Source organism: Eurosta solidaginis, chromosome 5 (genome assembly GCF_040869045.1).
Source record: "Eurosta solidaginis isolate ZX-2024a chromosome 5, ASM4086904v1, whole genome shotgun sequence".
Taxonomy (NCBI): Eukaryota; Metazoa; Arthropoda; class Insecta; order Diptera; family Tephritidae; genus Eurosta; species Eurosta solidaginis.
In genome coordinates, this window is record NC_090323.1 from 31,610,351 (window position 1) to 31,734,353 (window position 124,003).

The window sequence follows — 124,003 nt, forward strand, 5'->3', positions numbered from 1 at the left end:
AACATTTCAAATTATTTTATTGCAAATTTTTTTATTTGTTTATACGTAATAATAAAATGTTACGTATACGCAGTGGTGCACCTCTTTTCAGTTGGTATGGATATGTTTGTGCTGATTTTTTCATGTAAAGTGCAAAACCGGCGATTTTTTGAAATGTTTGTATGGTGAACCCCCAGGGGGTTCCAGGGGATGTGCCACTGGCATCGGTGGTTCGGGTCTCCAAAGTTAGTGGAGGTCGGTCATACATTTGGACTCGATTGGAGCACTCTAAATGGGTCAAAGTGGGATTTTTCAAAATTTGCCCCTACCCAAAAGTTCGACCCAAATTGGGGGGCACCAGAATTCGTTTTAGAGGTATGGTTCCTTCGGCAAAGTTTCTTATTTTGATCCCTAGAATATGATTTTCACAGAGCAATGGACGATTTTTTTGCCTCCCCACAAATCGACCCGGCCTAATATACATACATATGAATATAGAAATGAAAATAGTAGTCACAAAACTGATTCTCAATTCTTTCAGTTGCAGCTCAGCTCATTCTCAAATTCTTCGCTCGCATGTAGTTGCCACACTTGATTGTTTCGAACAAAACTTGTAGTACAAATGTTTGACCTAACATTTTAAAAAGAGAACTTGTGAGTTATAGAAAAGTAAAGAATCAAATGGCAGGAAGGTAATTCACCACTGGAGTAACTTTACGTGTAAGTCGGCAAGTTTAATTTTCGTAACACTTTAAGTTGAAACGATTCCAAAATAACGCAAACTGTTATGCTGTCGGAAAAATCAACACTAAAAAGGGATATTTTTTTATTATCTTATATATTCGTTCGCGTGAGTGAAAATTCATAAAAACTTGAACAAAATATTACTAACCTTGGAAAAATCCTGTTCGTTCAAGCAAAACTTTTGCAACAAGAGGGCGCAATTGTGCATTTCGCTTGGACGAGAAGTTGCAAAATTTTACCCGATAAATAGGTGTCCCGGTATCTCATAATTTTTTGCACAGTAAATTCAAAAAAGTTTTTATCGTTTTGTATTGATAACTGAAAAACTAGTTTTTTATTATTTTCCCATTTTGTGTGTTTTTTCGATTTGATGGTTTTCATATTTTGGTGCTTTTTTACAAGTGGCACCATCGTCCTAAGTACAAAGTAGAGAGCGTAGTGAGCGTAAAATTCTCTTTGAAATTTGCTCATGTATTGACAGTTGATCGCCGTTGTAATGACCTGTAAAATCAGTTGTGTTAACAGAAAAATCAGTTAGATTGATTAGGAATCTGTCAATTTTACAAAATTTTGTTAGCTTAGGAGCGAAAATTTCTCTTCTGTTGAAATGACTAAACTAATTTGTTCGCTTAACAAAGAACTCGGTGGAATTAACCATAATTCGATCAATTTCACCAATCTCCGTTAAGTCAAGAACAACAGAACCGATTTGTTGATTTTACTAACACCATTTCTTTCAGTGATTTTACTAGCACCATTTCTTTCAGTGTAGCGTAAGGAAAACCCTTTATCCTACGATTAGAATTTACTAAACATAAAACGCGTTGAAAATAATTTTCTTTTATACTGAGGCCAAGTTATTTTAGAAGCTATCGCGCATTAAGAACTTCAATTTCGAGAAAAACGTGACTTTTTCGGTTATGCCGAGAAGCCAGATATACATATGTGCAAGAGTGCCGTGATGACTCAACCCTGTCAGATTAATTATTTTTTATAATTTATACTTATAATTAATAATTTTGAGGTCAATATTTTTTAGAAACACAAACACTTTTTTTTATTGGGCCTAGGCACCGTTGTTTAAGTTTTCAATATGTGCATACCTTAATTACCACGGCTGGCCTTGTTGTTGTTTCACCGATTGTTCACCAGACCCTTTCTATTAACACCTTTTAGCTCCAACATGAGTTATAACAAAAGTAATAAAAACATCAAACACTTGACCGATTTAATTTTATATTCTTTAATTGGTCGATATTTATTTACTCAACTTTTTGGGTTTTCAAAATTAGAATTCAATGAAGATCGAAAGTGAATACAATTCTTTGCGCGCGCTCAACGATAACATGACTACCATCAGTTTTTTGGTCGTCCGCTAAACCGCTTGCTAAGTAGGTAAATAAGTATGTATATATGTAAGTAAAAACAAAGGAAGCAGTATTTGTTCACCGTACTTTAGTTCATGACATTAAGGGGGTTCCAAAATTATAGCAAGCGGTTTATCCATTTTTATAGGAAATTTAATGTAAGTTGAGTATGAATATGAAAGGTATATAATTCAAAAGGTTTACAGGTAAGGATAAATTTGAATGTAAGTATGAACGTAAAATGTATATCATTCAAAAGGTTTACAGGTAAGTATAAATTTAAATGTAAGTATGAACGTATGATGTATTAAAATTCAACTAGGTTCCGTCCCATGTCTTCAACGTGGTGCCCCGCCTGCGGAGTTGTGAGATGGAGGAGTTCTTGGAGCTATTCGAGCGTGGTCACCGCCGTGCTGAAGAGCTTGCGTAGATTACGTGAGTCTATCCTATGGTTCTGTGAGCGCGCGGCTGGCCTGTCGATCGTACGGGGGGAAGTTCTGCGCCATTGTTCATAGCGCTGTTGCGTTCTGGTGGGGATGTAGCTGGACGTCTATTATGCGGCGTTGAGGCGGTCGGACAATGTAGTAGGGTATGATGGGCCCTGCAGCAGTGCTGGCAACTCCCGGACGACGTGCATTCCCCTGTCTTGTGTGACGTGGCCAGGCAATTGATACAATACTTATGGATGCAGGCGGACTCGTGTCGCTCCACTGGCGTCATCGCGAAGAAAGCGTGGCAATGCCGTATAGAGAGTTGGCGACAGCACAGCCTGCATTTTCCGCGCTCCATTATGGGATCTGTGGAGAAATTTGAGAGAAAAGAAAAAAAACAAAATGAAAACGAAAACAGAGGAATTAGCTGTCTGTTTAGGTGTGATGTTTCGCCAGATCTGAGAAAGTTTTGCTAATCATTCTGGTCCGTTTCACCAAAGTGCGCAGTCGACTAAGTCTTGGGGCTGACATCCTCGAGTTCCTAGATCAGCTGGGTTGTCGTTGCTGGCTACATGTTTCCACGTCGCGGTGTTTACATTTTTGATGATCTTAGAGGTGCGGTTTGCAACGTAGGTTTTCCACATATGGGGTGGCTTTTCCAACCATGCTAACACTATTGAGGAATCCGTCCATAGCGTTAGTTCGTGAGGTGGTAGTTTTAGCTGAAGTCGAATTTGTTTTATTAATTTTGGGAGACGAACTGCTCCGCAAAGTTCCAATCGAGGGAGACTGACGGTTTGTAAGGGAGCGACTTTACTTTTCGCCACAAGCAGGTGATAAGCGTACACGTTTGGAGATTGCTGTGTTCTTATGTATACACAGGCGCAGAAGGCTTTTTCAGAGGCGCCTGAGAAACCGTGTAATTGAGTGGGTATGTCGGGGGAGAGTTGAACACAACGGGGAAATTTTATGGTGCTTATTGCCGTGAGACTTTCGGGAAAGCCACCCATTTTTGAAGGGCGCTGGCTTTGACTTCTTCATCCCAGTCAGTTCCCTCCATCCATAATTGCTGCAGGATGATTTTTGCTGTGATCATAATTGGCGATATCCATCCTACCGGGTCGAAAAGTTTCGCTGCCGCCGACAGAATTTGCCATTTCGTCCGCGAATTATTCGACGGGCTGGGGTCGTAGAAGTACGTGAAGGAACCTGTAAAAGCATTCCATCTTATTCCAAGCGTTTTTGTGGAGCTGGAGCCCTGGAATTTGAGGAAATCTGTGTCTAAGAGATCTGAGTGGGATATGCCTTCGAGTAATTTTGGGTGGTTGGCCGTTATTTTTCTGAGAGGGAAACCTCCCGATTTGAGCGCTTCGATGGCTTGGGTCATGAAGTCGAGTGTGGACTGTATTTCATATCCGCAGGTGAGGATGTCATCTACATATGTTTCATGCAGAAGTACATTGTGCGAGCGGGTATTCTTCTTTGGTGTCTTCGGTTAACTGGCGGAGAGTTCTAATCGCGAGATAGGGTGAGCATTTGACACCAAAGGTGGCTGTTTTTAACTTTAAATCTTCATGCTTGGAGTTAGAAGAGCTACGAAAGAGGATTCGTTGATAATCTTGATTTTCTGGGTAGACGATAATTTGGCGGTACATTTTTTCTATGTCACCGCTGAAAACAAATTTATAGAGGCGCCACTCAAGAGTTTACGGAGTGAGTTGGTTTGGAGGCATTGAAGACTACTCGTACCTTTGTGGTTTTACTATCGGGTGTTATAACCGCATTGTGAAGCAAATAGAAGGAGAAGTATTTGCCTTTGTTAATAACTTCGCGAGGTGAAGGTGGCTCCATGTGGTCCAGAGTTAAGTATTCTTCTAATACTTTGGAGTACTTTTCTCTTAGCTCTGGTTTTTTCTCTAGGGTTCTTTCTACGCTGATATATTGCTGCTGGGCTCCGGGTCGAGAGTGGCCGAGAGCTACAGTTTCGGCAAAACCTTGCTTGAAGGGGAGTTTGACCATGTATCTACCGTCTCCTGTCCGAACGGTGGTTTTTTTGTACAGATCCTCGCAAAATATATCATCGTGTGTTATAGATGAGGAAGTTGGAACCTCGTCTCGTTCCCAGAATCTTTTGAGCAGTTCATTTAGAGAATTATCTGGATTATCAATTACGTGGGTGGAGAATGCCGAAATTTGTTCGTTAACCGACCACTTAGTATCCATCCAAATATTGTTTGTTGTGCGATAAGAGTTCCAGCCACGTTAGTTTCCAGGCCGTTTAGCAGAATTTGAGGGATTACATCACTACCAAGCACCATGTCAATTCTTGCTGGGGAGAAGCAATTGGGGTCTGCTAGAGACAGTGAAGAGAACTTCTGGAAGTCCACGTTTTTGGTTTTGAATGATGGCAAGAAGTGAGTTAATTGCTGCAGGATTATCGCATGAGTTGGGATTTGAGTTGCTAAGTCGTCTGAGCAAGTAGTCATCAGACAAGTCTTATTTGAATTCTGGACTACGCGTCCGCCCATCCCTGATATTTGGCAACTGCTTTTTTGTGTGGGTAGTCCAAGTAGCTTTTGTATACACGAGGACAACAAAGTTTTTTCGGAGCCTTGGTCTATTAGTGCGCGGAGTTTGAACATTTCTCCTCGGTGGAGAATGGGAACCATCGCGGTTGGCAGTAAGGTTTTTTCCTTGCTGCTAGAGAAGTGAGTGTGAATATTATTCTCATTTTGAGAGGTTGAGGAGGCTTCATTTTGTGCTGCCTTATTTTGGAGCTTCGCGGCTTGTGCAGAGGTAGAGGGGCTGGTTGATGTTTAATCTTGTTTGGTTATTACATGACGGGGGACGATGATTGTTGGAGTTGACCGATGGAGTGGTCTGATAGTGGAGGAGAGAGTGGTGTCTCTTTTGGCAATACACACATTTGAAGTTGTTTAACAAAATTGTTTCGCTCTGAGACGCTAAGTTGTTTGAATTTTATGGAATTCATCATAGAATGATTCGAATTGCACAATTTACAGGGTCCCTGTCGAATCGATTCGCTATGATATGAGTGAGACTTATTTTTGAAGTTACTCGACTGGTTTTGGGGTGTTGGAGCTCGGTTGGTGAAGTTTGCATTTGGGTGGCAAGATTTGCTTGACCGAAACGTACCGAGCCGTTCAACTACTTTATAGCGGGTCGTTAGGAGCTTGTCCATTTCAGAACAGAGTGCGAGTTCTTCCTGGACTCTAGCGATTGTTCCCATAGCGCCAGGGTTCCGTTGGGAAGCTTGGGCGAGCAGAGCTACACTAGAATGGGGTCCCAGGTATCGGCGGGCACTTTGTTCGAGTTTAGGGTCGAAATGCAGTTATTTATTGTTGTTTGGATTTCTTGGATCCTTTCACCATTTTCATAAAATACGGGTTGCATGTTAAATATAGTCTTCAGTTGGCTGTCCACGATTTTCGTATCTGGACTTGAGTGCCCCCCAAGCTAGCTCGAAATTTTGATCATGGAGGTTATATTTTTGGATTATTAGGGCAGCTTTACCACGGGTTTTTTGTCTCAACTGGTAAAGTTTTTGTGCAGGTGATAATTTGGGGTGGTTTACGTAAACCGCTGTAAACATGTCCCTAAATGACGGCCATGTTTCGTAGCCCCCGTGGAACACTTCAGTATCTCATGCAGGGACTTTGAGCTAAGGCTCTGACCTGGGCATTATCAGTGGCACCATGGGTTGTCCTTGGCTGATGGGGTTCGGCTCCACTTGCCCAAGCAGCTCGTTCATCCTGGTCCTTGTGTTCAGTGTGGTTTCCATCACCTTGTCATAATTTTCGTCCAGTGTTGACAGGGCGCTGGCATCTGTGACGTTCATATGTGTTGCTTCGTATGACCGTTCTACTGCGATTACGAGTCTTTTGAGTTCCTCCATATATGTCTGCAAACCGGGTTTGGTGTGATCTGTCTCACAGATATTCCACCATTTATCGCATATCTTTTCGAGCTTTCCTGTTTCGAACAGGGGCCTTTTCAAGAATTCTTCTTCTTCTGTCTGGGCCCTGCTCCTTTTTTTGGTCCCTTTGGGTAGAGACAGTTTCTCTGTTTTGTCGTCGGTCATTATGATGCTGGGGCTTTTTGCTTAAATTACAAAAATTCGTTGGAGACCCTTTGATTTGGGAGGTCAAAGCTAATGTTCGCGGGATAGGATTTATATCAGAGGTACACGAGAGGGTATTTTCGAGGTGTGTATTTGGAGTACATAAAAAGATTACTATGAGAAAGCTTGTGTATTATATAAAATATATTGAGGGATATATTTCTATAATTGTTTTAGGGTTTGGGGTTTATTTTGAAAAAATTAATAAAAAAATTTTCCTTCGCTTTTATGTGTTTTTCTCCCACTGTATTTTTGAAAAAAATTTTATTTGCTGTGGCCCACTGTACGAATTATGTTAGCGGCACTTATTTCAGTGACTATATATATGTATATTGTGCACTTGTCTCAGCGCTTCCGACTACAAGTGTATGTATATATATTTGTATGTTACAATTATGGAGTTGAGCGGAATTGCTATGCTAATGGTGGTGAGGTTATGCACTTGTCTCAGCGCTTCTGAGCACAAATGAATATATGTAATATATATGTATGTGTATACAAATTATGGAGTTTAACGGAGGTAAAATTATGCACTTGTCTCAGCGCTTCTGAGTACAAGTACAAATATGTAAGTAAATGGTTTTTTTTTTTTTTTTTGATTTTTTTTTAAGCTAAAGAGGCAAAGTGGCGTTAGGCGAATATTATCGGATCGAAAATCAGGTATTGGGTAAATGCCCGCATACATAATGCGGCAGTTACTCACGAACGTACCAAAAACGTGTCAGCTGACACTACCTATCTTATGAGTGTGCAATGTAAACGAAAACTCACATACGTGCAACGCCCGTACGTACGTAGCCCGGAACGTAGAAATCCAAAAATTTTTGATTTTTTCCGTAAGAACGTGTCAGCTGATCGCTCTCTCAATAGATAGAGCTGCCTAGTAAACTTTTGTGCGCTAATTTTTGACCGTTTGCAGTTTTATGCAAAAACACCTAATTAAAGTTTGAAAAATTGTGAAAATAATTCAAAATAATTATGTAAAACTGCAGATTATAAATATTTAATCTATTTATATTTATTTAATATTAATTCCAGTCTTTTACAACATTAACAAGTAAGGAAGGTTAAGTTCGGGTGTAACCGAACATTACATACTCAGTTGAGAGCTATGGTGCCAACATAAGGGAAAATAACCATGTAGGAAAATGAAACGAGAGAAACCCTGGAATGTGTATCAAATGAAAGGCATTAAAGAGTATTTTATGAGGGAGTGGGCCATAGTTCTATAGGTGGATGCCATTTAGGGATATAGCCATAAAGGTGGAGCAGGGGTGACCCTAGAATTTGTTTGTACAATATGGGTATCAAATGAAAGGTGTTAATGAGTATTCCTTAATCCTTAGTTCCATAGGTGGACGCCGTTTCGAGATATCGCCACAAAGGTGGACCAGGGATGACTCTAGAATTTGTTTGTACAATATGGGCATCACACGAATGGTGTTAATGAGTATTTTAAAAGGGAGTGGGCCTTAGTTCTATAGGTGGATGCCGTTTCGAAATATCGCCATAAAGGTGGACCAGGGGTGACTCTAGATTGTGTTTGTACGATATGGGTATCAAATTAAAGGTATTAATGAGGGTTTTAAAAGGGAGTGGTGGTTGTTGTATAGGTGGTCGCCTTTTCGAGATATCGCCATAAAGGTGGACCAGGGGTGACTCTAGAATGCGTTTGTACGATATGGGTATCAAATGAAAGGTGTTAATGAGTATTTAAAAGGGAGTAATTCTTAGTTCCATAGGTGGACGCCGTTTCGAGATATCGCCATAAAGGTGGACCAGGGGTGACCTTAGAATTTGTTTGTACAATATGGGTATCAAACGAAAGGTTTAATGAGTATTTTAAAAGCGAGTGGGCCTTAGTTCTATAGGTGGACGCCGTTTCGAGATATCGCCATAAAGGTGGGCCAGGGGTGACTCTAGAATTCGTTCGTGCAATATGGGTATCAAACGAATGGTGTTAATGAGTATTTAAAAGGGAGTAATTCTTAGTTCCATAGGTGGACGCCGTTTCGAGATATTGCCATAAAGGTGGACCAGGGGTGACCCTAGAATTTGTTTGTACAATATGGGCATCAAACGAATGGTGTTAATGAGTATTTTAAAAGGGAGTGGCCCTTAGTTCTATAGGTGGACACCTTTTCGAGGTATCGCAATAAATGTGGACCAGGGGTGACTCTAGACTTTGTTTGTACGATATGGGTATCAAATTAAAAGTATTAATGAGGGTTTTAAAAGGGAGTGGTGGTTGTTATATAGGTGGGTATGCAATATGGGTATCAAACAAAAGGAGTTAATGAGTATTTTAAAAGGGAGTGGACCTTAGTTCTATAGGTGGACGCCTTTTCGAGGTATCGCAATAAAGGTGGACCAGGGGTGACTCTAGACTTTGTTTGTAAGATATGGGTATCAAATGAAAGGTGTTAATGAGTATTTTTAAAAGGGAGTGGGCCTTCGTTCTATAGGTGTTCGCCTTTTCGAGATATCGCCATAAAGGTGGACCAGGGGTGACTCTAGAATGAGTTTGTACGATATGGGTATCAAATTAAAGGTATTAATGAGAGTTTTAAAAGGGAGTGGTGTGAAGGCGTTTTCCAGATATCGACCAAAGTGTGGGCCAGGGTGACCCAGAACATCATCTGTTGGATACCGCTAATTTATTTATATATGTAATACCTGCCAAGATTTTAAGGGTTTTTTATTTCGCCCTGCAGAACTTTTTCATTTTCTTCTACTTAATATGGTAGGTGTCCCAACCATTTTATAAAGTTTTTTCTAAAGTTATATTTCGCGTCAATAAAAGAATCCAATTACCTTACCATGTTTCATCCCTTTTTTCGTATTTGGTATAGAATTATCGCATTTTTTCATTTTTCGTAATTTTCGATATCGAAAAAGTGGGCGTGGTCATAGTCGGATTTCGTTCATTTTTCATACCAAGATAAAGTGAGTTCAAGTAAGCACGTGAACTAAGTTCAGTAAAAATATGTCGATTTTTGCTCAATATGATCATATGTATTTAATTAGCGAGCTTTGCTCATATTGCTTTATACAATGGTTTTTGTAATTGATATTAGAGAAAAATTGTAAGTTTACAAACGGCGATGGTTACTAGGACATGTTTCTGAATTTCACTTCTTCATCAGCTAGCTTTTCGGGAGCTGAGCGTTGAACTCGAGTCTCCAACATTCATATCAGTGCAAGCCTTTTTTAGCTGCTACGCCATATGAATGTTCCGTTGTTCGCTGTACAATTGGTCTCTAAGAGTTGCCTTTTTTGTTTATATTCCTTTTGATCACCATGTAGGCACATACACTCTGTATGTAGTTTATTCCTAATGGTGTGGATATGATTTTTAGGCATGCTTTTTGAAAGCTTAGTAACATTTGTTCGGATTTTTACAGTATTTGTTTTTAATACTTCCGCTGTTACTATTATATCAATATGATCATATGTATTTAATTAGCGAGCTTTGCTCATATTGCTTTATACAATGGTTTTTGTAATTGATATTAGAGAAAAATTGTAAGTTTACAAACGGCGATGGTTACTAGGACATGTTTCTGAATTTCACTTCTTCATCAGCTAGCTTTTCGGGAGCTGAGCGTTGAACTCGAGTCTCCAACATTCATATCAGTGCAAGCCTTTTTTAGCTGCTACGCCATATGAATGTTCCGTTGTTCGCTGTACAATTGGTCTCTAAGAGTTGCCTTTTTTGTTTATATTCCTTTTGATCACCATGTAGGCACATACACTCTGTATGTAGTTTATTCCTAATGGTGTGGATATGATTTTTAGGCATGCTTTTTGAAAGCTTAGTAACATTTGTTCGGATTTTTACAGTATTTGTTTTTAATACTTCCGCTGTTACTATTATATCAATATGATCATATGTATTTAATTAGCGAGCTTTGCTCATATTGCTTTATACAATGGTTTTTGTAATTGATATTAGAGAAAAATTGTAAGTTTACAAACGGCGATGGTTACTAGGACATGTTTCTGAATTTCACTTCTTCATCAGCTAGCTTTTCGGGAGCTGAGCGTTGAACTCGAGTCTCCAACATTCATATCAGTGCAAGCCTTTTTTAGCTGCTACGCCATATGAATGTTCCGTTGTTCGCTGTACAATTGGTCTCTAAGAGTTGCCTTTTTTGTTTATATTCCTTTTGATCACCATGTAGGCACATACACTCTGTATGTAGTTTATTCCTAATGGTGTGGATATGATTTTTAGGCATGCTTTTTGAAAGCTTAGTAACATTTGTTCGGATTTTTACAGTATTTGTTTTTAATACTTCCGCTGTTACTATTATATCAATATGATCATATGTATTTAATTAGCGAGCTTTGCTCATATTGCTTTATACAATGGTTTTTGTAATTGATATTAGAGAAAAATTGTAAGTTTACAAACGGCGATGGTTACTAGGACATGTTTCTGAATTTCACTTCTTCATCAGCTAGCTTTTCGGGAGCTGAGCGTTGAACTCGAGTCTCCAACATTCATATCAGTGCAAGCCTTTTTTAGCTGCTACGCCATATGAATGTTCCGTTGTTCGCTGTACAATTGGTCTCTAAGAGTTGCCTTTTTTGTTTATATTCCTTTTGATCACCATGTAGGCACATACACTCTGTATGTAGTTTATTCCTAATGGTGTGGATATGATTTTTAGGCATGCTTTTTGAAAGCTTAGTAACATTTGTTCGGATTTTTACAGTATTTGTTTTTAATACTTCCGCTGTTACTATTATATCAATATGATCATATGTATTTAATTAGCGAGCTTTGCTCATATTGCTTTATACAATGGTTTTTGTAATTGATATTAGAGAAAAATTGTAAGTTTACAAACGGCGATGGTTACTAGGACATGTTTCTGAATTTCACTTCTTCATCAGCTAGCTTTTCGGGAGCTGAGCGTTGAACTCGAGTCTCCAACATTCATATCAGTGCAAGCCTTTTTTAGCTGCTACGCCATATGAATGTTCCGTTGTTCGCTGTACAATTGGTCTCTAAGAGTTGCCTTTTTTGTTTATATTCCTTTTGATCACCATGTAGGCACATACACTCTGTATGTAGTTTATTCCTAATGGTGTGGATATGATTTTTAGGCATGCTTTTTGAAAGCTTTCAAAAAGCATGCCTAAAAATCATATCCACACCATTAGGAATAAACTACATACAGAGTGTATGTGCCTACATGGTGATCAAAAAGGAATATAAACAAAAAAGGCAACTCTGAGAGACCAATTGTACAGCGAACAACGGAACATTCATATGGCGTAGCAGCTAAAAAAGGCTTGCACTGATATGAATGTTGGAGACTCGAGTTCAACGCTCAGCTCCCGAAAAGCTAGCTGATGAAGAAGTGAAATTCAGAAACATGTCCTAGTAACCATCGCCGTTTGTAAACTTACAATTTTTCTCTAATATCAATTACAAAAACCATTGTATAAAGCAATATGAGCAAAGCTCGCTAATTAAATACATATGATCATATTGATATAATAGTAACAGCGGAAGTATTAAAAACAAATACTGTAAAAATCCGAACAAATGTTACTAAGCTTTCAAAAAGCATGCCTAAAAATCATATCCACACCATTAGGAATAAACTACATACAGAGTGTATGTGCCTACATGGTGATCAAAAGGAATATAAACAAAAAAGGCAACTCTTAGAGACCAATTGTACAGCGAACAACGGAACATTCATATGGCGTAGCAGCTAAAAAAGGCTTGCACTGATATGAATGTTGGAGACTCGAGTTCAACGCTCAGCTCCCGAAAAGCTAGCTGATGAAGAAGTGAAATTCAGAAACATGTCCTAGTAACCATCGCCGTTTGTAAACTTACAATTCTTCTCTAATATCAATTACAAAAACCATTGTATAAAGCAATATGAGCAAAGCTCGCTAATTAAATACATATGATCATATTGATATAATAGTAACAGCGGAAGTATTAAAAACAAATACTGTAAAAATCCGAACAAATGTTACTAAGCTTTCAAAAAGCATGCCTAAAAATCATATCCACACCATTAGGAATAAACTACATACAGAGTGTATGTGCCTACATGGTGATCAAAAGGAATATAAACAAAAAAGGCAACTCTTAGAGACCAATTGTACAGCGAACAACGGAACATTCATATGGCGTAGCAGCTAAAAAAGGCTTGCACTGATATGAATGTTGGAGACTCGAGTTCAACGCTCAGCTCCCGAAAAGCTAGCTGATGAAGAAGTGAAATTCAGAAACATGTCCTAGTAACCATCGCCGTTTGTAAACTTACAATTTTTCTCTAATATCAATTACAAAAACCATTGTATAAAGCAATATGAGCAAAGCTCGCTAATTAAATACATATGATCATATTGATATAATAGTAACAGCGGAAGTATTAAAAACAAATACTGTAAAAATCCGAACAAATGTTACTAAGCTTTCAAAAAGCATGCCTAAAAATCATATCCACACCATTAGGAATAAACTACATACAGAGTGTATGTGCCTACATGGTGATCAAAAGGAATATAAACAAAAAAGGCAACTCTTAGAGACCAATTGTACAGCGAACAACGGAACATTCATATGGCGTAGCAGCTAAAAAAGGCTTGCACTGATATGAATGTTGGAGACTCGAGTTCAACGCTCAGCTCCCGAAAAGCTAGCTGATGAAGAAGTGAAATTCAGAAACATGTCCTAGTAACCATCGCCGTTTGTAAACTTACAATTTTTCTCTAATATCAATTACAAAAACCATTGTATAAAGCAATATGAGCAAAGCTCGCTAATTAAATACATATGATCATATTGATATAATAGTAACAGCGGAAGTATTAAAAACAAATACTGTAAAAATCCGAACAAATGTTACTAAGCTTTCAAAAAGCATGCCTAAAAATCATATCCACACCATTAGGAATAAACTACATACAGAGTGTATGTGCCTACATGGTGATCAAAAGGAATATAAACAAAAAAGGCAACTCTTAGAGACCAATTGTACAGCGAACAACGGAACATTCATATGGCGTAGCAGCTAAAAAAGGCTTGCACTGATATGAATGTTGGAGACTCGAGTTCAACGCTCAGCTCCCGAAAAGCTAGCTGATGAAGAAGTGAAATTCAGAAACATGTCCTAGTAACCATCGCCGTTTGTAAACTTACAATTTTTCTCTAATATCAATTACAAAAACCATTGTATAAAGCAATATGAGCAAAGCTCGCTAATTAAATACATATGATCATATTGATATAATAGTAACAGCGGAAGTATTAAAAACAAATACTGTAAAAATCCGAACAAATGTTACTAAGCTTTCAAAAAGCATGCCTAAAAATCATATCCACACCATTAGGAATAAACTACATACAGAGTGTATGTGCCTACATGGTGATCAAAAGGAATATAAACAAAAAAGGCAACTCTTAGAGACCAATTGTACAGCGAACAACGGAACATTCATATGGCGTAGCAGCTAAAAAAGGCTTGCACTGATATGAATGTTGGAGACTCGAGTTCAACGCTCAGCTCCCGAAAAGCTAGCTGATGAAGAAGTGAAATTCAGAAACATGTCCTAGTAACCATCGCCGTTTGTAAACTTACAATTTTTCTCTAATATCAATTACAAAAACCATTGTATAAAGCAATATGAGCAAAGCTCGCTAATTAAATACATATGATCATATTGATATAATAGTAACAGCGGAAGTATTAAAAACAAATACTGTAAAAATCCGAACAAATGTTACTAAGCTTTCAAAAAGCATGCCTAAAAATCATATCCACACCATTAGGAATAAACTACATACAGAGTGTATGTGCCTACATGGTGATCAAAAGGAATATAAACAAAAAAGGCAACTCTTAGAGACCAATTGTACAGCGAACAACGGAACATTCATATGGCGTAGCAGCTAAAAAAGGCTTGCACTGATATGAATGTTGGAGACTCGAGTTCAACGCTCAGCTCCCGAAAAGCTAGCTGATGAAGAAGTGAAATTCAGAAACATGTCCTAGTAACCATCGCCGTTTGTAAACTTACAATTTTTCTCTAATATCAATTACAAAAACCATTGTATAAAGCAATATGAGCAAAGCTCGCTAATTAAATACATATGATCATATTGATATAATAGTAACAGCGGAAGTATTAAAAACATATTCTGTAAAAATCCGAACAAATGTTACTAAGCTTTCAAAAAGCATGCCTAAAAATCATATCCACACCATTAGGAATAAACTACATACAGAGTGTATGTGCCTACATGGTGATCAAAAGGAATATAAACAAAAAAGGCAACTCTTAGAGACCAATTGTACAGCGAACAACGGAACATTCATATGGCGTAGCAGCTAAAAAAGGCTTGCACTGATATGAATGTTGGAGACTCGAGTTCAACGCTCAGCTCCCGAAAAGCTAGCTGATGAAGAAGTGAAATTCAGAAACATGTCCTAGTAACCATCGCCGTTTGTAAACTTACAATTTTTCTCTAATATCAATTACAAAAACCATTGTATAAAGCAATATGAGCAAAGCTCGCTAATTAAATACATATGATCATATTGATATAATAGTAACAGCGGAAGTATTAAAAACAAATACTGTAAAAATCCGAACAAATGTTACTAAGCTTTCAAAAAGCATGCCTAAAAATCATATCCACACCATTAGGAATAAACTACATACAGAGTGTATGTGCCTACATGGTGATCAAAAGGAATATAAACAAAAAAGGCAACTCTTAGAGACCAATTGTACAGCGAACAACGGAACATTCATATGGCGTAGCAGCTAAAAAAGGCTTGCACTGATATGAATGTTGGAGACTCGAGTTCAACGCTCAGCTCCCGAAAAGCTAGCTGATGAAGAAGTGAAATTCAGAAACATGTCCTAGTAACCATCGCCGTTTGTAAACTTACAATTTTTCTCTAATATCAATTACAAAAACCATTGTATAAAGCAATATGAGCAAAGCTCGCTAATTAAATACATATGATCATATTGATATAATAGTAACAGCGGAAGTATTAAAAACAAATACTGTAAAAATCCGAACAAATGTTACTAAGCTTTCAAAAAGCATGCCTAAAAATCATATCCACACCATTAGGAATAAACTACATACAGAGTGTATGTGCCTACATGGTGATCAAAAGGAATATAAACAAAAAAGGCAACTCTTAGAGACCAATTGTACAGCGAACAACGGAACATTCATATGGCGTAGCAGCTAAAAAAGGCTTGCACTGATATGAATGTTGGAGACTCGAGTTCAACGCTCAGCTCCCGAAAAGCTAGCTGATGAAGAAGTGAAATTCAGAAACATGTCCTAGTAACCATCGCCGTTTGTAAACTTACAATTTTTCTCTAATATCAATTACAAAAACCATTGTATAAAGCAATATGAGCAAAGCTCGCTAATTAAATACATATGATCATATTGATATAATAGTAACAGCGGAAGTATTAAAAACAAATACTGTAAAAATCCGAACAAATGTTACTAAGCTTTCAAAAAGCATGCCTAAAAATCATATCCACACCATTAGGAATAAACTACATACAGAGTGTATGTGCCTACATGGTGATCAAAAGGAATATAAACAAAAAAGGCAACTCTTAGAGACCAATTGTACAGCGAACAACGGAACATTCATATGGCGTAGCAGCTAAAAAAGGCTTGCACTGATATGAATTTTGGAGACTCGAGTTCAACGCTCAGCTCCCGAAAAGCTAGCTGATGAAGAAGTGAAATTCAGAAACATGTCCTAGTAACCATCGCCGTTTGTAAACTTACAATTTTTCTCTAATATCGATTTTTGCTCAAGTTATCGTGTTAAAGGCCATGCGGAAGGTCAGACGGACGACTGTGTATAAAAACTGGGCGTGGAATCAACCGATTTCGCCCATTTTCACAGAAAACAGTTAACATCATAAAATCTATGCCCCTACCAAATTTCAAAAGGATTGCTATATTTTTGTTCGACTTATGGCGTTAAAAGTATCCTAGACAAATTAAATGAAAAAGGGCGGAGCCACGCCCATTTTGAAATTTTCTGTTATTTTTGTATTTTGTTGCACCATATCATTATTGGAGTTGAATGTTGACATAATTTACTTGTATACTGTAAAGATATAAAATTTTTTGTTAAAATTTTACTTAAAAAAAATTTTTTTTTAAAGTGGGCGTATTAAGCGTACATATAGTAATAGGAGTAACGTTTCTGCCAAATTTCATCATGATATCTTCAACGATTGCCAAGTTACAGCTTGGAAAAATTTTAAATTACCTTCTTTTAAAAGTGGGCGGTACCACGCCCATTGTCCAAAATTTTACTAATTTTCTATTCTGCGTCATAAGTTCAACTCACCTACCAAATTTCGTCGCTTTAGCTGTCTTTTGTAATGAATTATCGCACTTTTTCGGTTTTTCGAAATTTTCGATATCAAAAAAGTGGGCGTGGTTATAGTCCGATATCGTTCATTTTAAATGGCGATCTGAGATGAGTGCTCAGGAATCTACATACCAAATTTCATCAAGATACCTCAAAATTTACTCAAGTTATCGTGTTAACGGACGGACGGACGGACGGACATGGCTCAATCAAATTTTTTTTCGATCCTGATTATTTTGATATATGGAAGTCTATATCTATCTCGATTCCTTTATATATGTACAACCAACCCTTATCCAATCAAACTTAATATACTCTGTGAGCTCTGCTCAACTGAGTATAAAAATTAAATTGGAAAAAGTTGATGTTTCCATAAGCATGCATGCAAAATAGTCAATGGCAACAGTGCTTATCTGTAAACAAAACACACACAAATATGTTATGTACATGTACGCAGCCGCACACATTGATTCCTACGACTTTTAGAAAAATTAATATTTCTTTTTTTTCTTGATTTTTAATAAATGCCAAAATCTACGTTTAGGGTTAGGTTTAGCTGTATGACCTTACGCTTTTATTCTTCGCTTCAAACTGAGGGACGGGTTTCTCCCGCTCTTACATACTAGGTAGACAAAAATTAGTACATGAATATATAACTTATTTACTAAGCTCAGTTATATGACGTTTACATATGTATGATGTGTACATATGAAAGTACATAACTTGCCGGGACTTGTAAAATTCGAGTCCCATCGAATTATAAATTTTAATAATGCGACATAAGTATGTATCTTATATTACGTAAGTAATAATGTGCTAAAGGTGATAATCATTAACGCTATTGCATTTGAACATATTTTTTTTTTTTTTTTTACATGTATTTACCAAGTGAATATTTTCAGTGGTCGTTTCATTTGTTCTATATCAATTTTGTTAGGATAACTTATTGGTAACTTCACGAATCGTTTCGCAACTTTATTTCTTTCTGCATATATATTCTTTCTGTACATATTTTTATAATCAAAATTGGGTATGATTTCCCTTTTCAAGTTATAATTGTAAATAGCATTAAATTTATGTTTGCGCATGGTTTGTCGTATTTTTTCAAAGTTTAAATTATCGTTGTTGATAAAGTCCATTGGCTTTAAATTTGTCGTGCTATGGATCGTGTTGTTGTAAAACCCAACTGCTTTTATGACAACTTCGTCAATAGGTAAATTTGCGTTTTCCGATCTAATAATTCGAAAGTGCTCCAGAGGTGTGGAGTGCAAGCGTTCAACGTCGGCATTTCCCGTGTGACTATGCGGTGTGGTGAAATGTGGGCATATATTATTTTCTCTGCAAAACAATCTTACTAATGAATTATTGAATTCATTATCAAAAATAAGTACTTCAGGAGTCCCTAACCAAGATAACCGTTCTTGAAGCTTTACCTTGACCGTACACATATTTCTGTCGGCTCAGATGTGCGCCGATGCCATTTTCGTGAACCTATCAATAGTTGTTAAAAAGAATGTTCTTCGAACGCAGAAGATATCAACGTGAACGATTTGGTTAGGCTTAGATGGAGTCTCTGTGTGATTAAGCAACTTTTTTATTGGTTTTCTTCCGTACTTGTTTTCGGTACATATCTTACAAATGTTTATGTATTTATTTATAAATTTTCTCAAATTAGGATAAAAATAGCACTGTTACATTTCTTCAAAATTTTCCCTGACACCTCTATGGTTGCCTTTTTTGTGAATTTGTTCGATGAGATCGAAAAGTTCTTCCTCTGTCACTATGTCTTGAGCAATTTTCGAACATTTCGTAAATTTCACGTTATTGTCGTTACTAAATAAGCTTATCAATTTCTGTTGGATAATATTATACTGAGTGTCGTTTAGTTCGAAATATATACCAACAGTACCCTTTTTAATATACTTTCGTAAAATATCTGTTAAATAAGAACTACTTGCTAAGTCATTTTCCGCGATATAGACAATCTTGTATTTTCCGTATAAATTTTGGAATTCGTCAGGTTTTCTCCTCAAAATTCGAATTTGTGTTAAATATTTGTAAACTATTCCATCAGATATTAGAAAGTGATCATTTTGATCTTCAGTGGCGGATTGCATTGTTTCTACGCTATTTTCGAACAAGGACTTAATGTCTATGTCAGCTTTCATGTCACTATCGTTATTTTTAATACGACTTAAAAAATCAGAGACGTTGTTCTCCTTCCCCTTTATATATTCGATTTCAAAATCGAATTCACCTAGTAACGATTTCCATCTAAAAATTCTAGCATTAGGCTCCTTCATCGAGGCCAACCATTTTAGTGGCTGATGGTCTGTCTGAACCACAAAGCGTCTACCGAAAAGATAGGGTCGAAAAGTCTTCAACGCCCAAATTATGGCCAGAAGCTCCGTTTCTAAAGTGTGATAGCGTTTTTCATAGCCATTGAGTGATCTACTTGCAAAGTATATTGGTTTACAATTTTGACTCAACACCACCCCAATTGCGAGATCGCTAGCATCAGTCGTAACGGTAAATGTTTTTGTAAATCAGGAAATGAAAGCAGTGGGGGTGAGGTTACGACCATTTTTAATTTATTAAATGCCCGAATATATTCTGCATCATTTACGTCGACTCTAGAATTTTTTTTCAAATACTTAATGAGGGGTGCCGCAATCATTGCGTAATTGCGAATAAATTTCCTATAAAACCCGGTAAAACCCAGAAACAATCTAATTTCCTTAGTGGTCCTGGGTAGCTCTAGATTAAGTATTGCATTAATTTTACTATTACAGGGTTTTATTCTTTTTTCGGTTATCAAGTGCCCTAGGAAATTTGTTTCTTTGCATAAGAATTTGCATTTCTCAGATTGTACTTTCAAATTATTTTCTAATAGGCACTTAAAAATGTTGGCTAAGCTTTCTATATGTTCGCCTAGGGACGTTGAGAACACAAGTATATCGTCCATATAGATAACGCAGATTTTATTTATAAATTGGCTAAGAACAGTGTTCATTAAACGCTGAAAGGTGGAAGAGGCGTTTTTGAGGCCAAATGGCATTCTGGTGTACTAATAATCCCCACTTTGGCTTGAAAACGCCGTTTTTTCGATATCAGCATCATCCATTAAGATTTGGTGAAACCCCTTGGCGAGGTCTATTGTAGAAAAATAAATAGAACGTATAGCTTTTCGAACAATGACTGGATGTTTGGTAGCGGAAATTTGTCGTCAACTGTTATACTATTCAATCTGCGGTAATCTATGACGATTCGATATTTTTTTTGTTCGCTACCGTCACCCTTCTTTTCCACTATCCACAGTGTTGAATTATACGGCGAGTTGCTTTCGCGAATTATTCCGTCTTTTAACATTTCATTTAGTTGTTTATTTATTTCTCCTTCCAGCGCGTAAGGGTATCTATAATTTTTGCAATAGATGGTTGTATGAGGAGCCGTAATAATTTTATGTTTTACTTTATTTGAGGCAGATAAAATTTGGCCATCTTGGTAAAATATATTTTGAAATTTTTTCAGAGGTTTAGTTAATTTTTTTGTTTTCTTCGAGATTTAAATCTTTGGCGAACATTGAGGCAAAATTTAATTGGTGTTTACCAACTCGACTTAGCTCAATACTTTCAGAGCAATTATTTATGAAATTTTTAAATAGTAAGTCTGTGCTATCAGTATTAATAAACGGTAGAACTTTACCATTTACTATGACCCTGTTTTGAGCAAAATCAATTTTTGCACCTATGGGTTTTAAAAAGTTTATACCTAAAATACATTGAAAGGGTTTATTCTTAAGATCAATTAGTTTTAGAGACATTGTAGCGTTTTTTAACTGAAACTCTATTGGCACATCTACGATTACTTCCTCTGAAATAATCTGAGAACCAAATAAAGTTTTATCTCTACGGCTTTTTGCATTTGCCTACGATTGGTGCTACAACTAAATGTTTCATAGTCGCCCAATGTAGTGGCTGAGCCCGTGTCAATTAAGCATCGGGTTTGACGACCATCGACTGTAAGAATGACTAAGGGAACGTTGCTTGTATAGGAGAGAGCCGAAAATTTTCATATTTTTCAATTGAATCGACTTCCATTTGTTATCGGTGTATACTCTTTCGTGCGCGTCTTCGTTTGAAAACCTGTTCTGATAATAATTATTTCTGAAACTACCAGAGTTCCTCTGAAAATTCCCCCTTTGCCTAAGATAGCCCGAGTTTCTGTTACTGTCGAATCGCAAATTATTAGAACTATAGCCTGGCTGTGAGAAATATTGCTGATTTGGTGCAAAAAGTCGAGCGCCGTTTGTGGCATCAAACCTTTTATCAACTCTTTCTGGGCTGCCGTTTCTCCTATTTAGGTTTGAGTTAGACATCTTTATACCTGCGTTGGATTTTACAACAACATTATTCTTATTAAACTTCAAATCAAGATCACTTAACATGTTATTTTCTATATAGAATGAATTTGCTTTTTCTATCGTTGTAATTCCATTTTGAATTAATAAAGATTTTATGTGACATGGCAGAAAACTTACATACACTCCAAAAATAAGTTTTTCGTTGTTGGTAGGATTATACAGTAATTCGATGCCACCTTCTATATGATACTTAGTATTCATAGTGTGTAAAATTTTATTTTATTTATAATGGAGTTGCTCGATTGTATTGGCCTTGACATCCATCGCCTCGTTCCTAAGAGTTAAGTACGATGGTCTGATTCCGAACTGTTCCTTTAGTTTCGTCAAGATCTCTTGGAATGTCGGATTTATCAGCGTCTCAATGGATTGTAATGCTTTTCCTCGCAGTTTATTGCAAATAATTTTTTGTATTGTTAGAGTATCGTTCTCATGCGTTAGAGAGAGCACAGACTCCATGTCTCGGAAGAATGATGAGAGCGGGTATTCGTCGGTACCATTGTAGCAAGGGAGACTACGAGCTTCTCTTAGAGATTCTTTAAGAGGTAGAGCCATTGTTATTGAATAAATTTTTTTTTTTTTTTTTTTTTTTTTTTTTTTTATGTTTGAGATTACGGCTTTTTGTTGGGTTTGTTTTCGCAGTTATATGTATGTACGAAAAAATATGTTTATTTTATTTTTTTTTGTACAGTTGTGTTCAAAATTGATAGTTACATCAAAAACTAACTTGGATCACATTTATTTATGACGGCAAAAGTAACGAAGCTGAAATCACGCCCATATAGTATTATTAGTTAATTAGGGGCGAAAATAATGTTCTTGATTTTGTATTAACTAGTTTATTAATATATATATATATATTTTTTTTTTTTTTTGAGACATAAAATTGTTCCTTTTTCTTTGTGAAATAAATTAATTTTGTTTTTTGAGCAATTTGTACAAATTTGCTTCACATCATATTCTTTGAACTTTGGGTCTTAGTTATTTATTTATTTCTTCAAACTGCGCACAAACTTTTTTTGTTGTTTTCGTCGTTTTGTGTTACTTATATATATTATTATTTTTTTCTTTTAACAGGGAAAACCAACTACGTCGGTGGGTAATTGCCGCTTAAGTATGCAAAAAATTACATAGGCTGTTGCTGGGCTAGGATGATGTGAAAAACTAATGGAGAATATGTGCTATGTACGGGTAAGTTAATAACTTCGTTGAGGTAAATAAAGGGTTTTTTAATAATTACTTTTCAGGGGCATTCAAGGGAAGGCAAAGGGTTATATACGTCGTTTATATATGTAAGAATTTGAAACGGTGTGATTTATATATCTTAGCGGATTAGAGAGTCTTATGTTGTGGGATTAAGAGATTTTTTTGAGTTTGTATTTGATTGGCAAATATGAGAACATAAGAGGTTTCTCGAAAAATGCTTTAAAGGTCCGCCAAGTCATATAAATCTATGTATGTGTGGTAAGAAAAATTTTTTCTCTACTTTACTTTTTGCCTGGGATACCTTCTATTTGCCGTACTGCGCTGCTGTTTCGGGATTTTGCTGGTGTTAGTAACGGGGGTATGCTGCTGTTAACGGATCCGCTGCTTGTGTGGGTAGCGGTTTCTGCTGCCTGTGCTGGTAACTTTTCATGCTGCTTGTGGACTGTACCTTCTTGTCGAAGATTATTTTTTAATATCTATATTTTCATTTTTCAGCTTCGACACCCTACTTTTTGTTGTCACGGTCTAAATTAAAAATGTCTTATATTTTCACCTCTTTTCTGTTGTATTTATTCACTTTTTTCAGGTTTGAGGATCGCTTTTTGTACTAAATTTTGATTTATTTTTTTCATCAGGTTTTCGAGCACTTTTATTTAACAATTTCTTCGCTTTTTTCTTTTCAGTCTTTTGAGCACATTTATTTAACAATTTCTTCCTTTCTTTTCAGGATTTTTCAGAAAACCAACTTGTACTTATATTTTCTTTTCTTTTCAGGTTTTTGAGCACTGCACTGATTAAGGCAAATTTATTTTATTCTTCAGGTTTTTGCAGCACCCTACTTTTTCCTCTTTTCAGGTTTTTTTTCAAACTGCACTTATAATAAATTATGTATGAATACAAGTCGAGAGGAACGGACGTGTTTAAGATCGCTCGTTGAATTTTGTTTGCAAAAATGGTGAAACCCTTTGAATAATTATTAAAAGTGACAAATATGTAAGATAGAGACTCTGTAAGCAGATCAATTCACTTTTAATTTAACCAAATCAAATATCAATAACGATTCAAAACCTAGTGAAATACCATATAAATCTAATATATATTATAAATGGGAAAGTTTGGATGTGAAGATGTTTGGATGTTTGGATGTTTGGATGTTTGTCCAGACGTTTGTCTTTGTGACTCAATCACGCAAGAACGGCTGACCGATATGGATGAAATTTTGCACACATATAGCCAATAGTCTAGAAGGATCTACTAGCTATATATTTTTCAAAAAGGGCGTGGTCACCGCCCCCTAGGAACAGTTATAATTTAATTATTATATTTTTTCGTCTTTGCGACTGAATCACGCCAGAATGGCTACACGGATTTTGATGAAATTTGGGACACAGACAGTAGTCTACTAGCGAAATTTTTTTCGAACATGGAAAGAGGGGTGGGGGTCCCACGACCCCTTCGAGAAATTATTTTTCAATAATTTTTACACATTATAACTTTACGTATACTGGCCTTCACCAATATCACAGACTCAAGGGGTCAAATAAGTCGAAGGCTTACAAAGTAAGCAGTGACACCCTCCGCCCGCCCATCCCCCCTTTATCCCCCCTCTGGTGTAAAATCTATAAATTGTTATAACTCAATATAAATTTTCTCCTAAATCAATAGTTTTTGGTATCTGGTACATACAGAACGAGATCTAGACAATTTTGGAGGAACGATCAGTGTTCCTCTCCTCTACTCCCGCCATCCGCCATCCATCAATTGTTTTTATTAGCACGCTTTTATTAGCTTTACCTGTATGTTTCTATGTAACTTTTTATTCGCTCCAATGCGCTTGCTGCCTTATTAACATGGTTTTATAATTAGCTTCACCTTATTTGTAATCCCGTAAGGGTCATATCGAGACCCTCCGGGATCATTTCTGGATGGTTTTCGGGATCGGTCCAGGATTACGCCGGGGTAATTTCGGGACTTTTTCGGGACTATTTCGGGATGGTTTTGGGACCCTTCCGGGATCATTTCTGTATAGTTTTCGGAATCCGTCCGGGATCCCGTCGGGGTTATTTTGGGACATTTTCGGGACTATTCCGGAATCATTTCGGGACTATTTCGCGATCATTTGGGGACCCTTCCGGCATCATTTCTGGATGGTTTTCGGGATCCGTCCGGGATCCCGTCGCCGTCATTTTGGGACTTTTGCGGGATCATTTGGGGTCTCTTCCGGCATCATTTCTGGATGGTTTACGGGATCCGTCCGGGATCCCGTCGGCGTAATTTTGGGACTTTTGCGGGATCATTTGGGGTCTCTTCCGGCATCATTTCTGGATGGTTTACGGGATCCGTCCGGGATCCTGTCGGGGTCATTTTGGGACTTTTGCGGGATCATTTGGGGTCTCTTCCGGCATCATTTCTGGATGGTTTACGGGATCCGTCCGGGATCCTGTCGGGGTCATTTTGGGACTTTTGCGGGATCATTTGGGGTCTTTTCCGGCATCATTTCTGGATGGTTTACGGGCTCCGTCCGGGACCCTGTCGGGGTCATTTTGGGACTTTAGCGGGATCATTTGGGGTATCCTCCGGCATCATTTCTGGATGGTTTACGGGATCCGTCCGGGATCCTGTCGGGGTCATTTTGGGACTTTTGCAGGATCATTTGGGGTCTCTTCCAGTATCATTTCTGGATGCTTTTCGGGATCCGTCCGGGATCCTGTCGGGGTCATTTTGAGACTTTTGCGGGATCATTTGGGGTCTCCTCCGGCATCATTTCTGGATGGTTTACGGGATCCGTCCGGGATCCTGTCGGGGTCATTTTGGGACTTATGCGGGATCATTTGGGGTCTCTTCCGGCATCATTTCTGTATGGTTTACGGGATCCGTCCGGGATCCTGTCGGGGTCATTTTGGGACTTTTGCGGGATCATTTGGGGTCTCTTCCGGCATCATTTCTTGATGGCTTACGGGATCCGTCCGGATCCTGTCGCGGTCATTTTGGGACTTTTGCGGGATCATTTTGGGTCTCTTCCGGCATCATTTCTGGATGGTTTACGGGATCCGTCCGGGATCCTGTCGGGGTCATTTTGGGACTTTTGCGGGATCATTTGGGGTCTCTTCCAGCATCATTTCTGGATGGTTTTCGGGATCCGTCCGGGATCCTGTCGGGGCCATTTTGAGACTTTTGCGGGATCATTTGGGGTCTCCTCCGGCATCATTTCTGGATGGTTTCCGGGATCCGTCCGGGATCCCGTCGGCGTAATTTTGGGACTTTTGTGGGATCATTTGGGGTCTCTTCCGGCATCATTTCAGGATGGTTTACGGGATCCGTCCGGGATCCTGTCGGGGTCATTTTGGGACTTTTGCGGGATCATTTGGGGTCTCTTCCAGCATCATTTCTGGATGGTTTTCGGGATCCGTCCGGGATCCTGTCGGGGTCATTTTGAGACTTTTGCGGGATCATTTGGGGTCTCCTCCGGCATAATTTCTGGATGGTTTTTGGGATCCGTCCGGGATCCTGTCGGGGTCATTTTGGGACTTTTGCGGGATCATTTGGGGTCTCTTCCGGCATCATTTCTGGATGGTTTACGGGATCCGTCCGGGATGCTGTCGCGGTCATTTTGGGACTTTTGCGGGATCATTTGGGGTCTCCTCCGGCATCATTTCTGGATGGTTTACGGGATCCGTCCGGGATCCTGTCGGGGTCATTTTGGGACTTTTGCGGGATCATTTGGGGTCTCTTCCGGCATCATTTCTGGATGGTTTACGGGATCCGTCCGGGATCCTGTCGGGGTCATTTTGGGACTTTTGCGGGATCATTTGGGGTCTCTTCCGGCATCATTTCTGGATGGTTTACGGGATCCGTCCGGGACCCTGTCGGGGTCATTTTTGGACTATTTCGGCATCATTTGGGGTACCTTCCGGTATCAATTCTAGATGGTTTTCGGGATCCGTCCGGGATCCCGTCGGAGTCATTTCGGAATTTTCTCTCGACTAATACAGGATCATTTGGGGACCTTATCGGCATCATTTCTGGATGGTTTTAGGAATCCGTCCGCGATCCCGTCAGGGTCATTTCGGGACTATTTCGGGATAATTTGGGGTACCTGCCGGCATCATTTCTGGATGGTTTTCGGGATCCGTCCGGGATCCCGTCGATGACATTTCGGGACTATTTCGGCATCATTTGGGGTACCTTCCGGTATCAATTCAAGATGGTTTTCGGGATCCGTCCGGGATCCCGTCGGAGTCATTTCGGAATTTTTTCTCGACTAATACAGGATCATTTGGGGACCTTATCGGCATCATTTCTGGATGGTTTTCGGAATCCGTCCACGACCCTGACGGGATCATTTCGGGACTATTTCGGGATAATTTGAGGTACCTGCCGGCATCATTTCTGCATGGTTTTCGGTATCCGTCCGGGATCCCGTCGGTGTCATTTCGGGACCATTTGGGGTCCATTCCGGCATCATTTCTGGATGGTTTTCGGTATCCGTCCGGGATCCTGTCGGGGTCATTTTGGGACTTTTGCGGGATCATTTGGGGTCTCTTCCGGCATCATTTCTGGATGGTTTTCGGGATCCGTCCGGAATCCTGTCGGGGTCATTTAGGGACTTTTGCGAGATCATTTGGGGTCTCTTCCGGCATCATTTCTGGATGGTTTACAGGATCCGTCCGGGATCCTGTCGGGGCCATTTTGAGACTTTTGCGGGATCATTTGGGGTCTCTTCCAGCATCATTTCTGTATGGTTTTCGGGATCCATCCGGGATCCTGTCGGGGTCATTTTGGGACTTTTTCGGGATCATTTGGGGTCTCTTCCGGCATCATTTCTGGATGGTTTACGGGATCCGTCCGGGATCCTGTCGGGGTCATTTTGTGCCTTTTGCGGGATCATTTGGGTTCTCTTCCGGCATCATTTCTGGATGGTTTACGGGATCCGTCCGGGATCCTGTCGGGGTCATTTTGGGACTTTTGCGGGATCATTTGGGGTCTCTCCCGGCATCATTTCTGGATAAGTTTTTCGTTGTTGGTAGGATTATACAGTAATTCGATGCCACCTTCTATATGATACTTAGTATTCATAGTGTGTAAAATTTTATTTTATTTATAATGGAGTTGCTCGATTGTATTGGCCTTGACATCCATCGCCTCGTTCCTAAGAGTTAAGTACGATGGTCTGATTCCGAACTGTTCCTTTAGTTTCGTCAAGATCTCTTGGAATGTCGGATTTATCAGCGTCTCAATGGATTGTAATGCTTTTCCTCGCAGTTTATTGCAAATAATTTTTTGTATTGTTAGAGTATCGTTCTCATGCGTTAGAGAGAGCACAGACTCCATGTCTCGGAAGAATGATGAGAGCGGGTATTCGTCGGTACCATTGTAGCAAGGGAGACTACGAGCTTCTCTTAGAGATTCTTTAAGAGGTAGAACCATTGTTATTGAATAAATTTTTTTTTTTTTTTTTATGTTTGAGATTACGGCTTTTTGTTGGGTTTGTTTTCGCAGTTATATGTATGTACGAAAAAATATGTTTATTTTATTTTTTTTTTGTACAGTTGTGTTCAAAATTGATAGTTACATCAAAAACTAACTTGGATCACATTTATTTATGACGGCAAAAGTAACGAAGCTGAAATCACGCCCATATAGTATTATTAGTTAATTAGGGGCGAAAATAATGTTCTTGATTTTGTATTAACTAGTTTATTAATATATATATATATATTTTTTTTTTTTTTTGAGACATAAAATTGTTCCTTTTTCTTTGTGAAATAAATTAATTTTGTTTTTTGAGCAATTTGTACAAATTTGCTTCACATCATATTCTTTGAACTTTGGGTCTTAGTTATTTATTTATTTCTTCAAACTGCGCACAAACTTTTTTTGTTGTTTTCGTCGTTTTGTGTTACTTATATATATTATTATTTTTTTCTTTTAACAGGGAAAACCAACTACGTCGGTGGGTACTTGCCGCTTAAGTATGCAAAAAATTACATAGGCTGTTGCTGGGCTAGGATGATGTGAAAAACTAATGGAGAATATGTGCTATGTACGGGTAAGTTAATAACTTCGTTGAGGTAAATAAAGGGTTTTTTAATAATTACTTTTCAGGGGCATTCAAGGGAAGGCAAAGGGTTATATACGTCGTTTATATATGTAAGAATTTGAAACGGTGTGATTTATATATCTTAGCGGATTAGAGAGTCTTATGTTGTGGGATTAAGAGATTTTTTTGAGTTTGTATTTGATTGGCAAATATGAGAACATAAGAGGTTTCTCGAAAAATGCTTTAAAGGTCCGCCAAGTCATATAAATCTATGTATGTGTGGTAAGAAAAATTTTTTCTCTACTTTACTTTTTGCCTGGGATACCTTCTATTTGCCTTACTGCGCTGCTGTTTCGGGATTTTGCTGGTGTTAGTAACGGGGGTATGCTGCTGTTAACGGATCCGCTGCTTGTGTGGGTAGCGGTTTCTGCTGCCTGTGCTGGTAACTTTTCATGCTGCTTGTGGACTGTACCTTCTTGTCGAAGATTATTTTTTAATATCTATATTTTCATTTTTCAGCTTCGACACCCTACTTTTTGTTGTCACGGTCTAAATTAAAAATGTCTTATATTTTCACCTCTTTTCTGTTGTATTTATTCACTTTTTTCAGGTTTGAGGATCGCTTTTTGTACTAAATTTTGATTTATTTTTTTCATCAGGTTTTCGAGCACTTTTATTTAACAATTTCTTCGCTTTTTTCTTTTCAGTCTTTTGAGCACATTTATTTAACAATTTCTTCCTTTCTTTTCAGGATTTTTCAGAAAACCAACTTGTACTTATATTTTCTTTTCTTTTCAGGTTTTTGAGCACTGCACTGATTAAGGCAAATTTATTTTATTCTTCAGGTTTTTGCAGCACCCTACTTTTTCCTCTTTTCAGGTTTTTTTTCAAACTGCACTTATAATAAATTATGTATGAATACAAGTCGAGAGGAACGGACGTGTTTAAGATCGCTCGTTGAATTTTGTTTGCAAAAATGGTGAAACCCTTTGAATAATTATTAAAAGTGACAAATATGTAAGATAGAGACTCTGTAAGCAGATCAATTCACTTTTAATTTAACCAAATCAAATATCAATAACGATTCAAAACCTAGTGAAATACCATATAAATCTAATATATATTATAAATGGGAAAGTTTGGATGTGAAGATGTTTGGATGTTTGGATGTTTGGATGTTTGGATGTTTGTCCAGACGTTTGTCTTTGTGACTCAATCACGCAAGAACGGCTGACCGATTTGGATGAAATTTTGCACACATATAGCCAATAGTCTAGAAGGATCTACTAGCTATATATTTTTCAAAAGGGGCGTGGTCACCGCCCTCTAGGAACAGTTATAATTTAATTATTATATTTTTTCGTCTTTGCGACTGAATCACGCCAGAATGGCTACACGGATTTTGATGAAATTTGGGACACAGACAGTAGTCTACTAGCGAAATTTTTTTCGAACATGGAAAGAGGGGTGGGGGTCCCACGACCCCTTCGAGAAATTATTTTTCAATAATTTTTACACATTATAACTTTACGTATACTGGCCTTCACCAATATCACAGACTCAAGGGGTCAAATAAGTCGAAGGCTTACAAAGTAAGCAGTGACACCCTCCGCCCGCCCATCCCCCCTTTATCTCCCCCTCTGGTGTAAAATCTATAAATTGTTATAACTCAATATAAATTTTCTCATAAATCAATAGTTTTTGGTATCTGGTACATACAGAACGAGATCTAGATAATTTTGGAGGAACGATCAGTGTTCCTCTCCTCTACTCCCGCCATCCGCCATCCATCAATTGTTTTTATTAGCACGCTTTTATTAGCTTTACCTGTATGTTTCTATGTAACTTTTTATTCGCTCCAATGCGCTTGCTGCCTTATTAACATGGTTTTATAATTAGCTTCACCTTATTTGTAATCCCGTAAGGGTCATATCGAGACCCTCCGGGATCATTTCTGGATGGTTTTCGGGATCGGTCCGGGATTACGCCGGGGTAATTTCGGGACTTTTTCGGGACTATTTCGGGATCGTTTTGGGACCCTTCCGGGATCATTTCTGTATAGTTTTCGGAATCCGTCCGGGATCCCGTCGGGGTTATTTTGGGACATTTTCGGGACTATTCCGGAATCATTTCGGGACTATTTCGCGATCATTTGGGGACCCTTCCAGCATCATTTCTGGATGGTTTTCGGGATCCGTCCGGGATCCCGTCGCCGTCATTTTGGGACTTTTGCGGGATCATTTGGGGTCTCTTCCGGCATCATTTCTGGATGGTTTACGGGATCCGTCCGGGATCCCGTCGGCGTAATTTTGGGACTTTTGCGGGATCATTTGGGGTCTCTTCCGGCATCATTTCTGGATGGTTTACGGGATCCGTCTGGGATCCTGTCGGGGTCATTTTGGGACTTTTGCGGGATCATTTGGGGTCTCTTCCGGCATCATTTCTGGATGGTTTACGGGATCCGTCCGGGATCCTGTCGGGGTCATTTTGGGACTTTTGCGGGATCATTTGGGGTCTCTTCCGGCATCATTTCTGGATGGTTTACGGGATCCGTCCGGGATCCTGTCGGGGTCATTTTGGGACTTTTGCGGGATCATTTGGGGTCTCCTCCGGCATCATTTCTGGATGGTTTACGGGATCCGTCCGGGATCCTGTCGGGGTCATTTTGGGACTTTTGCGGGATCATTTGGGGTCTCTTCCGGCATCATTTCTGGATGGTTTACGGGATCCGTCCGGGATCCTGTCGGCGTCATTTTGGGACTTTTGCGGGATCATTTGGGGTCTCTTCCGGCATCATTTCTGGATGGTTTACGGGATCCGTCCGGGATCCTGTCGGGGTCATTTTGGGACTTTTGCGGGATCATTTGGGGTCTCTTCCGGCATCATTTCTGGATGGTTTACGGGCTCCGTCCGGGACCCTGTCGGGGTCATTTTGGGACTTTAGCGGGATCATTTGGGGTATCCTCCGGCATCATTTCTGGATGGTTTACGGGATCCGTCCGGGATCCTGTCGGGGTCATTTTGGGACTTTTGCAGGATCATTTGGGGTCTCTTCCAGCATCATTTCTGGATGCTTTTCGGGATCCGTCCGGGATCCTGTCGGGGTCATTTTGAGACTTTTGCGGGTTCATTTGGGGTCTCCTCCGGCATCATTTCTGGATGGTTTACGGGATCCGTCCGGGATCCTGTCGGGGTCATTTTGGGACTTATGCGGGATCATTTGGGGTCTCTTCCGGCATCATTTCTGTATGGTTTACGGGATCCGTCCGGGATCCTGTCGGGGTCATTTTGGGACTTTTGCGGGATCATTTGGGGTCTCTTCCGGCATCATTTCTGGTTGGTTTACGGGATCCGTCCGGATCCTGTCGCGGTCATTTTGGGACTTTTGCGGGATCATTTTGGGTCTCTTCCGGCATCATTTCTGGATGGTTTACGGGATCCGTCCGGGATCCTGTCGGGGTCATTTTGGGACTTTTGCGGGATCATTTGGGGTCTCTTCCAGCATCATTTCTGGATGGTTTTCGGGATCCGTCCGGGATCCTGTCGGGGCCATTTTGAGACTTTTGCGGGATCATTTGGGGTCTCCTCCGGCATCATTTCTGGATGGTTTCCGGGATCCGTCCGGGATCCCGTCGGCGTAATTTTGGGACTTTTGTGGGATCATTTGGGGTCTCTTCCGGCATCATTTCTGGATGGTTTACGGGATCAGTCCGGGATCCTGTCGGGGTCATTTTGGGACTTTTGCGGGATCATTTGGGGTCTCTTCCAGCATCATTTCTGGATGGTTTTCGGGATCCGTCCGGGGTCCTGTCGGGGTCATTTTGAGACTTTTGCGGGATCATTTGGGGTCTCCTCCGGCATAATTTCTGGATGGTTTTTGGGATCCGTCCGGGATCCTGTCGGGGTCATTTTGGGACATTTGCGGGATCATTTGGGGTCTCTTCCGGCATCATTTCTGGATGGTTTACGGGATCCGTCCGGGATGCTGTCGCGGTCATTTTGGGACTTTTGCGGGATCATTTGGGGTCTCCTCCGGCATCATTTCTGGATGGTTTACGGGATCCGTCCGGGATCCTGTCGGGGTCATTTTGGGACTTTTGCGGGATCATTTGGGGTCTCTTCCGGCATCATTTCTGGATGGTTTACGGGATCCGTCCGGGATCCTGTCGTGGTCATTTTGGGACTTTTGCGGGATCATTTGGGGTCTCTTCCGGCATCATTTCTGGATGGTTTACGGGATCCGTCCGGGACCCTGTCGGGGTCATTTTTGGACTATTTCGGCATCATTTGGGGTACCTTCCGGTATCAATTCTAGATGGTTTTCGGGATCCGTCCGGGATCCCGTCGGAGTCATTTCGGAATTTTTTCTCGACTAATACAGGATCATTTGGGGACCTTATCGGCATCATTTCTGGATGGTTTTAGGAATCCGTCCGCGATCCCGTCAGGGTCATTTCGGGACTATTTCGGGATAATTTGGGGTACCTGCCGGCATCATTTCTGGATGGTTTTCGGGATCCGTCCGGGATCCCGTCGATGACATTTCGGGACTATTTCGGCATCATTTGGGGTACCTTCCGGTATCAATTCAAGATGGTTTTCGGGATCCGTCCGGGATCCCGTCGGAGTCATTTCGGAATTTTTTCTCGACTAATACAGGATCATTTGGGGACCTTATCGGCATCATTTCTGGATGGTTTTCGGAATCCGTCCACGACCCTGACGGGATCATTTCGGGACTATTTCGGGATAATTTGAGGTACCTGCCGGCATCATTTCTGCATGGTTTTCGGTATCCGTCCGGGATCCCGTCGGTGTCATTTCGGGACCATTTGGGGTCCATTCCGGCATCATTTCTGGATGGTTTTCGGTATCCGTCCGGGATCCTGTCGGGGTCATTTTGGGACTTTTGCGGGATCATTTGGGGTCTCTTCCGGCATCATTTCTGTATGGTTTTCGGGATCCGTCCGGGATCCTGTCGGGGTCATTTTGGGACCTTTGCGGGATCATTTGGGGTCTCTTCCGGCATCATTTCTGGATGGTTTACAGGATCCGTCCGGGATCCTGTCGGGGCCATTTTGAGACTTTTGCGGGATCATTTGGGGTCTCTTCCAGCATCATTTCTGTATGGTTTTCGGGATCCGTCCGGGATCCTGTCGGGGTCATTTTGGGACTTTTTCGGGATCATTTGGGGTCTCTTCCGGCATCATTTCTGCATGGTTTCCGGATCTGTCCGGGATTCCGTCGGCGTAATTTCGGGACTATTAAATAACCATTTAGGGACCTTTCCGGCATCATTTCTGGATAGTTTCCGGGATCCGTCCGGGATCCTGTCGGGGTCATTTTGGGACCTTTGCGGGATCATTTGGGGTCTCCTCCGGCATCATTTCTGGATGGTTTTCGGGATCCGTCCGGGATCCTGTCGGGGTCATTTTGGGACCTTTGCGGGATCATTTGGGGTCTCTTCCGGCATCATTTCTAGATGGTTTTCGGGATCCATCCGGGATCCCGTCGGAGTCATTTCGGAACTTTTTCTCGACTAATACAGGATCATTTGGGGCCCTTTCGGCATCATTTCTGGATAGTTTTAGGGATCCGTTCGGGATCCCGACGGGGTCATATCGGGACCATTTGGGGTACCTACCGGCATCATTTCTGGTTGGTTTTCGGGATCCGTACGGGATCCCGTCGGGGTCATTTCAGGACTTTTTCGGGATCATTTGGGTACCTACCTTCATCATTTCTGGATGATCCCGGTATCTTCCGGCCACTTTTCTAGATGGTTTTCGTCCGTCCGGGATACCGTCAGGGTAATTTCGGGACTATTTGGGGATAACTTGGGAACCTTTCCGGCATCATTTCTGGATAGTTTCCGGGATCCTTCGGGGATCCCGTCAGGGTCATTTCGGAACCCGCGACTAATGCGGGATCATTTGGGGACCCTTTCGCTATCATTTCCGGATGGTTTTCGTGATCCGTCCGGGATACCGTCAGGGTAATTTCGGGACTATTTGGGGATAACTTGGGAACCTTTCCGGCATCATTTCTGGATAGTTTCCGGGATCCTTCGGGGATCCCGTCAGGGTCATTTCGGAACCCGCGACTAATGCGGGATCATTTGGGGACCCTTTCGCTATCATTTCCGGATGGTTTTCGTGATCCGTCCGGGATACCGTCAGGGTAATTTTGGGACTATTTGGGGATAACTTGGGAACCTTTCCGGCATCATTTCTGGATAGTTTCCGGGATCCGTCGGGAATCCCGTCAGGATCATTTCGGAACTATAAGGGGATCATTTAATTTTTCATCTTTCTTTAAGGGGATCATTTCACCTTCCAGCATCATTTCTGTATACTTTTGGGGATCCGTCCGGGATCCCGACGGGGTCATTTCTGGCCTATTTCGGGATCATTTTGGGGTACCAGCCGGCATCATTTCTGGATGGTCCGGGATCCGTCCGGGATCCCATCGGGGGAATTTCGGGAATTTTTCGGGATCATTTGGGGTCCCTTCCGGCATCATTTCTGGATCATTTTCGGGATCCGTCCGAGATCCCGTCGGGTTTATTTTTTTACTTTTTCGGGAAAATGTCAGGGAGTTTCGAGACTGTTATTGGATCATTTGGGGATCCTTCAGGGATAATTTCTGGATGGTTTTCGGGATCCCGTCGGGGTAATTTCGGGACTTTTTCACGACTATTTCGGGGTCAGTTGCCCTTAAAGATCATTTCTGGGTGGTTTTCGGGATCCGTCCGGGATCCCGTCAGGGTTATTTCGCGCATTTTCGGGACTATTTCGGGATCATTTTGGAACCCTTCCGGGATAATTTCTCTATGATTTTCGGGATCTGTTCGGGATCCCTTCGTAGTTTTTTCGCGACTTTATCTGCGATAAATTGCGGACCCTTTAGAGATCAATTCTGGATGGTTTTCGGTATCGGTCTGGGATCCCCTCAAGGTCATTTCGGGACTTTTTCGGGACTATTTCGGAATCATTTTGGGACCCCTCCGGCATAATTTCTGGGTGATTTTCGGGATCTGTCCGGGATCCCAACGGAGTTTTTTCGGGACTTTTTCCGGACTATTTCTGGATTATTTGGGGACGTTTCAGAGCTCAGTTCTGGATGATTTTCGGGATCTGTCCGGAATCCCGTCAGAGTTATTTCGGGGTAATTTTGGGACCCTTCCAGGATAATTTCTTCATGATTTTCGGGATGGGTCTGAGTTTTTCGTGACTTTCGGGACTATTTCGGGATCATTTGCGGAACCTTCAGAGATCAATTCTGGATGGTTTGTGGACTTTTCCGGGATCATATGGGGATCCCTCCAGAGTCATTTCTGGATGGTTTTCGGGATCCCGTCAGGGTCATTTCGGGCCTTTTTCGTGACTACTATTTCGGAATCATTTTGGGACTCCTCCGGGATAATTTCTGGGCGATTTTCGGGATTTGTCCGGGATCCCGTCAGATTTTTTTCGGGACTTTTTCGGACTATATCGGGACCGTTCAGGAATCAAATCTGGATGGTTTTCGGGATCCGTCCGGGATCCCGTCAGGGTCATTTCGGGACTATTCGTTACTACTTCGGGATTATTTTGGGACCCTTCCGGCATCATTTCTGGATAGTTTTCGAGATTTGTCCAGGATCCCGTCGGCATCATTTCGTTACTATTTGGTGTCATTTAGGGACACTTCCGGGATCATTTTAGGTCTCTTCGAAACCGGTAATTCAGCACACATGGCCGTGGATTTACGGCAAATTATTCGTAATTAAAATTCGGTATGTTTTATCTTTAATATATCACAGCTTTTTCGTTCTATTTTTAAATGAATCCTGTAACGAACTATTACAACTATAATTAAAATTTTTGTAATATTTTAACCAACTAAATACCCGAAAAAGCAACACTGCTTTCATTTAAAAACTTCTTTTTGGTTTTAGCTAATTGTAGTTTCACTCCTTTGTTCTATGAGTAGTAATTCTTTCACCCCTGTCATATCAATTAATTTAACTTAGAAACAAAATGTATTTTTTTTAATTCGAAAAAAGTGTATTGTACTATTCATGTAAGCGTGCCCATCAGCTCAGTTAGTTCTTTTTTTTTACTGTATTAAAAAATAAAATACATTGACAGAAAAAATTTTTAAACAGACAACTTGATAAGCAGGCTAACGTGAATAGCACATATATTTTATTTTCTCCTTGCGGACGGGGCCGCGGGTAAAGGCTAGTATTTAATAATTCTATACCGATGAGAAAGTGACTCAAGTCTAGCGAATAGAAACGCATACACATGCATATATAATTACAAATTAACACAAAACGAAAACGGCATAGTGAAAACGATAGCAAAGGCAATATGTCTGAAAGCGAAAATAAGTGTGACAAGTGCAAACTTGCAATTCGCGGGGAGACGGGAATTAGATGTGTGGGTGTGTGTGCGAAAGTATACCACTCGGCAGCAAAATGTTCCGGCTTGGATAGCTATAAAGCTACTGTAATAGGAACGCATCCAATGGTGAATTTTATTTGCTAAGAGTGTATTACATACATACATAATATTGACCTGGTATTGCGAGACATGCAAGAGAGTGTTAATAGAAACAGTGGTTATTTAAAAGAATACAAAAACGAATTTGAAGAAGCTTTAAAAACCAACCAAAAAGAGATGCGGGCGTTAATGAAAACAATGGAGGAAAAATACAATGAACGTTTGGCGACCTTAAAAATGCATCAAGAAATGTATATTAAAAATGCAGCTGAAATTAAGAAAGTGCGGGAGATAGCACAGAAAATAAAAAATCAAGCTGAAGTAGTGGGGAGGGAGAAGGAGATATTTTGTAGTGAAATAAAACCAATAATAAAGGAGAAAAACAATGGTATACCACAACAAACATATGCAAATATGCTAAGAACGGGTGAAAATAAAAACACAGCTAGGGCCGTTCCAGAGCTTAAGAAACGGGCTCCTATTATTGTTAAACCGAAGGCAAAACAAACTAGTGACAGAAGAAGGCAAGATCCAAACAATAAAATTAACCCTAACGAGCTAAAGATAACATATTGTAACGAATTTACTTGCAAATCCTCTTATTTGCAACCCTCTGCTAAGTTCGTATCGCTAAACTGTTGAATAAATAACTCCAATATGTAATAATGCAAAATGGCCTTTATTCAAGTACTTCACAATAACACTTATACTTTGCAACGAATATCTTGCTTATTAACCAAACTGATTTACAGCTCAAATGAAACTCTACTATTCAAAATAATACTGCTATAGCTCGCTAGATAGCGCTTAATCCAAATCTCAAATCAAACTGAATTATTTCTTACTCGCCTGCTCCGCTTTTATAGTTTACGCTGCATACTTCTAGGCTCTTCGATTTCCAGAAGTTACTAGTTAGTTCGGCTACAAAATCGCCAGCCACAACTACGTGCACAAATTATTGCTCTCTCTTGTGACAACTTAGATAAGATATATGCATGTGTTTGTGCATTGCCGCTACGCTGCTCGTATACGTACATATGTGTAGACGCAATTATTTATTCGTTTATGTAGATACATAATGATTGAATTATTTATGTGAATGGTTGTAGTTTACAGTCTCTCGCGCATACATAGTAAATGCATATGTGTGTGACATCTTTCGGCTGCCTTATATATGTATACACATGATTTGATTATTGACGTAAATACTGCTTATCGTGGCCTTGGCATCGCCTTAGTGATGGTATAACTTAGTGCTGTTAATATCCGTGACAATAGCCGTGTTTTTTAACACGCGCGTATACGTTTCGTTTGCGCGTGTTAAAAAACGCCTATCTTCGCTTAGATAATGCTTAGGAGACCCATCTAGCGGCTGTGGTAAAACAACTAGCTACAGCAACAGGGTGTAGCGAAAAGCGGAGACGCAACGCTCTGATGGCCATAGGGTATAACATATAGCTGAATCAGTTGCGATGAATTGTGGACACACATATAATACATAGAATTAGTGTACAGGGTGAAACAAAGACACATATTTCAGTTACATCTGAGTATAATGCGTATTGAAATTTAGTAGGACAAAATTTATGCGCAGCAATTTCAGAGGTGTATTTATAGTTTGTCTCTTAGCAGTCAATATAAAGTTTAAGCGTAAACGGATATACGCGTGTTAAAAAACACGGCTAATATATTAAAGCGGGCATTAATGGTATTATGGTTATCGATAGTATTAATAAAGATGAAAGAAATAAGATTAAACAAATTATGGACAAAAAAATAAGTGATGAATATGAAATAAATATACCACGTGACTATAAACCAAAATTATTTATAACAGGCATGCAGTTTGAAAATAATAGAGATGACCTGATCGAGTGTCTAAGAAAGCAAAACAAATGCCTAGAACAGGGTGAAATAAAAATTATTAAGCAATATAATGTTAAAACTAGCAACAAAAACTATTACAACGCAATATTGGAGGTGGACGAGGAAATGTTTACTAATTCTTTAAAATTGGATAAGCTCAACGTAGGATGGGAAAGATGCAAAGTTTACGATGGCGTTGATGTGTCAACGTGTTACAAATGCAGAGGATACAATCACAACGCGACTGAATGCAAAAACGAGGAAGTTTGTACCAAATGCTTGGGTAAGCATAAGACCATTGAGTGTAATGAACAACCAGCAAACAAGTGTATAAACTGCATAAAGGCAAATGAGAAATTAAATCTAGGACTAGATGTCAATCACTCGTGCAATAGCAGACAGTGCCCAGTCTACCTAAGCACTTGAATGCAAAAAAACAAAGGCTAGGATACTAGCAGCGAACACCCGACGCACTGATAAGCCCGCCACAATCCAATGAGATACCGCTGAAGAAAATTCGATACAAAGAAAGACTGCAGACTAGACACAATGAACTAAAGTGCATATACTTGAATATTAATAACATAGTATCAAACAAATGCGAACTGGAAGTGTTGGCTGAAGTACATACACCAAGTATCATATTATCTTCGGAAACGTGTACAACGAAAAATGTTGAAGACAGCGAATTAGAAATAGCATCGTATAATATGGTTAGATGCGACTCGCACAGCAGGCATACAGGAGGAGTACTAGTGTATGTTCATAGGACAGTGGAGATAAATGTAATTTATAATGCTAGTGTCAATATGAACTTATGGTGCATTATAATAAAATTGAAAAAGGTCGATAAAAAGTGACAAATAGGGGTTCTGTATCATTCGCCAAGCACACGTGATGCAGCGTTTATCGAGTACCTAAATGAAATATTAATCGATAAATTTGAAAGAAGTAAATGTAATATACTAATCGGGGATTTTAATATAAACATGAACTACATATCAACATATAGTACAAAATTGAATGAGATATTTTCTGTGATGGGTATGACCCAAAAAGTAGAATTTAATACTCGAATTAAAGATGCAAGTGCATCTAAAATTGATTTATTATATTCAAATTCAGATGAAATTCTGTGCAACAATTTGCATACAAAATTTCAGATCATGAAACAATAATGTTCAATATTAAAACGTCTAAATCATACCAGATTAGAATGACCAAGAAAATCACAGCTTGGGATAAATATAATAGTGAAATCTTAATAAGCATCCTGAGATCATGTAACTTCAACATAAATGAAAACCTACTAATTGATGAGAAAGTCGAATTAGTGAACAACATAATAATGCAAGCTATGGAGATTTAACGTATGAAAAAGAAGTTCATATCAAGCTAATGAATAAATGGTACGACAGAGAATTGGCGCAAATGAATAAATGCAAATATAATAATTATAAGTTTGAGATACAAACAGGTGAATATAAAAATATAAATCGTATCTACAAAAAGCTAGTAAAAATAAAGAAAGTTAAATATATGAAAATAAAGTCGAAATGAATGAAAATAATGCCAAAGAAATTTGGAAACATCTCAAAAAAGCGGTTTGCTTAACGAGAGATAACGAAGGGATTAAAAAGGCGATAATAGATGGTATGATGGTAGAAAATGAAACTGAGCTGGCAAATGGTCTAAATAGGTTCTTTATAAATAGCGTAATAGAAATTAATAACATCATAGAACCTTGCCGTGTAGCACTAAGTGATGTACAAGTCAATTCTAGATTAAAGTTTGCCAAAATAACAACAGATGGAGTTATTAATATTCTGAAAGAGTTCAAATATAAAATAGGCGGCAGAAAACTTTTATCTGATGGAGTTCTTTAAGGCTGTATATCGTATACACGCATAAATAATCAATAACAGCCTAGAGTACCAGAAAAGTGGAAAACGTCAACGGTGATACCAGTGGAAAAAGTTAAAAAGACAGTAAAACCTGAAGAACTTAGACCCATAAACACCCTGCCTAGTGATTGTAAAATACTTGAAGCTTATGTTAAGAACCAGTTACTGAAATACCTCGAACATAATAATATACTAGCCCACCAACAGTCAGGCTTTAGAAAGAAACATTCATGTGAGACAGCTCTTAATTTGGTGTTACATGACTGGAAAGAAGAGTTAAATAATAAACAAGTAAGAACGGGACTGTCTTCGGCTGTGCCGAAGACTTCATACCTTTCATGAATGGGGCTGAACAATAATCTTATCCCGTTCGTAATCTCCGAATAATCGGATGTATAAGATAAGAAATATATAGTGAACAGATCTACATACCTTAACGATTTTTAAGATAAATATAAAATAAAAAACGGGTAGGTACTTTGTGTGAGGATGCAAAGTTTCAGGTTTTTTGTGGTCTGCGTGTAAAAACTATGACTACGAATCACGTATTTCAAAAATATATGACGAAAACGTAACTATTTGATGAAATTTGATGAATTTTGAAGATTCTAGCCGTAAAAAAGGGGTCAAAATGACAGTTTATATGAAGTATATAATATATATACGACCGATCTCTATGATTTTTTCAGACAACAATATATGCTATATACGTAAGCATTTTGTGAAATTTGAAGCTTCTAACTGTTAAAACGGGGCAGAAATTGCGCAAAGTTTCTTATCTGAACAATCGGTTGTATGAGATATATACTATGTGTACCACCGATCTCAATGATTTTTTCAGACATCAATATATGCTATACACGTAAACAGTTGGTGAAATTTGAAGCTTCTAGCTGTTAAAATGGGGCCGAAATCGTAAAAAAAATATATATATACTATATATATATACTATATATACCATCATATATATATTATATATATCACCGATCTCTATGATTTTTTGACACAACAATACATACTATATACGTAAGCAATCGGTGAAATTTGAAGCTTATAACTGTTAAAATGGGGAAGAAATTGCGCAAAGTTTCTTATCTGAACAATCGGTTGTATGGGATATATACTATATATACCACCGGTATCTATGATTTTCTCAGACAACAATATATGCTATACACGTAAGCATTTGGTGAAATTTGAACATATCTAAACGATTTTTAAGATAAATATAAAATAAAAAATAGGTAGGTAATCTGTGTGAGGATGCAAAGCTTCACGTTTTTTGTGGTCTGCATGTAAAAACTATGGCTACGAATCACGTATTTCAAAAATATATGACGTAAACGTAACTATTTGATGAAATTTGATGAATCTTGAAGCTTCTAGCCGTAAAAAAGGGGTCAATATGACAGTTTATATGAAGTATATAATATATATACCACCGATCTCTATGATTTTTTCAGACAACAATATATGCTATATACGAAAGCATTTTGTGAAATTTGAAGCTTCTAACTGTTAAAACGGGGCAGAAATTGCGCAAAGTTTCTTATCTGAACAATCGGTTGTATGAGATATATACTATATATATCACCGATCTCAATGATTTTTTCAGACATCAATATATGCTATACACGTAAGCAGTTGGTGAAATTTGAAGCTTCTAGCTGTTAAAATGGGGTAGAAATTGCGAAAAGTTTCTTATCTGAACAATCGGTTGTATGAGATATATACTATATATACAACCGATCTCTATGATTTTTTCGGACAACAATATATGCTATATACGTAAGCAATCGGTGAAATTTGAAGCTTATAGCTGTTAAAATGGGGTAGAAATTGCGAAAAGTTTCTTATCTGAACAATCGGTTGTATGAGATATATACTATATATACAACCGATCTCTATGATTTTTTCAGACAACAATATATGCTATATAAGTAAATATTCGGTGAAATTTGAAGCTTCTATCTGTTAAAATGGGGCTAAAATTTGCGAAAATATATATACTATATATATATATACTATATATATATACTATATATACCACCATATATATACTATATATACCACCGATCTTTATGATTTTTTCAGACAACAATATATGCTATATACGTAAGCATTCGCTGAAATTTGAAGCCTCTAGCTCTTAAAATAGGGCAGTAATTACGAAAAGTTCCTTATCTGAACAATCGGTTGTGGGGGATATATACTATATATACGACCGATCTCATACATTTTTTCAGGCAACAATATGTTCAATATACGAAAGTATATGGTGAAGTTTGAAGCTTCAATCTGTTAAATTGGGTAAGATATTACAAAAATCCTCTTTTTCTGAAAAATCGGTTGTATGGGGGATATATGCTATAGTGGTCCGATCCGGTCGGTTCCGACAAATGTCTAATCGGACACCCAAATACACCTGCTCACCAACTTTTATCAAGATATCTCAAAAATTGAGGGACTAGTTTGCATACAAACAGACAGACGGACAGACGGACAGACGGACAGACGGACAGACGGACATGGCTAAAACAACTCAGCTCTTCAACCTGATTATTTCGGTATACTTAATGGTGGGTCTATCTATTTTCCTTTAAGGACTTACAATTTTCGGTTTCGTGACGAAATTAATATACCATTTCATTTTCATGAAAGGTATAAAAATAGGTAGGTTCTTTGTGTGAGGATGCAAAGCTTCACGTTTTTTGTGGTTTGCATGTAAAAACTATGACTACGAATCACGTATTTCAAAAATATATGACGTAAACGTAACTATTTGATGAAATTTGATGAATTTTGAAGCTTCTAGCAGTAAAAAAGGGGCAAAAATGACAGTTTATATGAAGTATATAATATATATACCACCGATCTCTATGATTTTTTCAGACAATAATATATGCTATATAAGTAAGCATTTTGTGAAATTTGAAGCTTCTAGCTGTTAAAACGGGGCAGAAATTGCGCAAAGTTTCTTATCTGAACAATCGGTTGTAGGAGATATATACTATGTATACCACCGATCTCAATGATTTTTTCAGACATAAATATATGCTATACACGTAAGCATTTGGTGAAATTTGAAGCTTATAGCTGTTAAAATGGGGCGGAAATCGCAAAAAAAATATATTTATACTATATATACTATCATATATATATTATATATATCACCGATCTCTATGATTTTTTTACACAACAATGCATACTATATATGTAAGCAATCGGTGAAATTTGAAGATTATAGATGTTAAAATGGGGTAGAAATAGCGAAAAGTTTCTTATCTGAACAATCGGTTGTATGAGATATATACTATATATGCAACAGATCTCTATGATTTTTTCAGACAACAATATATGCTATATACGTAAGCAATCAGTGAAATTTGAAGCTTATAGCTGTTAAAATGGGGTATAAAGTGCGAAAAGTTTCTTATCTGAACAATCGGTTGTATGAGATATATACTATATATACCACCGCTCTCTATGATTTTTTCAAACAACAATATATGCTATATACGTAAGCATATGGTGAAATTTGAAGCTTCTAGCTGTTAAAATGGGGAAGAAATTGCGCAAAGTTTCTTATCTGAACAATCGGTTGTATGAGATATATACTATATATACCACCGGTGTCTGTGATTTTCTCAGACAACAATATATGCTATACACGTAAGCATTTGGTGAAATTTGAACATATCTAAACGATTTTTAAGATAAATATAAAATAAAAGATAGGTAGGTAATCTGTGTGGGGATGCAAAGCTTCACGTTTTTTGTGGTCTGCATGTAAAAACTATGACTACGAATCACGTCTTTCAAAAATATATGACGTAAACGTAACTATTTGATGAAATTTGATGAATTTTGAAGCTTCTAGCCGTAAAAAAGGGGCAAAAATGACAGTTTATATGAAGTATATAATATATATACCACCGATCTCTATGATTTTTTCAGACATAAATATATGCTATACACGTAAGCATTTTGTGAAATTTGAAGCTTCTAGCTGTTAAAACGGGGCAGAAATTGCGCAAAGTTTCTTATCTGAACAATCGGTTGTATGAGATATATACTATGTATACCACCGATCTCAATGATTTTTTCAGACATCAATATATGCTCTACACGTAAGCATTTGGTGAAATTTGAAGCTTATAGCTGTTAAAATGAGGCAAAAATCGCAAAAAAAAATATATATACTATATATATATATACTATATATACCATCATATATATATTATATATATCACCGATCTCTATGATTTTTTGACACAACAATACATACTATATACGTAAGCAATCGGTGAAATTTGAAGCTTATAGCTGTTAAAATGGGGTAGAAATTGCGAAAAGTTTCTTATCTGAACAATCGGTTGTATGAGATATATACTATATATACAACCGATCTCTATGATTTTTTCAGGCAACAATGTATGCTATATACGTAAGCAATCGGTGAAATTTGAAGCTTATAGCTGTTAAAATGGGGTAGAAATTGCGAAAAGTTTCTTATCTGAACAATCGGTTGTATGAGATATATACTACATATACAACCGATCTCTATGATTTTTTTAGACAACAATATATGCTATATACGTAAGCAATCGGTGAAATTTGAAGCTTATAGCTGTTAAAATGGGGTAGAAATTGCGAAAAGTTTCTTATCTGAACAATCGGTTGTATGAGATATATACTATATATACAACCGATCTCTATGATTTTTTCAGACAACAATATATGCTATATACGTAAGTATTCTGTGAAATTTGAAGCTTCTAGCTTTTAAAATGGGGCTAAAATTTGCAAAAATATATATATATATATATATACTATATATATATACTATATATACCACCATATATAAACTATATATACCACCGATCTTTATGATTTTTTCAGACAACAATATATGCTATATACGTAAGCATTCGTTGAAATTTGAAGCCTCTAGCTCTTAAAATAGGGCAGTAATTACGAAAAGTTCCTTATCTGAACAATCGGTTGTATGGGATATATACTATATATACGACCGATCTCATCAATTTTTTCAGGCAACAATACGTGCAATATACGAAAGTATATGGTGAAGTTTGAAGCTTCAATCTGTTAAATTGGGTAAGATATTACAAAAATCCTCTATTTCTGAAAAATCGGTTGTATGGAGGATATATGCTATAGTGGTCCGATCCGGTCGGTTCCGACAAATGTCTAATCGGACACCCAAATACACCCGCTCACCAAATTTTATCAAGATATCTCAAAAATTGAGGGACTAGTTTGCATACAAACAGACAGACGGACAGACGGACAGACGGACAGACGGACAGACGGACAGACGGACATGGCTAAATCAACTCAGCTCTTCAACCTGATTATTTCGGTATACTTAATGGTGGGTCTATCTATTTTCCTTTAAGGACTTACAATTTTCGGTTTCGTGACGAAATTAATATACCATTTCATTTTCATGAAAGGTATAAAAAGTGGTTGTTTCAGTCTTCCTTGACCTCAAACGAGCATTTGAAACAGTGGATAGGGAGATCTTAATTAAAAAAATGCAACGTATAGGTATAACTGGTATAGAACTTGACTGTTTTCGCAGCTATTTGCAGCAGAGGAGACAGAAAACGGTTATAAATACCGTGATGTCTGATGAATTGGAAGTACCCATAGGGTTACCACAAGGCTCAGTTTTGGCACCGATACTGTTCTTAATTTATATTAATGATATAGTTAACGCTATTGAAGGTTGTGAAATTAAAGCATTCGCTGATGATGCATTAATAATGATTAGTGAGAATAATATTAATTCTGCACTTTCTAAAATACAACATGAACTGAATAACCTGTATAAATGGTTGTGCGGAAATAGACTGAAACTTAATATAAACAAGTAAGGAAGGTTAAGTTTGGGTGTAACCGAACATTACATACTCAGTTGAGAGCAATGGTCACAACATAAGGGAAAATAACCATGTAGGAAAATAAACCGAGGGAAACCCTGGAATGTGTTTGTATGAAATGTGTATCAAATGAAAGGCATTAAAGAGTATTTTATGAGGGAGTGGGCCATAGTTCTATAGGTGGACGCCATTTAGGGATATCGCTATAAAGGTGGATCAGGTTTGACTCTAGAATTTGTTTGTACGATATGGGTATCAAATGAAAGGTGTGTATTTTAAAAGGAAGTAATCCTTAGTTCCATAGTTGGACGCCGTTTCGAGATATCGCCATAAAGGTGGACCAGGGGTGACCCTAGAATTTGTTTGTACAATATGGGTATCAAAAGAAAGGTGTTAATGAGTATTTTAAAAGGTAGTGATCCTTAGTTCCAAAGGTGGACGCCGTTTCGAGATATCGCCATAAGGGTGGACCAGGGGTGACCCTAGAATTTGTTTGTACGATATGGGTATCAAATTAAAGGTATTAAGAAGGGTTTTAAAAGGGAGTGGTGGTAGTTGTATAGGTGGTCGCTTTTCGAGATATCGCCATAAAGGTGGACCAGGGGTGACTCTAGAATATGTTTGTACGATATGGGTATCAAATGGAAGGTGTTAATGAGTATTTTAAAAGGTCGTCGGGCTTATTTCTATAGGTGGACGCCTTTTCGAGATATCGCCATAAAGGTGGACCAGGGGTGACTCTAGAATGTGTTTGTACGATATTGGTATCAAATTAAAGGTATTAATGAGAGTTTTAAAAGGGAGTGGTGGTAGTTGTATATGTGAAGTCGTTTTCCAGATATCGACCAAAATGTGGACCAGGGTGACCCAGAACATCATCTGTTGGATACCGCTAATTTATTTATATATGTAATACCTGCCAAGATTTCAAGGGTGTTTTATTTCGCCCTGCAGAACTTTTTCATTTTCTTCTACTTAATATGGTAGGTGTCACAACCATTTTACAAAGTTTTTTCTAAAGTTATATTTCGCGTCAATAAACCAATCCAATTACCATGTTTCATCCCTTTTTCGTATTTGGTATAGAATTATAGCATTTTTTTCATTTTTCGTAATTTTCGATATCGAAAAAGTGGGCGTGGTCATAGTCGGATTTCGTTCATTTTTTATACCAAGATAAAGTAAGTTCAGATAAGTACGTGAACTAAGTTCAGTAAAGATATGTCGATTTTTGCTCAAGTTATCGTGTTAACGGCCATGCGGAAGGACAGACGGACAACTTGGCGTGGCTTCAACCGATTTCGCCTATTTTCACAGAAAACAGTTAGCGTCATAAAATCTATTCCCTTACCAAATTTCAAAAGGATTGGGAAATTTTTGTTCGACTTATGGCATTAAAAGTATCCTAGACAAACTAAATGAAAAAGGGCGGAGCCACGCCTATTTTGAAATTTTCTTTATTTTTTTGTATTTTGTTGCACCATATCATTACTAGAGTTGAATGTTGACATAATTTACTTATATACTGTAAAGATATTAAATTTTTTGTTAAAATTTTACTTTTAAAAAATTTTTTTTTAAAAGTTGGCGTGATCCTTCTCCGATTTTGCATTTTATTATTAAGCGTAGATATAGTAATAGGAGTAACGTTCCTGCCAAATTTCATTATGATATCTTCAACGACTGCCAAATTACAGCTTGCAAAAGTTTTAAATTACCTTCTTTTAAAAGTGGGCGGTGCCACGCCCATTGTCCAAAATTTTACTAATTTTCTATTCTTCGTCATAATTTCAACTCACCTACCAAGTTGCATCGCTTTATCTGTCTTTGGTAATGAATTATTGCACTTTTTCGGTTTTTCGAAATTTTCGATAAAGTGGGCGTGGTTATAGTCCGATATCGTTCATTTTAAATAGCGATCTGAGATGAGTGCTCAGGAACTTGCGTGCCTAATTTCATCAAGATACCTCAAAATTTACTCAAGTTATCGTGTTAACGGACGGACGGACGGACGGACATGGCTCAATCGAATTTTTTTTCGATACTGATGATTTTGATATATGGAAGTCTATATCTATCTCGATTCCTTTATACCTGTACAACCAACCGTTATCCAATCAAAGTTAATATACTCTGTGAGCTCTGCTCAAGTGAGTATAAAAAGTATAAAATAATTATATATAAGTCCATTATAGAACCGCACTTTGTATACTGCCCATCTATTTTATTCATTGTGTCAGACAAAGAAATAGATAAACTTCAAAAGATGCAAAACAGATGTATGAGATTTATTCTTAAAAAACCCAGAGATACTCGTACGGCTGATATGCTGCTTTCTTTTTAAATTTTTTCGAGCACCGCACTTCTAATAAAATTTTCTTTTCTTTTTTAGGTTTTTGAGTACTCTTTTTTCTATTTTAGCTCTTTTTCGAACACCGCACCTTTTCAGGTTTTTCGGAGCACCTTACTGTTTAATTTAAAATTTGCTTTTCTTTTTCAGATTTCTTAACACAGCTTTTTGCTTTTCTTTTTCACTTTAAAATTAGCTTTTCTCTTCCAGATTTCTTAACACAGCTTTTTGCTTTTCTTTCTCAATTTAGAATTTGCTTTTCTTTTTCAGACTTCTTCAGCACTTTAGTTTTTTGGCACTTTTTTAGGTTTTTCGGAGCACCTTACTGTTTAATTTAAAATTTGTTTTTCTTTTTGCGATTTTTCAGCACCGCTTTTTTCAGTTTTATATTCTTCAGCACTTTAGTTGTTTGGCACTTTTCGCTTATTTTCAGCTTTTTTCTTTTTAAATTTTTTTTGGGTAGACTAAACATTTTGGGACCAGGAGGAGGGGGTTTGGGGGTGGTGAGAGGGGGTAGGGGGCGACTCCCCTTTCTAAAAATACCACCCCCACCCGCCGGAGGCTTATAGTTTGATTACAATTTAATATTAAAGTTATCAAAAAATGCAAGAAAACACAGTGAATTGAGCAAAAATGGTGCTACCAAACTTCAAAATATGTATCAATAAAAAACGACTTAATCCATTTTAATCGCGCCTTTTTTATTCCAGATTTTCTAGTTTTTTTTTTTTTTTATGAAGTAAACGTAATTTATTTTAAAAAATCCCATTTTTATACCTTTCATGAAAATGAAATGGTATATTAATTTCGACACGAAACCGAAAATTGTAAGTCCTTAAAGGAAAATAGATAGACCCACCATTAAGTATACCGAAATAATCAGGTTGAAGAGCTGAGTTGATTTAGCCATGTCCGTCTGTCCGTCTGGCTGTCTGTCTCTTTGTATGCAAACTAGTCCCTCAATTTTTGAGATATCTTGATAAAATTTAGTGAGCGGGTGTATTTGGGTGTCCGATTAGACATTTGTCGGAACCGACCGGATCGGGCCACTATAGCATATATCCTCCATACAACCGATTTTTCAGAAAAAGAGGATTTTTGTAATTTCTTACCCAATTTAACAGATTGAAGCTTCAAACTTCACCATATACTTTCGTATATTGCACATATTGTTGCCTGAAAAAATTGATGAGATCGGTAGTATATAGTATATATCTCATACAACCGATTGTTCAGATAAGAAACTTGTCGCAATTTCTACCCCATTTTAACAGCTATAAGCTTCAAATTTCACCGATTGCTTACGTATATAGCATATATTGTTGTCTGAAAAAATCATAGAGATCGGTTGCATATATAGTATATATCTCATACAACCGATTGTTCGGATAAGAAACTTTTCGCAATTTCTACCCCATTTTAACAGCTATAAGCTTCAAGTTTCACCGATTGCTTACGTATATAGCATATATTGTTGTCTGAAAAAATCATAGAGATCGGTTGTATGTATAGTATATATCTCATACAACCGATTGTTCAGATAATAAACTTTTCGCAATTTCTACCCGATTTTAACAACTAGAAGTTTCAAATTACACCGAATACTTACGTATATAGCATATATTGTTGTCTGAAAAAATCATAGAGATCGGTTGTATATATAGTATATATCTCATACAACCGATTGTTCAGATAAGAAACTTTTAGCAATTTCTACCCCATTTTAACAGCTATAAGCTTCAAATTTCACCGATTGCTTACGTATATAGCATATATTGTTGTCTGAAAAAATCATAGAGATCGGTGGTATATATATTATATACCCCATATAAACTGTATTTTTTTGCCCCTTTTTTACGGCTAGAAGCTTCAAAATTCATCAAGTTTCATCAAATAGTTACGTTTACGTCATATATTGTTGAAATACGTGATTCGTAGTCATAGTTTTTACGGCACAGCCGAAGACAGTCCCGTCCTTACTTGTTTAATTACAAATTTTAAATTTTTTTATGAAATAAACAATTTATTAAAAAAAAATAAGAAGCGCCGCAGGGGAAAATTTGGAATAAAAAATTGCGCGATTGTTTATTCCAATTTTTTTTTTCAATTTTTTATAAAATATAAGTAAATAATTTTTTTTTTTTATGTCGGAACAACAAAAGGCAAACTTAAAACTCGACTAGCGCAACACAAATCGAATTACAAATATTGCCACCATACTGCAAACCAAAAAACTGCACTTATGACCCACTGTACTGAAAATCCCACTCACCAAACTTTGACAAAGCTACTATTCTTCAACAAGAACAACATTACAGAAAACGATTTACTCTGGAAATGCTTCACATTATTAACACACCAACCAGCAAACGAATGAACTACAAAACGAACGTAGATGACTCCGCTAGCTTCTATAGATATTTGTTGACAAACAAACGATCAGTGATAAACTCCACGTCAAGTGATACACACGTGTAAAAGATGTATGTGATTATTTTTTTAAAAATTTGTATGTTAGAAAATTTGTTATTTATTTATTTTGTTGTTTTTATGTTTTGTAGTTTTCACCCTGAAGACGATTACCGTGTGTAATCGAAATATTTTGGTAATATATAAAAAAACCCTTTTGTTTTTATTTTAATTCGGACCTCAAGCCAACTAGCAAAACTTGATATACGTAAATTATTTAAAAACAAGTAAGGAAGGTTAAGTTCGGTTGTAGCCGAACATTACATACTCAGTTGAGAGCTATGGTGACAACATAAGGGAAAATAACCATGTAGGAAAATGAACCGAGGGAAACCCTGGAATGTGTTTGTATGACATGTGTATCAAATGAAAGGCATTAAAGAGTATTTTATAAGGGAGTGGGCCATAGTTCTATAGGTGGACGCCATTTAGGGATATAGCCATAAAGGTGGATCAGGGTTGTCTCTAGAATGCGTTTGTACGATATGGGTATCAAATGAAAGGTATTAATGAGTATTTTAAAAGGGCGTGGACCTAAGTTCTATAGATGGACGCCTTTTCGAGATATCGCCGTAAAGATGGACCAGGGGTGACTCTAGAATGCGTTTGTACGATATGGGTATCAAATGAAAGGTGTTAATGAGCATTTTAAAAGGGAGTAATCCTTAGTTCCATAGGTGGACGCCGTTTCGAGATATCGCCATAAAGGTGGACCTGGGGTGACCCTAGAATTTGTTTGCACAATATGGGCATCAAACGAAAGGTGTTAATGAGTATTTTAAAAGGGAGTGGGCCTTAGTTCTATAGGTGGACGCATTTTCGAGGTATCGCAATAAAGGTGGACAAGGGGTGACTCTAGACTTTGTTTGTACGATATGGGTATCAAATGAAAGGTGTTAATGAGTATTTTTAAAAGGGAGTGGGCCTTCGTTTTATAGGTGTTCGCCTTTTCGAGATATCGCCATAAAGGTGGACCAGGGGTGACTCTAGAATTCGTTTGTGCAATATGGGTATCAAACGAAAGGAGTTAATGAGTATTTTAAGAGGGAGTGGGCCTTAGTTCTATAGGTGGACGCATTTTCGAGGTATCGCAATAAAGGTGGACAAGGGGTGACTCTAGACTTTGTTTGTACGATATGGGTATCAAATGAAAGGTGTTAATGAGTATTTTTAAAAGGGAGTGGGCCTTCGTTTTATAGGTGTTCGCCTTTTCGAGATATCGCCATAAAGGTGGACCAGGGGTGACTTTAGAATTTGTTTGTATGATATGGGTATCAAATGAAAGGTGTTAATGATTATTTTAAAAGGGCGTGGGGCTTAGTTCTATAGGTGGACCCCTTTTCAAAATATCGCCATAAAGGTGGACCGGGGGTGACTCTAGAATTCGTTTGTGCAATATGGGTATCAAACGAAAGGAGTTAATGAGTATTTTAAGAGGGAGTAATCCTTAGTTCCATAGGTGGACGCCGTTTCGAGATATCGCCATAAAGGTGGACCAGGGGTGACCCTAGAATTCGTTTGTGCAATATGGGTATCAAACGAAAGGAATTAATGAGTATTTTAAGAGGGAGTGGGCCTTTCTGGAGGGTGACTCTAGACTTTGTTTGTACGATATGGGTATCAAATGAAAGGTGTTAATGAGTATTTTTAAAAGGGAGTGGGCCTTCGTTCTATAGGTGTTCGCCTTTTCGAAATATCGCCATAAAGGTGGACCAGGGGTGACTCTAGAATGAGTTTGTACGATATGGGTATCAAATTAAAGGTATTAATGAGAGTTTTAAAAGGGAGTGGTGGTAGTTGTATATGTGAAGGCGTTTTCCAGATATCGACCAAAATGTGGACCAGGGTGACCCAGAACATCATCTGTTGGATACCGCTAGTTTATTTATATATGTAATACCTGCCAAGATTTTAAGGGTTTTTTATTTCGCCCTGCAGAACTTTTTCATTTTCTTCTACTTAATATGGTAGGTGTCACAACCATTTTATAAAGTTTTTTCTAAAGTTATATTTCGCGTAAATAAAACAATCCAATTACCTTACCATATTTCATCCCTTCTTTCGTATTTGGTATAGAATTATGGCATTTTTTTCATTTTTCGTAATTTTCGATATGGAAGAAGTGGGCGTGGTCATAGTCGGATTTCGTTCATTTTTCATACCAAGATAAAGTGAGTTCAGATAAGTACGTGAACTGAGTTTAGTAAAGATATATCGATTTTTGCTCAAGTTATCGTGTTAACGGCCATGCGGAAGGACAGACGGACGACTGTGTATAAAAACTGGGCGTGGCATCAACCGATTTCGCCCATTTTCACAGAAAACAGTTAACGCCACAAAATCTATGACCCTACCAAATTTCAAAAGGATTGGTTAATTTTTGTTTGATTTATGGCGTTAAAAGTATCCTAGACAAATTAAATGAAAAAGGGCGGAGCCACGCCCATTTTTTAATTTTCTTTTATTTTTGTATTTTGTTGCACCATATCATTACTGGAGTTGAATCTTGACATAATTTACTTATATACTGTAAAGATATTAAATTTTTTGTTAAAATTTTACTTTTAAAAAAATTTTTTTTAAAAGTGGGCGTGGTTGTTCTCCGATTTTGCTAATTTTTATTAAGCGTACATATAGTAATAAGGGTAACGTTCCTGCCAAATCTCATCATGATATCTTCAACGACTGCCAAATTACAGCTTGCAAAAGTTTTAAATTACCTTCTTTTAAAAGTGGGCGGTGCCACGCCCATTGTCCAAAATTTTACTAATTTTCTATTTTGCGTCATAAGTTCAACTCATCTACCAAGTTTCGTCGCTTAATCGGTCTTTTGTAATGAATTATCGCACTTTTTCGGTTTTTCGAAATTTTCGATATCGAAAAAGTGGGCGTGGTTATAGTCCGATATCGTTCATTTTAAATAGCGATCTGAGATGAGTGCTCAGGAACCTACATACCAAATTTCATCAAGATACCTCAAAATTTACTCAAGTTATCGTGTTAACGGACGGACGGACGGACATGATTATTTTGATATATGGAAGTCTATATCTATCTCGATTCCTTTATATGTGTACAACCAACCGTTATCCAATCAAACTTAATATACTCTGTGAGCTCTGCTCAACTGAGTATAAAAATAAAAAGCGCCGCAGGCGAAAATTTGGAATAAAAAATCGCGCAATTTTTTATTCCAAATTTTCTATTTTTTCGTAAAATAAATAAATGGAGTTGAATGAAAAAGGTCCATTTTCCTCGTTGGTACTATTTAAAAATTTTTCATTCGTTGGAACAATTTAAAGCATCTGGTAGCACCAAGCAAGCAGTGAATTAGAAAAAATGGGTGTATGCTTGTGTTCGCGGAAAGTAAACAAATTAATTATTAAATTTACAATAATACGTAAATTTAAACAAATGAAAATAGTTATTTGTGGTTTTATAAACAGTATAAAGTGTACTTATGTATAAAATTCTTGTGAAAGTGTTCGTATGTAGATAAAAAGTGATAGTTATACCATGGTAAATTTAACAACTAATTACTAGTAAATTGTTAATAACAATTAAAAATTACTCACTAATTCTCGTTGGGGAACTCCCTGAGAACCTATGTGCAAAAATTTCAAAGTTCAAACCCCTTTGGTTTACGAGTAAAACCAATTGGTCCCTTAATGTATAGCCGACCCAATTTTTTCCTTCTAGCAAACTATAGCCTTTTCAAGTGCTTCTTATTATACCTTTCATGAACATGAAATGGTATATTAACTTTGGTCCGATGTTTGTAACGTTGAGAAATATAGAAGAAAGACCCATCATTAAGTATACCGAATTAATCAGGGCGACGAACTGAGTTGATATAGCCATGTCCGTCTGTCCGTCCGTCCGTCTGTCCGCAAACTATTCCCTCAAATTTTGAGATATCTCAATGAAATTTGGCACAACGATGTATTTTTGTATTATATTAGACATTTGTCAGATCCGGTAGGATCGGACCACTATAATATATTGCTCCCATACAACAGATCGTTCAGATAAGACGATTTTGGTCATTCCTGCCGCAATTTGGAAAGTATAAACGTGAAATTCGGTGATATATATTCTAATATATTACAGAAGATATTCTGAAAATATCACTTTGATCGGAGCTATATATAGTATATATCCCGTACAACCGATCGTTCAGATAGAAAGATTTTTGGCCATTTCTTCCTTAGTTTCCAATATAAAAACGTGAAACTTGGTGATACATATTCTAATATATCATAGAAGATTTCCTGTAAAAATCATTTCGATCGGAGCTGTATATAATATACATCCCATACGATCGTTCAGATAAGGGGTTTTTTGCCATTTTTTTATATATATCTTAAAATCGTTTAGGTATGTACATCTGTTCAGTATATATTTCTTATCTTATACAGCGCATTATTTGGAGATTACGAATGGGATAAGATTATTGTTCAGACCCATTCACTAAAGGTATGAAGTCTTCGGCACAGCCGAAGACAGTCCCGTCCTTACTTGTTTTTTTGTTTAAATTTATATTTCCACTTTGGCTGGCGAGAGGACCATGTTTAAGTTTTAAATATGTGCATCCCTTAATTACCACGGCTGGCCTTGTTGTTGCTTCACCGATTGTTCACCAGACTCACCAGACCCTTTCTATTAACACCTTTTAACTCGAACGCGATTTATAATAAAAGTAATAAAACATCAAACACTTGACCGATTTAATTGCTCGATGTTTATTTACTTATTTGGGTTTTCAAAATTATGATTCAATGAAGATCGAAAATGAATACAATTCTGTGCGCGCGCTCAACGATAACCTGACTACCATCAGTTTTTTGGTCGTCCGCTAAACCGCTTGCTAAGTAGGTAAATAAGTATTTATGTATGTAAGTAAAAACAAAGGAAGCAGTATTTGTTCGCCGTTAGTTTATAATATTAAGGGGGTTCCAAAATTATAGCAAGCGGTTTATCCATTTTTATAGGAAATTTAATGTAAGTTTAAAGGTAGGTATCAATTTTAAGGTAAATATGCATTTTGGGGAAATTATAAATTTTAGGTAAATCCAAATTTGAAGGTAAGTGTGAATATGAAAGGTATATAATTCAAAAGGTTTACAGGTAAGTATAAATTTGAATGTAAGTATGAAAGTAAAACGTATATAATTCAAAAGGTTTACAGGTAACTATAAATTTGAATGTAAGTATGAACGTAGGATGTATTAAAATTCAATTAGGTTCCGTCCCATGTCTTCAACGTATTTTCTTCAATCCAAACCAAGTAGGAAGTGACACGAGTATGTGCAGCTAATGCATCCCTTTCACATCCTCCGTGTGAAGTAAAAGGCATAATACCAATTTGAAGCTTTGAAGATGCCAACACCAATGGGCCACCAGAATCACCATCACAAATCCCAATACGATTGACAGTAGAAGTACAAATTTTTCCGGTATCGATACTAGATAAATCATATGTTTTAGCACATACTTTGTTCGAGATATCTTTAAAATTGGCAAATTGTAAAACAGGTGAAAGCAATGTGTATCTATCACAGATACGACCCCATCCAGAAGCCACTACAGTTTTATCAACGTAAGTGGGACAGCATAAAAGACATTTTGGTAGGGACACCGGCCGAATGGCAGCTGAATATGTTACAGCTGGAATTTTTATCAAAGCTATATCATTTATAATAGCTTCCAAATCGAATTCGGGATGAACTTTAATGTCACATTTGTCCACCTCCAGGCGTACAATGGGATCTAAGTGAGTGATGCTGCCTAAGAATACGGTCACTAATAGCACTGAAATTGAAAGGATTGACTAGATCTGATTGCGTGTCGACAGGACGTTATTGGGAGATTAACTTATTAATTTTTCTTTTCGCCAATTGTCTCACACCCCAAAACATACAGCACATATAATTCAAAACTTACGTTAAAGTACAATGAGCAGCCGTCAGCATCCATTCATTGCTTATTAGAGATCCACCACAAAAGCGAAAAACTTCACCATAAGATAACACCAAACCAGCTTGGTAAGGATATTCATTAACAGCAGCCATTTGACCATTTGCTATACGTGGACTTACAGCTACCTTTTGCACCATAGACCCCAAGCGCTTACGTTGTGTATTTCTAGGTCCCCGATTTTCAAGCGCCGAGGCGTGCACAGTAGGAGCGACAAAGCTATCAAAAATTTCATGTTGCTGCTGTTCAAGCAAATTCAGACTGACTACAGTTTGGTTTATTTATAGATACCCTGCAAAAATCGTTAGATCATGTGGTCCACTTGTGTCATACTGGAGTGCTTACCATTATACTCCACTGTAATGCAGCAATGGACCAACTCATGTTTATACACGAACATATTGTAACGATTTTACTTGCAAATACTCTTATTTGCCCTTCTGCTAAGTTCGAATCACTAAACTGTTGAATAAATAACTCTAATATTGAATAATGGAAAAATGAACTTTATTAAAGTACTTCACAATAACACTTATACTTTGCAACTAGCTGGCTTAATAACCAAACTGACTGATAGCGTAAATGAAACTCTACTATTGCCCGACAGATTGCGTGCTTAATCTATAACTGCTGGATAGCTCAAATCAAACTGAATTCCAGCACCTCTGCATTTTATACTCTCTGATTTCAACGTTCGCATCTTCTAGGCGCTCCATTTCCAGAATCTACTAGTTGCCATCAGCTCTCAAATTTCTCAGCTGTAACTACAATTGCACGATTTTATAGCTTCTCTCATTGCATACTTTCAGGAGTATCTCAGATATATGCATGTGTTTGTGCATTGATTCTCCCCTGCTCGTATACGTACATAGTACATATGTGTAGACGCAATTATTGTTTCGTTTATGTAGATACATAATGATAGCAGGGCCGATCCCCATTTATATACATTATATGCCCTTTCTATATTGGCCTGTTATTGGAGGTGGCGTCCAGCCACACGTTCCAAACATTAGACCTTGAGAAATACAACGCCCTTGCTCTTACAACAAGGTCATCCAGCCACACACTACGAACTTTAGGGTACACTTTCTCGTATTGTGCCAAACAGTGCAGACTTTAGGGTATACTTTTTCTTAATACCCCAACGTCATAAACTAAATGCCTTGCGAAAACTCCCCCGAAAGACTTGATAATTGGCATGGTAAAAGACCGTGAGAAAATGCTTGTCTTACTGGGTATCTTGCCAGTGCTCAAACGACTGGGAAATGTTTTTGCTTTGTGAAACATGTGAAAGTATACGTGTTTCTTGCGAAACTTTTTGTATGTTTAAAAAATATATAACAAGTTCAAACTGGTGACGTGGTCTTTCTTTATATTTATTTTTATATTAATAAAAAAAAACAAGTAAGGAAGGGACTGTTTTCGGCTGTGCCATACCTTTAATGAATGGAGCTGAACAATAATGTGTTGAATTTAAACAAATGCATAAAATCTTAACAATCAGTTTTATGGGGTACCGATCTTAACGATTTTTTGAGACAACAATATATACCTTATTGTAAATATCCTGGGAAATTTCAAGCTTCTAGCTGTTAAAATAAGGCAGAAATTACGTTAAACCCTTCATCTGAGCAATTGGTTTTATTGTATACATAATATATATATTGTAACGAATTTACTGCAATTCCCCTTATTTGCAACCTTCTGCTAACGTTCGAATCACTAAACTGTTGAATAAATAACTCCACTTTTCAATAATGCAAAATGGCCTTTATTAAAGTACTTCAACAATAACACTACTATTGCTCGCCAGATAGCGTCTTAAATCAAACTGATTGTCGCGCCTCTACTGTTGCTGCCTTTTATACTGTCTGGTTTCCTTGTTGCATAGTTCTAAGCTTTTCTATTCTAGAATTTACTAGTTAGTTATTTGCTATAAAATTACTACGTTTATAACTTCTCATATGCGCGTGTATTTGTGAGTGATACTTGCACAAACCATTGCCTACTTTTGGGAGCATCTCAGATATATGCATGTGTTTGTGCGTTTTCTCTCCGCTGCTTGTGTGGACATATGGGTAGACACAGTGATTCATTTGTTGATGTGCATAAAAGTCACTGCTTAGTATCGCTTAGAGACAACAGTACCCTTTAGTGTTGCTAATATTCGTAACATATGTATGATCGGGATTAATGATTTTTTCAGGCAAAAACAATGCTCTTTTTGTGAGCACCTGGGAAATTTTTCATTTTATCGGTTAAAATGAAGAAGAAATTTTGATAATCCTCCTGTGTGAACAATCGGTTGTATGAGATATATATTATATATGACGGATCTAACACATTAAAAAAAACTTGTATATCTTATATGTAAACATCCTGTGAAAGTTCAGTCTTCCAGCAGTTAAAAAGGGAAATAAATGAAAAAACCCCCTATTATTTGAAAAATCGGTCATATGCGTGATATATGTGATGTATATTGGAACGATTTTCCGTCATCCCTTGTCAAATTTGGTTTTGAGACAAACCGGTTTCGGCGTTGTGCCATCATCAGTGTCAATTTTCGTTATATGTTATAGTGGTCCGATCTGGTCAGTTCCGCCAAATAATTAATTGGACACCCAAATATACAAGCTCCCGGAATTTCATCGATATATCTTAAAACTTGAGGGAATATTTTACGTTCAAGCAGACAGACAAGCGGACGAACAGATAGGCATGGCTAAATTAGCTCGCAATCCTGATCATTTCGGTATACTTATTGATGGATCTATCGTGTCTTTTTTACGGACTTACAATTTTGAAATTCGTGACAAGCTAAATATACCAATTCATTTTCATGAATGGTATAAAAACGTGAAAAAAGTGGAGACAGTGTAGATTCAAATATAAGATTTATAATATCTTAACTTATGAAACTTTCAATGTAGACATAATTTCAACAACTAATATCAGTCACTTGAACGCGGGACAATATTTATTTAAGATCAGCTGAAAATTAGACAATGGTACCTGGTAAAAATTTGCCTTTAACATAAAATATAACATATAAAATTGAAATTTTTTCAATTCTGTGTAAAATTTTTAAGATCTAATCTTTAATTTACTGTTAAAGTTTATTTTGTAAATATTTATATCAGGTTTGAACAGTGGTGTAGTGAGGTTTTCTTACGCCCGGGGAAACATATTTCTCTGCTTTAATACAAATGCATACGAAATTGCCTATAATGCATAAAGATGCATAAAAATCCCCAAATCGCTGCAACGGAGAAAGTTGCAGGGCTGCCAAATTTCCCATTTTGAACTGCCACGGAATATCTTCCTAAGACGTCTGAGCACCGTGGCATCCCAAAAGCCAATTGATTGATGTAGTTGCGCCTCCAAGTTAGATAAGAAGACATCTGCAAAAGCCCTATGACGAGATCTGATGTAGTATGATCCAGAGCAGCACGAACGCAGAGTCTGTGACTTCCTTCAAACTCAGGCTCCCGCCTTTGCAGATCGCCCAAGAAGAATGCACACTTCCGAAGGATATGCTCGTTTCTCTGCCCTAACTTCGATCTCTATGTATGGCCCCAGCCTGGTGTATAGCACAAATCATGTATTCGTCTGTAACGTGGACCAAACTCTGTAATAGCATCTTTTTTTTGCTAAAACCATATTTAAACTGCTCGATTCCTTGGACCTCCGTTGGAGAAATTTATTTTAAGTTACGAGTTAAGAGTGTTCTAGCCTATTAACCCAGGCGAGGGATTTGTGCAACAAAAATAATAACCATACATGGACGGACGGGAAAAAGACTACGCAGCCTAGTTCTGTCGATAATAAACAGGAAAATGTATATATGCGCTGCTCTCTGCATGTCATCAAAACAACATCGGGATGTCCCACTTAACGCCAAAGCGGGAGAAAAAGGTGTCGGAAAAATTCAACATCCACAAATTAATATTCCCCAGTTGGACCAGGTGAATCGTCCAGCTGCGAAGACCTGCAACATCTCTAATGATGAAAGTAAGCTGAATGCTGGTATGAGCAAATTATGACCATGCATGGTTAAATCGTAAAAAAAAAAACTATAAAACCGAACTAAAAAAAATTCATACCAAATTTTCGATCTATTTTATTTTTATTTTTTATCGGGCATTTGTAAACTCAAATATACTAAAATTTGTGTTTGTATCCTTTGGTTTTCTATTTCCGCAAAGTTTTTGAGAGAGATTTAAAAATTTTTTTTTTAAATCAAAAAATCATTACGGCCGCCGAGAAGAGAGAATGGTTTTACTTTCCTATATTTTTATCATGGTTTGAAAATATTATCTATAAGTAGACTCAAATACATATTTAATAATAATATGATTATAATACATTAGTAATAACATACATTAGTAATACTGAGATAGTCAAGTTTGGAAAAACATCTTCTCTATACGAGATTATAAAAGTAAGTGATTCTAACGGAGTTCTAAGTTCAATTTCTTTTCTACTGCGAATTAATATTTTGCAAACACATATTTCGATAAAAAGTTTTGTTCCATCGAAATCTATATTATAAAATTCACACAAGTCCTTACAATTTCGCCGTTATTATCTCTGTTTAACAAATTTCCAACTTCTAAGATATCCAAATATAAAATTAAGTTAGTTTAGTCGTGTGAGTCTTGTACGTATTTTTTGTTGGAGACGATCTAGAACACTTTTCAGGGGTAAATTGGAGCTATAGTGCATCGCCGTTACTCGTCTTACATAATGCCTTAAAAAGATATAGACAAAATATCGAGCAAAATATATGTAAATTGAGGTCGCAATGTTAAATATACATTTATTTCAACACCGATTATATCGAAATTGTAAAAAAATATGAAGATATATGCAGCTCTTAGCTACGTAAAATTTTTTTGATATACGAGACCCGGTTTTGTAGATATCGGTAAAAATATAAAACCGAATAACCGCCAAATATTTTTTACTGCAAACTTTGCAACACATTTATTTTAACACCTTTCCACCGATTCTTTTGAAACTTTAAAAACATATAGATATGTGAACGAAGTATATTTAGGTAAAAAAGTTTTAATACTCGAGATCCGGTTTTGGAGATATTGATAAAAATATAAACTCGGAAAACCTTAAATTTTTTTACTTATTTAAACACTTCTTAACCGATTGCGTTGAAATTTTATCAGGATGAACATATTTATGTGGGGTATATTTAGGTAAAATTTTGTTGATACCCGAAACTCGGTTTTAGAGATATCGGCAAAAATATGAAACCGGGTAACCGTCAAATATTTCATACATGTTTGTTCATTTTTTCTCTACACCACAGTAGTATACCAACAATTACCTCATCTTGGAATATTCACGCAAGGAAAGCTATTGATGTTTGTACATGGGGCAAATAAACGAAATTTTCGCCAAAAATTGGCAATCGTCAAAAAGTGTAGAAATATTTTTTTTTTTTAATTTTTGTACCAACTTTGTGTTTCTTTTCATTTACTTTTAAATAAAACCTGGTTTAAAAAAAAAAAAAAATTTCTACACTTTTTGACGATTGCCAATTTTTGTCGGAAATTTCGTATATTTGCCCCATATACAAACATCAATAACTTTCCGTGCGTGAATATTCCAAGATGAGGCAATTAATGGTATACTGCTGTGGTGTAGAGAAAAAATTAACAAATGGGTATGAAGTGATAAAAGTAAAATTGTAGCTGTGCTCACAAAAAACATGCTCCTGAAAAAAATTTACGCAACCAAGTGCTTCCACTTTTCTGCCTCTACCTTCAAAACTGAATGGCGTACATCGAATTTGAAGCCCCAGGTATTTTTAATCTCTAATAGGCTATTATCGTGCGTAATCCAAATTTCAATACTCAGTTGCCTCAAAAAGCTATAAGCAAAAAACTGTCAATATTGAAAATGACAAAAAAAAAAGTATCGCTACTTTGATTGATGATAGTTTTGAGTATTGGAGGGGAACATTAATTTTTCTCATACTTTTAGAATCTCCGTCTCAAAAACAACATTCAGTTTAAATTCCATAGCATTTCAGCAATGCCTCAAAATTTTATCGAAAAAATTCAAAAAAAAAATCAAGGGTATCGCTTGAAAAAGTGAAAAAATCGACGTTTTTTACGTTTCGAAGCTCTACAAAAACTCACTATCAACTTTCTTGATTTTTAAAATCATCAAATCGGATAGTCAAAAGGTCAGTCTTAATGTCCTTGTACTTTTTTCTGGCCTTAAGTTTTTTGCCCGTGTGTAAATCCCGAGTATCCAAAAAAGTAAAAGTTTTTGGGATTTTCCCTTATATGTCCGTCATTATGGACGAATTGTTCCCAAATGAGCGCCATGACATTGTGTCAAGAGTATTCCATATCAAACTACAATTACAAAACAAGACATTTTTGGAAAAGTTAGATGCCATATGTTTACTGTTGAATGGCAAAAGCGAGGTTTACCTCACGCGCATATGTATTTTAATTTGGCTAATAGATAAAATTCTTCCCGATGACATGGATCGCATTATATCAGCGGAAATTCAAAATAAGGACGAAGATCCCTGCATGTTGAATGGACGACGCTCAAAATGATACCCACGCGAGCTCTAACAGCATACGCAGATCGGGGAAGATGGACTTTCTAAAGGGACAACGTCGACAACCGATGGATCGTTCCATATTGTCACGTTTTTTTCCAGATGTTTCTCCGCTCACATAAATGTAATAAAGTACTGTCATTCAGTGCAAGCAATAAAATATTGTTACGAATATTAGCAAAACTAAGGGGTGCTGCCATCTCTAAGCCAATGCTAAGAAGCGCCTTGCATGCACATCCATAGATCAATCATTATGTATCTACATAAACGAATAAAACAATATGTCTACACATATGTACGTACACGCAGCAGAGAAGAGATGCTCCCAAAAGTATGCAATTGTAATTGTTGAAGTGTCGCTCACAAATGCACGCATATGAGAAGCTATATACGTGCATCTGTAGTTATAATTATATGACGGCAACTAAGCAAATGCTGGAAGCGCCTAGAAGATGGCACGAGGAAATCACAGAGTATAAAAGCACCAGCGGTAGAGGCGCTATAATCAGTTTCGATTAAGACGCTATCTAGCGAGCAATAGCAGTATTATTTTGAAAGTTAGTTCCATTTGAGCTATCATCAGTTTGGTCGTTAATCAAGCTAGTTGCAAAGTATAAATGTTATTGTGAAGTACTTTAATAAAGGCCATTTTTCCATTATTCAATATTGGAGTTATTTATTCAACAGTTTAGTGATTCGAACTTAGCAGAAGGGCAAATAAGTGGATTTGCAAGTAAATTCGTTACAATTGGTGTCAGAAGAGGAATTGTTGAATAAATTCCAGAGGACAACAAGGACATGGCAAAGGTCCGTGAATTGAAGATCCAGCAACTAAAGAAGGAGTTGGAGAGCCGTGGATTGAATACAAGCGGCGTTAAACTCGAACTTCAGGCACGGCTACGAGAGTCTTTTATTCTGATGGGGACGAGGCAACAAGAAAAATTGAAGAAAAAAACGAAACATCGCAGACAGTTACGAGCACAGACTTGAACATGATTTTGGCTGCAATATCTGCTCAAATATCGACAATGTCATCTCAACTAGAAGAACAGAAAACGTATATGTCATCACAGATGGAATCCCAAGAGACACGAATAGCATCCCAGATGGAAACACAGCTCGAAGAACAGAAGACATATATGGCATCCCAACTGGAAGAGCAGAAGACATATATGGCATCCCAACTGGAATCACAGGAGGCACGTATTTCAGAAATGACGTCGCAAGTGTCATCTCAACTGGAAGACCAAAAGACATATATGGCATCTCAATTGGAAGCGCAAGAGGCACGTATATCTGATATGTCGGCAGAAATTTTGGAATAGGTATCATCAAAACTGGAAGCGCAGGATGCAAAAATGGCTCAATTTCAGGCAGAAGTAGATGATTTAAAAGGCCGTATGGAGCAGTTACAACTACATCGCCCAGCTGTTTCAGCAAGCAATCCAAAGGTAAAAACACCATCCTTTGACGGTTCTGTTCCTTTCCAGGTGTTTAAGATTCAGTTTGAGAAGACCGCAGCAGTGAACAACTGGAGTGCTGAAGATAAAGTTGCTGCACTATTCGTGGCATTGAAAGGATCTGCTGCTGAAATCCTACAGACTATTCCCGAGGGAGAGCGGAACAACTACGAAACTTGATGAGCGCTCTAGAGAGGCGATACGGAAGCGAACACAGGAAGCAGATACTCCAAATAGAGTTCCAAAACCGCTACCAAAAGGCTAATGAGACTTTGCAGGAGTTTGCGTCAGATGTCGAAAGGCTTGCACATTTGGCGAATGCCGACGCACCCGTGGAATACAACGAAAGGGTAAAAATTCAGAGTCTTATAAATGGCATACGGGACGTCGAAACGAAGCGAGCCACATACGCAAACCCAAAGCCAACATTTGCAGAAACGGTATCACATGCATTGACTCAGGAAACTGCCTCACTATTGAGTAAACCAGCATACAAAGGTCATCGGGTGGAAGTGGAAAGACCAGATTGGGTAGACACAATGTAAGCACTGAAGGGATCACAACAGAAGAATGCCGGAGTTATTAAATGTTTCAAGTGCGGCAACCCAGGTCATATTGCACGACATTGCAGCACCGGTCCCAATAGCTCCAACAATGTGGGTGACCGTAAACGCAGAGCTGAAGGAGATGAGCAAATCTCCAAGTCCACTCAATCGTTAAACTAAAGCGAGTCAGCCGCAAGGGGCGACAGCTGGCTCCCTCAATTTAATGCCCCATAATCTCTATCTCACAAATTGAAAGAAGGTCAAGCAATCTTACTGTTGGAGGACATGTGGATGGAAAGGAACGTTTACTGACTGTAGATACGGGTGCATCCCATTCCATTATCCGAGCGGATTTAGTCAACAAGAAGATAAGACCATTGCATGGAGCAAGATTACGTACAGCCACTGGAGAAGACAGCACGGTTCTAGGAGAAGTATCATGTGAAGTCGCAATTGGGAACGTCACGGTAGTACACAATTTTATAGTGGCAGAGATTGTTAATGAAATCATAATTGGAGTGGACTTCTTAATCGACCAGGGCATCAAGATCGACATGCAAAGCAAGACGATGCGATATGAGAACATGGATGTACCACTTAATTTCGGCTACGAGAGAGGCTACAGCAGTAAACGAGTGCTGGTGGAAGAGAGTCAGCAAATACCACCAAAATCCAAAGCAGTCATCTGGGCAAAGGTTGATGGAGATTGTGGGACAAACAAATTGTGGGTTGTCGAAGCAGCAAACAAATCAGCACCGAACATACTTGTAGGAAAAACCCTGGCTATGACAAAACAAGATGGACGTATTCCGGTAAGAGTACTCAACGAGTTTAAGTCGCCACTCAAACTGACCAAAGGAGCTATTTTGGGAAGATGCCAAGAGGCTGAAGTAATTATTAACTGTGAACAGCTCCAGGAACACGTTTCATCTAGTAATACTGATCTTTCAAATGATATCACGGCATGGGCGGAGGGGCTAGAGGAAGATTATCAGAGTAAGGCAAAGCAACTGCTCCTAAAGTACGCAAACATATTTGACCAGGATGGTTCCAAACCAGGCCGCACCAGTGTTGTGAAACATCAAATTGACACTGGAGACGCGAGGCCGTTACCTAAAGCTCCACGTAGTGTTCCACTGGCGAAGCGGGAAGTTGTGAGTCAAATTATACAAGAAATGAGCGACAGCGGCGTCATCGAACCATCAGCTAGTCCCTGGAGCTCTCCGGTAGCACTTGTGAAGAAGAAGGATGGAAAAATGAGGTTTTGTGAGGACTACCGGAAGTTGAATGACGTTACGAAAAAGGATAGCTACCCATTACCAAGAATTGACGACACTCTGGACTCGCTCTCTGGTACGAAATGGTTTTCCACACTGGACTTGAAAGGCGGCTACTGCCAAGTGGACGTGAAGGAGAAAGACGAAGAGAAAACAGCCTTCAGCGTCGGAGATGGTCTTTGGCAATTTACAGTAAAGCCCTTTGGACTATGTAATGCACCAGCTACTTTCGAGAGACTCATGGATCAGGTATTGAAAGGACTACATTGGAAAACATGCTTGGTGTACCTGGACGACATCATCGTATTGGGCAAGAACTTTGAAGAACATCTTAAAAACTTAGAGGAAGTTTTCCAGAGAATAGCTGGCGCTGGTCTGAAGTTAAGTCCCAAAAAGTGTGCGCTGTTTAAAAAGGAAGTAAATTATTTGGGTCACAAGGTAACGATAGAAGGTATCCGTACAGCGAATGAAAAGATAGAGGCAGTAAAGGATTGGCCAAGACCACAGAATCTGCATGAATTGAAAAGTTTCCTTGGGCTGTGCAGACATTACCGCCGTTTTGTACCAAATTTTGCCAGCGTAGCCCATAGTCTCCACGAGCTAACAAGAAAAAATAAAGCTTTTGAATGGAAGGAGCAAGAAGTAGCTTTCCAATCATTGAAAGAGCGTTTGTGCACTGCCCCAATGTTGGCATATCCGATTCCACGAACAACGTTTATTCTAGATACAGAGGAGGCGTTTTATCACAACTGGTCGATGGACAGGAGAAGGTAGTTGCATATTACAGCCGTTCAATTGGAAAACCAGAGAGGAACTATTGCGTTACACGGAGAGAGCTGTTGGCATTGTTTCCACAAATACCTCTACGGCCAGCGATTCCGCGTCAGGACAGATCACGCAGCGTTGAAATGGCTTCTGCAGTTCCGTAATCCGGAAGGACAATTAGCACGATGGATCGAGCGACTACAAAGCTATGACTTTTCCATTGAGCATCAAAAAGGTAGTACCCATGGAAATGCTGATGCAATGTCACGAAGACCATTTAGTTTGGAATGCAAGCACTGTTCAAAAGCCGAGGCTAAAGAAGACATTATAGATGTCCGGCTAATGACTATAACATGTACAGATGAATGGGACAAGGAAAAGCTAAGAAAATGTCAGCTAGAAGATACAGATCTATCACGTGTTATGCAAGGGCTCGAACGAAATGAAAGACCAAACAGAGAAGAGATGTCAGCAGAGAGTCCCATTGCGAAGTCATATCGGGCACAGTGGAACAGTTTAGAATTGATATCCGGTTGCCTTCATCGAGTATGGGAAAGTGAGGATGGTAAATGCAAGAAGAAACTGATAGTTGTTCCCAGAAAGAGGATTCCTGACGTGCTCAACGAGCTGCATAATGGTCCAAGTGGAGGTCATCTTGGAATCACGAAGACGCTCGAGAAAATTAAGCAGAGATTCTATTGGGTTGGTTGCCGTCAGTCGGTCACCGAGTGGATTGCCAACTGCGATGTTTGCAACAGAGCGAAAGGGTCCAAAACACGAGGGCATGGCCAGATGAAGCAGTATATTTCAGGTGCACCATTTGAAAGGATCGCCATGGATTTCGCAGGTCCATTTCCTACTAGCAACAACGGAAACAAATACGTACTGGGGGTTATGGATTATTTCAGTAAATGACCAGAGGTATACCCAATCCTAAACCAAGAAGCAGAAAAGGTAGCAGAAGTGTTTATAAACAATTGGGTTGCAAGGTATGGTGTACCAATGGAGTTACATTCTGTCCAAGGCAGGAATTTCGAATCAGCCGTGTTCCAGGAAATGTGTAAGATGGCTTACCGATCAGCCGTGCATGAGACAACGGGCCAAACCCCTGCAAAAGTAATTTTTGGCAATGACCTTAGACTGCCAGCTGATTTGAAGTTTGGGATAGATGCCAATGCGGAGAGAAATGTCAAGAAATCCACTAGTGATTTGGAAGAAGAGCTAAGATGAAAGCCAGATACGATAACGCAATTAATTCGGAAGGTTTTCAGGAAGGAGATTTGGTGCTGTTATACAACCCACAACGTAAAAAAGGTTTGTCCCCGAAATTGCAGTGTAATTGGGAAGGCCCATACAAAGTTGTAAAACGGATCAACGATGTAGTGTACCGCATACAAACCATCGGTAAACCAAGAACCAAAATGAAAGTGGTCCATTTGGAAAGGCTGGCAACGTTTAGATCGGGAGATTTGTCTAATCGGGACGATCAGACTTAGGTAGAGGGCAGTGTTACGAATATTAGCAAAACTAAGGCGTGCTACCATCTCTAAGCCGATGCGCCTTGCATGCACATCCATAGATCAATCATTATGTATATACATAAACGAATAAAACAATATGTCTACACATATGTACGTAGACGCAGCAGAGAAGAGATGCTCCCAAAAGTATGCAATTGTAATTGTTGAAGTGTCGCTCACAAATACACGCATATGTGAAGCTATATACGTGCATCTGTAGTTATAATTATATGACGGCAACTAAGCAAATTCTGGAAGCGCCAGTTTCGATTAAGACGCTATCCAGCGAGCAATAGCAGTATTATTTTGAATAGTAGAGTTTCATTTGAGCTATCAATCAGTTTGGTTGTTAAGCAAGCTAGTTGCAAAGTATAAGTGTTATTGTGAAGTACTTTAATAAAGGCCTTTTTTCCATTATTCAATATTGGAGTTATTTATTCAACAGTTTAGTGATTCGAACTTAGCAGAAGGGCAAATAAGAGGATTTGCAAGTAAATTCGTTACAATATATTTGTAAGTATGTCAACAATGGTAGCGACGCAGCGACATTTTCCGTTCAAGATAATAAGGATGAAGTGCAAAATTGTTTGAATGGCAGATACTTAAGCACATCAGAAAGTATTTGGAGATTACTGAGATTTTCGATTCATGATCGATTCCCAACGCCTGTACATCTATCTGTTCACTTAGAAAATGGACGAAGGAATTATGGTACTGCAGGAACCACTACAAACCACTTTGACAGCATTTTTTCCGTTTGTTCAGTTGACGATTTCGCAAAGACTTTGCTTTACTCCGAAGTAATCCCCTATTACACTTATAGCGTTTTCTTTTCTGAAAAATGTTCAACGTTTATAGTGCATACAAGGAAGATTTCAACTCATCATATTCACTCATATTAACAGAGTATATGTGGAATGTAAGAGCGAATTGATAGTTTCACAGAGTTGCACTGCCACACCGCCATTTTATACAGTGTAACGCTTTTGCGTTGCGAGCAGGCAACAATTTTCACAAAAAAAAACGAAATATCCCGTAAAGGCGTTGCCTGTTTTTTAGAATAGAACAGCAACCCTTGCGCGGCATACAAAAAGCGTAACACTTTAGCCAGAAAAGAAAACGCTATTAGACTAACACTATTACAATTAATAAGTCGCAAGGATAAACATGTAGTTATGTTGGCGTAGACCTTCGTAGTGAAGTGTGTTCTCACGGTCAACTTTATGCCGCTATTTCAAGAACTGTTTCCCCACACAACCCAAGTTTTCTCATTCCTGGAAATGATAATAAAACAAAGAATGTTATATTTCCGGAAAATTTTAATTAATGAAAAAATTCACCTTTTTTTATGTATTAATTTTTTACGTTCTACAATCCAATGTCGACTGCTGAGTGGAATAGCACCCAATTCAAAATTCTTTTCAAAAACGTCCTACCTGAGAATTTGACTCAAAAATGTCCTACCGCAAAATTTGATTGAAGAACGCCTTATTTCAAAATTTGTTCATCTCGGTATAAATTCAAGCGTTTGAAGTAGAGTAATATTAAACTCAGCAGTCGATTTAGTTAAGTGCCTAATGTTATTTGAATTGTTATTTTTTGCGTTTTGTTTTCTTTCAAAGTGTTCATTAATAAATCGTTTAAAACGCTAACGAATTTAAAAGTGTTTGCATTTCATGTAACAGAGGGTATTATACTATTACCTTCGTAGCAGAAAAAATACGTGACATATGTATGTGTATCTCTTCTCTTAAACTATACCCAAATAGCAAAAACTCAATAGAATTACTTTTTGCGGCGTAACGACGTAAGCCGGGTATTTGCTAGTCTTATATAATTCGAAGTAACATGACTTTTTGTTATGCAAAGGCTTTAGTTCTTTTTAGGGATCCAGGCTTGCATTGATTCATCGTATGAACAAATACGTTTGGACACATACTTTTCATATAAAGTATGAATTATACCATTAAAATATAAAACGTTCTAATTGACGTCCGCATAACGTTGAGGCCAAGTGGCCAAGTTATTTTAGAAGCTATTGCGCACTTAGTACTTAAATTTCGAGAAAAATGTGACTTTTTCGGTTATGCCGAGAATCCAGATATATATGCAAGCGTGCCGTGATGACTCATACTTATAGTTAATAACTTTGAGGTCAATATGTTTTAGAAACACAAGCACTTTTTTTTATTAAGCTCAAGCCCCGTATTTTCTTGAATCCAATCCAAGTAGGAAGTGACACGAGTATGTCCAGCTGGTAAATCATTTTCACAACCATCCTGTGAATGAAAAGATATAATACCAATTTGAAGCTTTGAATTTGCCAACACCAATGGACCACCAGAATCACCATCACAATGTCCAATACGATTGACAGTGGAAGTACACAAAATTCCGGCAACGATATCAGCATATTCTTCAGCACATACTTCGTTCGAGATGACTTTCAAATTGGCAAACTGTAAAACAGGTGAACACGATGTAGCTGTATCAGAGGTATGACCCCATCCAGAAGCCACTACCGTTTTATCTACGTAAGTGGGACAGCATAAAGTACATTTTGGTAGGGACACCGGTTGAATGGCAGCTGAATATGTTACAGCTGGAATTTTTATCAAAGCTATATCATTTATAAAAGTTTCCATATCGTATTCGCGATGACCTTTAATGTCACATTTGTTCACCTCCAGGCGTACAATGGGATCTAACCGAGTGATGCTGCCTAAGTATACGAACCCACCAACAGCACTGAAATTGAAAGGATTGACTAGATCTGATTGCGTATCGACAGTACGTTATTGGGTGATTAACTTATTAATTTATCTTTTCGCCAATTGTCTCACACCCTAAAACATACAGTACATATAATTCAAAACTTACTCTAAAGTACAATGAGCAGCCGTCAGCACCCATTCATTGTTTATTAGAGATCCGCCACAAAAGCACCAAATTTCACCATCAAATAACTCAAAACCAGCTTGATAAGGAAATTGATTAGCAGCAGCCGTTTGACCATTTGATATACGTGGCCTTACAGCTGCCTTTTGCACCATAGAACCCAAGCGTTCACGTTGTGTATTTCTAGATCCACAATTTTCAAACCCCGAGGCGATGCATAGTAGGAGCGACAAAGCTATCAAGAATTTCATGTTGCTGGCGTTGAAGTAAATTTAGACTGACTAAAACATAGGCTATTTTGGTTTATTTGTAGTATAGTTCAATAGCGTACTATGGGATAGTTTGCAATATTTTGTCATAAATGCATATACATATTTCGGCAATTCACAGTAAGTATATGGGTATTTGGCTGCGCAACAAGCGAGATTTTTATTTTCTATCGATTATGGATACTTCGGATAGATTTTAACTCTTCACCTTAACTTATGTTTCAATCGGTCAAGAAAGAACAGAACAGTGGTCTTATATATAAAATTCTCGTGTCACTGTGTTTGTGGTTGTATTCCTTCGAAACGGCATAAGGAGAGCTAGAGAGAAGAAAAACGGTGCAAGGAGAAAGAGACTGAGAAATAGGTAGAGCTAGATGAAGTTAGAATGATGGTGATAGATGGAGCGAGGGAAGAAGGACAGGGAGCTGAAAAGAAAAAAAAGACGAAAAAGAGGGAAGAAAGTTACGCAGAGAGGGGAGCGAATAAAAGGATAAAGAAAAGGAGGAGAGAGTGTGCGGGAGGTTAGATTAGGTTAAAGTGGCCAGTCCATCAGGACTTCACATAGATTGAACGAGTCCGTGGTGTTGCTAGAAGTTTACTTTACGACTAAACTGAAAAACCCTTTCAAAAACCAGGACCTATGTTATAAATTAACTCCGTCCCCTTTGGCAAATACTAGCAGCTTTCTAGGACTTATGCCAATTCCTGCTTCTAAATAAATAAATGTAAGGCGCGATAACCTCCGAAGAGATCTAAGGCCGAGCTTTTCTTCCAATTTGCGTCGTGCTCCTCTTGATTTTCCCTACAAATTGGCCGGACGGGACCTACATGTTTTATGCCGACTCCGAACGGCATCTGCCAGGCAGATGAGTTTTCACTGAGAGCTTTTCATGGCAGAAATACACCCGGAACGCTTGCCAAACACTGCCCGTATAGAACATTTTTTTCTAATTTAAAAACCTTTTTTCTAAAATTTTGATGTTGCTTTGCCCGGGGTGCGAACTCAGGGCATATGGTGTAGTAGCCGGGCACGCTACCATCACACCACGGTGGCCGCCATGACAGCGTTATCACTCCTAAGAGCTGGAGTCTTACCCTGGCAAGCGCAGGGCACGAGCACAAAAAACGTGCACGAGCGTTTCCTTCTCCAACCCACACTTCCTACATCCGCTAGTCTCGTCATGAGACACAGTCCTCTCCTTTTATTGATAGGAGTAACTTTGTTAGTCTAATATTGTAAGACCTATACATGATCTTCGAGGCTTTACAGCCTTGCGGTTGGTTGATCATGTGCAACTCACGCCTTCTCTTAATCTCGCTCAATCTAAATGGGACGACTACGGAGCAATCTTCGAGGCCCTTTTTAGCTAGTTCCTCCGCTTTTTCATTCCTATCTATTCTCATATGCCCTCGAACCCAATATAGATATATATGAATCTCCTTATACCGATTCTTTCCAGGGATGGCTTACAATAGACTAATAGACTTTTTGATGCTGTGTTATGCGAGGTTATTGCCTTAATTACTGATTGGCCGTCAATGTAAACGTTGACACGGCTGCAGTTTAAACTATTTTCTACTGTGTTTCTACTGCTTTGGCTACAGCTCCTACAGCATATCGCAGGGTAAGGCATGAGGTAGGGACATTAATGTGACTGGATTTCTGGAATATCGAAACCATCAATTTAAGGACCGAAGTAGGAGTTGAAAAATGATAGACTTTCACTATCCCCTCTATATTTTTTGTTACACTTGCATGTATGTAGTACATACATATGTATATCTAAATGTATTGAAACGAATTTTGGGATATTCCTGTTAATTATACACTTTCTGCTAACGTTCGAATAGCTGAACTGTCGAATAAAAAACTCAAATATTCAGTATTGCATAATGGTATTTATTTAGACTACTTTGGGTGTGGTACTTCACAATTATACTTTACTAATAGCGTGTTTAAATCAAACTGGTTACTTATTCCTCAGCTTGTGCTGCTTTTATAATCTCCGTTACCTTGCTCGCCCATTTCTCCTAAGGTCTAGTCATTTCACGAACATGTGTTCTAGAACAGTTGCATCTCATGCTTGGTTATTTAGCTATATATATGTATATCTGTAGTTTATGCTTTTTTTCTAACCATATACGTATGTATGTGTGAGTAACAACTTCTGCTCTTAGCTGCCGGCTCTATATATGTATGTGAATGGAATATTCTTTGCTTTAATATGTACATGTACATAAGTGTGGCTGCTTGCTGTTTTTGTTATTGTGATTATTTACTAACAGCATAGTGATGGCATATATGCTATAGTGGTCCGATCTGGTTAGTTCCGACAAATGATTAATTGGTCACCGAAATATATGTACCAGCTGACAAAATTTCATCTAGATGTCTCAAAAATTGAGGGACTAGTTTGCGTTCAAACAGACAGACGGATGGACAGATGGATATGGCTAAATGAACTCAGCTCGTCATCCTGATAATTTCGGTATTATTATTCGATATATTTATTATTCATGAAACTACAATCAATAACAGTCACTTGAACTCGGCAAAATATTTATTTAAGCACAGCTGAAAATTAGACAATGGTACAAATTTGCCTCTAACAAAAAATAAAACTTATAGAATTGAAAATTTTTCAACCCTGCGCCAAATTTTTAAGATCTGGTGATAAAATAACTTTTAAAGGTCTTTTTTTGTAAATATTTATGTCAGATTTGAATATAGCAGACAATTATTTTCATAACATATATGATGAATTTCATATCAAAGGCTGAAAAAAACGTACATTTTGAACCCGACCCCCTCAGAATTTGATGAAATTTTGCATGGGGTTACATCTTACCCACTAAAACACAACTTTATTTTAAGAAATTGCATTTTCGAAAAATTGTGGGCGTGGCAAGGTATCGAAATATCCGAAAATATTAGAAAAATGACGATAATAGGTACTTTTAAAGTGTGATTACTACGGAATGGCTTCACCGATTTCAAAGATATTCATACCATTAGAAAGGTATTGAAATAAGCTTTAAAAAAAATACACTGTAAAAATTTTTAGTACACTGAAAAAAAATTTTTTTTAAATAAAATTTAAAACTGAAAAAACACTTCAAAGATCAAGCGATTTTGAAAAATAAAATTTTATTTTAGAAAAGTTTATTTAATATATATAACATATCTGAAAACTAAAATGGGTTTTTTTTTTTTTTAATTTATTTAAGTAAATGCATCTCTTGGTTACTTTCTGATATTTTGATATCACGCGTAAATGAATCAACCAATTTGTAAAATTTTTATACCGTTAGAAAGGTATTAAAATCACCTTTGAAAACATATACTGTAAAGATTCTATATTACACTAAGAGAAAAAAAATTTTTTTATTTTTTTCTAAATTTTTTTTTTTCAAACTGGGAAAACACTTCAAAGACCAAGCGATTAAAAAAAAATTTTTTTTAGAAAGGTAGATTTAATATATATAACATATCTGAAAACTAGAAGGGTGTTTTTTTTCTTTTTTTTTTTTAATTTATTTAAGTAAATGCATCTCTTGGTTACTTTCTGATATTTTGATATCACGCGTAAACTAATCAACCGATTTCAAAAATGTTTATACCGTTAGAAAGGTATTAAAATCAACTTTGAAAAAATACACTGTAAAAAATTTTTATTCCAGTGTGGTGCACCCCAGCTAACATCAAAACAACGGCTCGAATACTTTACGTACAAGGAAAAGGTCGGCGGCTCAATGTACTTGAGAACATGGAGATATACAAGTTAAAAACATTTGACGGCAGGATAATAAACGAACAAACCAACACTATCTCTGACGAAATATTTGAACCCTTAAAACTAGTTTACAAAAAACAGCACATGCCACAAGGTACAGCAACCAAACACGTAACAATGAACAAGCAAAAACGAAAAATTTACCAAACGGCAAAAATTACCGATTTCTACCTACCTCAACCTACCGCTTAGCTAGGTAGGTAGGTTGAACTGGCCGGTCCATGAGGACCTCACATAGACTGATTGTGTCCGTAGTGTTACCAGAAGTTTGTTTTAACGACCAAACTGAAAAACCCTATCAAAAACCAGGACCTATGTTATAAAATAACTCCGTCCTCTTGGCAAATACTAGAAGCTTCCTAGGACTTAAGCCACTTGCTGCTTCTAGATCTGACAGCTGTATCACTCCTAATAGCTGGAGTCTTAGCCTAGCAAGTGCAGGGCACGAGCACAGAACGTGCTCGATCGTTTCCTCCTCCAACCCGCACTTCCTACACCTGCTATCACTGACCAAGCCTAATTTAAAGGCATGTGACGCCAGAAGGCAGTGTCCAGTCAGAATACCCGTCATGAGTCTACAGTCCTCTCTTTTTAATGATAGAAGCAACTGTGTTAGTCTAAGGTTGTAAGACCTACACATAATCTTCGACACTTTACAGCCCCGCGCTTGAACCCACGCCTTTTATGCTTGGTCGATCATGTGCACCTCTCGCCTTCGCTTAATCTCGCCCAATCTAATTGGGACGTCTACGGAGCAAGCTTCAAGGGATGCGCCCTTTTTAGCTAATTCGTCCGCTTTTTCATTCCCATCTATTCCCATATGCCCTGGGACCCAATATAGATGTATGCTTCTCCCTGTCCCGATTCTCTCCAGAGACTGCTTACACTCTAACACGCATTTAGATGCTGTGCTATGCGAGATTATTGCCTTAATTGCTGCTTGACTGTCAATATAAAAGTTAACACGGTTGCAGCTTAAGCTATTCTCTTCCAGGGTTTCTACTGCTTTGGTTACGGCTAATATTTCCGCTTGGAAAACGCTACAGTAATCCGGCAGCCTGTAGGATCTGCTTAATTCCGGATCAGCGCAGTATACCGCAGACCCTACTCCTTCCACTATTTTGGAACCATCGGTGTACACATGTATCGCCTCGTCCGCCATTTGCGCACCCTTGCGCCAACCGTCCACCTCTATTGTGGCCTTAAGATCTCCCTCAAAGTGCAGGTAGGGAATCATGTAGTCTGTTCGTCTTGTGACTGAGGACGCTATACTACTATGGCCATATGGTCGGCGCTCAAGCTGCCCCGAAGCATCGAGCCTGGTTGCGGTCGTTAACGATTTGTTCTTTGCTACCAGGTCTACAGGTGGAATGTGCAGAATGGCATACAGTGCAGCCGTCGGGGTTGTTTTCAGGGCTCCTGTAATGCAAAGCATCGATAGTCTGCATACCCCCTCTAATTTTTTGAGGTATGTTGTTTTTTGTGTGGCTTTCCACCAAACAAGAACTCCATAGTATAGAATAGGGCTTACAATCGCTGTAAAAACCCAATGAGAAAGAGAGGGCGATAGGCCCCACGTACACCCCAGCATTCTTTTACATGCATAGAGTGCCGTTGAGGCCTTCTTGACCCTCTCCTCCACGTTGAGCTTCCATGACAGCTTACTGTCTAGGATGATTCCTAGATATTTTGTGCAAGGTTTCTCCTGTAAGGTCACCGCTCCTAACTTAGGCCTGGTCCAATTTGGGACCTTGTACCTCTTTGTAAACAAGACCATATCCGTCTTCTCCGCATTGACTTTCAGCCCGACATTAGATTCCCAGGTATGAATATCCCGAAGCGCCCGATCCATCAAAGAACTAATCGTTGGAAGGCATTTTCCACTTATGACAATTGCAACGTCATCTGCGTAAGCCGTAAGTTTTACGGGTCCCTCATCGAATTGCCTGAGCAGTTGGTTGATGACCAGTGTCCACAGCAGAGGTGATAGCACCCCTCCCTGCGGCGTGCCCCTGTCCACTGATTTCGTGGCCTCGTACAATCCCCATTGTGATGTAATCTTCCTGCAATTTAACATGCAGCCGATCCATCTGATTAAGGCAGGATGTACTTTAATGTAATTAAGTACCGCTTAGCTAACAAGCGGTATGTCTAGATACCTACAAAAACAACCCTTGGAAAAGGTAACAATTCGAACGTATCAATACCGCGCACACACACACGGATATTAACGTTACCTACCACGGACACATAGATTGACATTACCTGCCACAGCACCCATGGACTATAAAAAACAACATAACGGATAGACACAGACCAGAACGAAACTAGGCATTGATATGGAATCAACTAATAAATACAGATGTGTGCAGCTATCAAGAAAATGTTCCTCTCAACTTCGAAAAATTAGCTTAAACGAAGCAGCGCTGATATCTGAGCATTTTCCAGCAGTCTCCGACATTCATCGTTGCCGTATTTGCGAAAGTTGTCGCTTTAAACTTAAGGATGCTATCAAGATTGCTGATAATCAGCGTTCTACTGAAACGGAAAGTGAAGAGGCACAAGAAATCTTGACTAGCGGTGAATTGTCTCAAGAATATAAGGAAGTTCCAACGATCCATCTGATTAAAGCAGGATGTACTTTAATGTAATTAAGTACCGCTTAGCTAACAAGCGGTATGTCTAGATACCTACAAAAACAACCCTTGGAAAAGGTAACAATTCGAACGTATCAATACCGCGCACACACACACGGATATTAACGTTACCTACCACGGACACATAGATTGACATTACCTGCCACAGCACCCATGGACTATAAAAAACAACACAACGGATAGACACAGACCAGAACGAAACTAGGCATTGATATGGAATCAACTAATAAATACAGATGTGTGCAGCTATCAAGAAAATGTTCCTCTCAACTTCGAAAAATTAGCTTAAACGAAGCAGCGCTGATATCTGAGCATTTTCCAGCAGTCTCCGACATTCATCGTTGCCGTATTTGCGAAAGTTGTCGCTTTAAACTTAAGGATGCTATCAAGATTGCTGATAATTAGCGTTCTACTGAAACGGAAAGTGAAGAGGCACAAGAAATCTTGACTAGCGGTGAATTGTCTCAAGAATATAAGGAAGTTCCAACATGCAGCAGCTATACTAAATCACTCGAACGCAACGAACTCGTCGACAATATAAATAAGCATGTTATTCCTCATCTTGGAAGCCATCCATCGCCAATGAAGCGAAAATATTTAGAAAGGGATTCATACTGCAAAAAAAAAACAGCAAATTGCGCAAAGTATTTCGGATTCACTTGGAGGTAGTTCACTGTCAACTTTATCAGAAGACCTAAAGAAGATCAAAGCTTACTACGAACAAATTTTGGAGAACATGAAATATCAAATCGAAAACTGCTCAAATAATTTGGATAAGCAAAAAATATTAATAACAAAAAATAAAATAACCAAACAAGATAAGTCAAAAAATATTATCTCTATTACCAAACACCATGACATCTAAGGAAATTAAAGACATTTTTGGGCATGATTTATCTTACGAATTGATAAAAATTAGCAAAGATATACAAAACAAGTAAGGAAGGTTAAGTTCGGGTGTTACCGAACATTACATACTCAGTTGAGAGCTATGGTGACAACATAAGGGAAAATAACCATGTAGGAAAATGAACCGAGGGAAACCCTGGAATGTGTTTGTATGACATGCGTATCAAAAGAAAGGCATTAAAGAGTATTTTATAAGGGAGTGGGCCATAGTTCTACAGGTGGACGCCATTTAGGGATATAGCCATAAAGGTGGATCAGCGTTGACTCTAGAATGCGTTTGTACGATATGGGTATCAAATGAAAGGTGTTAATGAGTATTTTAAAAGGGAGTAATCCTTAGTTCCATAGGTGGACGCCGTTTCGAGATATCGCCATAAAGGTGGACCAGGGGTGACCCTAGAATTTGTTTGTACAATATGGGTATCAAAAGAAAGGTGTTAATGAGTATTTTAAAAGGGAGTAATCCTTAGTTCCATAGGTAGACGCCGTTTCGAGATATCGCCATAAAGGTGGACCAGGGGTGACCCTAGAATTTGTTTGTACAATATGGGCATCAAACGAAAGGTGTTAATGAGTATTTTAAAAGGGAGTGGGCCTTAGTTCTATAGGTGGACGCCGTTTCGAAATATCGCCACAAAGGTGGACCAGGGGTGACTCTAGAATGTGTTTGTACGATATGGGTATCAAATGAAAGGTATTAATGAGGGTTTTAAAAGGGAGTGGTGGTTGTTGTATAGATGGTCGCATTTTCGAGATATCGCCATAAAGGTGGACCAGGGGTGACCCTAGAATTTGTTTGTACAATATGGGTATCAAAAGAAAGGTGTTAATGAGTATTTTAAAAGGGAGTAATCCTTAGTTCCATAGGTGGACGCCGTTTCGAGATATCGCCATAAAGGTGGAGCAGGGGTGACCCTAGAATTTGTTTGTACAATATGGGTATCAAAAGAAAGGTGTTAATGAGTTTTTTAAAAGGGAGTAATCCTTAGTTCCATAGGTGGACACCGTTTTGAGATATCGCCATAAAGGTGGGCCAGGGGTGACTCTAGAATTCGTTTGTGCAATATGGGTATCAAACGAAAGGAGTTAATGAGTATTTTAAAAGGGAGTGGGCCTTAGTTCTATAGGTGGACGCCTTTTCGAGGTATCGCAATAAAGGTGGACCAGGGGTGACTCTAGACTTTGTTTGTGCAATATGGGTATCAAATGAAAGGTGTTAATGAGTATTTTAAAAGGGAGTAATCCTTAGTTCCATAGGTGGACGCCGTTTCGAGATATCGCCATAAAGGTGGAGCAGGGGTGACCCTAGAATTTGTTTGTACAATATGGGTATCAAAGGAAAGGTGTTAATGAGTTTTTTAAAAGGGAGTAATCCTTAGTTCCATAGGTGGACGCCGTTTCGAGATATCGCCATAAAGGTGGGCCAGGGGTGACTCAAGAATTCGTTTGTGCAATATGGGTATCAAATGAAAGGTGTTAATGAGTATTTTTAAAAGGGAGTGGGCCTTCGTTCTATAGGTGTTCGCCTTTTCGAGATATCGCCATAAAGGTGGACCAGGGGTGACTTTAGAATATGTTTGTACGATATGGGTATCAAATGAAAGGTGTTAATGAGTATTTTAAAAGGGCGTGGGGCTTAGTTCTATAGGTGGACGCATTTTCGAGATAACGCCATAAAGGTGGACCAGGGGTGACTCTAGATGAATTTGTACGATATGGGTATCAAATTAAAGGTATTAATGAGAGTTTTAAAAGGGAGTGGTGGTAGTTGTATATGTGAAGGCGTTTTCCAGATATCGACCAAAATATGGACCAGGGTGGCCCAGAACATTATCTGTTGGATACCGCTAATTTATTTATATATGTAAACCTGCCAAGATTTTAAGGGTTTTTTTATTTCGCCCTGCAGAACTTTTTCATTTTCTTCTACTTAATATGGTAGGTGTCACAACCATTTTATAAAGTTTTTTCTGAAGTTATATTTCGCGTCAATAAAACAATCCAATTACCTTCTCATGTTTCATCCCTTTTTTCGTATTTGGCATAGAATTATGGCATTTTTTTCATTTTTCGTAATTTTCGATATCGAAAAAGTGGGCGTGGTCATAGTCTGATTTCGTTCATTTTTCATACCAAGATAAAGTGAGTTCAAGTAAGCACGTGAACTAAGTTCATTAAAGATATGTCGATTTTTGCTGAAGTTATCGTGTTAACGGCCATGCGGAAGGACAGACGAACGACTGTGTATAAAAACTGCGCGTGGCATTAACCGATTCCGCCCATTTTCACAGAAAACAGTTAACGTCATAAAATCTATGCCCCTACCAAATTTTAAAAGGATTGGTTAATTTTTATTCGACTTATGGCGTTAAAAGTATCCTAGACAAATTAAATGAAAAAGGGCGGAGCCACGCCCATTTTGAAATTTTCTTTTATTTTTGTATTTTGTTACACCACATCATTACTGGAGTTGAATGTTGACATAATTTACTTATATACTGTAAAGATATTAAATTTTTTGTTAAAATTTTACTTTAAAAAAAATTTTTTTTTAAAAGTGGGCGTGGTCCTTCTCCGATTTTGCTAATTTTTATTAAACGTACATATAGTAATAGGAGTAATGTTCCTGCCAAATTTCATCATGATATCTTCAACGACTGCCAAATTACAGCTTGCAAAATTTTAAATTACCTTCTTTTAAAAGTGGGCGGTGCCAAGGCCATTGTCCAAATTTTTACTAATTTTCTATTCTGCGTCATAAGTTCAACTCACCTACCAAGTTTCGTCGCTTTATCTGTCTTTTGTAATGAATTATCGCACTTTTTCGGTTTTTCGAAATTTTCGATATCGAAAAAGTGGGCGTGGTTATAGTCCGATATCGTTCATTTTAAATAGCAATCTGAGATGAGTGCTCAGGAACCTACATACCAAATTTCATCAAGATACCTCAAAATTTACTCAAGTTATCGTGTTAACGGACGGACGGACATGGCTCAATCAAATTTTTTTTCGATCCTGATTATTTTGATATATGCAAGTCTATATCTATTTCGATTCCTTTATATATGTACAACCAACCGTTATCCAATCAAACTTAATATACTCTGTGAGCTCTGCTCAGCTGAGTATAAAAATAAAACAAAGTTTTCGGACGTCAAACGCTCTAGCATGGACAGGCGTAGTTTACCTGAACAAACTAGTAAGTAAGCAAATATTCCGAAAGTCAGCAGTATGAGCTGCGCAAAGTTGTATATTAAATCTAAATAAATAAAAATAAAAAATTAACTTTATCAAGTGTATGTCTATTTATTGTGCGTGTCTGAAAAATTTGATAATACAATTCTTGTTCGAATCTATTAGAATACTTAGTTATAGTATCTGTATCTGTATAACTTCCAAAGTATAGCTAGGTACCATTTTTGTCACACAATAATAGCAAAATAAAAAAAAAGTTAACAAGAGACGGTTTTACTTATAAATTTTTTTAAAAGAAAAAAACACCATTCTAGTTTTTATATTAAATCGACCTTTCCAAAAAAAATTTTTTTTAAATCGCTTGGTCTTTGAAGTGTTTTCCCAGTTTGAAAAAAAATGTAGGAAAACATTAAAATTTTTTTTCAGTGTAATATAGAATCTTTACAGTATATGTTTTCAAAGGTGATTTTAATACCTTTCTAACGGTATAAAAAATTTTCAAATTGGTTGATTAATTTACGCGTGATATCCAAATATGAGAAAGTAACCAAGAGATGCATTTACTTAAAAAAATTAAAAAAAAAAAAACCCGATTTTAGTTTTCAGATATGTTATATATATTAAATAGACCTTTCTAAAATAAAATTTTATTTTTCAAAATCGCTTGATCTTTGAAGTGTTTTTTCAGTTTTAAATTATATTAAAAAAAAAAAAATTTTTCAGTGTACTAAAAATTTTTACAGTGTATTTTTTTGAAAGCTTATTTCAATACCTTTCTAATGGTATGAATATCTTTGAAATCGGTAAAGTCATTCCGTAGTTATCACACTTTAAAGGTACCTATTATCGTAATTTTTCTAATATTTTCGGATATTTCGATACCTTGCCACGCCCACAATTTTTCGAAAATGCAATTTCTAAAAATGAGGTTGTGTTTGGGTGGGTAAGATGTTACCCCATGCAAAATTTCATCAAATTCTGAGGGGGTCGGGTTCAACGCATATTGGATTTGATATGAAATTCATCATATATACATGTACTAGCCTTTACCCGCGGCCCCGTCCGCAAGGAGAAAATAAAATATATGTGCTATTCACGTTAGCCTGCTTATCAAGTTGTCTGTTTAAAAATTTTTTCTGTCAATGTATTTTATTTTTTAATACAGTAAAAAAAAGAACTAACTGCTGATGGGCACGCTTACATGAATAGTACAATACACTTTTTTCGAATTAAAAAAAATACATTTTGTTTCTAAGTTAAATTAATTGATATGACAGGGGTGAAAGAATTGCTACTCATAGAACAAAGGAGTGAAACTACAATTAGCTAAAACCAAAAAGAAGTTTTTAAATGAAAGCAGTGTTGCTTTTTCGGGTATTTAGTTGGTTAAAATATTACATAAATTTTAATTATAGTTGTAATAGTTCGTTACAGGATTCATTTAAAAATAGAACGAAAAAGCTGTGATATATTAAAGATAAAACATACCGAATTTTAATTACGAATAATTTGCCGTAAATCCACGGCCATGTGTGCTGAATTACCGGTTTCGAAGAGACCTAAAATGATCCCGGAAGTGTCCCTAAATGACACCAAATAGTCACGAAATGATGCCGACGGGATCCTGGACAAATCTCGAAAACTATCCAGAAATGATGCCGGAAGGGTCCCAAAATAATCCCGAAGTAGTCAAGAAAAGTCCCGAAATGACCCTGACGGGATTCCGGACGGATCCCGAAAACCATCCAGATTTGATTCCTGAACGGTCCGCAAATGATCCCGATATAGTCCGAAAAAGTCCCGAAAAAACTCTGACGGGATCCCGGACAAATCCCGAAAATCGCCCGGAAATTATCCCGGAGGAGTCCCAAAATGATTCCGAAATAGTAGTCACGAAAAAGGCCCGAAATGACCCTGACGGGATCCCGAAAACCATCCAGAAATGACTCTGGAGGGATCCCCAAATGATCCCGGAAAAGTCCACAAACCATCCAGAATTGATCTCTGAAGGTTCCGCAAATGATCCCGAAATAGTCCCGAAAGTCACGAAAAACTCAGACCCATCTCGAAAATCATGAAGAAATTATCCTGGAAGGGTCCCAAAATTACCCCGAAATAACTCTGACGGGATCCCGGACAGATCCCGAAAATCATCCAGAACTGAGCTCTGAAACGTCCCCAAATAATCCAGAAATAGTCCGGAAAAAGTCCCGAAAAAACTCTCTCGGGATCCCGGACAGATCCCGAAAATCACCCAGAAATTATGCCGGAGGGGTCCCAAAATGATTCCGAAATAGTCCCGAAAAAGTCCCGAAATGACCTTGAGGGGATCCCAGACCGATACCGAAAACCATCCAGAATTGATCTCTAAAGGGTCCGCAATTTATCCCAGATAAAGTCGCGAAAAAACTACGAAGGGATCCCGAACAGATCCCGAAAATCATAGAGAAATTATCCCGGAAGGGTCCCAAAATGATCCCGAAATAGTCCCGAAAAGGCGCGAAATAACCCTGACGGGATCCCGGACGGATCCCGAAAACCACCCAGAAATGATCTTTAAGGGCAACTGATCCCGAAATAGTCGTGAAAAAGTTCCGAAATTACCCCGACGGGATCCCGAAAACCATCCAGAAATTATCCCTGAAGGATCCCCAAATGATCCAAGAACAGTCTCGAAACTCCCTGACATTTTCCCGAAAAAGTAAAAAAATAAACCCGACGGGATCTCGGACGGATCCCGAAAACGATCCAGAAATGATGCCGGAAGGGACCCCAAATGATCCCGAAAAATTCCCGAAATTCCCCCGATGGGATCCCGGACCATCCAGAAATGATGCCGGTTGATACCCCAAAATGATCCCGAAATAGGCCAGAAATGACCACGTCGGGATCCCGGACGGATCCCCAAAAGTATACAGAAATGATGCTGGAAGGTGAAATGATCCCCTTAAAGAAAGATGAAAAATGAAATGATCCCCTTATACATAGTTCCGAAATGATCCTGACGGGATTCCCGACGGATCCCGGAAATTATCCAGAAATGATGCCGGAAAGGTTCCCAAGTTATCACAAAATAGTCCCGAAATTACCCTGACGGTATCCCGGACGGATCACGAAAACCATCCGGAAATGATGGCGAAAGGGTCCCCAAATGATCCCGCATTACTCGCGGGTTCCGAAATGACCCTGACGGGATCCCCGAAGGATCCCGGAAACTATCCAGAAATGATGCCGGAAAGGTTCCCAAGTTATCCCAAATAGTCCCGAAATTACCCTGACGGTATCCCGGACGGATACCGAAAACCATATAGAAAAGTGGCCGGAAGATACCCCAAATGATCCCGACAAAGTCCTGAAATGACCCAGACGGGATCCCGGACGAATCCCGAAAACTATCCATCTAGGTACCCCAAATGATCCCGGAGGAGACCCCAAATGATCCCGCTAAAGTCCCAAAATGACCCCGACAGGGTCCCGGACGGATCCCGTAAACCATCCAGAAATGATGCCGGAAGAGACCCCAAATGATCTCGCAAAAGTCCCAAAATAACCCCGACAGGATCCCGGACGGACTCGTAAACCATCCAGAAATGATGCCGGAAGAGACCCCAAATGATCCCGCAAAAGTCCCAAAATGACCCCGACAGGATCCCGGACGGATCCCGAAAACCATCCAGAAATGATGCCGGGAGAGACCCCAAATTATCCCGCAAAAGTCCCAAAATGACCCCGACAGGATCCCGGACGGATCCCGTAAACCATCCAGAAATGATGCCGGAAGAGAACCCAAATGATCCCGCAAAAGGCCCAAAATGACCCCGACAGGATCCCGGACGGATCCCGTAAACCATCCAGAAATGATGCCGGAAGAGACCCCAAATGAACCCGCAAAAGTCCCAAAATGACCCCGACAGGATCCCGGACGGATCCCGAAAACCATACAGAAATGATGCCGGAAGAGACCCCAAATGATCCCGCAAAAGTCTCAAAATGACCCCGACAGGATCCCGGACGTATCCTGTAAACCATCCAGAAATGATGCCGGAAGAGACCCCAAATGATCCCGCAAAAGTCCCAAAATGACCCCACAGGATCCCGGACGGATCCCGAAAACCATCCAGAAATGATGCCGGAAGAGACCCCAAATGATCCCGCAAAAGTCCCAAAATGACCCCGATAGGATCCCAGACGGATCCCGAAAACCATCCAGAAATGATGCCGGAATGGACCCCAAATGGACCCGAAATGACACCGACGGGATCCCGGACGGATACCGAAAACCATCCAGAAATGATGCCGGCAGGTACCCCAAATTATACCGAAATAGTCCCGAAATGGCCCTGACGGGATCGCGGACGGATTCCGAAAACCATCCAGAAATGATGCCGATAAGGTCCCCAAATGATCCTGTATTAGTCGAGAAAAAATTCCGAAATGACTCCGACGGGATCCCGGACGGATCCCGAAAACCATCTAGAATTGATACCGGAAGGTACCCCAAATGATGCCGAAATAGTCCCGAAATGACATCGACGGGATCCCGGACGGATCCCGAAAACCATCCAGAAATGATGCCGGAGGAGACCCCAAATGATCCCGCTAAAGACCCAAAATGACCCCGACAGGGTCCCGGACGGATCCCGTAAACCATCCAGAAATGATGCCGGAAGAGACCCCAAGTTATCCCGCAAAAGTCCCAAAATGACCCCGACAGGATCCCGGACGGATCCCGTAAACCATCCAGAAATGATGTCGGAAGAGACCCCAAATGATCCCGCAAAAGTCCCAAAATGACCCCGACAGGATCCCGGACGGATCCCGAAAACCATCCAGAAATGATGCCGGGAGAGACCCCAAATGATCCCGCAAAAGTCCCAAAATAACCCCGACAGGATCCCGGACGGATCCCGTAAACCATCCAGAAATGATACCGGAGGAGACCCCAAATGATCCCGCTAAAGTCCCAAAATGACCCCGACAGGGTCCCGGACGGATCCCGTAAACCATCCAGAAATGATGCCGGAAGAGACCCCAAATGATCCCGCAAAAATCCCAAAATGACCCCGACAGGATCCCGGACGGATCCCGTAAACCATCCAGAAATGATGCCGGAGGAGACCCCAAATGATCCCGCAAAAGTCTCAAAATGACCCCGACAGGATCCCGGACGGATCCCGAAAACCATCCAGAAATGATGCTGGAAGAGACCCCAACTGATCCCGCAAAAGTCCCAAAATGACCCCGACAGGATCCCGGACAGATCCCGTAAACGATCCAGAAATGATGCCGGAGGAGACCCCAAATGATCCCGCTAAAGTCCCAAAATTACCCCGACAGGGTCCCGGACGTAGCCCGTAAACCATCCAGAAATGATGCCGGAAGAGACCCCAAATGATCCCGCAAAAGACCCAAAATGACCCCGACAGGATCCCGGACGGATCCCGTAAACCATCCAGAAATGATGCCGGAAGAGACCCCAAATGATCCCGCAAAAGTCCCAAAATGACGCCGACGGGATCCCGGACGGATCCCATAAACCATCCAGAAATGATGCCGGAAGAGACCCCAAATGATCCCGCAAAAGTCCCAAAATGACCCCGACAGGATCCCGGACGGATCCCGTAAACCATCCAGAAATGATGCCGGAAGAGACCCCAAATGATCCCGCAAAAGTCCCAAAATGACCCCGACAGGATCCCGGACGGATCCCGTAAACCATCCAGAAATGATGCCGGAAGAGACCGCAAATGATCCCGCAAAAGTCCCAAAATGACGCCGACGGGATCCCGGACGGATCCCGTAAAACATCCAGAAATGATGCCGGAAGAGACCCCAAATGATCCCGCAAAAGTCCCAAAATGACGCCGACGGGATCCCGGATGGATCCCTAAAACCATCCAGGAATGATTACGGAAAGGACCCAAACTGACCCCGAAAAAGTCCCGTAATGATCCCGGAAACCATCAAGAATTTATCTCTCGAAGGTACGCAAATGATCCCGGACGGATCCCGAAAACCATCCAGAAATGATCCCGGAAGGGTCCCCAAATGATCGCGAAATAGTCCCGAAATGATTCCGGAATAGTCCCGAAAATGTCCCAAAATAACCCCGACGGGATCCCGGACGGATCCCGAAAACTATACAGAAATGATCCCGGAAGGGTCCCAAAATGATCCCGAAATAGTCCCGAAAAAGTCCCGAAATTACCCCGGCGTAATCCCGGACCGATCCCGAAAACCATCCAGAAATGATCCCGGAGGGTCTCGATATGACCCTTACGGGATTACAAATAAGGTGAAGCTAATTATAAAACCATGTTAATAAGGCAGCAGGCGCATTGGAGCGAATAAAAAGTTACATAGAAACATACAGGTAAAGCTAATAAAAGCGTGCTAATAAAAACAATTGATGGAGGGCGGATGGCGGGAGTAGAGGAGAGGACCACTGATCGTTCCTCCAAAATTGTCTAGATCTCGTTCTGTATGTACCAGATACCAAAAACTATTGATTTAGGAGAAAATTTATTTTGAGTTATAACAATTTATAGATTTTACAGCAGAGGGAGAGATAAAGGGGGGGTGGGCGGGCGGAGGGTGTCACTGCTTACTTTGTAAGCCCTCGACTTATTTGACCCCTTGAGTCTGTGATATTGGTGAAGGCCAGTATACGTAAAGTTATAATGTGTAAAAATTATTGAAAAATAATTTCTCGAAGGGGTCGTGGGACCCCCACCCCTCTTTCCATGTTCGAAAAAAATTTCGCTGGTAGACTACTGTCTGTGTCCCAAATTTCATCAAAATCCGTGTAGCCATTCTGGCGTGATTCAGTCGCAAAGACGAAAAAATATAATAATTAAATTATAACTGTTCCTAGGGGGCGGGGACCACGCCCCTTTTCAAAAATATATAGTTAGTAGATCCTTCTAGACTATTGGCTATATGTGTGCAAAATTTCATCCAAATCGGTCCAGCCGTTCTTGCGTGATTGAGTCACAAAGACAAACGTCTGGACAAACATCCAAACATCCAAACATCCAAACATCCAAACATCTAAACATCCAAACATCCAAACATCTTAACATCCAAACTTTCCCATTTATAATATATATTAGATATGCACACACAAAAATTATCTAATGCAGTAGCCGCGTTCTATTCTAAGCGAGTGCGAAAAGAACGCCAAACTCGGTTAAAATTTCCCTGCATGCATTTAACAACACTGGTAACATTTCAGCCGTCAAAATCATCTGTTGTTTATTATTGACGTTTTCTTTGTTTAAGCACGAAAATTAAAACATTTTTGTAAATTATAATATTTGTTGTGTTTTGAGCACCTATCTTGGCGCCTTTTTTTATATTTTCGTTGCAAAACTCGTGAAATTTGCAATACAACGTTTTTGAAAACTTACTGGCAATAAATAAGCAAAATACTAATAAAAGAAAAGCAAAATGAGTGCTCCGGAAAACTATTTGGTAAATTACTAATTAATTAAAGAAATTAGAAAGAAATAAGGTGTAGTAATCTTTCAGATTGAATTTCTTCTCTTGGATAACCAGAGTGAATTGCGTGCCCGTAGGCAGGAAGAAGTTGTCGACGAAATCTTGGATGCTGTTTTCGCAGGTTCCAGCTCCTCTGAGGACTCTGACACCGAAAACGAAGATCATGTAAAGTGCGAAAATTTCGAAGCGACTTAGAAAGATTTTAAAATGCACATGAGACTGAAACGTGAAATTGTGGAATACCTTATTAGTAATATCCAATAAATTATTCATATAAGTTTGTAAATACTAAATCACTTGAATTATTTTTCCTTTTAGTGAGATATTCTAATTATGCCCCTGATCCATCTAGCGGTGGAAGGCCACCAGTTACGGCCAAAAAGTCTGTATATATGTATATTTGGTACGTGAGCAACACAGTGACCTTCAGACAACTAGGTAATTTGTTTGGGGTGGCTCATTCGGCAGCATGGTCAGTAGTGCAGCGAGTTGCTACTTTTTTGGTGTCCATAGCCGATGAACACATAAAGTGGCCACAAGGGGCTTATTTGCATGAAAATGCAGAACAATTTCGTGAAAAGAAACGTATTCCGGGTGTAATTTGTAGCAGGCCTCATAAGCCATCCCTTCACCTTTTACAACTTATTTTTATTTCCAAACGCACAATGCCAAAACTTTAAAATTCTTGTTGTCGCCAAGACGATAAGCTGCCATTTGTATTCTCACATGCGATTTTATGCGGTAAAAGTACAACTTGGTAGTACTTGCATATGACAGCAAACTGTTTTACCAACTTATTCCAATAACAGCTGATCATTTAGAGGTCTATCCCGTCCTTCCAAAAATTTAAGACTTCCTTTCTTTTCGAGCCACGGACCTGACCAGATGTCTTACCATTAAACCGAGTTACGGAGAATAATATTGAAACCGATAGGAAAGAAGAACGAAGGGCATAAAATTTTCTCTCCCACACTGAAGCGTGCTTCCAACTCCAAATCGCAATCTATATGCGCCAGTCATCAATCATCTTTAACCAGCGAACGTCGTGGCATACAAAGTGATTTTGTGCATTGTTTTGTGGTGGTGAAGTGTTATAAAATTTCTTTCTTGTATATATATATATATAAAATATATATAGTTATATAAATTAAAACAATTGAAAAGAAAAATCTATGAAAAGATTATAATTATAAGTTCGCTACAGTAAAGATCTCTTGTCGCTAATAAGCGTAAAAATTTTAAAAGCGGACTTTTCTAATACATATATACATACCTTTGTATGTATATGCAAATACAAGTGCCGATGAAATGTGAAATTGTACAACTTTAAAGAAATTTTTTTAAGCCACTATAATTAAAAATAAAAGAACGTTTGCATATATTTTTCAAAAAAAAAAAAAAAAAAAAAAAAAAACAAGCCAAAAAAAAAAAAACGGAAAAAAATATATATACATATATATGTATTATGTATATATTTATATACATATAAATGTATTTTAAAAAAAAAAAAAAAATGGAAACAAATGCCCAAATTTGTGAAAAAACAAAGAGAATTTTGAATTTATAATTAATAAGTTTTGAAGTAATAAAACTAAAAGTACACAAATAAGGAAGATTAGTGCAACTAAAATTAAAAGAAAAGAAAAGAAAAAAGGTATACAAAATTTTATTAGTTGGATACATATGTGTGTACGTATATATGTGAACGTTTGTAAGGTTTAAATTTTTCGATAAAAATCCATATCTATATATATATATCTCTATACATATAAATATGTACCTATATATATGTGTATAGATGTATGTATATGAATATATATTAATAAATTAATTCCTATAAATCGAGTTAATTTTTTTCTTTGGGTTTTATGTATATACGTACAAACATACATTCGGTAAAAATTATCGTGAGAGAAAAAACAGTCATATAAAACTACAACAAAAGAACCAGAGACGCGGGAGATTTTTTAATAGATACATACTATGTATCATAACTGGTGACACACAAACCTAGGTTAGCCTAAAATGTTATCATACGATTATGCTAACGAACTAGGGTAATGACAACATAAAAAAAATCATACCATCCAACTAATCAAGTTTGTAGCAGCTGTACCTTGTCTGCAACGACCTCACGAAAGGCCTTTCAACGAGTTGCTGTAGATCGGTAAGTGCTCTCTTTGCTTTATCTTTAGTATTGATTTCTTATGATTTTTACTGAGTTGACATTTAACTCGTAAACGAGAGAACTTGCAGTTTTGCGAGTTGTGGAAATCCCATATCACGGTTTAAATGTCAGCCTCAATAAAACCTATATAAAATTTTTTTTGTCAACTTAACATTCTGCTGCTTAACATGTAAAAATCGCGATTTATGTCGCATGCAATTTTTTTGTTTCGGTACCCAAATATACGATATTCGCGTAGGCATATTGCTGCATGTCCGAAGATGATATAGATTATTAATTTTATTTTTTTTGTCCATGCGAGAAACAAATGCAAAAGCCAGAATTGTTAATATAATGAAATATTAGGCCGGGTCGGAATAGGAAAATATTTTTTTTTTTGTTTGCGACATATAAGAATTTTTTTTAATTGCACTAAGTTTTCTTTTGGCGAGCTTTAGATAAAATGTAAGTTCAGCTTATGAATAAATAGTAATTATCCACTTTTAAAAGTAAGAAGAAACGCTAGAAATGGAACATTTAGTTGTAAAGAAAAATTTATTTTTATAATATACATATGAAGTTTTGTCATTAATTAAGAATGAGATGAAATTGTTGTTTTTTGTTCTTTTCGGGAAAATAATCATGTGTGAGTAGTTGTGATTACTACGGTTTCCTCGGGCAATGGTAAGCTAAGAAATATATGATGTGAATTACTGTTAGGGGTTTTCAGCTAAATTTTTTCTGGCCAATGGAAACCATGGATGGGTGGGTTGTGAGCCACTAAATCAGCTTCCACCTTGATTTAGATTTATTCCAGCTTTGTTGAGACCTACAAGCATCGAGTTCCTAGAGTTAGTTTGTTCAAGTTTAACGTAACGTTTTGGTTTTTTTTTCAGTTTGGGTCAATTTATGTAATTTTTTTTTTAGGGACTCTATAATAAAATGTAGTAGTGGGGATAGCTTATCGATTAGCCAAGAACCTCCCCAGCCACTGAAGCCTAGCCTTGATAAATGGGTCCCAATCGGCTTTTCTGTTCGCTACCAACAATTATACTTAGTTTTTATGACTTTCCCCACTAGGTAGCGATGTACCTAGGATTTTTCCAATACCTCAATTGGAGTACGAGGGAAATCCAAGGTCTTCCTTACCAGCCTCATTCATTGATGGTTACATTTTTGGCGCCCAACGTGGGGCAAAGCAGGTTTATTGTACATGTAACTTTTGATTAAGTTATTAAACATATTTGAAAAGATTTAAACTTGGCAATTTCTTGTTTTGTTCCGAATTCCGATACATAAATTTCAAGCAATAGTTAAGTGTTTTCTTCCAGTCGACATTTCATTTAAGTAGGAGTGCAGGATTTACAAGCTCTTGGCGTAGATCCGAGATGCTTGTCCGCTTTCCTTCTAATTGGGATTAGCTTGGAGGTTAGAGTTCATTTTTCCGGATTCAACTGCAGTATTTATAGTCCTTTTAAATTTTAAAATTCTTCGGCTGGATCTTAGGCATTATCGGCTCGGATTCCATTGATGTCTACCGCTGAATCAAATATTTCGCTTTTATTTTAATTAAGTTCTTCTGTTGAAAGGATGGATACTTTTATCTGACCAATTTGGATAGGTAATTTTCGTTTCATTTCACTTGGAAATTTGGATTTGCAGACCTTATTGGTTTACCAAGCTAAGCTCTGTCCGATTACCAAGCTTTTGCTTAACAATTTTTAATAGCGGTTGTTTCTGAGTTAGTTACCAATAGCCCTTTTATATTTTCCTATCTCAACAAAGCCTGTTGTAAAACATCACATTTTTTTTTTACCATAAGTCCCTTACGAGGAAACGTTTATTACAAACTGAAAGAAGGAAACTATTTAACAAGTTATTATATTTTAGTGGTACAAGTTTTTTTTTAATTTTAACGAGTCACAATGCCACTTGTACGCAGTTCGGAAAATATTCCGCAATTGTCGGCAGTTTCAGAGGATTGTCCCTGCGCAATTTGTCAGCAAGTAATGCAGACTACACAAGATTGCCTAATCACATTATGCAATCACGTATTTCACAAAGTATGCATCGATACCTGGTTAAAGGAAGAACACGAATGTCCTTGTTGTAGGAGACTGTGTCATATTAAGGATTGTGTGCCAATCAGCATCACAAAACAAACTGGTAGTTTTGCAAACCGCCAACAAAATCAAAACCAACGTCGCGGTATCGGGCGTAGACCCGTAACGAGAAGCAAAACAAACTCCAGAAAGAATCTTTCATCTTCGTTTAGGGATATGAGTACAGTCAACCGTACCCTTCAGCCCTCGCCTCATAATGCATCTATGCCTTTGATCGACGTGAGCGAGCAAGATTCGAGTCGCCAAGCGGGTAGCCAACAGCCACCTTCACCTACATCCATTGATTATGGCAGAGTATCACAAATCGTTGAAGAAAGTGTTGCACGACTGCTTTCCCAACTAAATTTAAATTCAGCCCAAAATTATGACTTTAGGCATACGGCTAGTTCTCAACAGAGGTCAGCCAATGAGTTAAACCTTAATAGTCAAACTTTTCCAAATTTTCGACCAGATAAGACCATAACCATTATCCAGAATTGGAATGTCAAGTATGATGGTTCGACAGATGGATTCACTGTCGATGAATTCATCTATAGAGTTAGAGCACTTACTCAAAGCCATTTAAATAACGATTTTTCCTTGCTTTGCAAAAATATACATATGCTCCTTTACGGAAGAGCGCGCGATTGGTATTGGCGATACCACAAGCAAACAGAAGTTGTAGAATGGCAAGGTTTCTGTGCTGCGCTTAAATATCAGTTTAAAAATTATCGCTCTAACTTTGATATCAGAGAGCAAATACGTAGTCGCAAACAAAAGCCAGGCGAGTCTTTCGAGCCATTTTACGACGCCATTTGTGTTATGTGTGATCGCCTGTCTATACCTATTGACGAGGAAGAATTTATAGAGATTTTAATTAGAAACCTTAAACCAGAAATACGTCACGAATTGCTTTATATTAACGTTCGATCTATTGCACATTTGAGAAAACTTTGTCAAATGAGAGAAAATCTCTTGGCAGATGAAAATTATCGACGATCTCAGCCATCCCGAAATTCTCCGCCGGTATCAGCGCGGCGTAATATCTCCGCGATAGATGATGATCCGTTCGTGGAGGAGATGGCAGAAGAGGAAACTAAAGGAAACGTAGCTGCCGTGCACCAAATTTTACCATCCAAATGTTGGAACTGTCAAGAGGAAGGTCACCATTGGCAGGACTGTCTTTCAACACGCACCATATTTTGTTATGGATGTGGTGAGCCGGAAACGTATAAGCCCCAGTGCAGTGTATGTACACCACGGCGTATGGAAAACTTCCAGAGGGGTGCATCTCGGAACAAGCGAGTGCACCCGAAATAAATTCCTATGAAAATACACCAACACATGACCATAACACCCGTGTTCCCTTACCAAAATTCTCTGAAAGTGATTTACCACCAGCGCATGAAACCGTTCCACGCCATTTGGTTCCGTACCATGAGCGATTGCGCAACTACATGGCAGTGAAAAAGAGAATCTTTGGGGAAAATTCAACTAATAGGTTAAAGCGAAATACGGAAAGACTTAGAGCATACTTCAAAGAGGTAAAACCGGCTCGTCAACGCTTTCTTTCATCAGTGTTCGCAAATAACTCCGATGGAAGATTCTACGCAAAAATTATATTTCTAGGTTATGAAGAATTAGGGTTACTGGATACCGGCGCGAACATCTCTTGCATAGGTTCCACATTAGCTCAAGAAAATTTTGCTAAGTATAAAGATTTTCGGCCTATTAAAACCAGCGCTAAAACTGCTGACGGGAAATCTCACCAAATAACCGGTTGCTTAAATGTACTGGTGCAATATCAAGGCGTCACGAAACGCATACAATTTTTCGTAATTCCAACAATAACCTCACGTTTGATATTAGGTGTGGATTTCTGGAAAGAATTCGAGTTGGCTCCTGGGCTGATATCTTCTGTAGACATCAACCCTGTAATTAACTCGTTAGATTTTTCCAAAAGTAGTACTCATAGTATACCTATGGTTGACCCTGGTGAGGAAAACATCAATTATCCTTTAACTGTGGTACAAAAACAACAGCTGAATGTTATAAGAGCAATGTTCCCGAATTTTGAAAAAGTAGGCTTAGGAAGAACGGGCTTAATTAAACACAGCATTGAGGTAGGAGACGCGAGGCCAATTAAACAAAGGTACTACCCCGTAAGCCCAAATGTAGAACAGTTAATGTTTAAGGAGATTGATCGTATGCTAGATCTTGGGGTAATTGAACCATCAGAGAGTCCTTGGAGCTCTCCAATGCGACTGGTAGTGAAGCCAGGTAAAGTACGTTTATGCCTTGATGCACGCAAGTTGAATGAGGTAACAAAAAAGGATGCCTATCCCTTGCCTAGTATCGAGGGCATTTTCGCCAGGTTACCCAAAGCTAATATAATTACAAAATTAGATTTGAAAGACGCTTATTGGCAAATTGAGTTAGACGATAAGTCGAAACCAATGACGGCATTTACAGTCCCTGGGCGGCCGTTATACCAATTTGTCGTAATGCCGTTCGGCCTATGTAATGCTCCCTCAACAATGTGTAGACTCATGGACGAAATAATACCTCCTGAGCTACGTCATTGCGTTTTTGGATACTTGGACGACCTTTGTATTGTGTCGGATACTTTTGAGTCCCACCTATCCGTATTAATACGAATAGCCGAACAATTTAACAAAGCCAATCTCACGTTAAATATAAGCAAAAGTCAGTTTTGTGTAACAAAAATAAATTACCTAGGGTACGTGATCGGTAGCGGAGGAATCTCGACAGATCCTTCCAAAATAGAATCGATATTGTCATGGCCAGTTCCACGCAACTTAAAGCAAGTAAGAGGTTTTTTAGGAATCTGTGGATGGTACCGGAGGTTCATTGAAAATTTCGCAGAAGTTACTTTTCCCATAACAGAGACGCTGTCAACAAAAAAGAAGTTTGCCTGGACTCCTGCAGCACAAGCGGCATTCGAGAAATTAAAGACTCTTTTAACCTCGGCCCCAATTTTACAGAACCCAGATTTTGCAAAAAAATTTTACTTGCATTGTGATGCCAGCGATTTTGGTGTTGGAGCAGTATTGATTCAGAAGACAGACGACGATTTGGAAAAACCTATCGCATATATGTCCAAGAAGCTGAATTCCGCGCAAAGGAACTACAGTGTGACCGAAAGAGAGTGTCTTGCAGCAATAACTGCTATTGAAAAGTTTCGATGTTATCTTGAGTTGCAAGAGTTCGAAGTTATAACAGACCACTCTAGTTTGGTTTGGCTAATGCGTCAACCAAATTTAAGTGGCCGGTTAGCTCGATGGGCGTTAAAGCTGCAAGGTTACAAATTCCACATTTCTCACCGGAAGGGTAAAGAAAATGTAGTACCAGATGCATTGTCGCGAATTCCAGTAGATGCGGAAGTTGCTGCTGTTGAATTTGTTGGCCCGGAAATTGATTTAGATTCGCCTGCTTTCTCTGACAATGACTATGAAAAACTGAAAGATACAATCAAAACTGAGAAAGATAATCTGCCCGACCTCCGCGTGCTGGACAAATTCGTATATATCCGAACCGAACATAGTTCAGGTGACCCTACCCAAGAAGAACAATCATGGAAGCTGTGGGTACCTGAAAGATTGCGAGAGGATGTCATTAAACGAGCCCATGACTGTGTGATAGCAGCACATGGTGGTATGAGCAAGACCATCGAGCGTATTCGGAGACATTTTTTTTGGCCAGGATTGGTTGCACAGGTGCGAGAGTACATTCGAAATTGTGAAATCTGTAAACAAACAAAAGCTCCTAATAAAACCTTGAGACCTCCTATGGGCAATCAATCTGTTTCTGTTCGACCATTCCAACGACTTTATGTTGATATCTTAGGCCCCTATCCCCGTAGTAAGAAAGGATATATTGGACTGTTTATAGTGGTAGACCATTTCAGCAAATTTCATTGGTTGTGTCCCCTAAAGAAGTTTACATCAGTGGCGATCCAAGAATTTCTGCAAAAGGAAATATTTCATTCCTTCGGTGTACCTGAATGTGTAATAAGTGATAATGGGGTTCAATTTAAATCCAATGATTTTAATGCATTTTTAACCTCGTACGGAATAAATCATATTTACACCGCATTGTATTCTCCCCAAAGCAATGCATCCGAACGCGTCAATCGTTCGTTGGTTGCGGGAATACGTGCATACATTAAGAACGACCACAAAATGTGGGACGAACACCTAAGTAGCATTTCCTGTGCTCTTCGCAACTCTATTCATGAAGCAACACACCGCACTCCCTATGAAACATTATTTGGATTTCACATGGTAACGCACGCATCTCAGTTTGGTTTATTACGAGCTTTAGGTACGCTGGAAGAACCCCACTTTCCGATAACTCGAGATGATAAAACGACGCTTCTGAGAAATGATATACAAGCAAGCATGAAAAAAGCATACGAAAGAAATGTTAAACAATATAATCTACGTGCAAAGCCTGTATCTTTTCTACCAGGGCAAGAAGTATTTCGACGTAATTTTGTTCAGAGCGATTTCTCGAAAAACATCAATGCAAAGTTCAGCCCAAAGTTTTTAAAAGCCCGAGTATCACAAAAGTTGGGAAATCATTATTATAAGCTTGAAGATTTGCAGGGACGTCCCCTTGGCACTTTTCACGCGAAGGACATACGGCCATAACTTTTCCAAAATTCCGACTAACCTTCTGAATCATAGATAGGAGGTTATCCGGTTTTGTAGCAGGCCTCATAAGCCATCCCTTCACCTTTTACAACTTATTTTTATTTCCAAACGCACAATGCCAAAACTTTAAAATTCTTGTTGTCGCCAAGACGATAAGCTGCCATTTGTATTCTCACATGCGATTTTATGCGGTAAAAGTACAACTTGGTAGTACTTGCATATGACAGCAAACTGTTTTACCAACTTATTCCAATAACAGCTGATCATTTAGAGGTCTATCCCGTCCTTCCAAAAATTTAAGACTTCCTTTCTTTTCGAGCCACGGACCTGACCAGATGTCTTACCATTAAACCGAGTTACGGAGAATAATATTGAAACCGATAGGAAAGAAGAACGAAGGGCATAAAATTTTCTCTCCCACACTGAAGCGTGCTTCCAACTCCAAATCGCAATCTATATGCGCCAGTCATCAATCATCTTTAACCAGCGAACGTCGTGGCATACAAAGTGATTTTGTGCATTGTTTTGTGGTGGTGAAGTGTTATAAAATTTCTTTCTTGTATATATATATATATAAAATATATATAGTTATATAAATTAAAACAATTGAAAAGAAAAATCTATGAAAAGATTATAATTATAAGTTCGCTACAGTAAAGATCTCTTGTCGCTAATAAGCGTAAAAATTTTAAAAGCGGACTTTTCTAATACATATATACATACCTTTGTATGTATATGCAAATACAAGTGCCGATGAAATGTGAAATTGTACAACTTTAAAGAAATTTTTTTAAGCCACTATAATTAAAAATAAAAGAACGTTTGCATATATTTTTCAAAAAAAAAAAAAAAAAAAAAAAAAACAAGCCAAAAAAAAAAAAACGGAAAAAAATATATATACATATATATGTATTATGTATATATTTATATACATATAAATGTATTTTAAAAAAAAAAAAAAATGGAAACAAATGCCCAAATTTGTGAAAAAACAAAGAGAATTTTGAATTTATAATTAATAAGTTTTGAAGTAATAAAACTAAAAGTACACAAATAAGGAAGATTAGTGCAACTAAAATTAAAAGAAAAGAAAAGAAAAAAGGTATACAAAATTTTATTAGTTGGATACATATGTGTGTACGTATATATGTGAACGTTTGTAAGGTTTAAATTTTTCGATAAAAATCCATATCTATATATATATATCTCTATACATATAAATATGTACCTATATATATGTGTATAGATGTATGTATATGAATATATATTAATAAATTAATTCCTATAAATCGAGTTAATTTTTTTCTTTGGGTTTTATGTATATACGTACAAACATACATTCGGTAAAAATTATCGTGAGAGAAAAAACAGTCATATAAAACTACAACAAAAGAACCAGAGACGCGGGAGATTTTTTAATAGATACATACTATGTATCATAACTGGTGACACACAAACCTAGGTTAGCCTAAAATGTTATCATACGATTATGCTAACGAACTAGGGTAATGACAACATAAAAAAAATCATACCATCCAACTAATCAAGTTTGTAGCAGCTGTACCTTGTCTGCAACGACCTCACGAAAGGCCTTTCAACGAGTTGCTGTAGATCGGTAAGTGCTCTCTTTGCTTTATCTTTAGTATTGATTTCTTATGATTTTTACTGAGTTGACATTTAACTCGTAAACGAGAGAACTTGCAGTTTTGCGAGTTGTGGAAATCCCATATCACGGTTTAAATGTCAGCCTCAATAAAACCTATATAAAATTTTTTTTGTCAACTTAACATTCTGCTGCTTAACATGTAAAAATCGCGATTTATGTCGCATGCAATTTTTTTGTTTCGGTACCCAATTATACGATATTCGCGTAGGCATATTGCTGCATGTCCGAAGATGATATAGATTATTAATTTTATTTTTTTTGTCCATGCGAGAAACAAATGCAAAAGCCAGAATTGTTAATATAATGAAATATTAGGCCGGGTCGGAATAGGAAAATATTTTTTTTTTTGTTTGCGACATATAAGAATTTTTTTTAATTGCACTAAGTTTTCTTTTGGCGAGCTTTAGATAAAATGTAAGTTCAGCTTATGAATAAATAGTAATTATCCACTTTTAAAAGTAAGAAGAAACGCTAGAAATGGAACATTTAGTTGTAAAGAAAAATTTATTTTTATAATATACATATGAAGTTTTGTCATTAATTAAGAATGAGATGAAATTGTTGTTTTTTGTTCTTTTCGGGAAAATAATCATGTGTGAGTAGTTGTGATTACTACGGTTTCCTCGGGCAATGGTAAGCTAAGAAATATATGATGTGAATTACTGTTAGGGGTTTTCAGCTAAATTTTTTCTGGCCAATGGAAACCATGGATGGGTGGGTTGTGAGCCACTAAATCAGCTTCCACCTTGATTTAGATTTATTCCAGCTTTGTTGAGACCTACAAGCATCGAGTTCCTAGAGTTAGTTTGTTCAAGTTTAACGTAACGTTTTGGTTTTTTTTTCAGTTTGGGTCAATTTATGTAATTTTTTTTTTAGGGACTCTATAATAAAATGTAGTAGTGGGGATAGCTTATCGATTAGCCAAGAACCTCCCCAGCCACTGAAGCCTAGCCTTGATAAATGGGTCCCAATCGGCTTTTCTGTTCGCTACCAACAATTATACTTAGTTTTTATGACTTTCCCCACTAGGTAGCGATGTACCTAGGATTTTTCCAATACCTCAATTGGAGTACGAGGGAAATCCAAGGTCTTCCTTACCAGCCTCATTCATTGATGGTTACAAATTGGGGCAATCGATTGCACACACATTGCCATTAAGGGACCAAAGAATTGTAAGGAAATGTACTTTAATAGGAAGAAGGCATACAGCATAGTGGTTCAAGCCGTAGTCGATTGTAACAAAAAATTTATTGATATTACCTGTGGTGAACCAGGATCGCTTCACGATTATAGGGTACTAAGACGATCCAAACTCTTTGAAGACGCAGAAAGTCATTATGAGGAAATGTTTCCCAACTCGCATTTCATCATAGGAGATTCCACGTATCCTTCGAACAAGTGGATAGTATCACCGTTCAAAGACTATGGAAATTTAAATGATGCGCAAAGAAAGTTCAACGAAATACTTTCATCTACACGAATGGTAGTTGAAAACGAATTTGGTTTGTTGAAAGGCAGATTTCGGAGGCTTTTAATGTTTACAGAGCAAACTGACCTTAAGATGATAACTAACATAGTAGTCAGCGTATGCGTTTTGCATAACATTTGCATTTCTTTTGACGACTTGTATGACATGAACGAACAAAGTACAGACACCCTATTCACTACTGAGGATGAAGGGGATGAATCCGGTATTGATGAAGCACTTGACAGGAGGCAAAACCTTTTCAACTATTTGATACAGAATCACATCATTTAATGTCGTAAGTGGTTAGCATGAAAAAAATAAATATATACATTTTACTATCATATATATTTTAAAATTTAAGATCAAATCAATGTCAACTATGGCTAAAGGCACCAAACGCTTTTGTCAAATACAAATTGGTTATTTATTGAAAAAACTTTGCAGCACAAGCGACGATACCGATAATGATGGTGACGCTGGTACTACCATTAAGAAAGCCCCTATACGTGGCATGTATGTTGACTCCAGTGATTGTATGGTACTATGATTTTATAAAATATTATTTTTTTTTTTAATAATATAACAATTTGTCAATTCTTGTTAAACTAATGAGTTATAAATCAAAAATGATAAGCAGAAAATAAAATTAAATAACATTATATAAACTGTAATAAATGCAGTCCCATATAATTATTTAAATAAGAGATTAGAATTAGTTAGCAACTACGTAAGTATATGTGGATTAGAGGTTTACGCCGATCCTTTTATCGGCGGCGGCGTACTCCGGTATTTTTACTTTAAAAAGTTTGATCTTTCTATTTAAAAAAATATTTAGGAAAGGTTTTGTTTGTATTTATTTAAGGAAATCAACGGTTTGACCATTTCGGAAGAGATACATAAAATGGTCACACTTTTGTCTGTATATTTCGGCGTAGTTTGTGGCTCCTTGGCGGTCACACACAAAGGCGACTTACGGTTGCTATTAATGGTCTTTTAATACTCATGCCTCTAGTGGCACATGTAGCCTCCAGATTTTTCGACTGTTTTTAGGAGCTACAATTCCCGATGTGCGAACAGTAGCAATCCCGACCACCAGTCGCTACCACACCTGACCCTCACACCATATGACAGCACGGAGGCTATAGGACTGCGACTTCGAACTCATACCTTCGTCGACGTCACTGTCCTAGAAGCTCTTGGTGTAGCTCCGAAGACTTTCCAACGGATGCTTCTGTCGAGCTATACTTCCGAGCTACACCAGAGAAGCACCTTGAAACGTTAGGGAGTGACTATTCGGCCAAGGATGCCGCCCTCGAAATCATAGGCAGTCTAAGTGGATGTCATTGCGACATGGGTATCGTATAATCCTCGGCGCATCTACATAATTAAAATTTTACAAGGACCCTGGATCAAATTTTTAAAATGTAGACCAAAGTTTGCAGACGTTTGTATTCACAACATTGATTTCAATAGTCTTCGTTAAATCAAAACGATATTTTAGAATGAAAGTTGAAAGATGTGAACTGTTGTTTTCCGGCCTTATGTTATAAGAGCTCATTATGGATGACCGCGTAGCTTCAGTTTTCGTACTAGTTCGACTGTCCACCACGGCGGCGGCGTTTATCGGCGGCGCATATCTCTAATGTGGATACAATATTTGAACCGTTTATTGAAATTGGCACAAGTACATTTTCGAAATAATTGAACTTATTGTAATTTTGGTAAGCTACAGTTATTTCCAATCAAGCAAGCATTATTAAAACCGTATTCGAAAAAATTTAACTAAATCATTGGAAAAAATATGAAATTTCTTTTTTAGTTTTTTTGTTAATAATAATACTGACATATGAGTCCAGTTGATAATAAAATATTCGTAAAATTGAACATGTTTATAATCCAGACTGAACTCTACATAGAGTAACCTACCTCTACCGGTTGTTTATAATCAATCTAAATAATTCGATACAGAGAAAAGTGTACTTGTGACACTCTGCAAAGAAACGGTTCATCTGTATAGTTATGCACTATTATTAAAAATACTAAATGCTAAATAGAATGTGTTTTTAAACAAAAAAAGCTAAAACTTTAAGGCAACTTTTCAATCGTTTTAATCACTTTCTTTCATAACAACATAACATAACAGCATAAACATTTCATACATTTAGTAATTTTTTAAATTAATTCGTTCTTCAATTTCATAAAATATAAGGCAATTTACGGATCCTATCTTTTTTAAATTTTTTCAAAACCACCAATTGCATAAAAAACAACCGTTTAAACATATCATACTTCTAGTAGAAATTAAAATTAATTTGTACTTCAATTTCCTAACATATAAAGCAATTTAAAATGAATGGCAGTGTTTTATGCACACGTTTTTATACTCAGTTGAGCAGAGCTCACAGAGTATATTAAGTTTGATTGGATAACGGTTGGTTGTACATATATAAAGGAATCGAGATAGATATAGACTTCCATATATCAAAATAATCAGGATCCAGAAAAAATTTGATTGAGCCATGTCCGTCCGTCCGTCCGCCCGTTAACACGATAACTTGAGTAAATTTTGAGGTATCTTGATGAAATTTGGTATGTAGGTTCCTAAGCACTCATCTCAGATCGCTATTTAAAATGAACGATATCGGACTATAACCACGCCCACTTTTTCGATATCGAAAATTTCGAAAAACAGAAAAAATGCGATAATTCATTGCCAAAGGCGGTTAAAGCGATGAAACTTGGTAGATGGGTTGACGTTATGACGCAGAATAGAAAATTAGTAAGATTTTGGACAATGGGCGTGGCACCGCCCACTTTTACAAGAAGGTAATTTAAAAGTTTTGCAAGCTGTAATTTGGCAGTCGTTGAAGATATCATGATGAAATTTGGCAGGAACGTTACTACTATTACTATATATGCGCTAAATAAAAATTAGCAAAATTGGATGAAGAACACGCCCACATTTAAAAAATTTTTTTTTTAAATTCAAATTTTAACAAAAATTTAATATCTTTACTGTATATAAGTAAATTAAGTCAAAATTCAACTCCAGTAATGATATGATGCAACAAAATACAAAAATAAAAGAAAATTTCAAAATGGGCGTGGCTCCGCCCATTTTCATTTAGTGTGTCTAGAATACTTTTAATGCCATAAGTCGAACAAAAATTTACCAATCCTTTTGAAATTTGGTAGGAGCATAGATTCTATGACGTTAACTGTTCTCTGTGAAAATGGGCGAACTCGGTGGAAGCGACGCCCAGTTTTTATACACAGTCCACCGTCTGTCCTTCCGCTCGGCCGTTAACACAATAACTTGAGCAAAAACCGATGTATCTTTACTAAACTTAGCCCACGTACTTATCTGAACTCACTTTATCTTGGTATAAAAAATGGCCGAAATCCGACCATAACCACGCCCACTTTATCGATATCGAAAATTACGAAAAATTAAAAAAATGCCATAATTCTATACCAAATACGAAAAAAGGGATGAAACATGGTAACTGGATTGGTTTATTGACACAAAATTTAACTTTGGAAAAAACTTTGTAAAATGGGTGTGACACCTACCATATTAAGTAGAAGAAAATGAAAAAGTTCTACAAGGCGATATCAACAGCCCTTGGAATCTTGGCAGGAATACTGTTAGTGTTATTGAATATATAAATAAATTAGCAGTACCCGACAGATGATTTTCTGGATCACCTGATCCACATTTGGTCGATATCGCGAGAACGCCTTCACATATACATCTAAGGGCCACTCGCTTTTAAAACCCTCATTAATACCTTTAATTTGATATCCATATCGTACAAACACATTCTAGAGTCAACCGTGGCCCACCCTAATGGCGATATCTCGAAAAGGCGTGCACCTATAGACCTAATGCCCACTCCCTCTTAAAATGCTCAGTAACACCTTTCGTTTGATACCCATATCGTAAAAACATTCTAGAGTCACCCCTGGCCCACCCTAATGGCGATATCTCGAAAAGGCGTCCACCTATAGACCTAATGTCCACTCCCTCTTAAAATGCTCAGTAACACCTTTCCTTTGATACCCATATCGTACAAACATTCTAGAGTCACCCCTGGCCCACCCTAATGGCGATATCTCGAAAAGGCGTCCACCTATAGACCTAATGCCCACTCCCTCTTAAAATGCTCAGTAACACCTTTCGTTTGATACCCATATCGTACAAACATTCTAGAGTCACCCCTGGCCCACCCTAATGGCGATATCTCGAAAAGGCGTCCACCTAGGGAACTAAGGATCACTCCTTTTCAAAATACTCATTAACAGCTTTCATTTGATACCCATATCGTACAAACATATTCTAGAGTCACCCCTGGTCCACCTTTATGGGGATTTCTCGAAAAAGCGTTCACCTATAGAACAAAAGCCCATTCCCTTTTAAAATACTCAGTATCACCTTTCATTTGATACCCATATCGTACAAACACATTCTAGAGTCAGCCCTGGTCCACCTTTATGGCGATATCCCTAAATGGCGTCCATCCATAGAACTATGGCCTACTCTCTCTTAAAATACTCTTTAATACCTTCCATTTGATACACATGTCATACAACCACATTCCAGGGTTACCCTAGGTTCATTTTCCTACATGGTGATTTTCCTTATTTTGTCTCCATAGCTCTCAACTGAGTATGTAATGTTCGGTTACACCCGAACTTAGCCTTCCTTACTTGTTAAGATTAATAAACATCAAACATTTTGATAATGAACTTACACCTGCGAACAGAAAAATAGCAGTCTCAATTCTTAATAAATTTCGTCAGTTAAATACTTTTTTTATTTCCGATACTACACGAAAAAACTTCCATGATTTTTTTTAACTGAAGCTATGAAAAACAGTATCGAAAGCGTTTTCGAAAAACGCAAAAATTTACCGAAATTTTGAACTTCTTATTTATGGTTCTATGCATTTTTGGAGTATACAATTTTGTAGCAAAATCAATTTTAGTATAACAAAGGACATGCATGCTATAGGTCTCTTAAAAATTCTCGTTGATTTTTGAAGTTTTTTGAAGGGTGTTTGAGATTTTCTTCTATACAAATTGTGAAACAGTTTTTTTATGAAAGAAAATTTTAAAGACTTTTCGGTAAAAAAAATACTCAAAAATCAATGCGAAATAAAAATAAAACTTGTACTTTGTTATACTAAAATTGACTGGGCTACGAAACTGTATACTCAAAAAAGTTCTAAGAACCCCAAATAAAAAGTTCAAATTTAGGTAAAATTTTCCCAAATTTTTGAAAACGTTTTTGAGATGGGTTTCCAAAGTTCATAGAAGCTTTTTCTTGAAATATCGGAAATAAAAAAGAAGTATTTAAGTGACGAAATTTGTTGAAAGTTGACACTGCTATTTTTCTCTTCACAGGTTTATGTTTATCGCAAGTATTAAAAATTCGATTCAACTTTTTTGAAAGTAAAACTAAGCTTAAGAAAAAGGTATTCAGTCCAACAAATTTCATAAAGTCCAAAAAACTTAATCGATATTACTCTAATAATTAAACATAAGTTTGGTTCGCAAGTAAAATATACAGATATGTAAGTAGTGGAAGTAATGAAAATGTTTACATGACCACCTGATTTCGAATAAACTCATTAATACACAAATTTCCAAACCATCCCGAAATGTTTTCTGTATTGGTTCTAACTAAAAACGTGTGCTTATACGTCGGTCGCTATTTTCGTGTAAACATGGTATCAGAAAATTAAAAAAAACAAGTAAGGACGGGACTGTCTTCGGCTGTGCCCAAGAGTTCATACCTTTCATGAATGGGGCTGAACAATAATCTTATCCCGTTCGTAATCTCCGAATAATCGGATGTATAAGATAAGAAATATATAGTGAACAGATCTACATACCTAAACGATTTTTAAGATAAATATAAAATAAAAAATAGGTAGGTACTTTGTGTGAGAATGCAAAGCTTCACGTTTTTTGTGGTCTGCATGTAAAAACTATGACTACGAATCACGTATTTCAAAAATATATGACGTAAACGTAACTATTTGATGAAATTTGATGAATTTTGAAGCTTCTAGCCATAAAAAAGGGGTAGAAATTGCGAAAAGTTTCATATCTGTACAATCGGTTGTATGAGATATATATTATATATACAACCGATCTCTATGATTTTTTCAGACAACAATATATGCTATATACGTAAACATTCTTTGAAATTTGAAGCCTCTAGCTCTTAAAATAGGGCAGTAATTACGAAAGGTTTCTTATCTGAACAATCGGTTGTGGGGGATATATACTATATATACGACCGATCTCAACAATTTTTTCAGGCTACAATATGTGCAATATACGAAATTATATGATGAAGTTTGAAGCTTCAATCTGTTAAATTGAGTAAGATATGATAAAAATCCTCTTTTTCTGAAAAATCGGTTGTATGGACGATATATACTATAGTGGTCCGATCCGGCCGGTTCCGACAAATGTCTAATCGGACACGCAAATACACCCGCTCACCAAATTTTATCAAGATATCTCAAAAATTTAGGGACTAGTTTGCATACAAACAGACAGACAGACGGACATGGCTAAATCAACTCAGCTCTTCATTCTGAATATTTCGGTATACTTAATGGTGGGTATATCTATTTTCCTTTAAGGACTTACAATTTTGGGTTTCGTGACGAAATTAATATACCATTTCATTTTCATGAAAGGTATAAAAACGTTTTATTTCATTAATTGTTTGAACTACTACTACTTATAAATTTTATTCAATAAAACTATATCTGAGAATTTGTTTTAAAAATGCTCAGAATTTGTATCAAAAACCTTATCTGAGCGCGAATGAAATACATTTTCATATGAAACAAATTCTGAGATATGGCGTTTTTGAATAAAATTTATAAGTAGTAGTAGTTCAAAAATTTATGAAACAAGACGTTTTATAAAATTTTCTGAAACCATGTTTACACGACAATAGCGACCGACGTATTCTAATCGACATACTTTTTTATTATGATAGCTACAAGTGCCCAGCAATTCCAAGCCTTCAGTCAACTCACATGCATATAAGACGGCTCTGTATTGTTGTTCATCGAAAACATTCCCCCAACTGATGTTGTCGCGTATTGTGCCGCGCTGTAGCCAAGGCGTTTGTGGCACATAACCGAAACCTGAATCGAGAAACATGAAATAAACTGCGGATACCAAATCGAAGTTAGTATTGAATACCTGAAGACAGCTCGTGCACGCATACTGTACCCGCCATGACAGCGTTATCACTCCTAAGAGCTGGAGTCTTACCCTGGCAAGCGCAGGGCACGAGCACAAAAAACGTGCACGAGCGTTTCCTTCTCCAACCCACACTTCCTACATCCGCTAGTCTCGTCATGAGACACAGTCCTCTCCTTTTATTGATAGGAGTAACTTTGTTAGTCTAATATTGTAAGACCTATACATGATCTTCGAGGCTTTACAGCCTTGCGGTTGGTTGATCATGTGCAACTCACGCCTTCTCTTAATCTCGCTCAATCTAAATGGGACGACTACGGAGCAATCTTCGAGGCCCTTTTTAGCTAGTTCCTCCGCTTTTTCATTCCTATCTATTCTCATATGCCCTCGAACCCAATATAGATATATATGAATCTCCTTATACCGATTCTTTCCAGGGATGGCTTACAATAGACTAATAGACTTTTTGATGCTGTGTTATGCGAGGTTATTGCCTTAATTACTGATTGGCCGTCAATGTAAACGTTGACACGGCTGCAGTTTAAACTATTTTCTACTGTGTTTCTACTGCTTTGGCTACAGCTCCTACAGCATATCGCAGGGTAAGGCAGGAGGTAGGGACATTAATGTGACTGGATTTCTGGAATATCGAAACCATCAATTTAAGGACCGAAGTAGGAGTTGAAAAATGATAGACTTTCACTATCCCCTCTATATTTTTTGTTACACTTGCATGTATGTAGTACATACATATGTATATCTAAATGTATTGAAACGAATTTTGGGATATTCCTGTTAATTATACACTTTCTGCTAACGTTCGAATAGCTGAACTGTCGAATAAAAAACTCAAATATTCAGTATTGCATAATGGTATTTATTTAGACTACTTTGGGTGTGGTACTTCACAATTATACTTTACTAATAGCGTGTTTAAATCAAACTGGTTACTTATTCCTCAGCTTGTGCTGCTTTTATAATCTCCGTTACCTTGCTCGCCCATTTCTCCTAAGGTCTAGTCATTTCACGAACATGTGTTCTAGAACAGTTGCATCTCATGCTTGGTTATTTAGCTATATATATGTATATCTGTAGTTTATGCTTTTTTTCTAACCATATACGTATGTATGTGTGAGTAACAACTTCTGCTCTTAGCTGCCGGCTCTATATATGTATGTGAATGGAATATTCTTTGCTTTAATATGTACATGTACATAAGTGTGGCTGCTTGCTGTTTTTGTTATTGTGATTATTTACTAACAGCATAGTGATGGCATATATGCTATAGTGGTCCGATCTGGTTAGTTCCGACAAATGATTAATTGGTCACCGAAATATATGTTGTAAGGATAAAATCCCCCAATTTAACTTTTTAATAATCATCTGGCAACATCTCAATATTGTTACTCACAATGATATTTAATTGTGAATATTAAAAGAGAAAGAATAAAATATAAACATAATACGTCATGACATATTGTAATGTAGTGTGTAAGAGAGAATACGATATGTGGGGTGAAACATGAAAGTGACGAGTGGCAAGAGTGACATCGGCACTTTCATGTTTCACCGCCATTAATATAATTTTGGATATCAAAGTATGCAGACGCATTTGAGTGTACAGAAAAGTTTTAAATAAAGAAATTAAATTCAAGTTACAGAAAAGTAATTGTAGAGTTGTGATTTTTATGCTTTTTAAAGTGTACCGCAGACGGCCGCCGCGGTAGTGCAATTTTAAGCAAATGCACACCATGGCAACAATATGGAGGCGGCGCCCTCCACGTTTTCAACTTGTAACTTATATGGCGCTGGGACCACTTCCAGGTAACCGAGGGTGAGTCTGGGTCGGCTGGCGAAGCCGTAACTTATATGGCGACCGTGACAAAAGGCAAACGGATTTTTTCGACGAAGGACTGGTGGTGAGTGTGGAAAATTTTTTTAACTAAGGATAGTCTTTGGCTAGCGGTGAAAAGATAATGTGCGTGGTGTGCGAAAGCAAGGATAAAGTGCGTGGTGTTTAATATCAAATTTAATAAAAAAATAAAATACAATTTTCACATCAGATTTAATAAATCTAAATTGCTAAAATTCTCAATATCAAATTTAATAAACTGAAATACAATTTCTAAACCAAATTTGGCAATTTCCTAGATCAAATCATTAAAACTACAATTTTCATTCAAATTTAATTCAAATTTAATAAAACCCCAATTTCAAAATCTAATTTAACCAATAAAAAAAAAAAAAAAAAAAAAAAAAAAAAAAAAAAAAAAGGAAATTTAACACTTTTCCAATTTCAAATTTAACAAACTACGATTTTCAACACAAATTTAATAATTTTCCAAATCAAATTCACTAAATCTACAATTTCTAAATCAAATTTAATAAAATTATAACTTCTAAATTTAATTTCATAATTTTTCTAAATCAAAAGCTACAATTCTAATAAAGCTACAATTCTAAACCAAATTCAATATATGTAACAACAATTTTTAAAGCAAACTTAACAAATTTTCTAAATTAAATATATTAAAACTACAACTTCTAAATACAATTAAATAAATCTGTAATTCCTAAACCTAATTTAACCAAACTACTAATTTCTAAAATAAATTTCATTAAAACTATAATTTCTAAATCTAATCGACCAAATTAAAGTATTAGCTTGGTAATACCAGCGAGTCTGTACCTAACGGCACTCACATCACGCCACGCCACGCATAACGGACCACGAAAACCATTCCACCAAATACAACGCCATTTTGTCACCACCACCAGTAGCAGCAACAACACCAGCAGCGATTCAGGCCAGCGCAGCAGCAGCAGTAACGGAAACTAGCAGCAGCGACAATTAAGTATATATATGTATGTATTTAAAATTATTATTGCTTACGGGTCTTTTTCTTCTAACATATATACTTATATAAAACATTTTAATTACAATTATATGCAATGCATTCGCTTATCATATAATTAACTTGGATTGTTTCAATAGCATATAAATTTTGGATTTTGATATTAGGGTGGTTTTCGATAAAACCAACTAATTTTGTTTGATACATACGGTGGTTTTCGATAAAAACAATTAATTTTTTTTGATACATACTGTGGTTTTCGAAAAAACGAATTAAATTTTTATAACATGCGGTGGTTCCGTGAAAAACCAATTCAATTTTTAATACATGCGGTGGTTCCGAGAAAAACCAAATTGAGATTTTTTGAATAAAGCGGTGCGTCCGTGAGTACATTTTAAGATTTTTACCTATTCATATACATAATTTTGAGCCATTTTAATATCAATTACTTTCATAGATCTTTCATAAAAATTCACTGCAGTTTCAATTAAGTTCCTCTACTAAATGGTTAAATATTTCCTTACTTTTTTTCTTCTTCGCTCTTTTTCCTCAACAATTTAACTTCGAATATAAATTCAACATTCAAGCAAGTGCTTTAGTAATTTCATATGTACAACCTTAGAAGTGGTAGACAAGTGAAAAAAACTTCAGATTCAGAATCCGATTCAGACAAATCAGGCTCAAGCTACGAAAGTTTAGCCTCATCTTCGACCGAAAAAGTCACAAACCAGGAAAATAGATTTTCTTTATCAACAGATTTTCCAGGCTTCGAAAATTCTTCCATTAAAAATTCAACTTCAACTTTAGCTTCAAATCTTAACGATTCAAATAGTGAAATTTTAACTTCTTCTATTTTAAAACAAAATCCTAACGACCCAAATAGTGCAAACTTAGTTAAGCCTTCTTCCAACGAAAACCCAGATCTTAACGATCCAATTAGTACAAACGTGGCCTCATCTTCTGCTAATTCAGCTCCAGATCTTAACGATCAAATCATGGCAACTCCAGAGGAAAAGAGAATTTTTATTAACACATGTGCTAATTCTATTAGAGAAAACTACAGTGGTGATCCACTAGCACTTGATTCTTTTATAGACAAAATTGAATTACTCGAACAATTCGCTACTGCAGATTTAACCAATACTTTTATAGCGTTCTTGAAATCAAAATTAGAGGGTAAAGCTCGTGAAGCAATACCAACACAATTAGCTTCAGTCAACGAAATTAAAACAGCTCTACGTAATAGGATCAAACCAGACAACTCGAAAGTTGTAGCAGGGAGAATTGCAGCGTTGCACGTTAGCGGTAACAATTATACAGATTTTGCCAAAAAAGTAGAAGACTTAGCTGACTCACTTGAGCGGTCTCTTATTATTGAAGGGATCACTCAAACGAAAGCTCATGAAATGGCAGTCGAACAAACTGTTAACGTGTGTCGTCTAAATGCAAAATCCAATTTAGTAAAAACCATTTTAGCCTCAACGGCATTTACTGATCCGAAAGACGTAGTAGCAAAATTAATTGTAGAACAAAACAACGAAGTAACTGAGCGTCAGGTTTTAGCTTTTCGATCACGTGGTAACAGTACATTTAGAAATTCACGTGGTAGCTATCGAAGTTTTTACCCAAACCGCGGCTATACTGGTTATAGAAATAATAACAGTTCATTTTCACACAACAGTAATTATAACGGTAATAATAATCATAGATACAGGAATTATCACGGAAATAGATATCAAAATAATCACAATAATAATGCGCGTCCAAATACCAACTCTAATCCAAACAATAGTAACAATAGAAACAACAATTCGAGATCAGCCAATGGTAGAGGTCGAAACGCAAACGTTCGCGCTTTAAACGCCAGTGCCCCTCAGGAGCGAACACTGAGGGAGGACGAATTAAGCGAGTAAGCGAACTTCCCTCACCAAAAGCCATCTATTGTTTAAATTTAAATTACTCTGATTTCATTGAATTACAACTTAACGAGTCACAAAAATTTTGTTTTTCTAGTAGACACTCAAGCGGGCATTTCTTTAATAAAGATATCATGTTTAGACAGAAATATAGCCTTAAATACGAACGACATTATTAACATTACCGGTGTCACTTCTAATTCAGTTTCTACTTTAGGTAAAATCACAGCAAATTTAAATTTTTCTAACTTTTCTATTAAACATACTTTACATGTAGTAAAGACTTTAATATTCCATCCGATGGCATACTGGGTAAAGATTTTCTGAAAATTAACAAATGCATTATTAATTATGAAAGAAATAGTATTTCCTTTTGGGTAGGTAATGAAAAAGTAGCGATACCAATCCTGCACGGAACAGAAAGCGACAGTTGTATCATTCCTCCAAGATGTGAAATATTCAGACTTTTTGATTTAGGAGATTCACCCGAGCCACTTTTCGTGGACTCGCAGAAAAAGGTGTTTTCACAGCTAGGCGCATTGTTAATTCCAGTAACCCAATTATCAAAGTTATAAATACAACGGATGATATAAAGTGTGTCAAAAGAAAAAGTATTCGGACAGAAAAACTTTCAAACTATAATGTTTATACAATTAACAAGACAGAAACAGAAGACAAACGTACGAAAAAACTAACTTCGATTTTAAAAAATCAAATACCTCAACATGCTCATAGTAAATTAATTGACCTTTGCATAGATTATGCCGACATTTTCGCTCTTGACACGGACAAAATGACTTTAAATAACTTTTACGAGCAAAAACTAAGATTGAAAGACAACGATCCGGTATATGTTAAAAATTATAGATTGCCATATTCTCAACGCGAAGAAATAAATCGCCAAGTAAATAAATTATTAGACAACGATTTGATTGAACCTAGTTATTCGAATTACAATAGTCCTTTGATTGTAGTCCCAAAGAAAGATACAAATGGTCAAAAAGCATATCGTATGTGCGTAGATTTTCGCGCAGTAAACAAAAAACTCATTGCTGATAAATTCCCACTAGCTAGAGTTGACGATATTTTAGACAATCTCGGTAGAGCAAAATATTTTTCCACATTAGATCTTTTTTCAGGATTTCATCAAATCCCCTTGCATCCTGACTCTCGTGACATTACGTCATTCAGCACTGATCGTGGCGCATTTAGATGGAAAGTGCTTCCATTCGGCTTAAATATAGCACCAAACTCATTTTCGCGAATGATGACCATAGCTTTTTCGGGTATACCACCCAATGTCGCATTCTTATACGTCGACGATATTATCGTCATAGGGTGTAGCGAAGCACACCACATTAAAAATCTTTCAAAAGTTTTCAATACTTGTAGATCTTTTAACCTCAAACTTAACCCAAACAAATGCAACTTTTTACGACCAGAAGTTACATTTTTAGGTCATAAATGCTCAGCCAAAGGTTTGTTGCCAGACGACTCTAAGATAAACGCAATTAAAAGGTATACAAAACCGACTGACAAACACGCGGTACGACGATTCGTCGCGTTTGCAAACTATTACAGACGGTTTATACCTAATTTTGCGTCTCTGTCAGCGCCTCTGAATCGATTAAGCAGAAAAAGAGTTGTATTTGTATGGGATGTTGAGTGCGAAAGAGCATTTTTATCATTGAAAGCAGCGTTACTTTCACCAAAATTACTTCAATATCCAGATTTTACTAAACAATTCATTATTACAGTTGATGCTTCCACGACTGGATGTGGCGCTATTTTGAGTCAAGAACAACGAGGTAGTGATTTACCAATTTGTTTCGCTTCTAAAGCATTTAATAAAGCCGAACAGAAAAAAACCATTATAGAATTAGAGCTTTTAGCTATTTACTTTGTAATCAAGCAATTTCGACCATACGTTTATGGCACCCATTTCATTGAAAAATCAGACCATAAACCTCTAGTATACTTATTCAACATGAAAGACCCATCTTCAAAACTTTCAAGGATAAGACTGGAACTATCTGAATATAACTTTACTATTGTATATATAAAGGGTAAATCAAACGTTTGTGCTGATGCACTATCGCGCATCACTATCGATGAAATTAAAGAAGCTAAACAACAAATTTTAGTAGTTCAGACAAGATCAATGACAAACGACAATAATCTTCATATTAAAACAGACAAAAACGACGAAAAACGAATTACTTTACATGTCTATGACAAATTTTCATTCAATTTTTCGAAAAAAGTCCCACGAATAAGATCTGCAATTACGTACGATAAAAATAATAAAACAACAAATTTAAGAATTTTTGCGCATATTAAACATAAGAAACTCGAGTTACTTAGTTTTGAGCTTGTTAACGAAATAATGACTTTAGAGAAATTATTTTCGAGGCTTGAATCAGAAGCCGGCAAACGCAAAATTAAGCAGATTGAATGGCCTAAAAACGATATTATGTTCGAACATTATACTATTACGAATTTCAAAAATATTGGAAATAAAATTTTAAAATCATTAGAGATTATACTGACAGATCCAGTGGAGACAGTAACAGACAATGATACAAAATTAAAACTTATGAAAATTTACCATAATGATCCCATTTCCGGTGGACATTGCGGAATGAAAAGACTTTACGCAAAATTGCGAACAAAATTTTATTGGAAGAACATGACTCGCGATATATCGAAATATGTCAAAAATTGTAAGGATTGTCTGTTAAACAAGGTTAAACCTAAAACAAAAGAAAAACTTGTTTTAACACCAACTCCTTGTAAACCATTTGATATACTAGTAATTGACACAATAGGACCCCTACCTGAGTCCAATTATAGTAACAAGTTCGCATTTACCATGATTTGCGACATGACTAAATACCTAGTAACAGTCGCTGTGCCAGACCAATCGGCAAAAACAATCGCTTCAGCAATTTTTGAAGGATTAATTTTAACTTACGGCACAATGAATGCCATAAAATCAGATTTAGTGCAGAACTTAAAAATGAATTATTCGAAGAATTAACTAAACTTCTAAATATTGAACATAATTTGTCAACTGCATACCATCACGAAACTGTTGGCACGATTGAACGTAATCATAGAGTTTTTAATGAATACTTACGTGCATATTTAAAAGATAATTTTTCTGATTGGGATGTTTATTTAAAATATTTTACTTTCCTACACAACACTACGAGTAGCACAGTTTTCGACAATCAGTTTTCTCCTTTCGAGTTAGTTTTTGGGAAAAAGGCAACTTTGCCTAATGAATTGACAAAAGAAACAATTGACCCAATTTATAATGTCGAAAACTATGCCAAAGAAGTTAAGTATAGAATGCAGAAAACGCACAAAATGGCACAAAACCTAACTAATAAAAATAAATTACAAAGTAAAAATCTGTACGATAAAACGGCACGACCTTTAGTTGCCAAAATAGGAGATATAGTACTTTTACAGAAAGAACCACATCATAAACACGAAAATATTTATCAAGGTCCGTTTACAATAACTAAAATTAACGAACCTAACGTAACTATTTTCGATGAAGCTAAAAACAAAGAAAAAGTGGTACATAAAAACCGCCTTAGTAAAGTAAATTAACATTACTTTAATACCTTGATAAAACGTTAAATTCCATTGAAAAATAAATCCAAAATTTTCTTACTAGAATTTAAGCAGCCACGAAGGCTTAAAAATTGTTAATACAAAAAAAGTAAAATAACACACATTTTGTATATTCAAAAAAAAACTTTTCTTTAAAAAAGTTCGTATTTCTTAAGTTCAAACAAAAAAAAAAAACAAACAGAAAAAAAAAAACTATTTCAAAAGCAGCAAAGATTAAAAATGTAAAACTTTAACAAATTTAAAATATATTAAAATGTAAATATCCACAACAAAAAGAAGAACAAACAACATAATTTAATAAATTAAAATCAAATTCATTCATTTGTAGTGATCAGTAATAAAAATGGTTCCGAACCAACGAATTAAAAAGGGGAGGTACACCCTAATATAAATATATTCGTTCGTTCGCAACAATTTTTATAAGTTATGGCCAAAGAAGAATGTGACAAAATTGATCACTTTGTCAATTCTTCTTTTCCCCAAAAAGGGTGATGTAAGGATAAAATCCCCCAATTTAACTTTTTAATAATCATCTGGCAACATCTCAATATTGTTACTCACAATGATATTTAATTGTGAATATTAAAAGAGAAAGAATAAAATATAAACATAATACGTCATGACATATTGTAATGTAGTGTGTAAGAGAGAATACGATATGTGGGGTGAAACATGAAAGTGACGAGTGGCAAGAGTGACATCGGCACTTTCATGTTTCACCGCCATTAATATAATTTTGGATATCAAAGTATGCAGACGCATTTGAGTGTACAGAAAAGTTTTAAATAAAGAAATTAAATTCAAGTTACAGAAAAGTAATTGTAGAGTTGTGATTTTTATGCTTTTTAAAGTGTACCGCAGACGGCCGCCGCGGTAGTGCAATTTTAAGCAAATGCACACCATGGCAACAATATGGAGGCGGCGCCCTCCACGTTTTCAACTTGTAACTTATATGGCGCTGGGACCACTTCCAGGTAACCGAGGGTGAGTCTGGGTCGGCTGGCGAAGCCGTAACTTATAATGTACCAGCTGACAAAATTTCATCTAGATGTCTCAAAAATTGAGGGACTAGTTTGCGTTCAAACAGACAGACGGATGGACAGATGGATATGGCTAAATGAACTCAGCTCGTCATCCTGATAATTTCGGTATTATTATTCGATATATTTATTATTCATGAAACTACAATCAATAACAGTCACTTGAACTCGGCAAAATATTTATTTAAGCACAGCTGAAAATTAGACAATGGTACAAATTTGCCTCTAACAAAAAATAAAACTTATAGAATTGAAAATTTTTCAACCCTGCGCCAAATTTTTAAGATCTGGTGATAAAATAACTTTTAAAGGTCTTTTTTTGTAAATATTTATGTCAGATTTGAATATAGCAGACAATTATTTTCATAACATATATGATGAATTTCATATCAAAGGCTGAAAAAAACGTACATTTTGAACCCGACCCCCTCAGAATTTGATGAAATTTTGCATGGGGTTACATCTTACCCACTAAAACACAACTTTATTTTAAGAAATTGCATTTTCGAAAAATTGTGGGCGTGGCAAGGTATCGAAATATCCGAAAATATTAGAAAAATGACGATAATAGGTACTTTTAAAGTGTGATTACTACGGAATGGCTTCACCGATTTCAAAGATATTCATACCATTAGAAAGGTATTGAAATAAGCTTTCAAAAAAATACACTGTAAAAATTTTTAGTACATTGAAAAAAAATTTTTTTTAAATAAAATTTAAAACTGAAAAAACACTTCAAAGATCAAGCGATTTTGAAAAATAAAATTTTATTTTAGAAAAGTCTATTTAATATATATAACATATCTGAAAACTAAAATGGGGTTTTTTTTTTTTTAATTTATTTAAGTAAATGCATCTCTTGGTTACTTTCTGATATTTTGATATCACGCGTAAATTAATCAACCAATTTGTAAAATTTTTATACCGTTAGAAAGGTATTAAAATCACCTTTGAAAACATATACTGTAAAGATTCTATATTACACTAAGAGAAAAAAATTTTTTTTATTTTTTTCTAAATTTTTTTTTTCAAACTGGGAAAACACTTCAAAGACCAAGCGATTAAAAAAAAAATTTTTTTTAGAAAGGTAGATTTAATATATATAACATATCTGAAAACTAGAAGGGTGTTTTTTTTCTTTTTTTTTTTAATTTATTTAAGTAAATGCATCTCTTGGTTACTTTCTGATATTTTGATATCACGCGTAAACTAATCAACCGATTTCAAAAATGTTTATACCGTTGAAAGGTATTAAAATCACCTTTGAAAAAATACACTGTAAAAAATTTTTATTCCAGTGTGGTGCACCCCAGCTAACATCAAAACAACGGCTCGAATACTTTACGTACAAGGAAATGGTCGGCGGCTCAATGTACTTGAGAACATGGAGATATACAAGTTAAAAACATTTGACGGCAGGATAATAAACGAACAAACCAACACTATCTCTGACGAAATATTTGAACCCTTAAAACTAGTTTACAAAAAACAGCACATGCCACAAGGTACAGCAACCAAACACGTAACAACGAACAAGCAAAAACGAAAAATTTACCAAACGGCAAAAATTACCGATTTCTACCTACCTCAACCTACCGCTTAGCTAACAAGCGGTATGTCTAGATACCTACAAAAGCAACCCTCGGAAAAGGTAACAATTCGAACGTATCAATACCGCGCACACACACACGGATATTAACGTTACCTACCACGGTCACATAGATTGACATTACCTGCCACAGCACCCATGGACTATAAAAAACAACACAACGGATAGACACAGACCAGAACGAAACTAGGCATTGATATGGAATCAACTAATAAATACAGATGTGTGCAGCTATCAAGAAAATGTTCCTCTCAACTTCGAAAAATTAGCTTAAACGAAGCAGCGCTGATATCTGAGCATTTTCCAGCAGTCTCCGACATTCATCGTTGCCGTATTTGCGAAAGTTGTCGCTTTAAACTTAAGGATGATATCAAGATTGCTGATAATCAGCGTTCTACTGAAACGGAAAGTGAATAGGCACAAGAAATCTTGACTAGCGGTGAATTGTCTCAAGAATATAAGGAAGTTCCAACATGCAGCAGCTATACTAAATCACTCGAACGCAACGAACTCGTCGACAATATAAATAAGCATGTTATTCCTCATCTTGGAAGCCATCCATCGCCAATGAAGCGAAAATATTTAGAAAGGGATTCATACTGCAAAAAAAAACAGCAAATTGCGCAAAGTATTTCGGATTCACTTGGAGGTAGTTCACTGTCAACTTTATCAGAAGATCAAAGCTTACTACGAACAAATTTTGGAGAACATGAAATATCAAATCGAAAACTGCTCAAATAATTTGGATAAGCAAAAAATATTAATAACAAAAAATAAAATAACCAGACAAGATAAGTCAAAAAATATTATCTCTATTACCAAACACCATGACATCTAAGGAAATTAAAGACATTTTTGGGCATGATTTATCTTACGAATTGATAAAAATTAGCAAAGATATACAAAACAAGTAAGGAAGGTTAAGTTCGGGTGTTACCGAACATTACATACTCAGTTGAGAGCTATGGTGACAACATAAGGGAAAATAACCATGTAGGAAAATGAACCGAGGGAAACCATGGAATGTGTTTGTATGACATGCGTATCAAAAGAAAGGCATTAAAGAGTATTTTATAAGGGAGTGGGCCATAGTTCTACAGGTGGACGCCATTTAGGGATATAGCCATAAAGGTGGATCAGCGTTGACTCTAGAATGCGTTTGTACGATATGGGTATCAAATGAAAGGTGTTAATGAGTATTTTAAAAGGGAGTAATCCTTAGTTCCATAGGTGGACGCCGTTTCGAGATATCGCCATAAAGGTGGACCAGGGGTGACCCTAGAATTTGTTTGTACAATATGGGTATCAAAAGAAAGGTGTTAATGAGTATTTTAAAAGGGAGTAATCCTTAGTTCCATAGGTAGACGCCGTTTCGAGATATCGCCATAAAGGTGGACCAGGGGTGACCCTAGAATTTGTTCGTACAATATGGGCATCAAACGAAAGGTGTTAATGAGTATTTTAAAAGGGAGTGGGCCTTAGTTCTATAGGTGGACGCCGTTTCGAAATATCGCCACAAAGGTGGACCAGGGGTGACTCTAGAATGTGTTTGTACGATATGGGTATCAAATGAAAGGTATTAATGAGGGTTTTAAAAGGGAGTGGTGGTTGTTGTATAGATGGTCGCATTTTCGAGATACCGCCATAACGGTGGACCAGGGGTGACCCTAGAATTTGTTTGTACAATATGGGTATCAAAAGAAAGGTGTTAATGAGTATTTTAAAAGGGAGTAATCCTTAGTTCCATAGGTGGACGCCGTTTCGAGATATCGCCATAAAGGTGGAGCAGGGGTGACCCTAGAATTTGTTTGTACAATATGGGTATCAAAAGAAAGGTGTTAATGAGTATTTTAAGAGGGAGTGGGCCTTAGTTCTATAGGTGTACGCCTTTTCGAGATATCGCCATAAAGATGGACCAGGTGTGACTCTAGAATGCGTTTGTACGATATGGGTATCAAATGAAAGGTGTTAATGAGTATTTTTAAAAGGGAGTGGGCCTTCGTTCTATAGGTGTTCGCCTTTTCGAGATATCGCCATAAAGGTGGACCAGGGGTGACTTTAGAATATGTTTGTACGATATGGGTATCAAATGAAAGGTGTTAATGAGTATTTTAAAAGGGCGTGGGGCTTAGTTCTATAGGTGGATGCATTTTCGAGATAACGCCATAAAGGTGGACCAAGGGTGACTCTAGAATGAGTTTGTACGATATGGGTATCAAATTAAAGGTATTAATGAGAGTTTTAAAAGGGAGTGGTGGTAGTTGTATATGTGAAGGCGTTTTCCAGATATCGACCAAAATATGGACCAGGGTGGCCCAGAACATTATCTGTTGGATACCGCTAATTTATTTATATATGTAAACCTGCCAAGATTTTAAGGGTTTTTTTATTTCGCCCTGCAGAACTTTTTCATTTTCTTCTACTTAATATGGTAGGTATCACAACCATTTTATAAAGTTTTTTCTAAAGTTATATTTCGCGTCAATAAAACAATCCAATTACCTTATCATGTTTCATCCCTTTTTTCGTATTTGGCATA

The 124,003-nt window shown here is 37.5% G+C and overlaps 2 protein-coding genes and 2 long non-coding RNA genes across 4 annotated transcripts; 2 read left to right on the forward strand and 2 right to left on the reverse strand.

Annotated features, from left to right (window-relative positions):
• Positions 1-839: 839 nt before the first annotated feature.
• On the reverse strand, positions 840-110,432 carry LOC137251721 (uncharacterized). Its single transcript, XR_010953321.1, has 3 exons — positions 110,400-110,432; positions 110,231-110,341; positions 840-1,224 (listed from the first exon to the last, which is right to left on the reverse strand). It is a non-coding gene; the product is annotated as an uncharacterized lncRNA (long non-coding RNA).
• LOC137253144 (collagenase-like) lies at positions 71,225-73,024 on the reverse strand. Its single transcript, XM_067789586.1, has 2 exons — positions 72,746-73,024; positions 71,225-72,613 (listed from the first exon to the last, which is right to left on the reverse strand). Exons 1-2 carry the CDS (start codon positions 73,012-73,014, stop codon positions 72,031-72,033), a joined length of 852 nt encoding a protein of 283 aa, XP_067645687.1. The 5' UTR covers positions 73,015-73,024; the 3' UTR covers positions 71,225-72,030.
• Positions 90,872-91,625, forward strand: LOC137251720 (uncharacterized). The gene is made up of 3 exons (XR_010953320.1): positions 90,872-91,060; positions 91,118-91,337; positions 91,406-91,625. It is a non-coding gene; the product is annotated as an uncharacterized lncRNA (long non-coding RNA).
• LOC137252721 (putative nuclease HARBI1) lies at positions 102,825-103,835 on the forward strand (the record flags this gene model as incomplete). Its single annotated transcript, XM_067788779.1, has 2 exons — positions 102,825-103,461; positions 103,528-103,835. A coding segment is annotated over one exon (633 nt), but the record flags the coding sequence as incomplete, so codon positions are not given.
• Positions 110,433-124,003: the final 13,571 nt, after the last annotated feature.

Excerpts from the sequence above, each read along its gene's own strand:
- LOC137253144 (XM_067789586.1), bottom strand. The coding sequence starts at position 73,014 with ATGAAATTCTTGATAGCTTTGTCGCTCCTACTATGCATCGCCTCGGGG. Across the intron at positions 72,614-72,745 it reads GCTGCTCATTGTACTTTAGA|TGCTGTTGGTGGGTTCGTAT; the intron begins GTAAGTTTTGAA and ends TTTCAATTTCAG.